Source organism: Lampris incognitus, chromosome 9, assembly GCF_029633865.1.
Source record: "Lampris incognitus isolate fLamInc1 chromosome 9, fLamInc1.hap2, whole genome shotgun sequence".
Lineage (NCBI taxonomy): Eukaryota > Metazoa > Chordata > Actinopteri > Lampriformes > Lampridae > Lampris > Lampris incognitus.
The window spans coordinates 34,407,805-34,551,983 of NC_079219.1; the positions used below are offsets into that span (position 1 = coordinate 34,407,805).

A 144,179-nucleotide genomic window follows, 5' to 3' on the forward strand; every position below is an offset into this window, starting at 1 on the left:
ACACGGGGCGTCCCCAGCTGTCCGGGACGATGGGCCTGGGCTGTCCTGTGGAGACGTCACACAGGAGGGTGACACCTGTGTCGCTGAAAGGAACGTCCTGCAGGCGGAGCCCCGTGTCGGAGGTCCGGAGACGGAGGATGCTCGGGTCCGTGGCCTGGTCAGCGGCCATCTGTGCATAGTCCAGGCCTAGGTGGACCGCTCCAATCACTGCCCTAGAGAGGCAGTCAGCTACCTGGTTAGACTTACCAGCGACGTGCTGGATGTCGGTAGTGAATTCCGAAATGTAGGAGAGTTGTCGCTGCTGGCGAGCAGACCATGGCTCGGCCGTCTTGGACATGGCAAATGTGAGGTGCTTGTGGTCCATGTACGCAGTAAACTCGCGGCCCTCTAGCAGGAACCGGAAATGCCGGACGGCGAGCCAGAGACCGAGGAGTTCCCTGTCAAAAGTACTATACTTGCGCTCTCGGGGTGTAAGCTGGAGACTGAAAAAGGCCAAAGGCTGCCAAGCCCCCCCCACCCACTGCTCGTGAACCGCACCAACAGCATAGTCCGATGTATCCGTGGTTATGGAAATAGGCGCTGTAGGTGAAGGATGCGCTAGCAGGGTAGCCTGGGAGAGCGCAGCTTTAGTCTCGGTGAACGCACGGTCCTGCTCTGCTGTTCAGTCGACCGCCTGGTTGGGGGACTTGCCTTTCAGCGCCTCGTACAGTGGCCGGATGATAAAGGTGGCTCGGGGAATGAAGCGGTGGTAGAATGTCACCATCCCGATGAACTCCCTGAGCGCACGAGCTGTTTGGGGGCGCTGAAAGGCCGCCACCGCTTCCACCTTTGAGGGCAGGGGGACCGCCCTGTCCCCAGTGATGCGGTGCCTGAGGAAATCAATGACCGCCAGCCCAAACCGGCACTTCGCCGGGTTGACGATCAGCCCATGCTGGCTGAGGCGTGTGAAGAGGGCATGAAGATGGGACAGATGTTCTTCCTCGGAGGCGCTGTCGATGAGTATGTCGTCCAAATAGACGAAGAGGGAAGGAAGGCCACTGAATCCATCAGCAGCTGAAAGGACTGGGCCGCGTTTTTGAGTCCAAATGGCATTCGTAGGAATTCAAATAGGCCGAATGGGGTAGTCACCGCTGTCTTGGGGATGTCCAAGGGGTGCACGGGAACTTGATGATAACCACGGACCAGGTCGACTTTTGAGAAGACGCATTTGCCAGACAGGTTTGCAGAAAAGTCCTGGATATGCGGGACAGGATAGCGGTCGGGCGTGGTGGCGTCATTTAGTCGGCGGTAGTCCCCGCATGGGCGCCAACCTCCATCAGGCTTAGCGACGATGTGGAGTGGGGACGCCCACGGGCTGTCAGAGCGGCGGATGATCCCCATGCGTTCCAGGTGCTCAAACTCAGACTTGGCAATGGCGAGTTTGGCGGGGTTGAGACGCCTGGCTCTGGCGTAGACCGGGGGCCCCTTCGTAGCAATGTGATGCTCCACCCCATGCTTAGCGGTGGGTGCCGAGAAGGTAGGCTGGGTGAGGTCAGGGAACTCAGCGAGGAGGCGGTTGAACTTGTCTGCCTCTGAGAGAGAGTTGGCTAGACCTGCATAGGCCGCTTCCCCCCGCGTACATGCGAAGGAGGAGAAGGTTAAGGCGTCGACCAGACGGCTGTTCTAAATGTCCACTAGCAAACCGTAAGCGCACAAAAAATCAGCTCCGAGGAGGGGAAGCGTTACATTGGCCATGAAGAACTCCCACGTGAAACGTTGTCCACCAAAACACAGTTCTACAGACCGCACGCCGTAGGTGTGGATAGGGCTGCCGTCAGCCGTCGCCAACTGGGGGCCCCGCTCCCCGCCCATGATGTCGACGTCAGTAGCAGGGAGCACGCTTCTCTGTGCGCCCGTGTCACAGAGAAATCGCCGACCGGAGATGGTGTCGAGGATGAAGAGTAGCCTGCTCGTATCGCCAACACTCACGGCCACTACTGAGTGTTGGCCCTCTCGTTTCCCGTCGGCCTGTAGTTGCAGGGGGAACGGCACCGTTTAGCTTTCGCACCAAATCGAGCGTGGTACATACAGTCCAGAGGGCTTGTAGCGGTCTCACGCTGTGGCGCCACCGTCGGGCCACGCCCGCGATGTCGGCGGGGGGCCAGTGAAGGTAGGAGCCAGCACCCCGGCATGGGAGGAACGTTGTGTAGCGACGAAGAATCGGTCAGCCTCCTTTGCCAGCTCACGGGGATCAGTGATGGTGGAGTTAGCGAGCGCAGTCTGGACGTGGGGCGGCATGTTGCACAGAAACAGCTCCATAAACAGGAAACATGGCTTTTCTTGACCCAGTAGGTTTAACATCCTGCTCATTAGCTCTGATGGTTTGCCATCTCCCAAGCCCTGAATTGCGAAGAGGCGACGTGCTCTCTCCGTTGTTGACAGTTCAAAAGTTTCAAGGAGGAGATTTTTAAGTGCGGCGTATTTACCATCGGCCGGTGGGTTGGTTATGAAACCACTTATCCTGGAAGCCGTAGCGCCCCCCAGCGCTGCCACTACGTAGTAGCACCTGGTCTCGTCTGCTGTTATGTCTCTGAGCGCGAACCGTGCCTCAGCCTGCGCGAACCATGTAGCCGCGGAAGACTCCCAAAACTCCGGCAGTTTAATTGCAACGGCGTTCGTAGCCATAATGTGTGTGGTTTCAGAAAACTTATCCGAAAACCGACGTCGGGGTCACCAGTGTAGAGCCGAAGGAACGGAGAAGACCGTAGGTTCACACTTTAGCCGTGTAGGCAACTTTCTTTAATCAACGGTAAATCAGAGAGACAACAAAACCACAGCTCGACTGAGCGGAGGCGGCAAGAATAACCAGAAAACTGGCTGAACAACCATAACTTAACCCTGCGTTAACCTGCCAGGGCAACCCTTGTAAATGACCCATATAATTTTGTCATAATATTTTTTATTATTATTGATTTGTATGGTGCTCATTATTGATTTGTATTTGGTGCCTAAAGTACATTCCTGATTGATATATTAACAGCGAATTACACTTCCTTTTGTTATGTGACCTTTATTTTGAAAAACTCTGGTCTCCCATGATGCTGTGCGCTGCTGCGAGAAAACGGCAGAACTAAACTGAAAGTTGGAGATGATGGTCATGTTCGCTATGCACAGAACGAATTCACAACTTATAGTTCATTGATCATCATCATTTATTTAGCACCTAGCTGGAAGGCGAACAGCTCTTACGGTGGTTCTATGGTGTGTCTACGGTGTGACTAGTAAAATGCTGCAATAAATGGTCTGATACCGCACCATGGACCCATCAGTCGTTATTGGAGTGCATCGTCTGAATAAAGTCCGGCTGGAATGCTACAGTAAGAGCTAGCCTCTTCATCAACCCCGCCACCACGCTGCCAGAGGAGGTCTATGAGGACGAGCCACGGAGCTAAGTTGCTACTAGTCTACAAGGGACAATTCATCGGGCGTCTTGGCGCCATTTCATCGGGCAACTCGGCGCCATTTTACGGGTCTTCTAGACAAAGGAACTCTACTCTCATCAGGCAGCTGGCTTGAAGGTTTGGTGTGACGGTCAGACTCTAAAGGTATGGAACATTTCATTGGTTGATAAGGAACAATTCATCTTCACTGAGAACATTAATAAACATATGGTTTGAGAAGAAAAGGTTTCAGAAGAAAAAGACATCAACAACAATGGACATTTATTGAATTTGATGTTTCTCAATGTGAAGCTGATGGGACTTTATAGAACAAATAAGTTCACACAAAGTAACAAGTGAATCAAGTGACTTTGTTTATTGACTGTTATTATTATTACTGTCCATTTACTGCTCATCCTTCCTGTCGACTGTAAAAAAAAGGGGAAAATGTTTAATGCATGATTTATACAGTCTGAATGGTAACTGAATGTTGTATTCAGTGGAGAGATTGATATTATAACCTTGCAGTCAGTAATATAACAGTCAGCCTACAGTAATAGGCTCTAGTCCTCTAAGCATTCTGTAGCTATACCAGGTTCTCTGCTCCTCTCTTCGGGTAGTCTATGGGCTATAGTAAAGGCAAACAATTCATTACATCACATTTATCATGGCAGAATTGAATATGACCGAAACAGAGAATCCTGCCCCACAGTCAGAGCTAGAGAATCAGATAAATAGACTACAGCTTAAAATTAGTAAGCTACAAGAGGCTCTCAACGAAACTCTAGAGACTACCGAGATAGAACACTTAGAGAAGGAAATTCAAACTAAGGAAGAAACACTAAGTAGCCTCCAAACTCAACTTGAAGAACAAAATGGGGATAGCCTCCGACGCTCGACTCGAGTGAAGATCTCGACTCCTAAAATGCTTGAACTGCAACAAGAGGAGGTGAGGAAGAAGGAGAGAAAACTCCTCTCAGCGTACGAAAAATGGAAGAGTCGAGCTCGTGAGTCAAGAGAGCGGCTAAAGAAAGATCTCAAGGAAACTGAGCTGGCATCTCTGCTTGATACTTTGGAGAAGGATAAAGAGGCTGTGTTGAACACCTATAATGACATACGAGGTCACTTCACACCCTCAGCCGAAATGAGAAGCCGTGTTGATGCATGTGAGGCAGCTACGACAGAGATTAAGAAAATCGCCTACGAGAGGATTGTAGACATCGATTTAGAATTTGATGCAGAACAAGCACAACGACGTCTCAAGGAGCTACTCAAGGGCGGCTATGCGCTCTCAATCTATGGATCCACTGTCTCAAGAGTGTCAAAGTCAGTCCACAGCCACGAAGGCAGCACTTTAACAGTCAAACGTGTGGACGCGGCAGCAGAGCTTGCAGCAAAGGAAGCGGAGTTCGAAGGGTTGCTTGAAGAAGATAAGCAAAGGGAGAAGATACAACGTTTGGAGGAGCAACAAAGGACACTAGAGGAGCAATGAAGGACGCTAGAGGAGCAACGAAGGACGCTAGAGGAGCAACAAAGGTGGCAGCTTGAAGTTGAAAAACGCGTTCTTGAATGTCTACAGGCAGAAAAGGACTTAAGGGCTGCACGGGCCAGACTTCAAGTCTATAACCAGGGAACATCACAGGGCGGCAGTGTCCACTCTAATGATCCTGAAAGAAATCTTCACGGCTCCCCAGCTACCAGCAACCAAACCCTCAATATAACGGCATCGTCACCTGACGTAAACGTGTCGTCCCTCGCCCGGGCCCTCCAAGATAGTATAGCCCTGAATAGACTTCCAGTGCCAGAGCCATCGGTATTTAATGGCGACCCCATTCAGTTCATTGAGTGGAGAACTTCATTCATGTCATTCATAAACTCAAAGGCAATCTCCTCAGCAGACAAGCTTTACTACTTGAGGAAATATGTAGGCGGCCCAGCTCGTAAGACACTTGAAGGGACCTTCTACAGAAACGATGGCGAGTCTTACAAGGACGCATGGAGCAAACTGAATCACCGATACGGACAGGCCTTCGTCATACAGAGAGCCTTCAGAGACAGGCTCACAAAGTGGCCAAAAATCCAACCAAGGGATGCAGAGGGACTTAGAGACTTTTCCGACTTCTTGAACGCCTGCCAAGACGCAATGTCTCATGTGAAGAGCCTCGAAATATTGAATGACTGTGAAGAGAACATGAAGCTGGTCCACAAACTGCCAGACTGGGCAGCATCTCGATGGAACAGGAAGGCTACGGAAGCCTTGGACAGGAATCAAGAATTCCCCAGCTTCAAGGACTTCACCACCTTCATGGCAAAGGAGGCAGCAATCGCATGCAATCCGATCACCTCACCTTATGCCTTACGCAACTCCGAGTCTAGCACAGTGAAACCGAATAACAGGGACCCTAAGAGGAACAAGGCGAGTGTTCTGAGTACGCAAACTGAAACGGACAGTGACAAGCAAAAGCCAGCCAGCGGAAAGAAAAAAAAACCCTGTGCGTTCTGCCAAGACAGTCAACACGGGCTACATGCATGTCCCAAGTTCATCGCCAAGACTCTGGAGGAGAGAAGAGAATTCGTGAAAGAGAACAAGCTCTGCTATGGCTGCACCAAACCCGGCCATAGCGCGAAGGACTGTCGACATAGACATACCTGCAACACCTGCAAAGGAAAACACCCTACCTGTCTTCACAATGACAACCACGTGAAAAGGGAACCGTCTGCAGCTCGGGAAAACACTCCCCCAAGCAACGCTAATGAATCAGAAGCTGCCGCGACTGCAATGTCACATGCCGTCACGACTGGACAGTCTACCAACACATCAATGATTGTGCCCGTATGGGTGTCGTCCAAGAACAACTCAGGAACAGAAAAACTTGTCTACGCCCTGCTGGATACACAGAGTGACACCACATTCGTCGACCAGGAAGTGAGCAGTGCTCTAAAGGCAGAGTCCTGTCCAGTGAAACTGAAGTTAACGACAATGATAGGACGTGACACTATCGTGAAAAGCCAACGAGTCTCGGGGCTTCGTGTGCGCGGTTACAGATCTTCCCTCCACATCGACCTTCCTCCTGCCTACGCTAAGGACGGTATACCGGTGAACCGCGCCCACATTCCTACAAGTGAAACAGCCAGACAATGGAATCATCTCTCCGCAGTCATAGACGAGATTCCACCGCTGCAAGATTGTGATATTGGTCTTTTAATAGGATACAACTGTGCGAGGGCAATGGCACCAAGAGACGTAATAGCAGGAGGAAATGAAGAGCCTTACGCAATCCGAACCGACCTTGGATGGAGCATCGTGGGTTGCTCTTCACTATGCCTTGACACTCCAAGCGTGGCGAGACAGTGTTTCCGGGTAGCTGTGAAGGAGCTCCCGCCAGTCACCCCTGCAGATGCTATTCGCATTCTGGAGTCCGACTTCAAAGATGTCAAGGAGGATGAAAAGACGGTGTCCCAGGAAGATATCTTGTTCCTGGACAAACTCAAAAACGGCATCCAGAAGAACAGTCAAGGTCACTACGAAATGCCCTTACCTTTTAAGGAGAGACCCAACCTACCTGACAACAAACAGCTTGCCATCGTTCGTCTCAGCCATCTGAAGAGGAAGCTGTCAAAGGATGAAAGATACAAAGAACAGTACATCAAGTTCATGGAGGATGTCATTGAAAAGGGTCACGCAGAGGAAGTACATGATGATGGGAAGGAAGGAGAAAAATGGTACATACCTCATCGTGGTGTCTACCACGCCAAGAAACCAGACAAACTGCGCGTGGTATTTGACTGCTCTGCCAAATACAAGGGAACCAGTCTAAACGATCATCTGCTCACCGGACCCGACTTGATGAACAATCTCAATGGTGTTCTCCTTCGCTTCCGACGGCATTCTACTGCATTGATGTGCGACATAGAAAAGATGTTTCACCAATTCCACGTGAGCGAGACGGATCAGGATTACCTGCGCTTCCTGTGGTGGAAGAAAGGAGATCTCAGCACGCAACCTCAAGAGTACCGAATGAGGGTTCATATCTTCGGTGCTGCCTCATCGCCTGGCTGCGCAAACTACGGCTTGAAGTACCTGGCTACTGAGAACAGAGACCTATACCCCCTAGGTTCACAGTTCATTCTGAGAGACTTTTATGTTGATGAAGGTGTCGCAAGTATGTACAGTACAGAGAAGGCTATTCAGCTCGCTCGAGAAGCCAGAGAACTTTGTGCCCTGGGTGGCCTTAGACTCCACAAATTTGTGTCCAACGACAGAGCTGTAATAGAAAGCATACCGTCATCTGAACGTGCATCAGAAATCAAAGATCTTAACCTTACCTTGGATGACCTACCTTCAGAAAGAGCGTTGGGGATCCAATGGCACATCGAGTCAGACTGCTTGAAGTTCAACGTCAATCTCAAGGATCAACCTGCAACACGCCGAGGTATACTGTCTACGGTTGCCTCCTTGTATGACCCCCTAGGGTTTGTCGCCCCATTCTTGCTCATCGGAAAGGGAGTACTGCAGGAAATGTGCAGACATGGAACGGGTTGGGATGATCCTCTGACTGATGAACTTCGCCCACGGTGGGAGAGATGGAAAAATGACCTTACCAACATGGAGAAGATAGACATTCACGGAGCTATGCACCTGCAAACTTTGGGAGGGTCACCAGACAGGAGTATCTATCCAACATCGCCATCAGGCAGCGCTGGCACACCCCAAAAAGAAACCTACAGGAAGGGGATATAGTGATGATGAAAGAAGATGATCTGCCTAGAAATGAATGGAGGTTGGGTAGAGTTTTAGAGACTGTAGTAGATAGAGATGGACTGGTTAGGAGGGTGAAGATCTGTCTAGGGGATAGAAACCTAGGCAAAAAAGGTGAACAGCTCACCAAGTAGACAGTGCTTGAACGGCCAGTTCAAAAACTGGTCTTGTTACTAGATAGTGACTAGTTAACACATGACTTGCATCTCTTGAGATGCGTTTTTTATTTTGTTTTAAAATACTTGACGCTCCTTTCCCACGATACTTATGGTTTATGGTCATTTTGAGTTGAGAAATCATTTGTTTTTGCTTATGCTTGATTTTCTATATTCAAAACATTAATGATTTGGTGGGAGTGTAAATGACCCATATAATTTTGTCATAATATTTTTTATTATTATTGATTTGTATGGTGCTCATTATTGATTTGTATTTGGTGCCTAAAGTACATTCCTGATTGATATATTAACAGCGAATTACACTTCCTTTTGTTATGTGACCTTTATTTTGAAAAACTCTGGTCTCCCATGATGCTGTGCGCTGCTGCGAGAAAACGGCAGAACTAAACTGAAAGTTGGAGATGATGGTCATGTTCGCTATGCACAGAACGAATTCACAACTTATAGTTCATTGATCATCATCATTTATTTAGCACCTAGCTGGAAGGCGAACAGCTCTTACGGTGGTTCTATGGTGTGTCTACGGTGTGACTAGTAAAATGCTGCAATAAATGGTCTGATACCGCACCATGGACCCATCAGTCGTTATTGGAGTGCATCGTCTGAATAAAGTCTGGCTGGAATGCTACAACCCTGGCTTAACCCTTAGTTCCTGGGGTGAATTCTATCCCCAATACGTGTCCACCACAAATGAATATTATTTTCTTATTTCCTTAACAAATAATTTCTTCAATAAATAATTAAAAATATTATTTTTAACCCGTCGTCAGTGTCACGGTCATTACCAGTCTTATATTGATGTTTTTATTTTTTCGTTTTCATTTCGGCATATCGCAGGTTATGCTACTACTGCGTGTAAGATGGCAGGCTATTCCCACCTCCACTAGAGGGTACTGCAGCACCTTCAGTACACCCCCCCTTCCCGCATCTCTGTCTCTTGGGCAAGATTGATTCTCCATCATTGTGCCCTGGAAAAGATTCTCTCGAGTACATCCTCAGCAGCTGCCCATCAGCCCTGGAGGAGGGCCATTTCTGCTGGCGAAATGCTGAAGACAGTTGCAGAGTCCATCTCCAAAGTTGTGGCCAACAACAAGCAAGCCTGTGGACAGAGGAACATTGCCTTTGTCAGGGCTGGTGAGCAGCCTCAGTCACAGCCAGATCAGCAGCCGGTGTCCTCACCTCTGTGTCAGACTGGGAGCTGCGAGTTGACCTGCGGGGGCAGCTCAGGTTCCCAGACCACATTGTGACAACTTTGTTGAGGCCCTTGTGAAGCTGATGGTTCCCTGTGAGGACCAGATGGATGAAGCAAGTGAGCGGAAGTGGTCCAAGTGTCAGGAGCTGGTGGATCAGTGCCGGAGGAAATGCTGGAAGGCACATTGTGAGCTCATTAAAGTGGGGTGTAGAGGCTTTGCTGGCCGTGCGTTGTGCAGGCTCTACACTCTACTCTACTTGGCATCGCTCGGGTTGCTAAATGGAAAGCCATCAAGTCTTCCACGGAGACTGCAGAGAGGGCCTCCAGATGGCTTTGGATCAGAAGGAGTGATCTGTGGACCAATTCTGCTGGGACACAAGCCAGGGCCTGATCAACCCTGGCTGGGTCGCCTGAGAGAGGGTGTATGATGTTGAAAGACCCGAAACACCAGAGGACCTCAGGAAACGTCACTGATGATGCGTTCCAGTGCATCCTAGGATGTATCTTCGTGTTGGGACATCGCAAAAAGAACTGCTTCTGCATTATTTTTACCATGAAATTTATTATACAGGTTCAAATGGAACCGTACAAATTGCGCCTGACGGTGTTGAAATCACATTTAAAACACCATCCAAGCCACCTCCTTATATCACGTGACAGTCTCTCAAACAAGCACCAAGCATGTCTGATTATTTTCTAAGCTGGTTTGATTTTTTTTGTTTTTGTTTTTTTGGTGATTTAAGTTAAAAATCTTCAGCTAAGAGTTTAGTAAAATCAAATTTTTATGAACATAGAAATAAAATTAACTGTGATACAAAAACCAAGGTAAGGAGGGCGTCACTAAACCGTGAATTTAGTAAACCTTAAGGAATATCTTAAGGAAAAGGCTTTGGCTACACTGTGGCGCTGCTGTAAAAACGAGCTCATTGATTAAAGCTGCATTGAGTGATTTCTGACCACTAGGTGTCAGTAGCGCTGCAGACGTTCACAAGGTGGCCCAAGGGTGATGCTAACAGAGGACTCAAAAGTGACGCAGATGTTGCTCTGTTTCTTCCAGATGTGTAAGTATGCCATTGTTCTCTGACATATTAGCCTAAGAACTTGCTGACTTCATATATTCTGTGTTATCATGCTTGCCTCCCATCCTGATTTAAAACACCAGCAAATATGTATATAGTGCCGAGGGCCCGCAGAAGTTTCCCTGCTCCTTTCAAAACCGCTAAACGTGACACCTGCCATATCAGATTTCCACGAGTTGGCAGAATAAAAAACTGGCAAATGCAACATTATGAGAGTAATTTTGTTGCCCACAGTTGATGAAAAAAATGTGGGCTGGTGTTTCTTAGATCATGTGGTCACTTTATTTTACTGTAATTTACCTCAATGTCTCATAAAGTCATAGACATTTTTCTGGAAAAAAAAGAAGAGTGTTTGAGGTGTTACATTTACTGGTCTAAGTTTATTACTAGCGTCATGCATTTTCCCCTTTTGCACTAGTCACTATTTTTAAATGGTTAGGCTTATTTCTTATTGCACTTTGACACAATACTGTTGAATCATTCTTGCCGTCTAGGCATTTTAATTTGAAAGTTAAAAATGTAACACATGTAGAGAGTGATTTCTATTTTCAAAAATATTGCAAGCAGTTGGCTGTCTGGCCTAAAAACAAAAGCTCTAGCAGAATGTGTTAATGAGGGACTTCTGTAATTAGACTGTCGTCTTCATTAGAGGGACACAGCTGCTTCAGTGCACTGCTGGATTTACCAAACATGCTGCGAGTTTAAGCAGAACCCAAAAAAGCTCCCAGCCTTCCTGACTCCCTGGACACCCAGAAAGAGAGGATGATCTGAGTGAAGATGGCAGGTGTGAACAGATGGGTGAGTGGAGTCCATAAAAACATTGTGAGAGATTAGGTTGGACTGGGGTCATCCACCACCCACCCAACCATCCTCCCATCCATCCATCCATCCATCCAACCCTACATTCTGGATCTCAAATCAATCAATTTTTAAGCCTGATTTAATTTAGCATTTTTTTAATATCAGTTTGTTCTATTTATCAGGGTTCTTTCATTTATTTTTTGACAATTTTAGGGGTAATTTATAAAGAAGATAAACCAGATTATTCTGAAAAATCTTTTTGAATAAAATACTCATTGTTCTTAATGAGGGCGGCGTGGTGACACAGTGGTTAGCGTGGTCACCTCACAGCAAGGTCCTGGGTTTGAGCCCCGGGGTAGTCCAACCTTGGGGGTCGTCCCAGGTCATCCTCTGTGTGGCATTTGCATGTTCTCCCCGTGTCTGTGTGGGTTTCCTCTGGGTGCTCCGGTTTCCTCCCACAGTCCAAAGACATGTAGGTCAGGTGAATCGCTGTACTAAATTGTCCCTAGGTGTGAATGTGTGTGTGTGTGTGTGTGTGTGTGTGTATGTGTGTGTGTGTGTGTGTGTGTGTGTGTGTGTGTATGTGTGTGTGTGTGTGTGTGTGTGTGTGTGTGTGTGTGTGTGTGTGTGTGTGTGTGTGTGTTGGCCCTTTGAAGGACTGGCAGCCTGTCCAGGGTGTTTCCCCACCTGCTGCCCAATGACTGCTGGGATAGGCTCCAGCATCCTCGCAACCCTGAGTAAGGATAAACAGTTTGGATAATGGATGGATGGGTGGATGTTCTCAACGAGGGCATTGACTCATATGGATGCAAGAAATCCAAAAGAGAGCAACATCTAAGCAGAGTTTGTCAATGAATTACCATCAACAAGAATTACCCAAACTGTTTTGAGCGATACACATCTCAAGATTTCGGCAATCGCTCAACAGAAGGGAAATGTTCTGACCATATCTAGTAGATATAAATTCTAATGATGTCTGCTTTTAAATCAAAAAGCCACTCTCTAATCTGCCACAGCCAAAGAGAGGGATGGCTTGCAACAGGATGTCTGACAAGCATGCCCCGTATATTTCTTTCATCTATTAAACTGTTTCCTTGTTGCAAGCCAAGCTGAAACGCAAATTAAGCAATTTAAAGTCCTCCCACTCCCTTCACAACAACCACTTTCCATCGACACTCGAGGAAGATCTAGATCTAAGCCATGGAAAATTAATCATCCAGCAGTCAGTTTACCTGTCACACGCATCCTGTATCTTGTCACTGCAGGCTACATTGTGCCCAAATGTCAGACTAAAGTATCATCTCCGAGCTTATTCGATCACCGACCGTAATGCCTTTCATCTTGTCTAAGGTTTTAAGGGCAGAACTAGCCACACTATGCAAATTCCCACTTGCTAGGGCGAGTACTTTTATAGCTAGGTGTTACAGGTATCCACGAGAATAGATGCAAATAACTAAGCTGTAAAAGTAAATAGTGACCATTGCCTTGCTAGGCAGTGAGATGCTTTACTGCTGCAGTCGTTCAGCATGCAACACTTACAATGACAGGATTTATTTGAGGAACAATACATGTTCCAGGGATCGAAATGAAAATTGGAATAATTTTTATCAGCAAGTACAGCAAATGCACAGGGAATCAAAGTATACAGGAGTATACTTTGTATAACGTGATATTTAAAAATAGAGGTATGGACATAACTGATTGCAGTTTGCTAGTTTAAATACTCTGGTCACACCTGAATAAACACTCCATCTCTAAACACAAGGCTTATCTGGCTGTAGACAAGATATTCATGCAAGGTTTTATAATTAATTTAACCACGATTGTTCATAAACTGATGGAAAGTGTATCACAGGATGTGGGAGGGTCGTAGTTACCTCTGTAAATTACAAGCAAATGCTACACTCCTTGCCATCAATTTGTTGAATATCTTTGTCTTCTTGTAACTGTGGTGTGTTCAAAAGTATAATTCTTATATTTATAAATGCAATTATGACTACTTGTGTGATTATTTCATGCACGCACAGCATGTCAAAAGCCTGGAGAGCAAGCCGATGCAGTACCGTGCTGTGAGCAGCAGGGGCAGTGCCGATACAGAGTAGAACACATGGCAGTCCATCCATCCATTATCCAAACCGCTTGTCCTTACTCAGGGTTGCGGGGATGCTGGAGCCTATCCCAGCAGTCATTTGGCGGCAGGTGAGGAGACCCCCTGGACAGGCTGCCAGTCCATCACAGGGCCCACACACACACACACACACACACACACACACACACACACACACACACACACACACACACACACACACACACACACACACACACACACACACATTCACACCTAGGGACAATTTAGTATGGCCGAGTCACCTGACCTCCATGTCTTTGAATTGTGGGAGGAAACTGGAGCACCCAGAGGAAACCTACACAGACACGAGGAGAACCCGGGGCGACCTGGGTTCGCATCCCGGCTGTGGCGATTCCTGGCTGCCCCCTCAACACATGACAGTGAATTGAGCTAAGTGCTATGAAATATTCATCACGGTCAATTTCAAGTATTCATGAGTAACTGCACTATTGTTGTCTTTGCTACACGGCCTTATGATTATGTTGAATACATATCCATAAGCTGACATACAGTTGATGGCTTTTATGTCAGAGTCAGAATCTGAATAATCTTTATTTAGCCACGTATGTTTGCACATCTGTGATGGCCTGGCGGCCTGTCCAGGGTGTCTCCCCACCTGCTGCCCAATGACTGCTGGGATAGGCTCCAACATTGGGATAACCAGCTTGGATAATGGATGGATGGATGTATGTTTGCACATACATGGAATCTGACTCCAGTTTAGTGGCTCTAAGTGTACTTACATGGAATAACAGCACAACAATCTTCAGGAATATATACAAGGAGTGACTATATACAGGTGAAACAGGAAGGTAATAAATGGTGCAGAGTGCAAAGATGCTGAAATAAATGGTAGCTGGTTACTTATATATACGAGGTAAGTGGACATGACAGAATATGCATGTATATGCACAATATGTAGTATATACAGCATGCTTAGATTTATTATGACAATGTTAAGTGTTCATCAGAGGGACAGCCTGCAGAGAGAAACTGTTCTTGTCTCTGGTTGTTCTGGCATACAGTGCTCTGTACACCAAAACGTCATGTACGTCATATGGCCTCACTTTCAGAACATTTCGACTAGCATGAGACAACACGACTTTGTTTGGATTATTTTTGAATCCTGATGTCTTCAATACTATCAAGAAATTCTAATTCCTGATATTCATGCTGATGACATTATTGCACAGGTGAGCACATGTTTTTTGGAGCTGTTTGTCATGCCGGACTTGTCTATATCATGTGCTGTAAATAATATTTATACTTTATGTGTATTGTTTCTGGGATAAACCAAAAGAACATGTCCACAACTGTGAAATATAAAGTTGATCTGGTCTAATCTAATCTAATCTAATCTAATCTAATCTAATCTAATCTAATCTAATCTAATGCATTGTACGTAACTAGGTAAGGTGGGTAAGGAGGCAAGCTTGTTGGATAGAATGATTCAAGGCTTGCTGTGCATGGATTTTTACATCTTTGGCATGCTTGCCCACAATGCAGTCACCCACAAGGGTTTTAATAAAAGGTGATATACTGTCTCTGGCGGTTGCTGCATATGCAGCAAGAACAAAAAGACTACTGAACCATAAACGCTCAAGTACAGGTAGTGCTATATTATGAGCTGAAGCACAATAATAATTTACAAAATGTATACTACATATGTCTTGATGCATGCTCAATAACCCCAGGTAAGAAAATACCAAAAGTTGAATCAGTTCATCTGGACACAACGTTTAGTAGGAGAAAAGGTTCATCACTGATCTAAGTGGCTTCGTCAGGAGATTGACGGAGATGGTTTCTCCCACTAAACGCTGTGTCCAGATGAACCGATCCAACTTTCTGGGATATACTGTATACGGCATCAATTCACAGAAAAAACTCTGCAAGACATAACATGCCCCCCCCCCCATGTACGCACACACACACACACATAAAAAAATTGCCTCAAAGTATTTGTGATTCTGTGTGGCCTCATCCTGACTCCATATCTGACCCCTTCCAAAAGCAGTAATTCTTTGACGAAACAAATAGTACCTCAAAGTGTCTTCATCAACATCAGATTCAGTCCATTCATACAGTAACGCACCACACTTGTGATCAGGTTTTACTCAAGGAAGAAAAAGCAAATTTACACATCTCATGTGGTACCAGGAGTCAGGAAACACTAGAGTGGGAATTTGTCATTCAAAGAGAGGGCTACTGGTAGCATATGAGTGGCAATGAGTTTATCAGTGGCATACATGCTGGTGTTCCAGTGGAGCAGAGAGAGCGAGCGAGCGAGCGAGCGAGAGAGAGAGAAAGTACGTAAATGGGTCAACACTTCCATCCATCCATCCATTTTCTTTGCAGCTTATGCTGCTCTCGGGGTTGCTGGAGCCTATTCCAGCAGTCATTGGGCAGCAGGCAGGGAGACACCCTGGACAGGCCACCAGGCCATCACAGCCTCCCACACACACACACACACACACACACACACACACACACACACACACACACACACACACACACACACACACACACACACACACACACACACACACACACACACACACACATTCCTAGGGACAATTTAGTAATGCCGATTCACCTGACTTACATGTCAGTGGACAGTGGGAGGAAACCGGAGCCCCCGGAGGAAACCCACACAGACACGGGGGGAACATGCAAACTCCACACTGAGGACGACTGGGGACGACCCACCAAGGTTGGACTACCCCGGGGCTCGAACCCAGGACCTTTTTGCTGTGAGGCGACCGTGCTAACCACTGCGCCACTGTGCCGCACGGGTCAAAACTTATAACCTGCAAATCACATTACTGATCGTCCATGCAACTGTCTTTGACTCCTGGCACACCAATCAAACAATTTATGTTGCTAAACACCAAGGAGAAGTGTAAATGTGCAGGTAAAAAAAAAAAGGGCTTCAAAGTTGTTTGCCTTAACCACGGTCATATTCTTAAGAAAAAGATGCCAGTTAACAATATCTATGCAATGTGAAATAAATTGAACTAATGTGTTATCTTTCTAGGTATAGGCCAATATAAAACAATAAGTGAAGCAGTGCTTCACCAAAAAACAAACAAAAAACATAACACATATCACATAAAACATATCTTTTAGAGGCCAACATTTCATTAGAATGACTATTTCCTCTGTGAATCAAACACAAACAAGTGTCACTGTTAAAAAAAAAAGTGCTGTGGGTATTGTGCAACACAGCGCCCTCCTCAGGTGACACAGGGGAGTGTTCTGCTTCACTAACCCAGTGTAAGTGAATTTAAGTTGACGTGGTACCTTACACGTTGTTGATTGGACAGTTATGGTTTATGACGCGTTTTAATGCCCACCCAGTGAAGCAGTGCTTCATCGCGTCTTTACTCGACCTGAAAATGATTGACACCCATCTAACCAATCAGAGAACACCAGTTAAGCCATTCTCCAATCTTTATCATACCTTTTGGTATTCGAAGCATGGTGAAAGATAAGATAAAAAAAACATTAACCTAAGATAAATAAGTGATTACTATAGTAGTTTTTGGTGGTTCTTATATATATACATATGTACATATATATACATACACACACACACACACACATATATATATAGTAAATATTATAATGATTAATTAATCTGTTCAGATCTTTATTCATCTTTATATTTGCCTTTTTGATCTTGACCTCGTGTAGTAGCCCTGCACTGTAGGCTAACGTTAGTTATTCTAACGAGCTTAGGAAGCTAGCTGCTAGTTTAGCTAGCTCCTGTCCTGTCTTACGCAATTTTTGCAAAGAAGAATTATAATGGATGCAAACATCATACGGGAATCTTTTCACACTTTCTCCCATGAGGAAAAAATAGGAGTGAGGCACATGGGAGACCAAAGCCCCTCATCAAGCTGGTGCAGAGAGTGGGCTCGGTAAGTCGGAGTTTTAAGTGTTAGCCACTCCACCTTGTCATACCTAGAAAGGTATGACAAGGTGGAGTGGTTAACGGGGAGTGCACTAACAAACCGCTTGTATTGCTGGCCTTGCGTGATGTTTAAGTGTGCTGCTGCAGGAGATGGATGTTCTTCAAAGTTTGCAAGAGATGGATTTGAGGATCTATGAAATTTTGACAGATCTGTTAAGCTTCATGAAAAATCAAAGGACCATGTCAGTGTAGCCGTGCAATCAAGTCTGTTGGGAAATGTGAGGACTGATACTCTGATTGATGAAGGCAAGCGTCTCCAGTTGGCAAAGCATAATGACACATTCTGGAAAAACCGTGACATTCTGAAAAGGTTGATTGATTCTGTGTCATTATTGGGGCGTCAGGAGGAGGCATTTAGGGGTCATTATGAGAGTGAAAAATACGATAATAAAGGAAACTACAGAGAGACGGCAGAAGTGTTTTCCCGCTATGATGATGTTCTGGCTGCTCATTTGAAATCAGTGAGGGATGTTTTAAAAATATAATGGGGGGGTTTGGTTGGGTGGTTGCTTCACCAAAAACTTTGGTCAGCAGCCACCACTGATATATATATATATATATATATATATATATATATATATATATATATACTATATGTGTGTGTGTGTGTGTGTATACTGAAAGTCAACGAAAATGCATGTGCTCATTCTTCATGAGTCATTTGCCAAGCTATTTACAGAGGTCAGTATTGGGGGGAAGATTACATGAAATATGTCAAGGTCATAAATGAATTCATTATAAAACATTATATACCTTTCAAGAATCCATAATGTCACTTTGGACTCTCTTGGCTAAATTAAAACATCTGTAAATCTGTTTGTCAAACCCTGATGTTTGCCTGATGACCTCCCTGGGTTGTCCTGGAGGACTTGCTTCATCATGTCCACAATGTAGTAACGATTAGAAAATATGTGTAATTGTGTTTGCATGCACTTTTGTGTTTGCTTTTCAGGGACTGTGTCATTTTTTACACCACAAAAAAAAAGGTCTCCTTATACCTTGGTACTTGCTAGAGGCTGGATAGAGTGATGTAACCAAACACGATGTAGACTATCTGGGGTCTTTCTGACCTCTTAGAGACAACAAAAGAGAGGATGAACCCAGTAGATGACCTATGAATAGTCATGGATCATTGAAGACATCCTAAGATTTGTTTAAGCAGCTGTGAATGAGCAATAACATACACTAGAGGAAAAAAAGTGATGTTAACATGATAGGCGAGACACTTGGTGAGGTCCAGGCACAATTATTTTACCTCAAAAAGAGAGATTAAGCTGAAATCAGAGTTCCTGCCTGTGTCTTCCTGCTCTTCATGCACTGGACCATTGGTTCTGAAAGGGAATTTTGTCAGTGTTCGACCTTGTTTCCATGTAGTAATTGCAGAAGTGACATTTCTATAATACAATCAATACTTGCCAATGTTGCCTGTATCACTGTAGCCTGAGAAAGCAAACTGACTTATTTCTGTCATCCACATCAGTGGATGGTGGAAGAACGACAAAACTGATTGTTTGAGTTGCTCATTTTCTAATCTCCATCAGTGAGAAATACTTGCAATACATACCAATGCATACTAGTACATGTGGACAACGTAGTCAAGCTGTCTTGGCAGCAGAACATCAATTTGTCTGTCAAAATGAATTCCTCCGAAGTGGTTTTAGTTTTGGCAGCACGGTGGCGCAGTGGTTAGCGCAGTCGTCTCACAGCAAGAAGGTCCTGGGTTTGAGCCCCCGGGTCGTCCAACCTTGGGTGTTGTCCTGGGTTGTCCTCTGTGTGGAGTTTGCATGTTCTCTCCGTGTCTGCATGGGTTTCCTCTGGGGGCTGCGGTTTCCTCCCAGGGTGTTTCCCCACCTGCCGCCCAATGACTGCTGGAATAGGCTACAGCATCCGCGCCGACCCTGAGAGCAGGATATTTTTGTAAATAAAAAATAAATTTATTTAATTAAAATTAAATTATTTTATTAAAATTATTTAATTAAATTAATTAAAATGTAATTATTTAATTAAAACAAAATTATTAAATTAGATTAAAAAATAAAAACATTTGGTATACCTTTTTTTCCTTATGTTTATTGTACACGTTCCATGACTCACTTGTGGGCCCCAACACACAGTTTGAAATCAGGGATTGATGTAGAGCACACCAGAAGACAAGGAAGTCCCCTTATTGTTTGTATTATCACATTTCTGCACACAAAAAACACAACGAAGAAGAAGAAAGGAAGAAGAAAACATGCTGATTGCAGTGATGGGAGAAACGAGGCCTTCTGAAGCGTTCAGCTAACTGCTTCAGAGAAGGATTTGCTGTTTTGAAACATTGCAAACTGGTTGCAACTGCTGAGGAAATGCATGCAAAAGCCATGGAGAGACTCTTAAAAAAGCACCTGCAATTATTCAACAATCTGGAAGTTACTTACATATATTTTTGTTTAAGAGTAGTCTACAATATCCTGAAATAAACAAACCTGGATTATGTAGAACACATGAGCCTTCATATGTTTATGACAGAAAGGTGAATCAGTTCATCTGGACACAACATTTATTGACAGAAACGTTTCATCACTCATCTAAGTGACCTCTTCAGTCTAACTGACTGCAGGTGTCCCCACCCTAATAAACAACACAGTGGAATAACGACCGAAAGCAACGATCAGTTTCATATGTAAACTGCTGTGACCATTAACTAGAGTTTCAATGGCCATGTGCACTATTCACAGAGGATTGGAGAACAGTTGCAAAACGGTCTACAGCCATTGTCTATGGGTGTAGCCCTCACACCCACATTTGCATATGAAGCTGATCGTTGTTTTTGGTCGTTATCACTGTATTGTTTAAAAGGGTGGGGATACATGCAGTCAGTTAAGACTGAAGAGGCCACTTAGATGGGTGGTGAAACGTTTCTCTCAATAAACGTTGTGTCCAGATGAACTGATTCACCTTTCTGTGATAAACATATGAAGGCCTTCTTATATATATGAAGGCTCGCGTATTCTATATAAGTCAGGTTTGTTTATTTCAGGAACATATGTAAGTAACTTCCAGATTGTTGAATAACTGCAGGTGTTTTTGCTTTATTTAAGGGTCTCTGTGGATTTTACATGCAGTTGCAACCAGTTTGCAACGTTTCAAGCATTTCATGTTGTTATATTTCTTGTACATTTTGGTGATGGGGCAGTACGGTGGCCCAGTTGGCAGTGCTATCGCCTCACTGCAAGAAGGTCCTGGGTTCGAACTCTGGGGTTGTGCAACCCTGGGGCTCATCCCAGGTCGTCGTATGTGTAGAGTTTGCATGTTCACATGTTCTCCCCGTGTATGCGGTGGGTTTTCTCCAAGTGCTCCACTTTACCCCACCATCAAAAAGACATGCATGTTAGGGTTAATACTCCTGTCTGTGCCCCTGAGCAAGGTAATGGAAAGAAAAACTGGAGTTGGCCCCTGGGTGCTGCATGGAGGTGGCAGCCCACTGCTCCTAGCTACACAGATCACAGCTAGGATGGGTTAATCTGCAGTAACTGAATTTCCCCAAGGGGCTTAATAAAGGAAACTTAATAATATTTGCATGAAAATCATACATAGAATTGGAAATTCTGTGATGGACAGTGCTTGTATGACTGGGACTAGATGAGGGAGGGAGTGTTGTCAGGAATCTTTATTGAGGAAATCAATTTGCTCAAGTGTTTTGGGATTTATATGCTTTCTTTTTTAGTTAAGGAGAGTATCCTCTCACAGGGCACAGATGGAACGGGACAGATGAGGGTAGACGGCCTCATCTGAATCCATGATAATCATGTCCACCAGAGCCTCATCAAAGTCCTTTTGTTTCCCTACTGAAATAAACAGTTGAATATATTGTTTTCCCCAATAACCAATTTACAAATGCAAATCGCCTCTAATTAAAGAAATACACAAAGTTAACACGTTAAACACACAGATTAACAAATGAAACCATATGCACCTTTGTCTAGGCACACCTGAGCTTCCCATCAGACCCATCAGATGAACAGGGTGCCTAAAACAAAGGTGTCTCAACACTGTGGGGTGTTACTGTCATAGTGTGTTGCTCACACATCATTAATTTTACAAGCTTTTGTTGAACAACCTGAAAATACCCCCATACAACAGACCTCGGTCTCGTTCTTGCTACCTTCATTTCCTCCAAATCAAACCAATCTGTCTGAATATTGCCAACAATGTCTCTATCTCTCTCACTCCTCCCCTACATGAAGACTCACAAAAGTTGGTCGTTTTCAATTGCTTTTATTGAAATATTAGTGGGGTTGCACATCAGGTAATCAGCAGGACAAATAATTTACTTGCCAAGATACAGATATTCTACTAGGCTTTCACTTTTCAACCAAATTTAGCCAAGTTTTAACATAAACGGCATGTGTAGGCTCAAAGTTGTTGGAAAAAAATAAATAACAAATATATATTCAAATTTGTATGTTCCCTCTCCTCAATCTGCATCAGTGCTTTCAAATATCATCAGTAGCCAGACAAGCAATACATGTGTACATCCCTTTTCTGTCATGCCTTTGCAATTTATCAGAAAACTTAAAAGTATGAATGGCACATTACAAGATTAAATTGCGAGCCAAGGAATCGGATCTTTCCTTCCACCAAGGTTGGTCTTGTGTAACCTCATTGGAAGGAGGGAAGAAAATAAGCAATTCCTTCTTATGACTTGCTGTGAAAAACCTTCCAGGTCGCATTTATTGTTATTGTTCCATTTTAATATTTTTGATTTTTTGATTTGGAGATACTTTATTGATCCCCATAGAGAAATTATGCTCTGCATTTAACCCATCCTAGCTGTGTAGCTAGGAGCAGTGGGCAGCCGCCGTGCAGCACCCGGGGACCAACTCCAGTCTGTCTTGCCATGCCTCGGTCGGGGACACAGACAGGAGTATTAACCCTAACATTTATGTCTTTTTGATAGTGGGGGAAACCAGAGTACCTGGAGAAAACCCCACCGCAGACACGGGGAGAACATGTAAACTCCACACAGAGGGCGACCTGGGATGACCCCCAAGGTTGGACAACCCCTTCGAACCCAGGACCTTCTTGCTGTGAGATGATAGTGCTAACCATTGTGCCACTGTGTCACCTAATAATCTGAGCATCCATAGATTTTTTTTTTAATTAGATTTTCTACCAATTGACCATCATGGAGATGGATTAAACAACAAAATACAGATGCAGACACAGTGCCATGTATTTGCTGCACACGGCCTGATAACCCAGTAGCTACGAAAGAGGCTAAGGCTAAATCATAAAGCTATTGCTCACCCCACACTAGTTCAGAAATAGCATCTCAACCTTACTTCAAACCAAGTCACCCTGCCTGCCTATACAAGATCTCAAACAGAAACCCAGACACTTCAGGATAATCCTAAAACCAAGGGCTCCGAGTTGTCACTGAATACTTTGTCCACTGATAAACATGACGTCTTTGCTCTCCAGCGCTCATATTTCTGCTGACCCAGATCTTTCTGAAGTCTTTCTCAGAACTTCTGAACAAAAGAGCTAACACCCCTCTAAGGCTTATAAATGGCACAAGTGCAATTGTGTTGTAGCAAGGGTGCGTTCCTACAGCACTCATCCCAGAGACCTTTATTCATTATGGCCCCAGATCACTGCAGCACTGGTCATACCTTCATGTAGTCCCTGCCTGTGTGCTATTGGTTTGACATGGGAACAGACTGACAACTCTGATCACTAGTTTGTGTGCACAGAAAACGTACTATGCAGTGGCTAGATGTTTCAGACGAACATAGTAGTGCAGGACCACACATACTACAAATATGTCAATGGCGTGTTCCACATTAATTGATCGATGGTTTGGGACCTTATTATAAAGAAAAAAGTGGTCTACCCCACTTTTTATTATCTCTTACTTTTTATTTACATTAAATTTATAATCTATACAAATATTATAATTATTTTAATTATAATTATATGTATATTATATATATTATATAAAATTATAATTAAAATAATTATAATATGTATACATTATAAATATAATAAAATACAATATTAAATTGTATATATATATATATTACAAAATATGTAATTTAAATATATTATAATAATTATAAAATAAAATAATTATAATTAATAATATTATAATTATAATAAATACAAAAAATCTAAAAATCTAAATAACAATATTTATAATATATATTAAAATGATCTCTTAGGTAACTAGACTACTAATTACCCAAGAGAAAGTCAAAAAGAAACAGCTCAAACCACATCACTGCTGTGGTAACAGAATGATGGAGCAGTTTCACTTTTTTGAGCCTAGATATCACTAAAACATAATTGGACATCGTTCAGAATAAAAAAAAAGACAAAATCACTGATTACTTTAGCATTGGGGAAACTTACCACTTAGTTGAATCTTCTTGCTGGGCTTCAACACAGTTTGATGGGCAATTGTTTAAGTCCACAAAATAAGGACATTTGTTTGCAAATAAATCAATGAATTTCACTGTAAATTTATGTAAGTAAGATTAATGTCTGCAATAAAACAAGGCAAGTCCAAACAAATAATAGGGTAAATAGTGCATTCTCACATTCTCTGGTAATCCAAAACAGGTTGGCGACTTTTCTTTTTTGTTTAATCCTGTTCTTCTCTTTATATTTTCTTTTCTACCCCTCCCTTGAAAGAGAAGTGTGCAAGTACAAGTATTATGACCTCCATTTTGTCCACTTTGTCTGCTAACTTTATGATCTTTCACCACTCAGCTACATGCTGGAAACGCTATAATAGTGAACATGTGCCAGTTTGGTGATAACACAGGGGCTTAGATCGCATTTTTTCCATATCTATGTATATGAGAAAAGAAAGAAGGAAGGAAGGATTAAGGCAAGCTAAAGACAGAGAGGGAACATATACTCTTGTTTTGTTTTCTAGCTAATGAAAGACATCCTTGTGTAGTATGAAGGTGTAGGGTGGACATGTCACATGTCATCATTCCATATTATACATCAGTCTACATTTACTGATAACTAAAATGCAGAGAAAATTGTGCAGCTCTCTTTTCACACAGTGTGACATTGATGTATTATTAGCCCAAAACATAAAATACATAACCATTTTCTTGTATGTAAATTAATTTGCAAATCAAACAGTCATGGACTGATAGAAATGTCACAGCAGCCAAAGACTTACAGACACGTTTCATTCTCCAAAGACTTACAGACACGTTTCATTCTCCTCAGCAGGTTCATAAGACCTGAGCCCATGCAACAAGTCCAGAAACAGCAAGCATACTGACCTTTCAGAGGCAAAGACATCCGGTACACCACTGAACTATAATACACAAAAACTATACACACCTATACCGATATCTCTTCCTATATACACACGTATTTGGCTCAACATAAGCTTTACTTCAACAGGATGGTAAGAGATCCAAGATACAAAGCAATGAGTTACTCCTCCAGTCCAGCCCTTCCTCAAGCCCTTTTCCCAACATAACCAAAATCCATCCATCCATTATCCAAGCCGCTTATCCGTAGTAGGGCCACGGGATGCTGGAGCCTATCCCAGCAGTCATTGGGCGGCAGGTGAGGAGACACCCTCGACAGGCCGCCAGTCCATCACAGGCCCACACACACACACACACACACACACACAAACACCTAGAGACAATTTAGTATGGTCGATTCACCTGACCTGCATGTCTTTGGACTGTGGGAGAAAACCAAAGCACCTGAAGGAAACCCACACAGACCTAGGGAGAACATGCAAACTACACACAGAGGACAACCTGGGATGACCCCCAGGGTTGGACTACCCCAGGGTTGGAACCTAGCACCTTCTTGCTGTGAGGCGACTGCACTAACCACTGCGCCACCGTGCTGCCCCATAACCAAAATGTACAAGAAATATAACAACATTCAGCAAGCTCTGTACAGATTATAATAAGGAAATTCCAAAGTCTTAGATAACTGCTGCAAAACCTAACAATGTACATTCCTGCCAGGGCCTTGGAGCCACTGAAACTTAATCGTACAACTAACACCAAATATGTAAGAAAACATACTGAAGAAAAATGCCAGCAAACAAATCAATGTGACAAACTAATGAATAAATTTACCAGCACACGTTTTCAACCATCTACCACAAATGTGCTTACCTTAACTTTGTCCCCCAATAGACATGGCTCTTATCCTGATGTCTTGTCACGACTATTTTCTTCTTTTCTGTCAGGGGAAATGTGGAAGAGAGAGAGAGAGAGAGAGAGAGAGAAAGAGAGAGAGAGAGAGAGAGAGAGAGAGAGAGAGAGAGAGAGAGAGAGAGAGAGAGAGAGAGAGAGAGAGAGAGAGAGAGAGAGAGTTGGTGTGCATGTTGTGTATGAGTAAGTGTTGTTGTGTGTGACCATATGATTTGCACATTTTGAGGGAGTAATCGACCTTCAGCACTTTGACTTCAAGGACAGGAAGTGGGGAAAAAATGAGATCCAATGCAACACAGTTTCACTCTAAATACAGCTGATATCCTCTTTTTCTCTATCACAGCATGACGAGTCTCATTTTTATAATTCCTTGTATCCCAGCATGCACCAATATTCAACACTCTCGAGAACATCAGTTGTCATGAACTGACCTTTTCTTTACACTTTAAAACACTTACCACAAAGTCTTACCACTCAATCTCTTGATAAAGGCCACAGGGGTTCTCAGATAGTGCGATCTGTGTGCAAACAACCACACTGAGCTGGAAATGAGCGACAACGAAAGGAAGCCACAGCACCGTTTTAGTTGTCCCGAAGCCTCACCCTGCATTGATGATAAGAGTCAGAGCTGACACAACTACGTATTATTATTTTTCATTGTGTGAATTTGAACTCATGAGTTTCTGATTTACCCGTTAGATGGTAAGGAAAACAGAACCTCAGTGGTATGAAGGGATGAAAATCCAGAGTACACATGCTTTCCTCCATGTATGTGTGTGGTTTTAAACAAAAAATAATAATGAAAAAATAAAAGTTTGTATTGAATAGCTATGGTTTTTGATGTGCGATCAATGTATTCCTGTCACCCTGATTCAATTAATATGGCCTTCTGGGACAAATAGGCAGCTTTCAGCGGTATTACTGACTACAGCCGCTGCCAAGCTACTGTATCAGTATGGATGAGGACAGATCCAGGAAATCTGATGACGACAGAGAAATTAGCTATAATCCCTCAGCCTTGTGTCAGTCAGGTTTAAAATGGCAACTCTTTTTAGGTTTTAATTGAAATAAAATGTCACTAATCTTATAGTGACTTAGTTGAAAACATCATCCTTCTCTTGTTCCCAGTATCTGGACCCCAGTGAAAGGCCTGAAGTGTAGCTGGTAAAATAAATTGATAGCATTATCCAAGAGTGCCCCCTTTAGAAATAATGAAACATTGCAGTAGACTCATATCATAGATACACTGTGGATACAAGGGCTGATTTAAATGTCAGTGTCATTTAACTGCTAGAATACTCTTGCCATGTTGGGGCCAACCGAAAAATGATATGTAACCTATTTCAGGCCCAAACCCATTGCTTAAGAAACAGTGCCCTAGCACATCTCTCCTAGAGAGTAAAACGGCAGTGATGAAATAATCCATCAAATAGCGATCCCTTGAATTCAGCAGTGGCGTGTTCAAGTTCATAAAGGCAGACTGTGCAAGATTTTCATCTTAATGAATCAACCACTGTTCTGCTGACGAGGTTATAGCGTATAGATTATGACTAATGATTATTGCAAACTGTTCTCTTCTCTCACGTCTTTTCTCTCTCTCTGAATGATGTCTTCTCCTTTCTCCTTTTGTGTGTGTGAATGGTGTCATGTGAGTCTCTCTTGTGAGCACATGCACCCAGTTCTCCTCCCAGGTCTCCGTGGTGATGGTGGTCGCCACTTGGACGCTGCCTGGCATTCCCCGCCTCACATTTTCTTTTTATATATCTTATAAATCCATATAATTTTTATTTGTTTACGTGATGATGGTGGTCACGTGGCTTGGGTCCTCGACTGTTCCAGTGGCGACTGGACACTGCTTGGCATCCTGTGCATCATATTCTTCATAAATTTTATAAGTCCATTATAATTCTGTTTATCCTCTTTCAATGTTGGATTGTGTAAAGTGTGTAAACACAACATCCATTGCACGTTGTCCGTTTTGGGAGAGAGATCCCTCCTCTGTTGCTCTCCCTGAGGTTTCTTCCTATTTTTTCTCAGTTTTTTTTTTTAGGGAGTTGTTCCTTATCCGATGAGAGGGTCTAAGGACAGGATGTTGTGTTGCTGTTAAGCCCACTGAGGCACATTTGTAATTTGTGATATTGAGATATACAAATAAAATTGACTTGACTTTACTTCGACTTAATCTATCCAACAACTCAAAAAGCTGACATTTTCCATTGGGCTTGTTATCGCCCCCCTGTACTCACCTCAGATCCCCTCAACGAATGGCCATGCACTGGATGGAGGCGCTGATTTAATGGTATAATCTACAGTATCAATGGATGGTAATGACAGGTGAGTAAGCAAGCGCCCATGTAATTACACACTTCTAGGCCTTTTATTTTGTGTTATACTAATATCAGTTGTCCCTTATCGATAAAGGAACGGGGTGTCTGCGTGGCTGTACAACACATGCTCATGCTCATTTAGAACAGTGCAGCTTCTGACCAGTACGGCCATTAGTAATTACATTACCAATGCATGCTAAAGCAGTCAATATGTGCTCCATCTCCTCCTCCTACATACCAAGTATGATGTATAAACACATTTACCATTTATTGTGAATTACAGTATAATTTTCCTCCATAACACCAGTGTAGTTATGTTAAGTAAAATAATATTATCAGCTCAGTGAGAGAATGCGCACACAGGGCTGACTGGAGTGGGGTGGGTGAAGATGGTCCCGTTTTTATTTAATTAAAAAGTGGGAATTTTTAATTGTACACCCTTGAGGAAAATATGCAACTGATGCTATACGACATCAAGTCTCAGTATGTCTGTTTAAATTAAGTGGCTCAGATATATGGTTTCTAAACCCCCCCCCACCCCCCACGCCAAATTGTGTCATAAATGTGCACGACTTAGAACTTCTTGTTTCTTACAATTAAGTGAATCTCCCATAACAGTCACTTATAGCAAGTAACTGATTCAACATCGTTTAATACTGGCATCATTTACCATACAAACAATCGTAGCAGGGTGTGGGAAGACATCCATATTGCAACAATAGAAAAAAAAAATGCATGTAATAAAAAAATGCTTAGGCAATGTATCTCAACAGGTACCACACCTGAGTGGTTGGAGGAAAATTGGCCTGACTGGTCACCTACATACATTTGCCTTTTTTTTCTTTTTTTTATTAGCATATTGGGTTTAGCCAATGATCTTTTAAACCTTTAAAAAAATATATATATATATACACTCACCAGCCACTTGATTAGGCACACCTGTCCAACTGCTCGTTAACGCAAATTTCTAATCAGCCAATCACATGGCAGCAACTAAATGCATTTAGGCATGTCAAGACGATCTGCTGCAGTTCAAACCGAGCATCAGAATGGGGAAGAAAGGTGATTTAAGTGACTTTGAACGTGGCATGGTTGTTGGTGCCAGACGGGCTGGTCTGAGTATTTCAGAAACTGCTGATCTAGTGGGATTTTCACGCACAACCATGTCTAGGGTTTACAGAGAATGGTCCGAAAAAGAGAAGATATCCAGTGAGCGGCAGTTCTGTGGGCGAAAATGCCTTGTTGATGCCAGAGGTCAGAGGAGAATGGCCAGACTGGTTCGAGCTGATAGAAAGGCAACAGTAACTCAAATAACCACTCATTACAACCGAGGTATGCAGCAGAGCATCTCTGAACGCACAACACGTCGAACCTTGAGGCAGATGGGCTACAGCAGCAGAAGACCACACCGGGTGCCACTCCTGTCAGCTAAGAACAGGAAGCTGAGGCTACAATTCGCACAGGCTCACCAAAATTGCACAATAGAAGATTGGACCCGTTAGTCAAGGACCAATGTGTCTACTTATCCATGCATGTTACTATATTTATATATATATATATTAGTGGTCCATACCAGAAAATTGCACATGGTAGCGATAGTTTTAAAATGTTTATTAAAAAAATAGAAAACCTTACATAAAAATGGTGCCTAGAAGGAAACAAGGTATACATCCATTTGTCACTCATTTACACATCACAATCCATCCCCCACGCCACAGAAAGATAAATTGTGGATGACAGATTAACCTCTAACACGCTGTATCCTCAAGCAACTGGGTGTAACAAGTTGCACTGAATGCATGGGAATACATTGCTCCTATCTTGTTGCGTCCAACAGTACGACATAGGCAAAAACATGACCTGACTGTGCCGTTGCAGTGGTCAAACACACGCCGGCACAAAAATATTTTGCCATCACAACATCGTGGATTTTGGTTTCTTGAAAGGATCCAATTTGAGCAAAAACCTTTTACAAAGATTGAATCTATAAACAAACCAAGACAGGGCCCTACCGAATGGACCAAGGTGTAATTTCTGCAGCTAAAAAAAAAAAAAAAAAAAGCTATGGAAAGCTGAGTGGTAAGCAAGGTAGGAGAGAAACACCACCCTGGGAAATGATGCACACCTCTTACAACACACATTCATCAAGTCATTATTAAGGAGAAAAATGCTGTGCGGTTGTGACATGATGCCGACAGTAACTGACTGCAGTTGAAGTCTATTACTGAAGGGAACCTACAACAAAAAGCCTTATGTGATGATGTAATTTTAAGTTAGACTGGCAGTGCTTACAGAAACAAATAAGTAACAGAAATTCTCAACACTGAAAGCATTGGCTACACATATGAACAAAAGAAGAAAAAAAATTGGTCGTTTTTGAGAAGGCAGTAAACCGGTTGCTTGAACATAATTTGACTAGGTTATAAGGATTAAAACACACAAACTTTGCTGTCAATAAGTAGCACCAACTTATTATGAAATGACAAACTAATGTCAAAAATGTGAACACGAGTTGTCAATATTTCAAGAGATTGTTGTGCAATGTCAAATTAACGAACATGAGTGAAATGTTAGAATAATGGTTTTTGGCACATTTCTAGTGTTATTATGCCCTAGCGCCACCTTCTGTTGGGAGGCTGTAAGTATACGCATCCCTTCAAGGCTTTCGAATCCGTCTATTGCACAAGGTAGTCTTGAAATTAAAGATTAAAAAAAAAAAAAAAGAACCCCATAAAATAAAAACAAAAGGTGAAATAAATAAAAGCAGGTCATTATTGCCAAAAAATGCAATAAACTAAAGTATGGTGGCAACATTTACAGTACAAACCATATTAATAGTGCCAATTTGGAACAGAAAAAAAAATCCCTCAGTGAAATGGAACATTGCATCCTACTGATGCATATCATTTCAAAATGGGTCAAGGACAAAACACGGAAAAGAAAAAAAAAACCCCAGAAAGGTATTGGGGAAAAAAAAAAAAAGAGTTCAACACAGAAAAAATAACACTTTTACATTCAAACAAGTCATCACAGTTTAAGCACTTGAAACCGAGGTCTGTTTTGTGCCGTTACACCAAATATATCAAATCCGCATTGCACTGCATAGATAGACAGGTAGTGTTTCAATTCGGTCCTGAAAAAGACAAGATTTTATAGACGATAGTTCAAGTCTCGAGAGCTCCGAATCACGATAATAGCAGTTAAGGAGTTTTATTGAAAGAATAAACCCTATACTCCACAACAAAGCCCCGTAAAGGCTACTTTCTGTCCTAAATTCCCAAGAAAGATTTCCTTTTTTTGACCATTTGAACACTGAAACCCTCAGCAATACTTCCAGATAGAATCAAACAGTCTAGACAGGAACTCGACTCTGTAGCAGGTTGAGGGACAAAGTCAGTACAATGGCACATATCTTTCACAGGTTCAGTTATTTTAAAACCAAACCCTCGACCCCTTTTCTTTAGCAACAGCCAGTGCATTCTGCCACTGGAAAGACAGAGCTGAGAAGTCCCAAAGTTGCACATAGCATTGACAATGCCTTTCACACAGCTCAAGTCCTTGCTGGTATGCATTAGATGGAAAAAAACAAAGTCAAGTGGCTTCTGACTGCTGACCTGTAACTAGGCTGTACACATCAGCTTGGCTGGCAACAGAAACATTATTGCAATAATTGCAACAACGGCCAAGTTGGTCCATTTAGGCCTTTTACAGTAAGAATCAATTTGAATTGCTTAGAGCCTTCATGGGCAAGAGCCGAGTCGCATCATACAGTGCCATCTGCGATTTTAGCAGAGATGGATTATAAACCTTTTGTTCAATGGAACGCAACTTAGATTTACTTAAGGTCTTAAATATATGTCATAGTGGATCACTTTCCACAATCACAACTTTTCATAATTAACAGCTTTTAAGAAAAAAATGTCAAGTTGCACTGTTTAAGGCCTTTAAGCAGTAAGAATTAAGTTTGATCAGCTTAGGCCTCCAACCGCAAAGGAGACCTACCACACAGCTTCAGCCTCTCATCTGCTCTGGTTAAGAGGAGGAAGGCTACCCCTCTTCCTGCGCCTCCAGGTGTTTCTGTTGTACTGCTGCTGTTTCCTAAACCCAGGCGCAGCGTTGTGGCCTTGTTGCACAAAACGACCTTGAGAGTGATTCTGACCTCGGCCGATGTTGTGTGGGCTGCTGGAGCTGGGCGGCGAGGCGAAGCCGCTCCCTTGCTGTTCTCTTACCTGAGGGTGTTGGAGTGTGTCGGGGGGGCTTGGCAGAGAGCTGGTGGACGCAGCGGGGTGGAAAACGGGCACAGGTTGGGATGTCTGATGGTGGACAGTGTTGATGGAAGGGGGGTTCTCATGGTAAAACTGACAGTCAGTGGGGGAGGGAAGTGCAACGTTTCCTGGGAGGGACATCTGCTTCTGGAGGTAACGGAGAAGAGAGAATGTTAAGGGGAAATCCACAGCAACTCAACTGATAATATTTTACATTCATTTCTAGACTTTGTTTTGCACCTGAGCCTTGAAATAAAGATCGTGTTAAAGGCGTTTGCATGACACGGGTTACAAAAAAAAATAAACAAAACGGTTTTTTTTTTAAACAAAGTGTTTGTAAATATGTACAAACAGTAAATGACAATGTTGCTGCTTATGCTAATTTGCTCGATTAAAGGGTGGCGTGAAGGGGTGGGACAAATCAAATGGGATGGTTATAACCTTGTCAGGAATATGTGTAGTTTTACAGATCAGAAAAGGGACATAAATAATTTAAGTATAAGAAAAATTAATAACCTCTACCCCTTCAGAATAACATGAGTCTTTTGATGCATGGATTCAATTAAAAAAAAAAAAGTGCCGGCAATGCTCCACGGGGATCTTGGTGCACGCTGACTTGTACAGCCATGCAGTTCCTAATTTTTTTACACAAAGCATTCACATCACAAAGGTGCTTTATAAGCTTTGGTGACAAAGCAGGTGGCTGGTACAAAATAATGATGCTCATGCCCTGGGAAGTAGGCTGTGCAATATAGATCCTGTTAGAGGTATCCATGTGGCCATGAGACATGTACCTGGCCAGCAACAATGCTTAGCAAGGCTGTGGCATTCTGACTGTGCTCAATTACAGGTAAAAGGTGAAATTAAGACAATCTCAACACTATTACTGCACCAGCAGCTACCTAAACCATTGACAACCAGGAAGTATAGGGCCACAGATACAGCACATTCTGATTCTCCCATCAGCAATGCACAAAAAAGAAAGAAAATGGGGATCATCAGACCAGTTGACCTTTTACACTCAACTGTCTAATATTTGTGATTATGTGCATATTTCAACTCTCTGTTTCTTGGCAGGTGACGGAAGACCAGCATAATTTTCTGCTGCTGTTGGCATGTGATTTCAAGGATTGCCCAGTTGTACATCTTTAGATACCCCTCTGTAGATCGTCGAGTTACTAATCCATTTGCACATTTGTGGCTTGAGTGACAGCTTATTTTCAACCACAGGACTGCCACTGAGTGGACTTTTATTGTTGCTGTTGTTCATTGCAACATTCATATTGCAGGTCCATGGCGAGTCAGCCACATGCCTCATCAGCTGGAAGAGTGAGCTGCTAGTGTGAACAAGGAAGTGCATCTAGGAGAATCCATCGTGCATTGCAGGCAATGAAACATAATAATTTTATTCGGGATAAAAATTAGAATGTTCTCCCTAAAGGGAGACCTGTGAAAAATTAACTAACCTGTGGTTCAGGTGGAATCAAACTGGCTGGATGTGTAGCCCTGGGGTCAGTAGACATCTGTGTCGCTGAAGAAATAGAGGCCACTGAAAGGGCATGTAGCTGGATAGTGGCTCCACTGCTGGAAGGAGAATCAGACTCCTGGAAAAGAAACAAATAAATAAATAAATAAATACAAAATAACTACAGTTCTTATACTAAAGAAGGAGAATGGACAAGTGATGGAAAACATGACAAATTTGGGGGAATAAATTTAGAACATGAAATACAAATTACGTTCACACTGAAACAGCAAGATATACAGTTTCAAGATGGTCTGAGAAGGCGGTTCACCACCTTCGCAATTTCAAAGCAAATTTGGATGGAAAACATAATTCAAACACGTGTCTAACCTAGGAAAAAATAAATGTTGGTCAAGGCAATATTGCATTATTGATCCAAACTGAGACAAAATGAAGCTCACGCCACATTACACCAGTATATGTTGCAGCACCAGTTGTGAACCACTACCAAAGGCTGTTTCTCTAAAGAAATTACTCTGGAAATCATTTGAGGAACCATTATGGTGATCCCATATAACAAATGATACAGAACTGTACAACATGGTTCACTACATTGAATTTTGGTCCAGAAAAAAAAGGGGGGTATGGTGTCTGGCCTTACAATATCACTTCCAGAGAAGGAGGAGAGTGAGCATGCCGAGGAAGATGAAGAGGAGGAAGAAGTATGGTGTTGAGGGCTGGGGAGGGAGACTGGAGAGGGCGAGTCAGCACTGAGGGGGGAGGAAGAGTCTCTCTGATCCTCTACGGAGGCCAACATTAGCCTGGCGAGGTCTTGTTCACAGCTCTCAATGCCTAGAACCACACAGGAATACAGACAATTAAAAAATGCAAAGTCTAGAATTTATGATCCCAGAAAGGCGAGTCAGTTCATCTGGACACAACATTTAGTGAGAGAAACATTTCATCCCTCATCCAAGTGACCTTGTCAGTCTTAACTGACTGCAGGTATCCCCACCCTTATAAACAATACAGTGGCATAATGAAGTGAAATCTTCAGTCAAGGACCACCCAGCTAACAAGACCCTCCAGAAAGCACAGAGCCAGCTGTTGAACAAATGGGTGAGACATAGACGCTTTGAAAGCCAAAGAGGAGCAGATCCAACAGAGACTTGTGTCGCGTTTAGATGACACCACTTTCCAACATGTGATTGAGTTCATGGATAAGGCTCAACTAGCTCAACACGAAAAGTCGAAAGCGAAGCAGCAAAAAAAGTTCGACCTACTTACTGCACACCAGAGACATCCACAGACAACGGATGGCGCCCTCAATGGCAGAAAGAGAGATGGATGCCAGACACATGCCGTTCGATGTGGACAAGTGGGTGATGGATCTGTCCGACAACTACTCATCTAGGTGGACAAAGACATCCTTGCTAAGGGGCTGAATTTTGCTGTCATGCCAAGGCAAATCCTGCTAGTTGAACTGATCACAGCCATGGAATCAGCGATCCATAAAAACAACATCGCGGACCTGGAAGTGGAGCAGCTGCGGATGAAAGTTTCAGCCTACAATGCGAAGGCACCGCCATCCAACATCAGTAGTGATGAGAGGAAAGCTCTCATGAATCTCAATAAGGACAATAACATCCTTCCGGTGGACAAAGGCAGATGCACTGTTGTATTAAACCAGTAAGACTATCATGAGAAAGTTGTGACGTTACTTATTGACATAAATACTTATGAGCCCCTTAAACGAGATCCAGACAGTGGTTACAAGAAAAAGGTGACAGATTGTCTGAAGCTGTTGGAACAGGACAATGCTATTGACAGAATTTTGTACCACAGATTATACCCAGGGGAAGGTACACCTAGTCTGTATGATTTACCTAAGATACATCGACAGGATGTGCCACTACAGCCCATTGTTTGTATAACTAATTCAGTGACCTATAACATCTTAGTTCCTGGCATCTATTCTTAACCTGTTGGTAGGCAGTAATGAACATCACATTCAGAACACTATGGATTTTGTGGATAAGGTGAGGGACATCATTATGGAGAGGGATGAAACAATTATCACTTATGATGTAAAGTCTCTCTTCACATGCGTTCCTGTTGATGAAGCAGTGGAGGTAGTCTGTATGAAATTACAAAATGACACAAAATGACCCCACCCTTAGCAATAGGACCACTCTTAACATTGACCAATATCAGCTCCTGAGACTGTATCTTCAGTCCATGTACTTCACATATAAGGGGCAGCACTATAAGCAGAGGCATGGGTGCGTTGTGGATTCCCCAGTCTCACGTGTAGTGGCCAACTTGTATATAGAAGAAGTGGAAAAGAAGGCTCCGATGTCCTATCCAGGGGCACCTGGGTTAAAATTAAACCTGAGGATGTACCATGTTTCACTGACCACATTAACTCTGTGAACAACCACATCAAGTTCACCAAGGATGTGAAAAATGACAGCTAAGCCTTCTTAGACTGTGAAATTAGAATTGGTTATGGGGGATATTTGATTGTTGATGTTTACCATAAACCAACACATACTGATCAGTACTTAAGGTTTGACTCTCATCATCCACTAGAGCACAAACTAGGAGTCATCAGGATGCTGTACCACTGAGCTGACAATGTCCTCACCGACACAGCAGCCGGGGAAGGGGAGAAGTCCCACATTAAACAGGCCTTGGTTAAGTGTGGTTTATCATAACTGGGCGTTTGTCAAAGCCAGGAAGACGCCCAAACAGTGCACAAGCCAATCGAAGAGAAGAACAACAGCTGCATAAGCATAAACCAGTGGTGATTCTGTACGTGGCGGGAGTGTCGGAAAAGTTGAGATGCGTATTTTCCAAACATTCTGTCTCAGTTGCTTTCAAACCCCAAAACGTGCTACGCCAGAAGTTGGCCCACCCCAAGGATCAGGTCCCTTGGCACAAATAGAGCAATATAGTGTACGCTGTTAAGTGCCAGGAGGACTGCCGTGACTTGTACATTGGGGAAACCAAACAGACGCTGGCCAAGAGGATGACACAACACAGGACAGCCAAGGGCCCACACACACCAAACTGACATCAGAGAACTAGCGGCGACGAAGGCCGACTGTTGCGTCACCTCACATTGCCTGTGTCTGGGCCAAAAAGTTGCACTTGAACACACCACAAAGACTACAGCCAACAGCCAACTAGCATGTATGTTTTGAGCCTGCATGAGAGGAAATAACTCTCCATACCAGCAGGTGGTGGTAGTCTGTATTTGTCATTCAATATTTGAAACCGGAAGAGCCAGGACTGCAGATATAAAAACCGTAAACAAAGCAGCATTTGCTTATTATTTTCATTCAACTCTTGCTCACTACTGACGGTGTTGCAATATAGCTACTTCTAATTAAGAATATGCCTGATAAAAACCTGCATATGGCACTGGCGTTGTCAGCCCTTGGTCTTTTGGTTGTGGAAGATGTTCAGGTGAGAGGAAGCCGAAAAATGAGAACAGCCTTCTGTGTCTGGCCTCTTGACTTAGTCATTTGCTTGCTTTTGTAACTTCTGTTTCTCTTCTTGTGCACCGATTCGCTACGCTGAGCAGCCAATCAGAGGGATCTTTCTCACCGATGGGCTCCGCTGCCAATTCATCATGCTGAATTGGCCGAAAAGCTGCCGACAGGGGTCCGACTAGTGCAAAGGGTGCAGGACACACCGTGAAAACTAGAGCCACAGACACCCACTGATGGCCCGATATTGGCCGATGGCTGACCGTCGCCCTGGTGTGTCATGGCCTTAACGCGTCAGGCAAGGACTCCGTAGTCTACACCCATCTACAGGCCAAAGGCCACTCTTTCAAATATGATGATGTGCACATCCTTGATAGGGAGGAACGCTGGTTTGAATGGGGAGTCAAAGACGCCATCTATGTGAAGAGGGAACGACCATCCCTGAACTGGGGGGGGGGTGGCTAAGAGTACATCTGTAGACATCTTACAATGCTATGATATTCCCAAACCCTCTGTGAATAGTACGCATGGCCATGAAACTCTAGTTAATGGTCACACATATTTGCATATGAAACTGGTCGTTGGTTTCGGTCATTATGCCACTGTATTGTTTATAATGGTGGGGACACCTGCAGTCAGTTGAGACTGAAGAGGTCACGTAGATGAGTAATGAAACGTTCTCTCAACAAACATTGTGTCCAGATGAACTGATTCTCAAATTTCTGTGACGGTCTAGTGTTGTGCAAACCATAAACATGTGAGAGTATTTAATGTTCCACAGTGTTCTTGGTTATTATGGCTCTGATGTCATTATGCATGTTGTTGTGAAAGAAAATTTCTTCAGTTTACAGTGTTTTAACACAGATCATCATGCTGCAATTATAGATTGGGTGTTTAACCACCTTTCTCTTGGAATGCTCGCATTTGCCAAAAACTTACAGCTTCAGCTCATAAGCAGCTATATTCAATGTTTGTAGATGCAGATACATTTGAAATATGAGAGGGCAGTTTACAAAAGTCAGAACAAAGTGTAGCCAAGTGAGTGACAACCAATAAAAAACAAACAAATAAATAAATAACTACAGGCTGTGAAATATATAGGTTTATGTATTAAAGCTATGTGGAAAACGAAAAAAATACAATTACTCCAATCCAATTAATTCTACACACATCTGCAGGTTAAAGACCATGCAATTCAGGGACACAATTGACATCAAGTTCAATTTATGTCCAATGTATTGTTCCCAGAAAATTACCATGATCCTCCTGCTTGGCATACTGCTTAGCACCCCACGTCTTGATGGTCCAGTCTCTGTAGGCCAACACAACTGGGCTTACTTTGATGATGCGTCCCAAAGTGCTGCACAGACAGAAATATGGACAAGAGTCTATTAGGTTAGACAGAGACTTGTAACTCAAACCCTAGTCATTGTGCCTTCCATTTTATGGTGTTCTCTGAATGAACACATCCAGAAGGTCCAAAAGTGAATTCTGCCCCACCCCCACACACACTTACACCTATATATGGAACTGTAAAGTGTGACTTGTGCAAATGTAGTACTACATCAAAGCAAACAATATACAAACATATTTTTCATTGTTACACATGACTTTCGTAGCGGTCATCATATAGGTGTCAAAAATACCAACCTGTCAAACTCCTTGTTGGGGTAGGCACGTGCAAAAGGAGACACGCCATGGCTGAGAACCATGTATGCAAAATCAAACACCTGCTTGACCTGCAGGACGCCGTATGAGCTTCGGCCCACGTCATTTCCTGTGAAGATGAAAAAAAAAAGTGGAAAATGGCACGGGACGATAACAAGCCCACAACTGTTTTCCAATGAGAAGTAGGAGAGTTCAACTTGGATGCAAAGCTAGCAGGGAATTTATATTTATGTAGCACTCATGCTGAACTTGACTAAACCAAACAAGTAGTTCAAGTTTGTGGATTAATAAATGTTTTGATGCCTAGTTTCTAACCTACTCAGCCTCTCTCAACCACTGCCCAACTCCATTTTAACTAAAGGGAGATCATTTACGGTGTAGTGCATTGTACAAATATGATTTGAGGGGAAAGAAATGTGAATCAGATGAAACATAAACGCCTTTATGAAAATTGGATTAGTGCAACATTAACTAACAGACAACTAAAATATGCAAAGAAAAAAAAAAAAACACACACACACACACATACGTATACCTATATCAGGAACACAGTCATTTCATTTCATGTACTTCTGTACATTAAATGAAATATTGTTTCCCCCAGCCCACAGCAATGCAACACAAACCACATATCCAAAAACTACAAGAACTTCAAGAACACACATACTAACACATATATCTAAACTAACAGATATACCCAAACCAATAAATAAATAAATAAATAAATAAATAAATCACTGTCCAAGGGAATGAACGCCAGCCAGGATGACTGTCAGAACTGCCAGTCTGCATGGGCTAGCAGTTAGCTTAGCCTGTCCCATTTTGGCGTCCTGCAAGACCGCCCTCGGTGCTTCCTCCTCGGGCACAGCAGACCAGGCTCCCCCAGCTGATTCAATGCCAGCTCTCCCAGCCAGACAGCCTCGACACACCTCTCTGCACTCCACACGATGAAAGCAAAAACAAAACAGTCAACATCAGGCGAGGCCACCGCCAGACCGCCTTCAGTATTATCGGAACTGTCGGTCTGCGTGGGCTAGCAGTTAGCTTAGCCTGCCCCACTTCCACGTCCTGTCAAACCGCCCTCGGTGTTACCTCCTTGGTCGCAGCTCCAGGCAGGGCCGTGGTCCCTGGGCCCACAAGATGCAGCAGACCAAGTTCTTGCAGCTGATCCACACACACACACACACACACACACACACACACACACACACACACACACATCACCCTGTGGACCTCCCACCAGCAGGGATGAGCATTGGGGTAGGGTGCAATGCAAGCTGGGTAGCAGTCAAAAGGTGGGGACCGGATCGTGCCAACTTCCGGCATCACAGACTGGTCCTCGGGACGTGGAATGTCACCTCTCTGGCAAGGAAGAAGCCTGAGCTGGTGCAGGAGGTGGACCGGTATCAACTAGATATAGTTGGGCTACCTCCACACATAGCATGGGCTCTGCTACTCAATTACTGGAGAGGAGCTGGACTCAGAGGAGGCCAAGGTGACAGGCGGCGGGCGGGTGTGGGCATACTAACAAGTCCCTGGTTGAACGCCACCATGTTGGATTTCTCCCGAGGGAATGAGAGGGTCGCCTCTATAAGACTGCAAGTCGCTGGGGGGGGGGGGGGCTCTGACTGTTGTGTGTGCTTATGCACTGAATAGCAGTTTGGAGTATCCGGCCTTCTTGGAGTCTCTGGGTGATGTCCTGGATAGGGTTCTGCCTGGAAACTCTATAGTTTTGCTGGGGGACTACAATGCTTACATAGGCAATGATGGAGAAACATGGAGGGGCATGATTGGGAGGAACGGCCTCCCTGATCAGATCCCAAGCAGTGCCTTGTTGTTGGACTTCTGTGCAAGTCATGGACTGGCCATAACACATACCACGTACAAACATAAGGTAGTTCTAAGTGTACTTGGTACCAGAACACCTTAGGCCAAAGACCGATGGCAGACTTTGTGGTTGTATCATCAGATCTGCAGCCATATGTTTTGGACACTCGGGTGAAGAGAGGAGTAGAGCCGTAGCCCGAGGACATGGTGTCTGAGTGGGCCATGTTCAAAGCCTCTATTGCAGATGTGGCAAGTAGGAGCTATGGTCATAAGATCATCGGTGCCTGACGAGTTGGCAACCTAAGAACCTGCTGGTGGACACTGGTGGGGAGGGAAGTCATCAGGCTGAAGAAGGAGGCCTTTCGGGCTTCGTTTGCCCAGGAGTCTCCTGAAGCAGCATACAGGTACAGGGAGTCCAGACAGCTGGCCTCAAGGAAGTTCTGGCAAACCATCCAGCGACTCAGGAAGGGGAAGCAGGGCTTGACTCAGGCTGTGTTCAGCCGGGGAGGGGAACTGCTTACCTGGACTAAGGATGTTGTCAAGCAGTGGAAAGAACACTTTGAGGATCTCCTGAACCCGGCTAACACGTCCTCAGTGGAAGAGGTAGAGTCTGAAGACTCGGCGGAAGCCCCACTCATATCCCTGGCAAAGGTCTCTAAAGTAGTTAATAAGCTCCTTGATGTCTGTACATTGTTGAGATGTCTTGGCTGACACAGCTCTTCAGTGTCACGTGGAGTTTGGGGACAGTACGGTGGAGCAGCAGACTGGGGTGGTGGTTCCCATATTTAAAAAAGGGGACCAGAGGGTGTTCTCCAATTATCAGGGTATCACACTGCTCAGCCTCCATGGCATGGGAGTTTGACCAGCCAGTCTACATGTGTTTTGTGGACTTGGAGAAGGCTTATAACCGTGTACCCCAGGAAACTCTGTGGGGGATACTGTGGGAGTATGGGGTACCGGGACAGTTGCTACAAGCCATCTGGTCCTTGTATAACCAAAGTGAGAACTGTGCCCATATTCTCGGCACAAAATCAAACACATTTTCGGTGGGTGTCGGACTCCACCAAGGTTGTCCCTTGTCTCCGATTCCGTTTGTAATATTCATGGACAGGATCTCAAGGTGCAGGCAATGTGAGGAGTGTGTCCATTTTCGGAACCTCAGAATTGAATCTCTGCTCTTCGCAGATGATGTGATTTTGTTGGCTTCATCAGAACATGACCTCCAACACGCACTGGGGTGGTTTGCAGCTTAGTGTGAAATGGCCGGGATGACAGTCAGCACCTCCAAGTCTGAGGCCATGGTTCCCTACCGGAAAATGGCAGACTGCTCCCTGTGGGTTGGGGATGAGTTGTTGCCTAAAGTGGAGGAGTTTAAGTATCTCGGGGTCTTGTTCACGAGTAAGGGTAGGATGTAGTGGGAGATTGACAGGCGGATTGGTACAACATCAGCTGTAATGCGTACGTTGTACCAGACTGTTGTGATGAAGAAGGAGCTGAGCTGGAAGGCAAAGCTCTCAACTTACCAATCAAACTTCGTTCCAACCCTCACCTATGGTCATGAGCTTTGGGTAGTGACTGAAAGGGTGAGATCGTGGAAACAAGCGGCTGACATGAGTTTCCTCCGTAGAGTATCTGGGCTCAGCCTTAGAGATGGGGTGAGGAGCTTGGACATCCAGAGGGAGCTCAGAGTAGAGTCGCTGTTCCTTCACATCGAAAGGAGCCAGTTGAGGTGGTTTGGGCGTCTGATTAGGATGCCTCCTGGGTGCCTTCCTTTGGAGGTTTTCCGGGCACATCCAACTAGGAGGAGACTCTGGGCTAGCCCCAGAACTCGCTGAAGGCACTACATGCCCAATCTGGCCTGGGAACGCCTTGGGATACCCCAAGAGGAGCTGGAGGGTATTACTAGAGAGAGAGATGTCTGGAGTGCCTTACTTAGCTTGCTGCCACCGTGGCCCGACCCCGGAGAAGCGGCTGATGATTAGATGAGATATATATACACATACATAGTATATACATACATATCCACGTATATATCAATGGCGTGCGGTCAAGGGTGATAATTTAATCAAAATAACCATACAAGTGGGCGTCTGGGTAGCATAGCGGTCTATTCCATTGCCTAACAACACGGGGATCGCTGGTTCGAATCCCCGTTACCTACGGCTTGGTCGGGTATCCCTACAGACAAAATTTGCTGTGTATACGGGTGGGAAGCCGAATGTGGGTATGTATCCTGGTGGCTGCACTAGCGCCTCCTCTGGTCGGTTGGGGCAGCTGTTCGGGGGGGGGTGTTATCCTCCCACATGCTATGTCCCCCGGTGAACATTTCTCACTGTCAGGTGAAAAGAAGCCGCTGGCGACTCCACATGCATTGGAGGAGGCATGTGGTAGTCGGCAGCAATCGTACAAGCAAATCGTACAAGCAAACACAAGTGCAATCGGCAGAGGGGTGTAGCAGTGACCGGGATGGCTTGTAAGGGTGGGGTAACTGGCCAAGTACAATTGGGGAGAGAAACGGGGGAGGGGAAAAAAAAGAAACATGATTCATCAGACCAGGCCACCTTCTTCCATTGTCCAGTTCTGACACTCATGTGCCCATTGTAGGGGCTTTCAGCAGTGGACAGGGGTCAGTGGCTATGTGGCTCCATACACAGCAAGGTGTGATGCACTGTGTGTTGTGACACCTGTCTATCATAGCCAGTGGTAATTTTTTTCAGCAATTTGAGTTACAGTAGCTCTTTTGTTGGATTGGAAAAGATGGGCTAGCCTTCACCCCACAATAAGCCTTGGGTGCCCATGGCCCTGTTGCTGGTTTTTTGGATCACTTCTGGTCGATAGTGACCACTGCATACTGGAAACACCCCACAAGACCTGCCGTTTTAGAGATGCTCTGACCCAGTCATCTAGCCATCACAATTTAGCTGTTGTCGAAGTCGTTCATATCCTTACGCTTGCTTATTTTTCCAATACATCAACTTCAAGAACTGTCGGTTCACTTGCTGCCTAATATATCCCACCTATTGACAGGTGTCATTGTAATGAGACAACCAATTTCATTCACTTCACCTGTCAACGGTTGTCATGTTTTAGCTGATCAGTGTATCTGCTACTACTACTACTTTTGGCTGCTCCCGTTAGGGGTCGCCACAGCGCATCATCCGTTCCCATCTTTCTGTCCTCTGCTTCTTTCTCTGTCACACCAGCCACCTGCATGTCCTCCCTCACCACACCCATAAACCTCCTCTTTGGCCTTCCTCTTTTCCTCTTCCCTGGCAGCTCCATATTCAGTATCCTTCTCCCAATATACCCAGCATCTCTCCTCCAAACAAGTCCAAGCCAGTAAGCATATATTGATTTGATTAATGTTTTGGTTTTTTTTCCGGAATTTTTTAAAACAGTAACAAAGAACAATTTGATTTGGGAATATATTTGGAATTAACATAGTATATTCTAGTCCTCTGTAAACTTCCGGAGTTGTGAGAGCAGGATGTCCGCCAGCGCAGCAGACTTTTGATGTTGGCTGCAGTCACATAGTTCCAGAGACCAGTGCAGATATAGCAAGGAAAATGTATTGGTAGAAGTGCAAAATAAAGTTATTTTCACTTGCTATGGAAACATCAGGAATCAGTAACATTTGTCATTTCATTTCATGCACTCTCATACATGAAATGAAACAAAATATCGTTTCCCATAGCAGTGCAACACAAAGACAAAAACATTTATCCAACATATCCAAAAAAATGTTTCACTATCCAAGAGAGCGAAGCCAGGATGACTGTCGGAACTGCCGGTCTGCACGGGCTGGCAGTTAGCTTAGCCTGCTGCGCATCCGCGTCCTGTCAGACCACCCCTCGGTGCGTCCTCTTCAGGGGCAACTCTGGGTAGGGCCGTGGTCCCTGGTTCCACAGGACACACCAGACCAGGCTCTCCCAGCCGATCTAGCACCAGCTCTCCCAACCATCAAACGAAGACAACTTAGACGCAGACGGGGACAAAGACACTGCATGAGCGGTACTGGGCGAGGCCGCTGCAAACGTGAGTTCGCGCCGCCGTCTGCCCGCACCGGAAGCGGGGAACATGGTTTGTGACTATTTTTCCCCCCCTAATGGAACATATAAAAGACATTTATGACTATAGTGTGAGCTACTAATTTTTGTAAAGGAGATGCATCGTGGTTTTTGAAGACTTATGATTGCCCCATTGGACTGTGTTGAAATGCAGAATGGTAAGATTCTCAATTCTAGAGCAATCAGTATAGCTGACTTTTATAATAATGCTTTGAGATCAAAAACAAGCAAAATCATCCTTTAGGTTTGTGCTAGTGTAAATCACCCATGACTGCAGATATGGCAACACTACTCCATTTCTTTTACCAACTAATTCAGCACTCCTACCTGGTTGTACCGGGTCTTCTATACAGAGCATGGATGGCCGGTTTCCATTCCCCATAGCTTTAGATAATTCCTCCTTGGCCAGGTATGCCCCTCCATTATTTATACGGATGCCTGTCTTCTGATAGTTAAAGTCGCGGCCGTACAGCTCGAAGAACTCTATTAGTAGGATGCCCAGGTTGATGTTGGCCCGTTGCGTGTCGATCCTGGGGTGTAACTGACCATCAGAATAATAGAAATACACTAGTTAGATGATCAAATATGTATGGTTTATTTTGGCTGAGTTTGTAGCAAACGCAAGTATAAATGAGTTTGAAAGTTGTATTTACTTGATAGATAGCACAGCCTGGGAAAAACTGATGTTTAAAGTGTGAGAATGAATACTGAATAATGTGTGTACCCTGCGTGAGTGGGTAGGGTTTTTCTTTGATTACTTGTATTGGTTTGTTTTGCAACATTTGTAAGAAATCAATAAAATGAGAACCAATGCATGGAGCTAGCCATAATAATAAGCCTGTGCATGAGTACCTGCAAGAAGCTGATGGCCATAAGAATGAGGCTGTAAGAGCTGATGCCTCCAGTGAAGACTTCATTCAGATCTCTCTGCAGTAGGAACTGCTTCAACACAAAGATCAGGGGCGGTAGTACACTATAACTCTGAATGATGGGGACACAGGAACAAAGAGACAGCGATAAGATGCAATGAGGAAGGTGCTCGTGTTTTCCTTTAATGTTCACATAAAAAAAATAAAAAATACAAAAATGGCATTGCGAGTGTATTTCTACACCCAGGAATTACCTTGAGGTAGCTCTTGATGCGCTGTGATGCTCTGACTGCAGTTTCCATGTTGAAGCTGATGTCCACCTTCACCTTCGTTTCTTGGTCGGTTAGCTTTATGATTGGCACCTATGACCAGGCCAAAATTAAAAACGGATTCAGTCTAGAATTAGGCTGACAAAAACCTAAAATGTTTGAAAATAGGAATTCTACCAAATATTTCCTACATTGTCATGTTGAAGTCTGTCCTCAGTATCATTTTACTGAAATAGTGCCATCTTTTAAAGCTTAATGGTGCACAATTCAATTTAACACTAATGGCAATTAAAAGGTAATATTTTACCAGTAAATACAGCTGAAGGAATGGATCCCTTTTAGCAATTTTAAGTCATAGCATAAAAACTTAAAGCTGCTTGAAGGAATATTATAATGGTAAAATATTACCTTTTAATTGCCATTAGTGTTAAATTGAATTTTGCACCATTAATGTGCCTCTGTTATGAATCAAAGTTGAGATATTTTATTATAACAAACTTACATAATGATTAGAGGCAGTTTCTCTTGGCCTAGCTGCACTCCCAACATCAACTACCTTTTCTTTTATTCCACTAACTCAGCATGATTTCAAACATCACAGCTGATGTCAACCACCACTGAATTACAAAATATTTTTTTTTTTTTTAAATAATGGAGATTTCTTCATTTAAAGTTCTACCCTAAAGAATGAACGATAGCTTTATCAAACTTTTTCTTTTCTTTTCCCTGTGGGTACCCAAATAACAGAAAAAGAAATGGGTTTTGAAGGGTTCAGGTCCAAAGTCGAGAATTAATTTCTCCATTTGGGCCATATTTCAAAAAGAGACAAATTTCCACCCTAGATGACTGACCGTAGCTTTGTCCAGCACTTTGATTGGGTACGGTCCTGCCACATTGTGTTTCCTCAGGGCTTGTTCCAGCTCCTTGAGTGGGGAATGGTCCCACTTTCCAAAAACCACCAGGTCAATGTCACTGGGTAAGAACAGAGGTTAACTTTCCACAATGCTGAAAAAGTTTACTGCCTTGCTATAGCAATGATTTAGTCAAAACACTTCATTAAAAAAGGCATAATGAGCCACAGTTGAAAACATGCAAACATTTTACAATATATTAATAGCTTTCATCTTATGATGCCATGAGAGAGGTGAGAAAAAAACTTTCAAATTCAACTTAATTTCCACTAGTCATCTTAGTTGATGAGTTGTCACATGTGGGAAACATCTCTGTCTCACATGAGGCTTTTAAAAGACACTAGCAAAGTTTTGCAGCCGCACACTGGGCTATCAGTAACATTGCTTTACAATCAATATTACCTTGTTGGAAGATACAGTCCTGTGCTGAAGCTCCCAAATATCTCCACCTGCAGGGTGCAAAAAGATAAATATAATCCGTTTCAAGTCGTTACAAGTTATCATTCCTAAAACAGAGGACATACTTTTTGTTGCTTTCCAGTGGCTTGGTTCTTAAAACGTTTGATTGAACACGCCGTTCAGTCAGTTCTGGGCTCTATGCAGCACGGTCTTTGCCAAAGCATTTTAAGAGGGGCTTCAGCTCTGGAAGCAAATCCGACGGGTATTATCTGATTAACAGGCCGATGTGATGCGAGCCAACACCTTACAACAAAAAATTCAAGATGAAGTTGCACTGGGATTTTGGCATTTAGATTAGAATTTTTATCCACAGCAACTGATGATGAGTGGAAAAAGTAGAATAAGTCTAAATCCCAACATTTATATAACAACAACCAACCTGGTAGTATGGAGCGTGAGGATCAAAACTACATTTCAATTAGGCATTTTGTTCAATAAAAAAATAAAGACAAGAGATTTCTGTGACCTTGAATCATGTCTTACAGGTTTTCAGGTCGGCAAAAAGTAACACCAAATGTTGAACTACAGCTGATATGCATCATGTAAAATACAGTTTGTAAATTTTCAAATGTTATGTTAAAGTTGCAATTATTCTAAAAGATTATAGCATGAACAAAGTCAAATAACTTAAGGTGTGAAATTGTTGACATGCTCATGGACAGACTTTACAACTTTCATTATAAACTAGATTAGCATGCATGCCTTTCTGTTTAAGTCATCTTTTCAAGCTGCTCAAAGATACTATAAATAAACCGGCAATGTTTAGTCAGGATGAGCTGAACCGCTTACAAAGCTGCTATGGGCAACTTTTTGGTGGTCGAGGGCATATTAACCAAATCTAGTCATGGTGCCAACTTTGTCCATATCAATTCTGCCCCCACTTCCCTTCCTCCAACAGTACAAAACAATGGCTTGTGGAACATGCACTTAAAAAAAAAAGCTACTTAGAGTTAGTGAGCCGAGGCACAGAGCAGAGTACTATTAGCAATTTCATTACAAATTAGGTAGTTTTTATTGTAATCTATTGGGAGGATTATGACATAGCAAGCAACACTTACTTAGAAATGCATTCTCCCCCTTAGAATTTCTGCATTTTACCATGTTGCCAAATGATTCTGGATATATCCTTCTCCCTAAAAAATAACCCCAAAAAAATCGCATTTAAATTCTGATTAATATTCATGATTACATGGGGAATAGTCAATAAACTTTGAATTTATCCAGCTATCTAGTCCGCTTGGACTAGATAGCCTCAGCAGCAAATTCTTTTCAAAATATACTTGTTCTATTACAAAAACTTTGTTCAGTGTGTATTGGTCAGAGTCCAATTCACATTTAAACATCAAAATTGCTTACTTCAATGGTTTTGAGAAGGAAAGGCACCCGGACAAAATGAAATCCAGGCAAGACTACCGGGACTCTTTTCCTAAGATTAGCACATGTACCCCCCCCCCCCGCCCCCCTCCAGGTCCACAAATAAAATATAGCTATCTGTTAATAAGTACAGTCTGGTAAACTCTGTTAGCAGCAGAAATCAATTGACAAAATTTACTCTTGAGGGAATTTAGGTGACATGAGTGATTATTACAACCGGCCAGGTTCATTTGGCCATGGAGTGTAAACCAGGCTGCTGACTGCCAAATGTACGGTGAAGCAGAGTCTGCAATAGATTTACAAAATGGGCACACTGGCTAAAACAGTGTGTAGGATAACAATGAACGTGATTTACACAACACTTCTATGAACACACGTTCACAAAGCAACAGCGATATGATGCAAAATAACATTAAGGAATATTAACACCCAAACATGACTACAATAAAGACATCCTATAAAATAATGCACCCCCCCAAAAAAAAAAAAACCAACAACAAATATTGAACATTCTCAATGAGTTCTTTAAGAGGGCTCCTAGACAGAGGTGACCAGGAAACCTTTGGAAAAACCAGCAGGACTGCGGCTCTCCGTGGTTCAAAAAATACTATCTTCAGTACTATTGTCTTATTTCACATAACTGCTGTAGATGCATAACCAGTCCAAATGAAGCATAGTCACCAGTGTTGAATCAAGTGCAACTAGACTTGGTATATATCCGTGAAGACGTTTCGCCTCTCATCCAAGAGGCTTCCTCAGTTCATGCCTTTCTGACTAGACCAAGCTAGTGTTATGATTATAAGATATGTAGAGGCATGAATTGAGGAAGCCTCTTGGATGAGAGGCGAAACGTCTTCACGGATATATACCAAGTCCAGTTGCACTTGATTCGACTCCTTTGGATAACCATGACCTGGATGAATGAGAACATTCACAGACATAGTCACCAGTGGTGTTGCGTAAGCACCTTACCTGCTGGCAAATAAAACAAAACACCATCGAACCTGAGATTAAGCTACTGGTGGTGTATCTGTTGGGTTTTCAACTGGCTGGTTCTGTAATATCTTGTTAGCCACAATGACTTTGTTCATTCTTCAAACTCAGCACTACCTGTCTTATACTTCCACCACTGGCTGCTACGGTGAAGACATGAAATGGTTTGTGCTGTACATATACCGGGAATGTCCAACCATACTTTAACCATTGAAACGAGGAACTTTGTGGATTGAATTACACTATAATATCTCATTTTTGTGGCTTACCTAGTCTTAAATATGTCAATGAAAGTGTCAAAAAGAACAATCAATCGCATGTAAATCTTAAGGATTGTACCTTTAAAACTAGCCAAGGGCCAGTCCTTGCCAAAATCGTACAAGCAAACTTAAAATTTAACTTGACAATGATGCATATGAGCAGAAAGAGTTTTGCTTTTGCCATTAAACTGGCGAAATAATTCTTCATAGCCAAGCCACACAGCGGTTTGTTGAATTAGAAAGGAACAGAAGGCATGACTGTCATAGAAAAATTATGATAATAAGATATGTAGAAGCTGATATCATCTATTCAAAGTGTCAAACAAGGACCTTGGTCTTGTTTTATTTCAGGTGAAGAATAGTTTAAGATATCCAATCCATGACATCAGCAAGACAGTCATGGAATTCTTCCAATTTACAGAGGTTGTTTGAGTTATACACAGCTGTAGCCAAGTATTGTCAACAATGCACTAAAGAGAAATGCCACCTGGACAAATATGGTCATACAGTAAACACAGAGAAAAATACTGCCACACGTGCATATATATATCTATATACCTATATATCTATATATATATATATAGATAGATAGATATTTCGCTCCTCATTAGTTGAGCACTTCTATCAACACCATTGACGTTTTCTGAAAAAAAAAACAACCCACTATATTATATATATATATATTTGATGTGGATGTCTGTAATGTGTGGCATACCAGGAGGCTCGGCCCTTGTGACTACACTTTTCTCTGTTTACTGTATGACCATATTTGTCCAGATGGGATTTATTTATATATAGATAGATAGATAGATAGATAGATATGATACATTAAGTATGCCTCAAGGGTCAATGAGCCTCACGTATATAAACACATATTTGGTTCATCCAACTTTAAAAAATACTATGCATTTAATGACTTGCAGAAGTTGATTTGTCCCACTCCTTCGCCCCAACATCCCACCATCACTGCACGTGGCCAGGGGGCCCTAAGCAGGCACAGCCGGCTCATGCCTAGGGACAGTTCTTATGCAATGAGTACAGTGTAAACAGGCAGGATCTCAAGCAGGAGTAGAGCTTGTCAGTTGTATTGAGGCCCCATGGCCAGTCTACTGACACTCACCTGAGCTGTAGGCCACAACTCCTTGATGACGCCTTCTATTCGGTTCACCACGTCTCGCCTCATTGATTCTTCCTCTGGCCGTGGTGACATGAAGTTAAAAAAGTCCAAGATCTCTTCGTGAAGACTGGCGAGACAACAGATAGGGAGAGTTTAAGAACTTAGACTTGATCAATGGCCTACAAAAAAACCAAAACAAAAACACAAAAACACTGCAGTAAACTCAGGACTGTTGTAGACCACCATGCTGCATGTGTAGGATGGATTAAAGCATGGAGCAGACGGCTGCATGCAATGGGAGAATCAATTAAGAACATGCATTCGTCTGTCAACGTAACATTTTAACAGAGTTAACTGACAAATTGTGCCCTTTTCTCTGGACATAATAACCACATTTGAAAATGACAACTGATCAGCGATAGGAAACATTTCATATCCTCTCACCCATTCACACCGGGGCTGTACCGCCTGGATTTCCATAAACTGCAAGAGGAGTCCGAACAGTTCCCGTTAGAGCCACCGAACAGTGTCTGGTTGATCCCGTGGAAAGTGTTGGCTCTGTTGAGCTGTCTCCTCCGCCCAGAAGAATGCTGTTGTTGACGGTATTGCTGTTGATGCTGATGGTGTTGATGGTTCCCGAACGCAGTTTTAATTCCCGCGGGGGTGTGGCTGCCGGATTTCTGCGTGTTGCGACAATGTAGCTGAGCGTTGTGTTGAGGCGGTGGAGGACGCTGCTGCTGTCTGAGGTCGCTGCTCATCTCGCGTTCGCGGTAATGTAAAAACCTGTTGGCCTCATCCGCAACGTTAAGATTGTCTATTTGCAAAGAGGAGCTGCAGGGAGAGGGGCTCTCGGCCTCCGAGTCCAGAGAGGAGGAGGACGGCGACAGCGAGCCCTTCCTCCGGATACTCCTCTCTCGGCCGCTGTCGCGTCGCATCGATTTCCCCAACGCAGCTGCCGCCGTTACCGGCGGCGCCTCCTTCCCGAACTCACCGTTTGAAACGGGGGAGCCGACACTCTGCGTCCGGAAGTTGCGGTGGCGGTTGTCGATGCTCGAGTTTGTTCGCTGAAATCCCTGAGAGGTTTCCCAAATGTGCATCCACAGGGAACTGGCAGGTCCCCCGTGCTCCGACTGAATCCAAACGGTCCCGAGCTCCATCGGACTTTCTGAGTTTACAGAGGATCCGTCCACGGCAAAACGGCAAGCCGAGCTTTATGAAATCGAGTAGGAGGCCTGCGCACTCGTGGAAAACCTATCAACCGCGTAAATTGTATTTCCCCTATAAGTAATTCATGTCCGAAGATCGATTTGATTTCTCGAGCTTGCCCTGAACTCCACTCCCCTGTAAACCAATATGGCGCACTCGTCACCATGGATGATCTACCACGCATGTCTGTGGGATTTAAACCTTTTGGATACGCCCCCTTTGACCCAGTACGGTGGGCCAATATTTTTTCCTTACGGTGGAGTCCCGTAGAGACACCACGTGGTCAGACGGAGATAGCCGAACGCTAAACAGGACTTTACAACGCGCTAACGTCTTATGTATTGTTATTGCTTCTGAAATGATTTGTCTCCCTTTACATTATTGTTTTTATTTATTTTTCTTAACTGGTGGCGTCAACGCTCTCAGTAATTCTCTAACGAGGATATTCGCTTCAAAGATTAATTCGTCCGAGGAATTAATGCCATTCATTTTTACCAAATTTAAAATGTCCAACGCAACAAAATAACAATACTGAAAAGGAAAGATGGCTGCAGAGCTCAGTTTCGGGACTCTGATGGACATATTACGATAAGGCGTAAATTGTTGTTATAAGATGTTTCCTGTGCTGGCTAACGCAAGGGAAAAAAATGACAACCGGGGGGATGCCTTATTTTTTTTAACCAACTGCGCTCCGGAGACTGCCTCTGATTGGTTAAGGTTTAAGTTAGGGTGGGTTCATGATTAGCCAATCAGAGGTATGTGAAGGGTTCATCACACAGACTCTAAAGTTGGTTGGAAATGGATAAATTAATAAAAATAAAAACGATAAACGAAAGAATAGGTGGTATTAAAGTTTATTTGGATAAAGAGGATATTTTATTTTTTATGAAAAGAAAAACAAGGATAGGGAGAAATGTTTATGTTAAATCTAATGTTCTTCTGAACTGAATTTAAATAAAGTAAAAAAATTAAAAAGAACGATAGACGGTCGTGTCTAGATGATAACTCTAGATTTGTGAAACTCGCGGAATTTTTAACACTAGAACGACCAACTAACGCTCTTCGAAGAGCAACTGTGCTGAATCAAGTACGCATGTGCGAGAGTTTATCAGTTTGGATGGGTTGGTTAGGTTTAGGATCAGGATTAGGAACACTTTGTCATTTCACTTCATGCACTTTCGTACAATGCCGTTTCCCCCAGCCTACTGCAGTACAACACAAAGACAAAAACACATCCACATCCAGTAATAGGGATGGGGAGAGAGCTTGGTTAGGGTAAGAATATCGGGTAAACCAACTAGAGGCAGAGTAGGGCGGTCATGTCTTCGCCTACCTGTGGAGGGGGGGTCGAAACCGGCCATTTTTTTTTTAATGTCTGCTTCTTAGTGGTCAAATTGAAGCAGATACACAAATATATGCAAATCTGCTACTACAAATTAGAAATATACTAATCAATTACATTGATATACTAATACTGTTATACTCTACTACCAAATATGCGAACACTCTATGAAAATACTTTACCTTCATTCTATCATTGAATTATAAAAATCTACTCATAATACCACGAGAGTATATTTAAAAAAAATCAAGAAGCATTAATAGGCTGCGTTAGTTCTTTTGTCATTCAGCAACCTCACTCATGTCAGCACCACACTGAGATGTGAACTGGAGACCTCAGCCTTCACCCTGATGGAATAGTCTCAGTGATTTTACTACTCCACTACATCAGCCTCTCTTGCTTGATCATCCACATGTTGTTAAGAGAACCATTCCAAGCTGTTAAACTGAAGGTCAATACTGACTCAATAAAGTGTAAAATACATTGAGGACTGTCTCATTGTATTAACTCTCCTGACCATATTAAGGACACAAAAAAATATTGACATGACATTTGGCATTAAATTGATGTCAGTTATCCAAAGGAGTTGAATCAAGTGCAACTGGACTTGGTATATATCCGTGAAGACGTTTTGCCTCTCATCCAGTTCGTGCCTTTGTGACTAGACCAAGCTAGTCAGAAAGGCACGAACTGAGGAAGCCTCTCGGATGAGGTGAAACGTCTTCACGGATATATACCAAGTCCAGTTGCACTTGATTCAACTCCTTTGGATAACCATGACCTGGATGAATGAGAACATTCACAGACTTGATGTCAGTTGTCTCCAAATGTGTTGGCGGTGGACCTGAACGATAGCCGATGAGAGCTCTTATGACATCTAATGCTGGACTGGTAAAGTTTGGTCACAAGGCCCCAGTGTCACTGAAATGATTACAGAGCTGACAGATGGGAACACCATAGGTAAATCAAAAGGGAAATGGGGAAAAAAAGTCATCCACTTAATTCTTTTTAAAAAAAAAAGTATTGTTAAATGGATTTATGAATCAAGAATTTTTCTTTAAAAAAACTGTACAGATTTTTTTAGATTCCATTTCTTATTCATGTATTTCAAAACAATTTCCAGCAGATCTATTTTAGTTATTTGTAAATACTTTTAATTAAATATTGTCATTGATGGATTAATTTGTAAAATATTTTATTAATAACTTTTTATAGTCCAACTGAATATTAATGAATTGCTGTAACAAAACAAAAAAACACTGCAAATTAGCTAATTATCTAGATAAATATCCTACTTCTAGAAAATTATTGTGTTATAAGAATTTTTTCTTTTAGTATATTCCTAAATACGTTCACTCACTGAATGCATCACCTCTGACCTTTGGAGGTCAGGAAGAGCCACATGCATGTTAGAAGCATATTAAAGCATTCTTCATGATCAAGATAATACTGTTTCCTGGAGGCATCTATTTTTCTTTTTGACTTTCCCCCCAGTTAGCAGTATGAACATGTTACACTGGAAGTTGAAAATGTCCGACTTGAAACACCCAAGTCCTGAGTTGTCTTGAACAGAACATAATTATAATGTAGTTGCGTTGTAAAAACGGGTAGTAAAAAGGAAAATTTGTGGAAAATATGTAAGAACACCAATTTTTATTTCAGTTGTCATTCCATCTGTCAGTGGGAGAGTGTACTGGTGTTGGTGGTGGTGTGTATGAGATAAGAGATCACAACAGACATTAAAAAAAAGTTTTAATTTTAATGTTAAAAATTAAATAATATCTGAAAATGTTACCTGTACAAAATATTTACAAAAGGTAAACTTGTTTTCATTGACAGAGATTTGATTATTTACAGAGATTTACATGACGATTTTGTACAACAGCAGCTTGACTAGCCTCCAAACTGTGTGTGCGTGTGTGTGTGTGTGTGTGTGTATATATATATATATGTTTACATGGTTTTAACAGTATTACCTGAGGAAAGGGAACAAGCAGAACACCATCAATTCAGTGTATGTTGTCTATAGGTGCTGGTTACTTACATTTAAAACTTCAATACTTTTAAAACATGCTGGTAAAAAATAAAATATGAGGCCAATTTATTCACAAAATAAATGCATGTAAATGTAATCACAACACAATGCAGACCTACTTGGCATTTATATCTACCACTACCACTTTTGGCTGCTCCCGTTAGGGGTCACCACAGCGGATTATCTGTTTCCATTTATTCATGTCCTCTGCATCTTCTTCTGTTACACCAGCCACCTGCATGTCCTCCCTCACCACATCCATACACCTCCTCTTTGGCCTTCCTCTTTTCCTCTTCCCTGGCAGCTCCATATTCAGCAACCTTCTCCCAATATACCCAGCATCTCTCCTCCACACGTCCAGGCCTTCTCAATCTTGCCTCTCTTGCTTTGTCTCCAAACCATCCAACCTGAGCTGTCCCTCTAATATACTCGTTCCTAATCCTGTTCTTCTTTGTCACTACTAATGGAAATCTTAGTATCTTCAACTCTGCCACCTCCAGCGCTGCCTCCTGTCTTTTCATCGGTGCCACTGGCTCCAAACCATATAACATAGCTGGTCACACAACCGTCTTGTAAGCCTTCCCTTTAACCCTTGCTGGTACCCTTCTGTTACAAATCACTCCTGGCATTTATATCCTCACATGACAAGACCAAAAAATAATCTTATCAAAAGATTCAAAGGCATTTTTAATGTTTTAGAAATTTCAAGGTTAGTATAGAAACTTCAGGTCATTGATATTTGAAAAGATGGTAACAAACTGCAGACACTACGTGTTGATATATGCGTGTGCTCAGATCTTTGGGACAAGTATGGAGAATGGAGCACAGAACTAGTTTTGATTTTGCAAAAAGGAGCAGCCAATTCTCAGATCTAAGGCCTGTCTGCTTATTATTTGGTAAGAGAACTGACATTAGCTAACATACAGTGCTTCCGGAAAGTATTCACACCCCTTCACTTTCCCCACATTTTGTTATGTTACAGCCTTATTCCAAAATGGATTAAATTCCTTTTTTTTCTCATCAATCTACATACAATACCCCATAATGACAAAGCGAAAAAGGTTTTGTAGAAATGTTTGCAAATTTATTAAAAATAAAACCTGAAATATTGCATGTACATAAGTATTCACACCCTTTACTCAGTACTTGGTTGAGGCACCTTTGGCAGCGATTACAGCCTCAAGTCTTCTTGGGTATGAAGCTAAAAGCTTGGCACACCTATATTTGGGGTATTTCTCCCATTCTTCTCTGCAGATCCTCTCAAGCTCTGTAAGGTTAGATGGGGAGCGTCGCTGCACAGCTATTTTCAGGTCTTTCCAGAGATGTTCAATGGGGTTCAAGTCTGGGCTCTGGCTGGGCCACTCAAGGACATTCACAGACTTGTCCCGAAGCCACTCCTTCGTTGTCTTGGCTGTGTGCTTAGGGTCGTTGTCGTGTTGAACGGTAAACCTTCGCCCCCGTCTGAGGTCCTGAGCGTTCTGGAGCAGGTTTTCATCAAGGATCTCTCTATACTTTGCTCCATTCATCTTTCCCTCGATCCTGACTAGTCTCCCAGTTCCTGCCGCTGAAAAAACATCCCCACAGCATGATGCTGCCACCACCATGCTTCACTGTAGGGATGGTATTAGCAAGGTGATGAGAGGTGCCTGGTTTCCTCCAGACGTGACGTTTGGCATTCAGGCCAAAGAGTTCAATCTTGGTTTCATCAGACCAGAGAATCTTGTTTCTCATGGTCTGAGAGTCCTTTAGGTGCTTTCTGGCAAACTCCAAGTAGGCTGTCATGTGCCTTTTACTGAGCAGAGGCTTCCGTCTGGCCACTCTACCATAAAGGCCTGATTGGTGGAGTGCTGCAGAGATGGTTGTCCTTCTGGAAGGTTCTCCAATCTCCACAGAGGAACGCTGGAGCTCTGTCAGAGTGACCATCAGGTTCTTGGTCACCTCCCTAACCAAGGCCCTTCTCCCCCGATTGCTCAGTTTGGCTAGGCAGCCAGCTCTAGGAAGAGTCCTGGTAGAGCCAAACTTCTTCAATTTATGAATGACGGAGACCACTGTGCTCTTTGGGACCTTCAAAGCTGTAGAATTTTTTTTTGGACCTTTCCCCAGATCGGTACAATCCTGTCTCGGAGGTCCACCGACAATTCCTTTGACTTCATGGCTTGGTTTCTGCTCTGACTTGCACTGTTAACAGTGGGACCTTATATAAACAGGTGTGTGCCTTTCCAAATCATGTCCAATCAATTGAATTTACTACGGGTAGACTCCAGTCAAGATGTAGAAACATCTCAAGGATGATCAGTGGAAACAGGATGAACCTGAGCTCAATTTTGAGTGTCATAGCAAAGGGTGTGAATACTTATGAACATGCAATATTTCCGTTTTTTTATTTTTAATAAATTTTCAAAAATTTCTACAAAACCTTTTTCACTTTGCCATTATGGGGTATTGTGTGTAGATTGATGAGAAAAAAGGGATTTAATCCATTTTGGAATAAGGCTGTAACATAACAAAATGTGGGGAAAGTGAAGGGGTGTGAATACTTTCCGGGTGCACTGTATGTCAGTCACCAGTGTGTATGTGTGTGTGTTTGTGTGTGTGTGTGTGTGTGTGTGTGTGTGTGTCTACCAGGACTGGAGTAAATTTGCTTGTAAATTCTAAAACGTTTATTCAACAAAAGATAATAGTATTTGGTTTTCAATATGGGCAAATATGGTAACTATTTTGGATGTTTTCGACAATTTAAATGCAAGGGACAATGGCTTTTCTCACCTTATTGGTTGGGGGTATATTAACTCCAATCGTGGCATCTTTACACTCGTGTGTGTATGTGTGTAATCATCTTGCTCTGAGGTTAAAAATCCATGTGTCCATAGTGTGTCTATCGCTCAGCTCTTGACCCGTCTGTAGATGGAGGCTATCTGGTTGATGCAGCTGGTGACAGCAGGAGGAACGGTGTGGGTTGTTTCTCCTCTCCACCCCGCCAGACTCTCCAGCGCTTCCTTGGGGTTGCCAGGTGACAGGTCATAGGTACAGTAAACGGCTGCTAACTGGACCTCCCATGGCACATCTGGATGCAGACAAGAAAAAAAAAAAATTCGGTGTTGTACTGTTAAGCCACTCGCTGTCAGCCCACAATGTTCAACAAAGCTTGATGATCAAGTAAACACCAATGACAGACAGTAAGATGATTTTACACAATATCGATATGGATTGCAACATCCACTTACGTATGCAAAAAGACCAAATTCAAGAATCCAACTGAAGTACATCACATTGAACTGTTTTGAAATGTGAAGTACGATATTAAACCAAAACTAGTTTCCAATAACACTCCGTTAAAATATTTCAGACCTCATTATGCAAGAAATTTTAAGTAATACGATTTTACTTAGTTAATTTCGGCATCTAAATTGTATCTCATGTTATAATATCCAGATTTCATTTTGATACAATATCATCGGAAGATGATGAATGATAATATTGAATTATTCTTCAGCCCTAACTAACACAGAAGTATGCATTTTATATTTCATACTTTCAGCCTGTCCATGTCGGCTAAATATGTTGATTACATTGGAGACAGTTGCAAGTGAAGAAAAACACTCCTCCTTGATTGCGAGATGTCCTAGGCGTCCTGAAAAAAAAAAAAAAAAAAAAACACGTTTCATTGTTAAAATATACAATAAGCTGTGTTTCAAGGCAAGAAAATTATTTAGTATTGAGACCAATATGATACATATTTGGGTAGAATTAAAGTATGTAAAATGGTGCACAAAACATCTTCTTCCTCAGCACTGACTACTATAATGTGGAAAGTTTTATGCTAGAGAAAAGACAAATGCGGTAAATTTTATTATGATTGATACATTTACTTATTCCGACAGTTTTTCAGCAAAATGCCATCATAGCCAAGGAGAGGGCAAATTTAGTCCAAATGCTGCACGAAATGGTTTTACCATTTAGCTGAACACAACAAAATCTCATCTAGATTCTTCTCTCCTATACAAAGCTTTAGAAGTTTGCTGATAAATCACGAAAAGGGGCTGCTGTATTGTCAAACACAATATCTACTGTGACAAGTTGGCAACTTGTGACTTTCCTGAATATGAAACACTGAAGTCATTCATACCACGATAACCCCACTGATACACATCCATTTCCTCTGACATCAGAGTCAATTCTTTCATTATCTCCGCCAGAAGGTAGCCTGGAGGGGGATTCTGTTTGGTCGCGTGTGTGGCTAATCTCGCAAACTATTGGATGTATCAGCCTAAACTTTTTTTGTGCAGTTATGACTGTATGATGAAGAACCTTTCATGGTTGTGGTGATTCAAAACCTCCGAAAAAACTTTGTTCTTATAAAGGCAGGAATTTTTTTTTTGTCTTTTTCACCTTCTCCCAGAAGGTGAAAAAGGGGTGGTTTGTTGCCAAGTACGAACACCGCAGAAGGGGAGATACGTACGCATGGCGGAGAGCTGCACTCTACTGAGTGTACTCCACTAGCTTTAGATTGTGATGTAATAACATACAACAGATCCCGTGTATCGGAAATTATTCAATTCCCTCTTCCAACAAAACCAAGACAGACAAGCAAACACGGAGGACAACTGACCGATCAGTCTGAGGACGGTGGCGATGGTCACATTGGAGAGGGGTGTCTGCTGGTCTCTGGGCTGTCTCACCCAGGTGTTCATCAGAGGCCAAAGCTCTTTGCTGAAAAAACAACAACACATGAGAGATGAGAACATGTCCATAATTTGCTTGTTTGGGGGTGGGAAGGTCCATTTCTCTCATACAAAGAAAATGACTTCGGTTTCTCCATAGGAAGGATGGACAGAAATAAAGTGGGTGTGCTAGCAGGTATGCAAATCATTGTGACACCATCTGGAAATTTCTCTAACAGGAATTGAATATGGGCTCAAACATTTCAGAAATGAGTGAGTAGAATTTGGAAAAAGGGTTTCCATAACAATAAAGAAGGTCATTAAATACAATGACTTTTTCACTACTGATACAGATTCCAGATTAGGAATCTTTAAGTATCAGCTGATAAAGGGTACCAATCCGATCCATTAATTTTTGCTGAACAGAACAAGCTTAAGACTTTTATTTTGGGGTCAATGGGCAAAAAAATTGAGATAGAAACAGTTTTGTTTTTTTCTCCACCATTAAAGACAAACAGACTTTGGTGTGCCAAAAGTGCTCTAAATCAAACCATTTTTTGTGTGTCTTTATGTATGCTCAATAATCCAGGTAAGAAAATCAAAGAAAGTTGAAGGAGTTCATCTGGACACAACATTTATTGACAGATACATTTCGTCACTCATCTAAGTGACCTCTTCAGTCTAAACTGACTGCAGGTATCCCCATCCTAAACAATACAGCTGCATAACGACCGAAACCAACAATCACTTTATAATTATATTCTTATATCATATTATATTCTTATTTTATATTCTTATATAACTTATATTTATTTATTTAAATATAAACAAAATCTAAAAAAAAAAAAAAAAACTAGTCAACACACCCACAAATGACCAGAGGGGCTTTGCTGTGAGGGGAAGTGGTAAACGAAATCCCAAAAAGTAAAACGAGTAGAGTTGAACAGAGTAGAGTCGAGTTGAGCCAGTACCATGCAGTGGAAAAGGGGCATGAGAGTACATCTGTCACCATCTTACAATGCTGTGATTGCAACTATTCCTAAATCCTCTGTGAATAGAGCACATGGCCATTGAAACGCTAGTGTTTTTTTTTTCTCTATTCTCCATTCACTCTCGCATCTTTAATAAGCAGTCAGTAGCCATGTTTTCTAGTTATTTTTCCAGTCTGGCTAGCTGCCCTCCGCTCTTTGCCAACATTAATGACCAAGTTAGTTGGTCTAACGATTTTTGTATATCTGCCCTTGATTTCTCAGCTCCACATACTTCCAGGGCTGTCCCAGTTATTTACACAACTCCTTGGATCAATGAAAACATCCCTCAAAAAAGAAGGGAATATAGGACGGCCGAACGCTGAATGCAGATGGAAAAAAATCTGCTCTTGAAGTTCATCAACTCCACATGAAGTAGTTATTATCTGAACTGAACCAAACTATTAAAGATGCGAGAGCTGCTTACTTCTCCGACTTGACTGAGAGTAATAAACATAACCCTAGGTTTCTGTTTAGTACTATCAATCAGCCTGTGAATCCCTCTCTTCCTACCATTTCTGCCTGTTCTGCTAATGACTGAAAATTTCTTGTCTTTCTTTGTTGACAAGATCGATGGTCTAAGGTCCAATTTTACCCCCACGGTTTCCGCGCTGCCCCTTTCAGCCGTCTGGTTTTAATGTCCGAATTTGCTCCCGTATCTCTTCAGTTCCTTGTTAATACCGTAGACCTCATGCATCCCTCCTATAGTCCCTGTGTTATAGTTCAAACAAAATTTTTTAAAATCCATCCTCCATGGCTTAGGTCCCAGCCTGCTCTCTATCATCAACTGCTCACTCACACCCGGGTCTGTACCCAACTACTTTAAAATTGCCTGTGTTCAGCCCCTCCTCAAAAAAACCCTCCCTTGATCCGGCAAGGATAGAGAATTATAGACCTATTTCCAAACTTTCGTTCTTATCCAAAATCCTTGAAAAAATTGTTGCAGACCAAATCCTGCAACTGACTCAGGGTCATGACATTTTTTTTTATATATATAAATTTATTTCTAGTTTTTCCCCTTATCCCACCCGATTAACCCAATGGCATATGGCCAGAACTCTTGTTGAATAACTCCCCTGGCTCATGTTTCCACAGGAAGGAGATAGTCGTAACACCAGCTTCCTTCAAACTCGTGTCGGCTGCTCTCGCCATTTTTACACGCTGAAGCCTCGCATGGATTGCATTACCCTCAGGCCGTGAAGGAGACGTAGGGAGAATGCTTTCGGTTGCTTGGCTGCAGGCGCCCGGGTGGGCCAGAGGGGTCTCTGGCGAACGAGTCCCCGAACACTACACCGATCTACACCCACTATCCCTCGGGTAAGGGTGGCCTAATGAATGCCTTACCCCGTGGACGCTCTGGCCGTGACCGATTATGGTGAGTCTGAGATATGAACCTCCCAGCCACATGACGAGCGGGTTGCAAGAACGGTGGGTTATTCTGCTCGGCCATCAGAGCGGCGGTCATGACATTTTTGATAAATTTCAATCTGGCTTTCGTCACAAGCATGGTACTGAGACTGCATTACTAAGAGTGTCCAATGACATTCTTACGCATACTGATAAAGGTGAATACACTATTCTTACTCTCCTAGATTTAACTGCTGCCTTTGATACCATCGATCATGTCATCTTACTTGATAGGTTGGAGAACTGGGTTGGCATTTCTGGTACAGCGTTAAATTGGTTTCACTCTTATCTGACGAATAGATATTTTAAAGTTTGTATTAACAACTGTGTACCATCGTTAAGTCCCCTACTGTGTGGAATCCCTCAGGGGTCTGTCCTTAGGCCAATCCTCTTCTCTTTATACATGCTTCCTCTGGGTCATTTGCGTAGTCACTTTCAAGACATGTCATACCACCGATGATACTCAGATCTATTTCTCTGCCAAACCCAATAACCTGAATCAACTGTCCTCCTTCCATGATTGCTTAGCTGCCACCAAAGACTGGATATCCCTTCATTTCCTCCATCTAAACCCCGACAAAACTGAAGTTTTCTTAATTGGTCCTGAGAACTTTGCCACTGCAGTTGATCGGTTTATTGGTCCACTTCATTCAAACATCAAACCTACCGCTAAAAATCTTGGTATCATCTTTGACCAGAATGTCTTTCCATTACCATGTTACTAAGCTTGGTCAATCCTGTTTTCGTCAGCTACTGAATATTGCAAAAATCCGAAATATTTTGTCTTTTAAGGATATCAAAAAATTAATTCACACTTTCATTTTCTCCCATCTAGATTACTGTAACTCCCTCTCTTCCTCTACTCTGGCCTCAACAAAGCTACTTTAAATCATCTACAGTTGGTTGAGAATGCAGCTGTTAGACTACTAACCAGAGCTAGCCATAAGTCCAATATTACTTCTATTTTTGCATCCCTTCATTGGCTTCCCATAAAATTCAGAATAATATTGATTACATTTAAAGCACTGCAGGATCTTGCCCCAAATTATATTTCTGATCTTCTCATTCATCGTTGTAATTCCCGACCACTCTGATCCTCAAACCTTGGTCTTTTATCCATTCCTCACTCCAACTGCAAAACAAAAGGTGACCGCACCTTTGCAGTTTCAGCCCCAAGCCTCTGGATTAATCTCTCCCAATCCATTAGATTCGCTGAAACTTTGGACTGGTTTAAGCACCTTCTAAGAACCCATCAATTCAGGCAAGCCTTTTTATAGAGTCCCACCCCTCACTTCTGTTTTGTTCCATTTTTAAGCTTGGTCTGTTATTCCCAATGCCATGTTTTTATCCATCCATCCATCCATTATCCAAACCGCTTATCCTGCTCACAGGGTTGTGGGGATGCTGGAGCCTATCCCAGCAGTCATTGGGGAGCAGGGGGGGAGACACCCTGGGCAGGCCACCAGGCCATCACACAGGGCCGACATACACAGACACATTCACCCCTAGGGGCAATTTATATTCATTCAATTTATTTTATCTATTTATTCGTATTTTGTGTATGGAGTGTAAAGCACTTTGTTACCGTATGTTTTTAAAAGTACTATATAAATAAAATTTTGCTTGCTTGCTTGCTTCCATGAGAGAACAATGAGACATCTAGCAAGCAAGGAGATAAATGTTATAATTACATGTGCTTTACCTTTAAGGGTACAAGTTTCTGGAGCAAAACCAAATAGGGCACATATGGGGTTAGGATGAATGTCTTGTTGAAACATCTTGCTATAGGCATCAAAAATACTGGTCCAAAATGTGTTAAGGTTAGGGCATGACCACAACATACAGTGGTGTGAAAAAGTGTTTGCTCCTTTCCTGATTTCTGATTTTTTGCATGTTTGTCACACTTAAATGTTTCAGATCATCAAACACATTTAAATGTTAGACAAAGATAACACAAGTAAACACAAAATGCAGTTTCTTCATGAAGGGTTTTATTATTAAGGGAAAAGAAAAATCCAAACCTACATGGCCCTGTGTGAAAAAGTGATTGCCCCCCCCTGTTAAAACATAAATTAAGTGTGGTTTATCACATCTTTGGAAAGCTGAGTTCAATTTCTCTAGCCATACCCAGGCCTGATTACTGCCACACCTCTTCTCAATCAAGAAATCACTTAAATAGGACCTGCCTGACAAAGTGAAGTAGACCAAAAGATCCTCAAAAGCTAGACATCATGCTGCGATCCAAAGACATTCAGGAACAAATGAGAAACAAAGTAACTGAAATCTATCAGTCTGGAAAAGGTTATAAAACCATTTCTAAAGCTTTGGGACTCCAGCGAACCACAGTAAGAGCCATTATCCACAAATGGTGAAAACATGGAACAGTGGCGAACCTTCCCAGGAGTGGCCGGCCGACCAATTTACCCCAAGAGCGCAGCAACGACTCATCCAAGAGGTCACAAAAGACCCCACAACAACATCCAAAGAACTGCAGGCCTCACTTGCCTTAGTTAAGGTCAGTGTTCATGACTCCACCATAAGAAAGAGACTGGGCAAAAATGGCCTGCATGGCAGAGTTCCAAGACGAAAACCACTGCTGAGCAAAAAGAACATAAAGGGGCTCATCTCAGTTTTGCCAGAAAACATCTTGATGATCCCCAAGACTTTTGGGAAAATACTCTGTGGACTGACGAGACAAAAGTTGAACTTTTTGGAAGGTGTGTGTCCCATTACATCTGGCGTAAAAGTAACACAACATTTCAGAAAAGGAACATCATACCAACAGTAAAATATGGTGGTGGTAGTGTGATGGTCTGGGGCTGTTTCGCTGCTTCTTGGACCTGGAAGACTTGCTGTGGTAAATGGAACCATGAATTCTGCTATCTACCAAAAAATCCTGAAGGAGAATGTCCGACCATCTGTTCGTGACCTCAAGCTGAAGCACACTTGGGTTCTGCAGCAGGACAATGATCCAAAACACAAGAGCAAGTCCACCTCTGAATGGCTTAAGAAAAACAAAATGAAGACTTTGGAATGGCCTAGTCAAAGTCCTGACCTGAATCCAATTGTGATGCTGTGGCATGACCTTAAAAAGGCGGTTTATGCTCGAAAACCCTCCAATGTGGCTGAATTACAACAATTCTGCAAAGATGAGTGGGCCAAAATTCCTCCACAGCGCTGTAAAAGACTCATTGCCAGTTATCACAAACGCTTGATTGCAGTTGTTGCTGCTAAGGGTGGCCCAACCAGTTATTAGGTTTAGGGGGCAATCACTTTTTCACACAGGACCATGTAGCTTTGGATTTTTTTCCCCTTAATAATAAAAACCTTCATTTAAAAACTGCATTTTGTGTTTACTTGTGTTATCTTTGTCTAATATTTAAATTTGTTTGATGATCTGAAACATTTACACTACCGTTCAAAAGTTTGGGATCACCCAAACAATTTTGTGTTTTCCATGAAAAGTCACACTTATTCACCACCATATGTTGTGAAATGAATAGAAAATAGAGTCAAGACATTGACAAGGTTAGAAATAATGATTTGTATTTGAAATAAGATTTTTTTTACATCAAACTTTGCTTTCGTCAAAGAATCCTCCATTTGCAGCAATTACAGCATTGCAGACCTTTGGCATTCTAGCTGTTAATTTGTTGAGGTAATCTGGAGAAATTGCACCCCACGCTTCCAGAAGCAGCTCCCACAAGTTGGATTGGTTGGATGGGCACTTCTTGCGTACCATACGGTCAAGCTGCTCCCACAACAGCTCAATGGGGTTCAGATCTGGTGACTGCGCTGGCCACTCCATTACCGATAGAATACCAGCTGCCTGCTTCTGCTCTAAATAGTTCTTGCACAATTTGGAGGTGTGTTTAGGGTCATTGTCCTGTTGTAGGATGAAATTGGCTCCAATCAAGCGCTGTCCACTGGGTATGGCATGGCGTTGCAAAATGGAGTGATAGCCTTCCTTATTCAGAATCCCTTTTACCCTGTACAAATCTCCCACCTTACCAGCACCAAAGCAACCCCAGACCATCACATTACCTCCACCATGCTTAACAGATGGCGTCAGGCATTCTTCCAGCATCTTTTCATTTGTTCTGCGTCTCACAAACGTTCTTCTTTGTGATCCAAACACCTCAAACTTGGATTCATCCGTCCACAACACTTTTTTCCAGTCTTCCTCTGTCCAATGTCTGTGTTCTTTTGCCCATCTTAATCTTTTTCTTTTATTGGTCAGTCTCAGATATGGCTTTTTCTTTGCCACTCTGCCCTGAAGCCCAGAATCCCGCAGCCGCCTCTTCACTGTAGATGTTGACACTGGTGTTTTGCGGGTACTATTTAATGAAGATGCCAGTTGGGGACCTGTGAGGCGTCTGTTTCTCAAACTAGAGACTCTAATGTACTTATCTTCTTGCTCAGTTGTGCAACGCGGCCTCCCACTTCTTTTTCTACTCTGGTTAGAGCCTGTTTGTGCTGTCCTCTGAAGGGAGTAGTACACACCGGTGTAGGAAATCTTCAATTTCTTAGCAATTTCTCGCATGGAATAGCCTTCATTTCTAAGAACAAGAATAGACTGTCGAGTTTCAGATGAAAGTTCTCTTTTTCTGGCCATTTTGAGCGTTTAATTGACCCCACATATGTGATGCTCCAGAAACTCAATCTGCTCAAAGGAAGGTCAGTTTTGTAGCTTCTGTAACGAGCTAAACTGTTTTCAGATGTGTGAACATGATTGCACAAGGGTTTTCTAATCATCAATTAGCCTTCTGAGCCAATGAGCAAACACATTGTACCATTAGAACACTGGAGTGATAGTTGCTTGAAATGGGCCTCTATACACCTATGTAGATATTGCACCAAAAACCAGACATTTGCAGCTAGAATAGTCATTTACCACATTAGCAATGTATAGAGTGTATTTCTTTAAAGTTAAGACTAGTTTAAAGTTATCTTCATTGAAAAGTACAGTGTTTTCCTTCAAAAATATGGACATTTCAATGTGATCCCAAACTTTTGAACGGTAGTGTAAATGTGACAAACATGCAAAAAAATAAGAAATCAGGAAGGGGGCAAACACTTTTCACACCACTGTATGTGTGTGTGATCTGCTGGTTGACTTTTATAGCAAGGGCAGGAAGGGTCTGCATTCGGAAAAATTTTGACCAGTCCAGCACTGGTCAAATGTGCTCTCAAAACCACCTTTAGTTGTATTAAGCTGTGGTATTAAGAAAATGGTGGGGAGGTATGTATTAAGCCAAGTGCAGCCTCCCAGTCATCACCTGTCATTTCCCCTCCAAGGTCCTCTTCCAAAAGTCTCCTAACAACTTGCAATGAATGAGGGGAAAAGTTACTTATTCTGTCATAAAGAATTGATATTAAGCCTTTGCGGTGTGAGGATAAAGAAAGAATGTGATCGATTGTATTTTTTGTTGGCACATTTGGAAAAGAAGTAATGTTTTTTAAAAAAAAAATTTCTGATTTTTCCCTTTTTTCTCCCAATTTAGTGGCCAATCAATCCCTATTTTAATTCAAACACCCACCCTCGTACTGCATGCGTTCGCCAACTGCATCTCTCCGGCCGGCAGTCTCGAAGGAGACCGCCTCCCCACTTTCGTGACAAGGTGACTCCAGGCCGAACCACTGTTTTTTTCCGACACACCAGAGATGCATTCACGTGACGAACACAAGCCGACTCCACCCCCCTCCCGAAGACAGCGTTTGCCAAAGATTGCTGCTTCATCGAGTCCGGACATAGTCGGATCTGACGAGACCGGGGCGCGAACCCCAGTCCCCAGTGGGCAACTGCATCGACACAAAGCCAATGCTTAGACCGCTACACCACCGCGGACCCCAGAAGTAATGTTTTTTTTTCTGGGCAAAGTGTCGGATTTGGAAATATCTGAAAAAGTGAGATTTTGGCAGATCATACATTTGGGAAAGTTGTGTAAATGAACTGACTTTTCCATCAATGAAAGTGACTTGATTCTCTTTAAGAACCAAACTCCAAAGGTAGAATCAGAGAGACAAGGCAGGAAGTTGTAATTATTTTGGATAGGGGAAAGTACTGATGTCGTATGCAACTTAAAATATCTCCTAAATTGTGACCAAATTCTAACTAAATGGCACACTATTGGGTTGGAAGAAAATTGGCTTTGAGGAGGGGGTGAGGAGGCACAAATTAAGGAGCATAAATGAAATGGGCTGGAAGTGTGTTCCATTTGTACCCAGGCCTCATAGCTGTCTGTCACACATTTCCCCATCAAGGATAATATTTTCTTGATGTTACAAGCCCAATAATAATAAATGAAATTAGGTAGAGCAAGGCCAGCAAGCTTTTTAGAACATTTTTGATTTCTATACATGACTTATTTTTCTCAATGAGTCTACTTGCTACTTTTAAAACAGCATATTTGTAATGATCCCTAATTAAAATAAACAGATGAATTTACTTCCATTATCTTTTATTAATACAGTAGAAAACAGAAGAGATGTGTCAACTGAAAGGTCACGTTTCCCAGCATTGCAGAGAACCAACAAGAATAGAAACAAAAGTGTGCCTGTCACAGCATCCTTGTTGTAAATTAACATGGGCTTCAGCAAGACTTCAGTATCACTTGATAACATAAAAAGCTGCCCTCATTCACAAATAAATAATAAAGACTTCAACCAAAACCCTCCTGCTATGGGCAATAAGCACAGAATCCCTCAAGACAAAAAAAAACAGTAAGCTAGTTGGCTAAACTTACCTTGTGTTGTGCTATATGTAATTCGATTTCAGTTATTTTCTTTTGACAATTATTGTTGTATGGTGTTTGTGACTCATCTCTATATTTAAGTGATGTTTGTAATTGTGTTTTATTTCTCAGTCTCATCCTTTTTCTGTCAATAAACTGACAAAATACAATCCCAGTCACCAGTGATTGATGGGAGAAGGTCTTTAGCTGCTTGTCAAATTGCACAGGGTTACGTGCATGCAGAACAAGATAGTGAAATGAGAGCTTTCTAGCGGGCTGGACAAGTTTGAGCTGGTTTGAGTTACTGCTGCCTACGTTACAGCTAAGAGAGAAGGCTACAACAGAGGCAGCGCTAACGCAGTTAATCTCATCCTTTGCCATAAAATGGAAGACACACAGGCAACCACATTTGAAACCAGGTCTGTTGCCCCATGCTCTGACAAAAGCTCAAGCAATTCATCCATAGGTAAAGCAGCAGCCATTGCATCTGCCAAAACAGAAGCGGCAAGAGCACGAGTTTCCTTTGCTAAAAAAGAAATGCAAATGAAAGTAGAAAGGGCACGTATAGATGCATCACTAGATGTATTGATCATGGAGAAACAAGCAGCAGCTGCCATTGCTGTGGCAGAGGTCCTTGAGGCAGCCACAGACACCAATGAGGAAAAACACAGCTGCAAAGTCGACCTCCCATTCAAGCCCAAAGACCCCAATGAACGTACTTCTGAATGTGTACTTCAGCATCCCAAATTTCACAATAGCCTTCAGTCAATCCTGGAAATGGAACCAATTTGTGGTTATGAGTTAGGATATGGAACCTCAATACCTCAATGAAATAGCACTATTCCAGCTCCACACCACAACCAAGAGAATGATGACAACCCCCCCCCCCCAGGGTAACGTCCCTACACACCAGCCATTAATAGTGAAACTTAGAATAGATCAGACCTATCCTGCTGAAGAGAGGCAAGATGATGGTTGGATCAGGGCAGTTAATGTAAACCAACCTGAAAGAGGGCTAAGAATAGTGTGGGAGGGACTGGAGCACTACTATGGATTACCACAGGCCATGGAGCGTGCACTCTTCGGGAGACTTCCTAGGACATCTGGTTGAGATTTTTGGAGGCTGGTAGAGCTGCGTGATCTGTTGATGGAGGTTCTTTCTGCCAAAGCTGAGGGAGCTCTACCAGGCCTCGCCTTTCTGGATACCTCACGCGGTGTCAACCCCATCGCACAAAAATTGCATTGCAGCCTACAGGAGAAACTGATGGGTGGAGACGCCGGATACGGACAACGGGGCAGACTGCCATATCCACCATTCTCCTTTTTTGTGGACTTTGCTGCCAGGCAATGACTGGGAATGGCCCTAGCTTTGACATCGCCATGTTCAGCACCCGCCAGTCTGGCTCAGAGGAACCTGTCCTCCAGCATGGCAATTGGAGAACATCTATTTCAGTCCATGAAGCTGAGGCGTCTTCCACCTTCAATGCTGAGAGGACCCAAGGTGGGATTGAGGAGCCTGGTGGGCAATGCCACATACATGGGAGGCCTCACCCTCTCCGGGGATGTTGTGGTTTCAGAGAGAAATCTCTTGAAGATCGAGGAGCCTTCCTTGCATCTGTTGCAGATGTTGCGCATCGGCGTCGCATCTTGCTGGACAATGCAAGGCAGGTGTCAAATGCTCAGAGTGTGGGAGTGAAGGTCACAACACAGCCTTACATCTTGGACCTCCACCCAGGATCATAAAGAGCACAGACCCTGCAATAGAGCATAGCAGGGAGGATGGGGGTCCTGCTGATGTTTCAGCCCTTGGAACCAGCGTCTGTGGTGGAAGTCTTGGTGGCGGGTCTTGCTCCGGGATCTGTCTTGTTGGGGTCTTCTGGTCGGGTCGTCCAGACAGAGCAGTGGGGCTGTGCGCGATCCTTGATGACCAGGGTGGCGGGTCGCTGGTTCACCCAGGGTTTTTTTAAAATCTTTTCGAGTTGGAGGGCCCCAGCTCGCCTTGCTCTCTTGGGACATGTGCAGGAATGGTGGGGATGGCTGGAGGGTGAACAGGTGGAAACTGTCAAGGCCTGTTCTCCAAGGGCTAAGTGAATGGATGTTATCTATAGATACCAGGCGGGGAGTGTTTTGTCCCCTTCAGGACATTCTTTTCTTTTAGTTTGGTTTATCTCCCCCTGCTGGCAGTTCCTTGTATAACAACAGTTTATGCATTTAAGCATGTGACCTTTGTATCATGTGACTCAGTCAGGAAGTTGATTGAGAGCAGAACAGCCTCATGGTTTTTGTCTCCATTTGCCTTTTTCAAATCCACTTCAATCTTCTATGCCTTTGGTAGCATTCTCGGTACGTCAAATGTATACTGACACACTTTTCTAACGTCTTTGTTGATTATACTTACTAAGTTTGATGTGCAGTGTGAGTATTTTGATGACGATGATTGTTTGACAGCTCACATCAGGATGGCAGCATGCTAGTATGTTTCAGTAAGCTAGTTGGCTAAACTTACCTTGTGTTGTGCTATATGTAAGTCGATTCCAGTTATTTTCTTTTGACAATTATTGTTGTATGGTGTTTGTGACTCATCTCTATATTTAAGTGACATTTGTTATTGTGTTTTATCTCTCAGTTTCATCCTTTTTCTGTCAATAAACTGACAAAAGACAATCCCAGTCTCCAGTGATTGATGGGAGAAGGTGTTTAGCCGTTTGTCAGATTGCACAGGCTTATGTGCATGCAGGGCAAAATACCCTCTCCTTAGCCACAAAATCCAGTCTGTATCCCCCCCTTAAAAATAACACAGTTGGTTGCATAACGACCGAAACCGACGATCGGTTTCAAATAGGCATGACCATTAACTACAGTTTCAATGGCAATGTGTACTATTCACAGAGGATTTGGGAATGTTTGCAATCACTGCATTGTAAGATGATGACAGATAACGTGTCAGGCCAGCACTCTGCAGTCTTAACCCATCTACAGGCCAGTGGCCATTCTTTCAAGGATGGGTATGTGCACATCCTTGATAGGGAGGAACGCTGGTTTGAACAGGGAGTCAAAGAGGCCATCTATGTGAAGAGGGAACGACCATCCCTGAATGGGGGAGGGCTAAGAATACATCTGTCGCCATCTTACAATGCTGTGACTGCAAACACTCCCAAATCCTCTGTGAATAGTACACATGGCCATTGAAACTCTAGTTAATGGTCATGCTAATATTTGCATATGAAACCGATTGTTGGTTTCGGTCATTATGCCACTGTGTTGTTTATAAGGGTGGGGATACCTGCAGTCAGTTTATACTGAAGAGGTCACTTAGATGAGTGATGAAACATTTCTGTCAATAAACACTGTATCCAGATGAAGTGATTCAACTTTCTTTGATCATTTTTACTTGTATTTAGGACACACATGGCTTTTGGTTTTGGATTTTAATCTTGACAATATGCAATACCAGTATTGGTGCATCCTTATTACATACTTTTGTCTGAAAAAACAACCCCCCCCAAATACCTCAACAAATGATCATATGTCCATTTCCACTTCCTGTGTGTACATATAAGGTCCAGCGTGAAGACACACTCCCAGGCCTCGGCTCCCAGGTCATCCCCGTACCGACTGTGTTTTTGGAACAATAGGCTCGACCCGGCCTGGATCTCACACAGTGTGCTATTGACCAAATGGTCCACGTCACTGGGAGGGTTCTGAGTAGATAACAAATTAATGCTGAGTAACTTACAGGATATATTTTCCAGCTTCATTTGAGAGTATACAGATGTAAATAATAAGGGGGAGAGGAAATTAGATGTGCCAAGCAAAATTCAAACTCATTTGGTAGGTTAAATAAAAAGGTCCTTTCAGAGCAAATACTAAGCCTATTACGGTGGTGCTTGAAAGTTTGTGAACTTTTTAGACCATCAGATTTTCACACAAGTCTTAAAAGTAGATAAAGAGAACCCAATTAAACATCCATCCATTAGCTGAACCGCTTATCCTGCTCTTAGGGTTGCGGGGATGCTGGAGCCTATTCCAGCAGTCATTGGGCGGCAGGTGGGGAGACACCCTGGACAGGCCGCCAGGCCATCACAGGGCCCAGACACACACACACACACACACACACACACACATTCACACCTAGAGACAATTTAGTATGGCCAATTCATCTGACTTACATGTCTTTGGACTGTGGGAGGGAACCAGAGCCCCTGGAGGAAACCCACACAGACACAGCTCTACACAGAGGACGACCTGGGATGACCCACCAGGGTTGGACTACTCGGGGCTCGAACCCAGGACTTTCTTGCTGTGAGGCGACTGCGCTAACCACTGCGCCACCATGCCGCCTATTATTCTTGTTCTTGTATTTATTGGGGAAAATTATCCAATATTACATATCTGTGAGGGGCAAAAGTATGTGAACCTCTAGGATTAGCAGTTAATTTGAAGGTGAAGTTAGAGTCAGGTGTTTTCAATCAATGGGATGACAATCAGGTGTGAGTGGGGTGGGCGCCCTGTTTTATTTAAAGAATAGGGATCTATCAAAGTCTGATCTTCATAACACATGCTTGTGGGAGTGTATCATAGCAAGAACAACGGAGATTTCTGAGGACCTCAGAAAAAGTGTTGTTGATACTCATCAGGCTGGAAAAGGTTACGGAAAAGGTTACAAAACCATTTCTAATGAGTTTGGACTCCACCGATCCAGGAAATTCGAGACCACTGTTACCCTCCCCAGGAGTGGTCGACCATCAAAGATCACTCCAAGAGCAAGGCGTGTAATAGTCGGCCAGGTCACAAAGGAACCCAGGGTAACTTCTAAGCAACTAAAGGTCTCTCTCACATTGGCTTATGTTAATATTCATGAGTCCACCATCAGCAGAACACTAAACAACAATGGTGTTGTTCAGTGTTCTCCTGGTTGCAAGGAGAAAGCCACTGCTCTCCAAAAAGAACATTGGTGCCCGTCTGCAGTTTGCTAAAGATCATGTGGACAAGCCAGAAGGCTATTTGAAAATTGCTTTTTGAGATTCAGTTCATGGGCAGATGTCCTGACATTTTCCTTAAGAATTTGCTGGTATAATTCAGAATTCATTGCTCCATCAATGGTGGCAAGCCGTCCTGACCCAGATGCAGCAAAACAGGCCCAAACCATGATATTACCACCACGTTTCATAGATGGGATAAGGTTCTTATGCTGGAATGCAGTGTTTTCCTTTCTCCAAACATAACTCATTTGATCTCATTCGTCCGTCCACAAGAGAACATGGGTCATGCAGCAAGACAACAACCCTAAGCACACAAGTTGTTCTACCAAAGAATGGTTAAAGAAGAATAAAGTTAATGTTTTGGAATGGCCAAATCAAAGTCCTGCCCTTAATCCAATTGAAATGTTGTGGAAGGACCTGAAGTGAGCAGTTCATGTGAGGAAGCCACCAACATCCCAGAGTTGAAGCTGTTCTGTACGGAGGAATGAGCTAAAATTCCTCCAAGCCAATGTGCAGGACTGATCAACAGTTACCAGAAACATTTAGTTGCAGTTATTGCTGCACAGAGGGGGGTCACACCAGATATTGTAAGCAAAGGTTCAAATACTTTTGTCACTCACAGATATGTTATATTGGATCATTTTCCTCGATAAATAAATTAACAAGTATAACAATTTTGTATCATTTGTTTAATTGGGTTCTCTTTATCTACTTTTAAGACTTGTGTTAAAATGTGATGATGTTTTAGGTCATATTTATGCAGAAACATAGAAAATTCTAAAGGGTTCACAAACTTTCAAGCACCACTGTATATGCCAGCACTGCCACATAATGCTCATGTGCACGTGAGTTCAATTCCTCATCCAGAATCTTGATGAAACTGTCAAATGTCCAGTGAGAAATGTTCCCTATTACTCATTTTACATGTTCAGAACAATGAGTCCAAATGTAAAACACAAGGTCTCCAAAATCAAAGTAGTGAACTGAACATAAAAGAGCAAAAAATTAAAAGAGGAAAAGGTAGGGAAGCATGTGCAGCAAGGCCCCTTTGTTTGACATTTATAAGAAGCATATTATGAATACATACATTAAAATAGCACAGATGATTATTGAGATTACCGAGTTACAAATTCAAAACCAAAATTAAATCCCCATTCTTAGCAGTTAATACTTTACCTTATCCCAGCCAAGGTAAGCTGAAAGGCAGTGGAGGACCTCTTCTTCTTGTGCTTTGAGTTTAGTGATAGCGTGTATGGCCTGGCACAGTGTGCCACTGTGTGACAGCACACTGGGCCATGTTGTCACCATAAACAAGATAAGTTTAGCCGCATCCGGGATATCTGAAGTGGAAATGACAATAGTTCATCACCATCACTTTAAGTTGTGTCTGACAGCTCACTATGTACATAAAAGCGAAAGCATCAGTATTGTTCCAGCCTGGAACAATAGCGTTTTATTAACAAAAGAAATGCTTCATTGAATGAATTTTCTATGAGTACTTCATTTCTTCATGGTGAATATTATTATTGTATTGACTTGTATTCCGAAGTGACTTATACATTGTAATTTTGTTGAATGAATACACCGCATTTCAACTAAGGCCACTACATGGCACTCTTTAATCTTGTGACTCAATTTAAAATACTTCACTACTATATTAATGCGACTTATACACCGAAGCGACTTATCTATGTTTTTTTCCTCGCAACTTTTTTTTGCTGAGTGCAACTTATACAGCTTGTAGTCTGGGAAAAATGGTATTTGATAATATCCCACCGGGATCACAAAGGTTTCATTGAATTTAATCATCTAAATCTCTTGCAGTGAATACCCCTTGAGGTAATGTTGATGATATAATAGCATATAACATATCTCCAAGAAACTGTGTGAAACAGCACATTTTACATAGTTGCTTAGATAGTAGAAACTCTTTGTAAACCAAAACTACATCCCATAATTTTGGGCATGTGAACTTCAGCTGCAAAAACCTGGTCCTTAAGAGCTTGACTATACGAAATAACAATTTCAATTAGATGACTTGTATAAAAATACGCTTTTATCAACTGAAACAATTCATAAGTCAAGACACAGGTTTTGTATGGCTTAAGGTACACAAAAACTACAAATGTAAGCAACGTTTTACGCACTCAAACACATGTAGGAGCCACACTTTACCATGATCAAGTATCAATTCTGGCAAGCAGTAAGGAGAAAGTAATTTACTAAACACATTTCAACGAGTGGAAGATTGATTTCTTCTTTTTTTTTTAATCTCAGGGATATGACACATTGTGTATTTACCCTCTTTGAGGATGCTGTAGGCCAGGACATGAGCCCTCTCCCAATCTCTCCTCTGTCGACAGATGCCTGTGTAGACTCTACACAGGGCTTGCATGTGGTCTCCACTGAGCACCTTGCCCCCTGTCTTCATTTTTGTCAAGATGGCCGAAATCATGTCATCTGCGACAAACTGAGTAGGTGACACAACAACAACAACAATTAACAACAAACATTTGTATTCAGGCAGTATTTCCACCAAGATTTTATTTCCTAAGAAGAGGGTTAAGAAATAAACGCCATCACATTTCATTCATAGATCTGCAACTTAGGACAGCTCACTGCCTCTCTCATCACCATGTTACTCTTCCTCTGCTCCATCTTAACCTGGCAAATTTCAGCTACCTCTTTCTTGCCAGGTACACGTAATTTAAAGTGTCTAGGCCAGGGGTTGGCAACCTATGCCACGCGTCACAGGCATGTGGGCCGATAATTAATATTTTTCAATATACTTTGTTTTGATAAAACAATATTTAATATAAAATATTGCCTAATGATGAACAACATTAACAATTCAATTTAAAATGATACTGAAATAGTTAGTCTCAAAATACATTATTTTTGACAGAGCGCACACAACTGACTTGGTCTACCATCCCCCTCCTACCCCTACCTCTGATCTGCCCACGAGCGCAGCATTATAGCGGAAGTGACAATGTAGCATAACTTTTTTTTTTGTTTTAGCTAGTTTTTTTCTTTAACACCTTTATTATATGAACAAAAGAACAAAACCTGGTCATAACAATAACAAATTAGCAAATAGTACAAAATCAGACTGCGCTAATACAATTTTTGTAGTATTTCACAAAACAATAACAAAATAAGGAAAAAATAATGATAAAACGACAGAAAGAGGTTTAATCACAAATCAATATATCTATGTTTTTGTAAATATGCAAAGCTTGTTTGGTTTTTATACATTTCAGTACTTTCTTAAGAATTATTAATTCATTTATGAAGACTAAGAATAGTGGCCTGGCCTTAAAAAATCTAGAGCTATGGATAAATTGTTTAGCCATAATAATCAGGCTATTGTACAACATTTCCATATTTTTATCCTCCAGTATAATCTCAAATTTAATATCCTTATAATCTAAATTGGGCAAATGAAAGTCATTTTCAGGTATCAAATTTTGAAATAATTCCCAAAAGGCTCTAGTATATGTACAAGTAAAAAAAAACCAAATATTCTAACTTTTTGATAACGGAATCACAAAACATACAATTTTTTTTCAATTTTAAATCTTTGTCTCAGAAACTCATTACAAGATAGCTATCATTTATCATTTTAAAATGGGTTTCTTTCACTTTCGGTGAAATAAGGAGTGTGCGGTATCTGGTTCTAATTCTGCCTCTAATCTCTTTAGGATACTTTTTTAATAATTTTTTTCTTTTTAATGGTAGAGGAAACAGATTGTCTATGTAAAGTGAAGGCATCTGTACAACGTAGCATAACTAGCTAGCTTTCTTTTTTTTGCATTATGTCATGAACAACTGATGATGGCAGAAGTAAAAAAAAAAAGGTTGCCTAATATTCACCTCTTTCAGCCATCTTGGACCAATAAATTCGGGTTTTATTTCATGAAAGGACCGAGCTGTGTGCACTCTCTGCTGTGAAAATGTTGTGTGTCAAACTTCAAGTGTAAAATGTCATTTTGAAACAAGGCACGAGAAAAACGTTAAAGATAAGGCTGATAAAGCTGAATAAATCCGGAGGGCAGTGGCCCAGTATGGGAAGCAAAGAAGCGTGTTTACAACCCGATGTGCTACAGAGGGCAGCTATAAAGTCGTACAGTGAGTGCTTTCCTCAGCAGTTCACAGGTCATATTTGATGGGTTACCAAACAAAGACACGATCATCAACAGGATCAAAGAAATGTCTGTTTCTGTGAGAACTGTAGGGAGGCACATTACAGCCATGGCTGAAAATGTAAGGCACCAGCAAACTCTGGCATAGAAGCATGCGTCGGTGTTCAGCATATCTCTTGACGACAGTGTGGATGTAAACAAGCTTCTATGTCTAGCAGTGGTTACCAGATATTGTGACAAACAAGGGTCACACTAAATCGGTAAGATTTAATTAATTTGCTTTTGTGGCCTAGTAATGTTCATACATTTGCACAAATAATAAAGTGTGTGTGTGTGTGTGTGTGTGTGTAGAGCGCAGATCTTTTGGCAAGTAGACTCTAAACGGGGAGACAAGCAGCAGCAGTAAATAAATGCTTGTTATGATAATGAACTGGCACTCCGCTCTATTATTATTTTTTTAACTTTGTAAATTGGCACAGGACATCAAAAAGGTCACCGACCCTGGTCTAGGCAATGTGTTCATTTCAAACACCTTTTAACTATGTCTGTGAATGTTCTCATTCATCCAGGTCATGGTTATCCAAAGGAGTTGAATCAAGTGCAACTGGACTTGGTATATATCCGTGAAGATGTTTCGCCTCTCATCCAAGAGGCGAAACGTCTTCACGGATATATACCAGATGTTTCGCCTCTCATCCAAGAGGCGAAACGTCTTCACGGATATATACAAAGTCCAATTGCACTTGATTCTGAGAGGCGAAACGTCTTCACGGATATATACCAAGTCCAGTTGCACTTGATTCAACTCCTTTGGATAACCTTTTAACTATGTGTGCATAAAAACACTTAGATTGATGAAACTGTACTGACTCATATATAGTATATCAACAAAAAAAAAAACTGTCATAACAGCTTAGGGATACCCGAGAGCTGTTCAGTCATTCAAGATGTAAAATCCAGATTCTAGAGATAAACATCGATGCCAGCTTGCCAGTGTAGACCTGATGAAATAAAAATTGTATTGTTGGCCTGTTATTGTCGGGTATATTTGGCTAGTTACTGGTTAGTATGGGTACTGTTTCCATATAAAAGAAATATGGTATAAAAACCCATGATTTTCTTTTTTAAATGGGTCTCATGCAAAATTCTTAGCAATGTAGGGCTAAACGATGAATACATTTCAAATCGAAATCACAATTTCAAACACTGAGATTAGTAAATTGCAAAGGCAGCGATTTAGGATACATGTTATGCAGCGCATCTGACAGTTTTATAAATTCATGCCATCCTCCTTGTGTGGCAGTCATGCTCACCAATCCTAAGTGCCGTGCTCCTCGTGTATTGTCATGCTCACCAATCAGATGTAGCCCAAGGTATACGCCCACCAACAACAGACACAACGGGGAAAACATTACATTCGTGCCACGGAAAATGGCCTCCACTGAGCCAGAAGCAATGTTGGACAATTTAGTCCTGAAGAAAAGCAGCCCTTTGGTAGCATGGGAGCAGGACTGGGCTAATTACTTTGAAATGCAGTCAGTTACCGAATACATGGCAATTTTTGTAATTAGTAATAGTAACCTAATCCACTGGATTACAAAAAGTACGATACCATGTATTTTAAGGATGAGGATGTGCACATCCTTGATAGGGAGGAACGTTGGTTTGAAGTCAAAGAAGCCATTTATGTTAAGGGGAATGACCATCCCTGAACTGGGGGGGCGCGCTAAGAGTAAATCTGTCGCGCGTGAAGGCAAATATTCCCAAATCCCCTTTGAATAGTACACATAGCCATTGTAACACTAGTTAACGCTCACGGCAATTTGCATATGAAACTGATCGTTAGTTCTGGTCATTACACAACTGTGTTGTTTATGAGGGTGGGGATACCTGCAGCCAGTTTAGACTGAAGAGGTCACTTGAGTGATGAAACATTTCTGTCAATAAACGTTGTATCAAGATGGACTTTCTTTGATTTTCTTACCTAGATTATTGAGCATTCATAAAGACACCCAAAATTATAGTTTAGACAGGAATCATATGGAGCCTCGTTATCCTTCACGTGTACTGAGTGAGTTATTTCATCGGGTTGAACACCTCTACCTCTGGAAGACTATGGAGTGATTTGGCTTCAGCCCAGGTTTTATTGCCATAACCAAGGTTTTGTACCAGAATATTGAGAGTGTGTTGAAGATAAATGGAGGTTTGAGTGTCCCTTTCAAAGTACAGAGGCATTTGTGAGGGCTGCTCTCTCTCAGGAATGTTATATGCTATTTCTATTGCAAGCAAGCAGTTTTATTCATATAGCACTTTTAAAAACACAGTTACAAAGTGCTTTGCAATCAAAACACAAAATACGAATAAATACATAAAATAAATTGAATGAATATAAAACATGGCGTAGGGAGTAACAGACCAAGCTAAAAATGAACCAAAACAGAAGGTAATGGTGGGGATCTATTACAAATGCTTGCCTGAAGCCACTTAAAGCAGGTCAAAGACTCAACAAATCTAATGGATTGGGGAAGATTATTCCAGAGGCTTGGGGCTAAAACTGCAAAGGCGCAGTCACCTTTTGTTTTGCAGTTTGAGTGAGGGATGGATAAAAGACTGAGGTCTGAGGATCGGAGTGGTCGGGAAGTGGAATGACAAGATCAGAAATGTAACTGTTATATGGTTTGGAGACAGTGGCACTGATGAAAAGACAGGAGGTGGAACTGGAGGTGGCAGAGTTGAAGATGCTAAGATTTTCATTGGGAGTGATGAAGAAGGACAGGATTAGGAACAAGTATATTAGAGGGACAGCTCAGGTTGGACGGGTTGGAGGCAAAGCAAGAGAGGCACGACTGAGATGGTTTGGACATGTGTGGAGGAGAGATGCTGGGTATATTGGGAGAAGGATGCTGAATATGGAGCTACCAGGGAAGAGGAAAAGAGGAAGGCCAAAGAGGAGGTTTATGGATGTTGTGAGAGCGGACATGCAGGCGGCTGTTGTGACAAAGGAAGATGCAAAGGATAGGTAGAAATGGATAATCCGCTGTGGCGACCCCTAACGGAAGCCTCCGAAAGTAGTAGTTAAATTGAAATGTGCCTGAAATGTGTCTGAATTCAATTACTTGTTTTCTCCAGGGGCTGAGCAGGGATTTCCTATGTTATCTAAACGCATCACAGCTCCTTGGACCACTAGTTTGTATTGCTAATAGTGTTGCACAGTAAACCGGTACTGAAAAAGTACTGCGGTACTAGAGTTTTTAAAATGGTTTTTAAAAAATACCAGCATTTCAGGGGGGAAAAAACCCCAAAACTATACTTTTATTATGAGAACGGCTATTTGATCTGGCTAAAAGGAATCTGTATCTAAGCATAACACTGACAGCAGTGATGTTACGCTAGTGGTGTGTGTGACGTTGCGGGACACAACCCTGACTGAGTTTTTAATGCAAGCTACAGCAAGCATGAAGTGAGTCGAGAGCAACAGTAGAGAGAGCGGACCACTTTTTTGTTTTGTTCACAGACTAGACTTGAAGAGATGGCAGCAGCTTCAGCTACACCTGAACTTGTTGACAAAGAGAGGGCCCGAAGTGGAATACGGAGATATTTCGGCTTTAAAGCGGATGAAAAAGGTGAGCCCATAAACACAGCAGCACCGCTGTGCAAGCGCTGTTTTAAAGTGTGTCTCACAAAAGGAGGCAACACGTCAAACCTGGCCAAACATCTGTCGGACAAACATCCCAACCTTTTCAAGGAATTCAAAGACCAACAGGTAATAGTTGACTAGTTCACTCCCCTGTTATGTCCATGAAAGAAATACAGAGTGATTGAAAAGCCTCTCCACAGTAGTAATAGAGATACTCATACATAGCCTACATATTTGCGTAGTGCTGAAAGTGTCGTCCATGATGTCATATGCAAATAACGGTGTCTGAGACACTGTCACTTAGATGCGGAGAGACATGACAGTCATGCATATACACCAAACTAGCAAACAAGTCATCACAACATCCTCTGTACACACAACAGAAATTAATTAATGCACACGTGCATCTCTATATAGCGAAGTCACAAACATGATTTTATACAGAGATCTGGTCATTGCCCATTGGAACTAATTTTCTTTTTTTGTGAAACAGCATACAATATGACATAACCTAGTCATAGATTATGATATATCTAATCAGTCTCATCAAAATGTTTTCTAGGTATGGTATTTCACCAACTAACTAGGCCCTCTGCTTCAACAATTCATCAGCATACATTTTCTAACCCATTTTTTTTCCCCATGTACATAAGACTAGTGCCTCTGGCTCAGAGAGAGTGACTGCCCACTCAGAAGCAACTTAACCATCCAAGCTGTTTTTGAGCACCATATAAAGTACTCAAAGGAGCACAAAGATACTAACAGGCTCAACAGGGCAGTGGCAGAGTTCATCTTTATGGACCAAGTGCCAGTATATTTAGTTGTGAAAGCTGGGTTCAGAAACCTTGTACACAACCTGGACAAAAGGTATGACCTCCCTTCAAGGAATTTATTTATGTATAATGACATTTCCAAGGTGTATGGTGAGACAAGGTCTATTATCAGTGCACATCTGACACCAAAACCATTCTTCTCCTGCACTAAGGACCTCTGGCCTAGCAGAACTGTAAACACATACATGGATGTAACAATCCAGTTTATCACAGAATCCTGGGAAGTCCTGGTGCTTAGGATGCTCTGCTTTGCACTCTGACCACACAGCTGACAGTTTGAAGGAAGCCCTGGATGATATTGTGACAGATTCCTGGGGGCTAAATATGGCCAAAATGTCTGATATCACAACAGACAATGCTTCTAACAACCTTAAGACTTCTGCTGACTATACCTGGATACCCTGTTCTGGCCACAATCTGCATTTGTCAGTCAAGAAAGCCATAGACATTGATTGTGTGGCAAGCTGTCTTTCCCGACTCTGCAAGACTGTCTCTGGCTTCTCAAGATCTAATAAGATGTTAAGACTACTGAAAGACAAACAGAAATATTTAAAGCTGCCACAATATGCACTAATTCATGATGAGCCCACCCAATATGGTTCCACCTATGATACGGTGGATCAGTTTTGTGAGCAGCAGCAGGCAGTCTCTGCTGTTCTGGCTGAGGACAGAAAGAAGTGGCATCTGATGCCCAGAGACACAGAAATGACAATTTTGGAAACAGTGAGCGATGTCTTGGCTCCACTCAGTGATTTCACGGATGCCTTAAGTGGAGAGAAAGAAAACACTCTCTCATCAGTCCTGCCACTCATGTGGAAGATAAGAGCTGTCTGAAGATGAGGAATGTGACAGTCCACTAGCACTGGAAATGAAGCAGAGAATTAGAGAAGACTTTGAACAGATACGATGAGCACGAGCGGAAGATGACACTAAACATCTCCACTTTCCTAGATCCAAGATTTAAGAGCACTTTTGTTACCATGGAAGAAGAAGTTAAAAGGGACCTGCTCTTAAAAGCTGAGACAGTTAAGCTTCCTAGGGAGCAGTCGGGAGCAACAAGAAGACTCGGAGGACAATAGAGGAGCAGCTGCTGCAGCATAGAGAAAAAGAAGTGATCTAAGAGTTTGCTCTGCAGTATCACCTCAGAAAAGAAGGGGGCAGATAGTTCTGGAACAAGACCACACCCACAAAATCAGGAGATAAAGTAAATAGTGAGATCTATGACTATAAACAATTAAGAGACATCAGCCCTGCACGGGATCCCCTGACTTGCTGGAGTCAACATGAGTCACACCTGCCCATCCTGGCTCACTTTGCAAAACAGTATCTGTGTATTCCAGCATCAAGCTGTGCATCTGAACTTGTCTTTAGCACTTCTGGAAATATCTGCAGTCCTAGGCATTCTAGACTAACTGAAAAAAATGTAGAAACCCTTTTTTTCTTGGTCAAAAATCTAAACAAGGCAAAGGGACTGAGCAACAAATGAAAACCAGCCAGCCACCCTAGCACTACCCTAGGCTGAGTAGTGACAGAATACCATTCAAGCCAGTTATGCTGCTATATTAGTTAGGCTATTAATGCTCTAATTTTTGTCATAGATCTCATTGTGTTAAATGTAATTTCTTGTCGTTTTAATATATACAAATCTATTTTGAATTATGACAAAGAAAAGTTGCTCAGAATTAAGATAAAGCTAAATGGCTGAGTTGACAATATTTTTCTTTACTGAAAAAAAAAAAGATAACACAGCCATGATTTACATTTTACATTAAATGCCATTGCTTTATTTTATTTACTGTTCTCATCGTTCTAAAAGTTTGTGTTTTGATTGAAAACGTTGTCAACGTTTGAAATAAAGCACAATAATGATATTTGAGAGTGCCCCCCCTTTTTTTTAAGTATCGAAATTCATGACTTGGTAACAGTATCGAAACAAAAATGTTGGTATCATGACAACACTGACGGCTAGCCTTTCATTGAAGCCCGAAGCTGCAAACTAATAAGCCAACCAAATTTGATATCTAGTGACAGAACACCCCAGGGCCCTGCAATGTGTTGGTGCAAGACTCCGATGTCGTCATCAGCGTTTGAGCTTGAGCCTTTGGTGGGCTGTGAGCCAACTAAGCGCAATGGCCGCTGCATTCACAGCTACTGACGATCTTGTTGTCAATTTACTTCGTATTTTTTGCAAATCTGGTACGACTGTCTACATTCTTTTTCTTTTTTTTTACACATTTTCCCTAACGGACTATTTTACTGGATGAATTTTGCAAGAAAAGGGTGCCACATGTCTCTCAAGTGAGGGCGGTGGAACTTCCAAGTTAGTGTGCAGATTTTTCTTAGAGAATTGAAGGCAGTACACTGATAATCTTGTGGCTATACTTTATTGAATTTGCTGAGTGACAGGTGAACACTAAATCAACTGTGGAAACTTGTTTGTTATCTCTGCCGGTAGCCTGGAGGGGATTATGTTTGGTCGCATGTGTCTGTCTGTCCGCGGCTAATCTCGCAAACTACTGAACCTATCAGCCGCAGTTATGACTGTATGATCAAGAACCTCTCATGGTTGGGGTAATTAAAAACGTTTGTTCTCACTATCGCCGCTCCCTCTCTTCATTCACTCTCTAGCTTGCTCGACCAATGCTGCATGCATGCCCATGTATTCGGGTATGAGTGTTGAAAGTAAATGAGATATCGATCGTATGTCGCAAATCATTCACTGTTCATTACTGAAGGCCCTGACTGAAAACCCACGATATGCTACTAGGTTTCCTATACGGTAACACGCCATCACATATTTTAAATCTATTACACAGTGAACATTGAACTGAAGCTTTACTTTTAAAAAAATCATATCACAAATCAAATCACAATATGTCAGAAAAATCGCAATTAGATATTTTCCCCAAAACATTCATGGATTCCCCATTTCCTGCCTATTATCTATATAGTTAGTGCAGAGTTCCTAGTGGGAAACGGTTACCATTTAGAAGACCCTCTGGATGTGCATAGCATATAAACCACAATAACACCACATACTCACCTCACTGCCTGTGCAGCACTCAGCAATGACCTCCTTCTCCTCATCTCTCAAGACAGGTTTTTTAGATATGTTCCCAACATGCAGGTGGCACTTAATAACAGGTAGCAAATCAAAACACTTGCTTTCGATTTTCCTTAAGGAGCTGACAATCAGTGTTTCCCCTGCAAGTTTTCTTCCTTCCGTGTCTTGAGAGCTCAACTTGCTTTGAGGGTCCTCACGCCCAAAAGCCTCAGGTGAAGCCAGCTGATCTGAACTGATTAATGTAGGGGGCGGAGTAACCATCTTGGGAATACTACCCGAGCTGCTGTCTAGCCTGGGACATTTGGCACTTTGAGGTTGGGCGACATTACCCGCGGGTCTCTTCTCTCCTCTCTGCTCTGTCTTAGTGAAGGCTGTGGAAGAGGAGTTAATGCTTTTGAAGCCAGATATATGACCGTCAGTTATTGTCGCAGTTGTTCCACCGTCAGGCACACACATGCCGAGGCCGACGTTCCCCCGGAGAAGAGTGAGAGTCCGGGCACGGGCAGAGAGTTGTGGATACATGGCGTCAAGGATCCTCATGGTGTTTTCCTGAGACGGACTGGAGGTTGAGGATGCATTCAGCGTGGATGAAGGCAGGCGCCCTGGAACTGGCACAGCATGTTTAGGAGTGGCAGAGCCGAACTGAAGTGGAGATGAGGGGACTCCGTTCTGAGATGGGGAACTGTTTAGGGACGAGGAGCTCTGCAAACTGTTACGTGCCATGCCAAGCTTTACTGGAGTGGTAGGCGAGGGCAGTCTATCCATGGGTGATGGAAAGGAGAGTTTTTCAATGGCCTGCCTTGGATTGATTGGTTTAACCAGCTTTGGAGGAGTTGCACGTAGTGGGGTGAGGAGGGAGGGAAGTGGAGTGCCCACTTCAGAGAAAATTTGGCATAAGACCTCTGGTTGAGTTTTGGTGGAAATTTCTGCATGACGACAAGCTGCTGGGCTGGCGAGTGAGGTGTCCTCTCCGATCACACTCAAAATTAATCTTTCAGGCATGATTTCACACAAATCTTTAGGTTTTCTGACCTTACTTGTGTTTGGAGGGCTTTGTTTAGACAAGATAATTTGGTCATCAGACAGGGTCTTACAAGATTCCATTTTCAATTCAAATGAGTCAGCCGTCTCCTGAGGCAACTCTTTATGAACTGACTGTTCCATGAAACTGTCTCTTGTGGACTTGGGCACAGGCTCAGGAGCTTTTAGGTCAGTTGCAAGATGCTCACTTTCAGTGCTCACTTTCTTACTTGAAATATCAACATTCATAGTCTGGAGGTCTGTGGGAGTAGAGGGTTTTGTTTTTTGTTTCACAGTATCTAATATACATGAAAGACTTGACTGCCCACACGACACATACACATTTTCTTTTACAGGTCCACTTTCAGCAGTCTCTGTTCTCGCTTTGGTGTCAGAGAGAGAAGCACCACGATGCTCCATTTTGACCGCACTACCCAATATTTCTGAGGAAACATCGGTTTTGGAAAGACCTACACTGTTTGGATTACCAAATTCCTGGTCACTATGAGGCTCTACTGCATCTGCTATGGTTAAAACTAGAGATTCCTGAGACGAACACCTTCTGCATGTTCCACCACCACTACTTAACTCTGAAGAAGAAGCCAGTTCCACGGTCATTTTTATTTCATCCATTTCATCCCCATTTGCTGCCTCAGGTACTTTGGTCAAGGAACTGTTTTCATCCCTGCCTCCTGCGTTTTTATCAAAGACATCACTGACGGTGTTTCTTTCACTAATCGATGACTCTGACGTGCAGGACTCACTTTTGGAGACACACAAGTCCACGTGAAGAGCCTCTCTGCCAACAATCTCCTGAAACTCAGAAGCCATCTCGGGACTGCTACATCCCAAACCACTGCTTTGCTTCATTCCTGCATCATTTGCAACGTATTTTACTTCATTGGTTGACTTGAAACCAGTGAGCATGTCGGAAGTGATGGACTCTGTCCCTGTTGCAGTTTCAGAATTTCTGCCGTTATCATTCTGCCTGAGTAATTCTTTACTGGTCATTACTACAGCCGGTTTAATATCCAAAGTGTGTGTAACTACATTCATCTTTCCATCTGCCAAAACATCTTCCCTGGCCTCTTCTAGAATATGCTCTTTCGATACTTCTATAGCATCCTGTGTGTAACAGAGAGGTTTTGAAAGGCCAGTTTCCTTTCCACTGGATTCAAAAGAACTGGGAATCTCTTCATTTTTGGTAGTCATTGAGGATATCTCAGCTGGTACTATATTTGATGAAGTTAATAATTGTTCAGCTTCTGAACACTGCTCGGTCTGCATGGCTTCTTCATCATTCATTCCTCTATTTTCTGTACTGTCTTTTTCCACCACTGTTTTAGTGTTTCGACTGAACTCGTATAGCTCAGAATTACTGCCACTGAAAATGTGTTCTGTCTGTTGTACCTTGTCCATTGGGGAGTCCATAAGGTCCCCTGCTAGTGTGCCAAATGATTTTAGGTGATCACTTGACTCAAGTAATGTGATGCTCTGTTCTGCCTTCAATGGATTATCCAGAATCAAATTTCTTGGGAGTCCTGTTGGTTTTGGTCTTGGGCTTGATTCAGGTTTTGTTACAATTAATGAATCTTCTTGCTGAAGAACAAAGGAGGATTTAGGCCGGCTATTGCCCTCTCCATCCTCTGTCTTCTCACAGCATGATTCCGAGTCCTGAAAGGAAGAAAACAGAAATCCATTATCATAATATGATCATTCGATGTGCTGTGCCCATTTGGCAAAGTATCATTCATTTCATTTTTCATCAGTTTCTACAATTTTTTTCTAAGAACTGTTAAAAGGTAAAGACAACAAAATCATAATTGGCAAGGATTTTTTTACTGACTCAGCATAATAAACATTACTAGCCAACTGTGAATGACCTTTACACATAATTTTCAAATTTAATATAACCTTTTTCTTACCATCTCAGGCAGTGGTGATATGCAAGGATGCAAGGGCTTAAACCATTCCAGTATTTTATCAATGGATACACTCAAATCATCCAGTTGGCTGTCCATGATAGTGGATGGAACCTCTTTAAGAACATCCTTAGATTGCCATGTCACCTTGGGTGATGTGTTCCTTTGCGGGCTTTTGTCTGTGTACTGTGGCGATGCGCCATACTTGACTTGGAGCACAGGTGAAGTTGGCCTGAGTGGTGAGAAAGCAGCTCTGGATGGCATTGGGTAGTGATAGGGTTCACAAACTCTGTGAGGAGCAGGCTGGAACCGGTCACATATAAACAAATTGTGATGCAATGTGTTCTCTGAAGATGAGGGTAAAACTTGCTTGGGATTCGTCTCTGAAATCACAGGAAACAGAACATTAAATATTAATTATCAATTTGAATGCATTGTTACCAAATCTGTGCTGACCAGCTGGCCCCCATTTTCACACTGATCTTCAACAGATCACTGGAGCTGTGTCAAGTTCCCTCTTGCTTCAAGAGCTCCACTATCATCCCAGTCCCTGAGAAACCCCATATCACAGGATTAAATAACTACAAGCCCGTTGCCCTAATGTCTGTGGTCATGAAATCCTTCGAGAGACTGGTGTTGGCCCACCTAAAGGAAATCACAGGCCCCTTGCTCAAACCCCTGCAGTTTGCCTACCAAGCAAACAGGTCAGTGGAGTAATGCAGTCAACATGGAATTGCACTACATCTTCCAACACCTCGACTCCCAAGAGACACACGCAAGGGGCCATGTTTGTGGACTTCAGCTCAATGTTAAACACCATCATCCCAGATATCCTCCACTCCAAACTCACCCAGCTCAGTGTAACATCCCCCATTTGCTAGTGGATTAAAAACTTCCTGACAGACAAGAAGCAGCTGGTGAGGCTTGGGGGGGGGGGTCACATCCAGCACCTGGACAATCAGTACTGGCACCCCCTAGGGATGTGCTCTCCCCTCTACACAACTGACTGCACCTCAGGAGACCAGTCTGTTAAACTCCTGAAGTTTGCAGACAACACAACCACCACTGTCCTTATCCGGGATGGTAACAAGTCTGTATAAAGACGGGAGGTTGAACAGCTGGCCCCCTGGTGTGGACAGAACAACCTGGAGCTGAACATACTCAAAACTGTGGAGATGACAGTGGACTTCAGATGGAGCCCCCCAACACTGCCCCCCTCACCATACTCAACAGCACAGCATCTGCGGTGAAAACCTACAGATTTCTGGGTTCCACGATCTCTCAGGACCTAAGGTGGGCATCCAACATAGACACAATCATCAAAAAGGCAGAGGATGTACTTTCTCCACCAGCTTTGGAAGTTCAACCTCCCTCAGGAACTGCTGGTTCAGTTCTACACTGTAATAATCCAGTCTGTCCTCTGCACATCCATCACTGTCTGGTTTGGACTGGCCACCAAACAGGACAGGGACAGACTACAATGGACAGTTAAGTCTGCAGAGAACATCATTGGTGCCAACCTGCCCTCCATTCAGGACTTATACATCTACAGACTCAGGAAATGGGCAGGTAAAATCACTACAGACCCATCACACTCTAGTCACAACCTGTTCCAACTCGTCCCCTCTGGTAGGCGCTACAGATCACTGTACACCAAAACAAACAGATATTAAAAGTTTCTTTCAGCGAGCTGTCATTCAAATGAATGCTTAACATTGTCAAATAAATCTAACCATTTTGTATATACTGTATTGTACATTGTATCTACACTGGTACACACTGTCATGTCAATTTACCTCAGACATGTATATAAGTAACCTACAAACATTTATTTCAGCATCTCTAATATATTCTCTGCGTCATTGCACTTTATTGCCTCTCATTTCACCTGTATATAGTCCATCCTTGTGTATATATCTGAAGACTGTTGTGCTGTCATGTTGTTATTCTATATTAAGTGCACAGAGATCCACAAAACTGGAGTCAAATTCCATGTATGTGCAAACCTACATGGCCAATAAACTTGATTATTTGCATGGCTTTGTAAAAAAAAGAAAGAAAGAAAATCCTTGTTCTCAAAATTCATGGCAGAGAAGTGAAGGATGTAAGTGAAACAACAGTAAATTTAACTTTACCCCATTTGCTAACCTGAACTGAATGAACCAATAAAAACACTGCGTCCATTATCAAATACTTAAGTAAATCTCACTAACAATGCCTTACCAGAGTAGAACGGAATGTCTGCATTTGCTGAATGTGGTGTCTGAGGTTCCACACATTCCCACAAATTCTCCAGCAGCCTCCGGATCTTTTCTGTTGATTATACACAAACATTTTACATGAAAATTCGAATAATATTGCTGTTTGCTGGATAAATGCTGTGGATGCAGTATAGCTATTCCAGTTAACAGAGTATACAACACCGAAGAATAATCAAAGTGATGCATACCCTTGTCCACTTTAGGCTCCTCAGGTGGACTTGCTTGAGTTGATGCACTCCTGAATTCTGTCCAAAATAAGTTATTAAGACTTGGTTTGTAATTTAATAAGTGAGAAGTGAGAATTAAATTATGCTGCTGGGGAAAAAGATTTGAATCTCCAATTTCAGTGATTGTCATGTTTATATTTTAACTTGAAGTTTTGTTGGTTCATTGTTTAGGGCAAAATTTAATGACCATTAAAACCCACTTTGAAAAAACATGGTAGAATAATAAATGAAGGTTTCGTTGGCAAATTGGGGATCATGAAAATGTTCACGAAAAAGACCTTGTTCAAGAGACAAGATTTTGATTCAACTTCAACAAAAATGAAATTACTTAATACTCTCCTTACCTTTATTTCTCTCTCTCTCAAATCTCACCAGTCTCATCTGAAATCAAAATGAGGTTTAAAATCAAAAAATGTAAAGGGCCCCTGTCATATTTTCAACTCTGGTTTGCCACATCACTTCAAATATACACACTGAGCTTTTGTCTATGAGATCTCCATTAGGAATACCCAACAATCTCAACAAACCATTTTCGGGTTAGTCGAGCTGCCCATATGTAAAGTCAGATTCAAATGTAAGATAAGGGTTTAGAAGCAAAATAAAATGAAAATCTAACAATATGAATTAAATAGCAGAATCACAAAAAGGACACAGAGGTCATCGTGTTACCTGAAGGTCATACATGTGCTTTTCTAGTAGAATCTTCTCTTTTGTCAGCTGAGATATATGATGACTCTGCTTGCGATCTGATACTGAAAAGGCAGAAATAAAGAAAAGTTGCTATATCAATGAGGTTCTGACAGATAAGGAAACAACATCTCCAAAAAAAAAAAAAAAAACAACAAAACAAAAAAAAAATATATAAATGCATATTGTCAAGATATGTTCTTTAGTTTTTATCTTGCAAATTTAAATATCCCATACCAACCTTCAAGCAGTGAAAGCTGATTTTCAAGTTTGCTCCTTCTGTTGAGTCAGAAACATTGCACACATTAACTTATACAGGCATGTGGTTTCCTCGCACACACAAAAAGAGATTAACAGTGGAACAAACACAGGCATAATTCAGAAAGCAATCACTGATTTGCTAAAACACCAGATGTCTGACTTATGAAAAGACATGTCCAGTAATTCTCCAAGAGAAACAGATACAAACAGTGTGCGGAAAGAAAATAAACTGAATCGTAAAGGCTGTGTATTATAATGCATACATGGCTGCTGTCTTCACATTCTCTTGTCTCATTTTTTCAATTTGTTCTGCCTTCGCCTGAGATGTCTTCAAAGATTCCTAAGAAAGGTAAAACAAGAAAACAGGTTACAAAAACTACGTAGTTTACTCAGCTACATCTGTGCAGAACAGGAGCACTGTCCAGTTATATAACCTTGTCATACAGATAAGTGGGAAAAAAAATCTATGACACCAAAGGAAAACCCATTTCTGATCCCTGCTCTCACTCTACTCGTCCCCGTTATAATGATAAAGACCATAACATTACACTTTTTTTAATGTTCCACAGTTATAGAACATCTTCCAAAGTTGCCAGAAATCGGTGTAGATGAGTTTAGAAAACTAACTAAATTAACACGCTCAACTGACTGAAGTCTGCTGGATGGGAAAAGGTGATTGTGGTTGCTCACCAGTGTTTTTAGCATGTCGTCTTCAAGTGAGACCTTCTCCCTCTTCAGCTGTGCATTCTCACGGTTCTGCTTTTCTGTCATTTCTACACATTTAACAGGGTTTAGTGGAGAGTCCGTGGCGTAATAACAGTAATTGTCTTTTGTGGTTGAAATGCAGTCACTATAGTAGTTCATTAACTCTAAAAATTAAAATGTGTATAGATGATGTCCCAAATACCTTCCATAACCTTTAACCGGTCCTGGAGTTTTTTATTCCTGGGGACAAAGATTACAGTGAAAAAAACACAGTGTAATATAAACATCTTACAATCTCAAGAAGAGCTGGTGTCATCTCTTACTGTGCAACTGTCTCATTGTTCTCCCCCTTCAGTCTCTCCAGCTCTTTGGACATCTCTCCACATGCCTCTAAAGACTTCTAGAAAAAAAAAAGCGAAAAAAAAAACAACACAGGGTTGTGGTCAGAACAATGTTTCAAAAGCAAGAAATATAAGGTTGAAAATGCAGGAAAACTATTATATATGGGTGGCAGTTTTGTGTGGAATTCATGTTTAAAGTTTAGTAGTGTGCCATGCACAAGAACTATGATTGGGACCAATACAGCACAAGAAAAATCACATGGACATGTTATCACAGATTAGAGATTACTACTACAATTAAAAAACAAAACCTTTTGAAAAAAGTTTCCTGTAGGACATACTTTATGTTCTTCCAGTTCTGCTTGCACAGATTTATAATCTGCATGCTGCTTCTCCAGAGAAACCAGTTTGGACTGTAGTTCTTCAAGTTGTCCTTTCAGCCCGATTGTTTCACTGTATAAAACAAGTTAAATACATGAATGTGGGCTGCCATTTTTATCAACAATTAAAAATACTACAACACATGAATGATAATATCGGGGCCCAGAGTCTTAACTTTCAGAATAGTCTTTGTCATTCTTCGGATATAGGTTATGTGGAGGGAAAATAATACTTCCTCAAACCTTTGTGATGTTTGAAGCTGTAATAAACTGTTAAGGAAGAAAATTGCAGATGATTCCCCCAAACAAACAAATAATGAAATTGGTCATTTGACATTCAGTTAGAAAAAAACAAAAATGTGCAGAAAGTTGACATTTTTCAAAAAGGATATCATCACACTTCTCCTGGTATTCACTCAGCAAGTGACTGATGTGGTGGTGAGAAGAACATGTCGTTATGAGTATGACTATGCTAAATCATTGAAATGACCCACTTATGCGCGTGCGCCCACACACACACAGGTTTTCATCAAATGACAAACATTCAGATCACCCGATTTAATTGTGGCTAATCTATGAGCGAACTAACACTTAACACTTTTTTTAAATAAACAAGGTGATTTATCATAATTTTGGAAACCTGAAAGCCAACAACATAAAAGGGCTGCCAGGCATAACTTTTGATCATTTAAAGGATAATGAGAGTCGGGTCCAAGTCGAGTCATCTTATTTGTATTCCAACTCTTTATCTGCCTTGAGTGTAAAGCTCACACTGCCACTAATTAATAGTGCACAGTCCAGGCTCCTAACAAAAAGTAGGTGGCCAGATCAAATTACTCCCATTTTAATTATCAAACAGTGGCTGCTAAAAATTTGATTTACTTTTAACGAAGGATAGCATGACCTCCATTTAAATGATAGATTTAAACTCTTTGCATGGACAAGTAGTCTTGACCAATTGATGCATCCTTATGGACTGTTACAAAGAACAAATTAATAACAATCAGATCGAGCATGTGTGATCAGGGCCAATAAAATGCAATGAAGAAAGACGATACAAATAATGTTTCTACAGAGATATGACTAAAATGTCATTTAAAAAATTCGCATTCAAGTGACAGCTTCCTGGTGATAACATTAAAAATCTGAAATTGCCTGTTAGTTTTCCTCAGGAATCAAGAGCCAGGGATGCAAGTCTCCTCTTTGCATAGCTGATTAGGAAATTTGTTGTATTCAATTGATCTAGCCAACTAAAAGCACCTTTAAGAAAATAGTATACAAAATAAAGACATTCTTCTTACATCAAGAAAGGATCTCCTGAAAACCAACTAAGAACCGGAAGTTGTGAACCTTACAAAGCTAACTTTATTGGCGTTACTGTTGTTAACGTAATGTTACGTATGTTAGCATAGGTTAACGGCAATGGAACATTACTTACTCAGAGTCAACAATCTTCTGTTTCAGTGTCAGAAAGGAAGCCACATACTCATTTAAACTCTGTAATATAGGGCAGGGGAAACAAATCAGTCGGAAAATTCAGGTTGTTTCGAGCTGGCTGTCAATAATAAACAAAACAAAGCTGTGATCGCTCGGAGAACGCTTTCTTAGCACGTCAAACAACTTGTAAAATATAAATTAAGGGTTAATGACGTGGTCGCTGTACTCAAACAGGTGAATTAAAGCCTGAGATCAATGAACAACATATTTAAACTCTCTTAGAAGTCAGTGAGAGAAACCGTGAACTCACATCGTGCAAAAGGGAACAATTCGGACAAGTTCCAACGGTCACGTCCGCCGCAATCCGAACGGTTTTGGAGAAACTTTGCCCCGGCATCACGGTAACAACTCCCCCACAATCCCCCAACTTATAAAACATTTGTTTGACAAACGAAATAGTGGAGGACTGGTTCATAACAACTCATTTTAGCGTCTCCCACGTTGAAAAAGGACCCACGTTAGGACCCTACAAGGTGCCCATGTAAATACCGGAAGATAGGTTCTAAGACTACTGTGCAATTTTCCTCAAAAATTGGATTTTTTTTATTTATATTTTATTCATATAGATGTAAAACTTTATGTTTTTGTATCATCAAAATTTTTTTGTTCAATTCATGCCATTGAAAAAAAATCGGGCCGTTGTCGAATAGGTCATAGCAGATGGACTGTGACGTTGGGCCGGAAGGGGGCAGGGTTTGACTTTCCCTGCAACTTTCTGCGTGTTGGGAATATTACCTGCAAAGTGAAAGATGGCATTAATTTTACCATTTGCTAAACCAGGAAAAAATATACAGCAAATGCTGAAAATTACAGACCAAAAGCACTAACCGCCCACTTGTGTAAATGGACGGACAAATTATTGTTTACAGATTATATTCTCTAGAAAAAAGAGGGTTGTTCAAAAGTATACCAGAATTGCTTTAAGAAAGGCAGAGCCATAGCAGATGCTCTATGCTCTTAATTCCCTCAGGCGCTCCAGGCACTGTTCTATGTGTGGCCAGTAGGGGGAGCCGCTGACTTATAGTGGTGCCACACGGTTAGTGTTACGGCACAAGTAGTGCTCTGCTGTTAGTTGCACGGCTACGGCAGGTAGTACAGGCAGTGAGGTCATTCTGTGTGCGTCCGTGACGAATGAATATGAATGAATAAGCTTATCTTTTCAGTTGTTGATGCTAAGTTGACCATTGTCATTCTTGTTATCGACATGATTAGAGGTTAATTTCATGATGTGTGTTCAGCAAGTTAATGTTTCTGCTGTGGTGACCCACATCTATATAACGAGAGACATTCACCTAAGAGGACGGTGTACCTTTAAGGGAAGAGGTGAGGGGTCAGATAATGCACTTCCGCTTCCGGTTCAGAGTTCAGTGTCGTTGTCAAATGTATGACATGCTAAGTTGGAGCTAGTAAACTACCTCGACTACGTCTACTCTCACGTCTCCTGTCTCGTTGTTTTCTAACTCCACATTGGTGACCCCGACGTGATCGAACTACTAATACGAGTATGTCTGACAACGAAGACGCCGGGAATAATGCTGCCGCGGTACCCGCTCCCGACGCCGGTGCTAAGAACATGGTTATTGCTAACGCTAGCATTTACGCCGCTATTGTGAAGCTACCCGACTTTTGGCAGCATAATCCACGGCCGTGGTTTCAACATGTGGAAGCCCAGTTCCAGCTGAGAGGGATAACGCAGGATGCAACGCACTACTTCCACGTAGTGGCGGCGTTAGACGCATCGACAACGGCGCGAGCAATGACACTGTTGGAAGCTCCGCCAGCTGCTGGCAAGTACGATGCTATAAAAACATTAAGAAGTCTAAGGACGAGCTGGACTGGTCTTCGGGGATGGACGAGGCTTTTGTGGCCGCCAAGACCGCGCTGGCCAACGCTGCGCTGCTAGCTCACCCGTCGCCTGCCGCCCCCATAGCCCTTACAACGGATGCCTCCGACTACGCCGTGGGGGGCCGTGTGTGAGCAGTGGGTGGGGGGGGGGGCTGGCAGCCGTTGGCGTTCTTCAGTAAACAACTCCGTGAGAGCGAGCGCAAATACAGCACCTTTGATAGGAAACTACTGGGTCTCTTCCTCGCAACCAGACACTTTAGGTTCCTATTGGAGGGCCGACAGTTCACCGCTTTCGTGGACCACAAACCGCTGACGTTCTGTATGGCCAAAACCTCAGAACCGTGGTCTGGGCGTCAGCAGCGCCATCTCGCGGCGGTTTCCGAGTTTACCACGGACATACAACACGTGTCGGGCAAGGATAACTTCGTCGCCGACTGCCTTTCACGGGCAGTTGTTAACGCCGTTCACTTGGGACTCGACTACGCCGCTATGGCAGCGGACCAAGCCAAGGACGCGACCGTTAAAGTCTACCGGTCGACCCCTACGGCGCTACGGCTGGAGGACGTGACGTTCGACGCGGCCAACACCACCCTCCTCTGTGACATCTCCCGGTCAACCGCGCCCCCTGGTGCCTACTTCCTGGCGGCGCCGAGTTTTCGACACCGTCCACGGCCTTTCCCACCCGGGAGTGAAGGCCTCGACCAAGCTGGTGAGCGTCAAGTTCGTTTGGCCTGGGCTCCGTAAGGATGTTAGAGCCTGGGCCGGCTCGTGTGTGGCGTGCCAACGCGCCAAGGTGCACCGCCATACCAAGGCCCCTTTGGCGCCGTTTGTGGTTCCAGAGAGGCGGTTTGACCAAGTCAATGTTGACCTGGTAGGTCCCCTGCCCCCCTCCCGTGGTTATACGTTCATCCTCACTATTGTGGACAGGGCCACCAGGTGGCCAGAGGCTATTCCCTTGTCCTCCACGACGGCAGCAGAGGTAGCACGGGCGTTCATCGGCTGCTGGGTGGCCCGTTTCGGCACGCCTGGTGACATCACGAGCGACCGGGGCTCCCAGTTTACCTCGGAGCTCTGGACGGCGGTCGCTGAGCACCTGGGGGTGAAGATCCACCGCACTACGGCGTACAACCCGCTGAGCAACGGACTTTGTGAGCGGTTCCATCGGGACATGAAAGCCGCTCTGCGGGCTGCGACTGGATGGACCGGCTCCCGTGGGTCATGCTCGGCCTGCGTTCGGCCCCGAAGGAAGACCTCCAGACCTCCTCCGCTGAGCTGGTGTATGGCCAGCCCCTGCGGGTTCCGGGGGAGTTTCTTCCGGATGCTACGGCTCCCTGGTCGGCCGCCTCTCACCTCAGTGCGTCCCGGAGCGCTGCCGGTGCCGTCGCTCCCGTTCCGATGTCTCAACACTGCCTCCCCCGGTCCTACGTCCCCAAGGATCTGCCATCAGCGAGGTACGTCTTCATTATGCACGACAGCCATCGGTCCCCGCTGCAGCCCCCATACGACGGGCCCTTCCGCGTCCTGGAGGCGGGGGATAAGAACTTTGTGGTGGACATGGGGGGCAGGCCGGAGCGGGTCGCTATAGACCGTCTCAAGCCCGCTCACTTGGACATTGGGGAGCCAATGCAATTGGCCCTACCCCCGCGGCGGGGGCGCCCTCCTAGGTCGGCCCCGGCACCTGCCTCTGTTCCTGCTTCGGCCCCGCCTATGGCCCGGGTTTCGGCCCCATATGTTTCCCCTCCTGTGAAGCGCAGCCGTTATGGCCGCAGGGTCCGCCCCCCGACTTGTCACCTGTTTTCCCCGTGACTTTGCACTATGTCATTGACTGTTCTGTTGTAGAGTCTATTTTTATGTTCATGACTTGCACTTTTGCTGTTTTGCATTGTTTTGTGTAGGTGAATTCTGGGGGGGCCTGTGTGGTGACCCACATATATATAACGAGAGACATTCACCTAAGATGACGGTGTACCTTTAAGGGAAGAGGCGAGGGGTCAGATAATGCACTTCCGCTTCCGGTTCAGAGTTCAGTGTCGTTGTCGAATGTATGACATGCTAAGTTGGAGCTAGTAAACTACCTCGACTACGTCTACTCTCACGTCTCCTGTCTCGTTGTTTTCTAACTCCACACTGCCCTTAATAATGGCTCGTTAAACTAGCATGCTAGCTGGAAACGTAGTTAGGTGGAAGAGGTGGAGTGCAGCTAGCATGTGACTGATGTTTCATGTATATTGAAGTTCTGTTTTTAAAAGAAAGAGATTGTGGTTATCTTCAAGCCTTATTTATATTGTCAGATCTATTAATGTGCTAATGGAGTACATTAAGAAATTATTTAGTTATAAGAGCATATGCCTGTGTGGAAATCATGCATGGCTATTCTATTTGTATTGTCAGATGTCACACACATCTGTATACTTTGTACCTCTCTCCAATTGCCTAGGCCCTAGATAAAGTTTGCAATGTAGTGGACTCTGGACATAATTCACGATAATCGGTTGTGCGTTAGGTAGGCACGGTCGCTTTAAGAGAGTGTTTCCGGGTTGACAGGGTGGAGCTAAGACAATGGTTGTTGGAGCAGCGCCATGTTGTTCTCGCTGTTGGTACAATTTTTTTTTTTTTAAAACAAATGACAGACGCGTTCATGTGTAGTCAGTGAGAGAAATTGGCCGTCTCTAATTTCCTGCAATTTCTACACTGGTGACCCCGACGTTTGTCTGCTGGACGTTTCCTGAGACAACTCTTTCTGAACATGACTAATGCCGTTTCTCTTAAGCTGCCGGAGTTCTGGGAGTCGTCAGCCTCGCCTTGGTTCGCTCAGACTGAAGCGCAGTTTGCATTGCGGGAAATCACCGCGGACACCACATAATGTCTGCTCTCGGGAGTTCAACAGCAACCAGAGTGGTGAGCCTCCTCAAAAATCCTCCGCAGCAGGATAAATACGAGACACTCCAGGCTCACTTGTTGAAAACTTTTTAACTTTCTGACGCTGAGCAGGCCAGTCGGCTTTTCTCTCTACAAGGCGTGACAGTAAGCCGTCTGAATTTATTGACAGGATGCTGGCTGACCTGAGCAAAAGCCCGACTTTCTCTTCATCCAACTGTTTCCGCGACAGCTGCTTTCTCGGGTACGGGCTGCTTTAGCCAACACCGCCATCACAAACTGCGTGCTCTGGCCGAGGAGGCTGATCAAGTCTTCCTGGCTGGTCAACAGCACTGAGCGTCCGCAGTTTTTTCCTGCCCAGACATTTTCACCACTTCCTGGAGACACAACAGTCGCCGCCGCAGCAGCAGCTCCTCAACGGCGGCAGGGCTACGGCCTGTGTTTTTACCAGGCAAAGTTTGGGCCCAAGGCCAAGCGGTGCCGATCTCCATGCAGTTTCAGCGCGGCGGGAAACGCCCAGGCCAGCACTTAGTACTGGCCATGTGCGTCGGCCGAACTGGCAGGCTGCTCTTCATCAAAGACTCCATTTCTGGACAGCGGTTCCTGTGCGACACGGGCGCGCAGAGTAGCATCCTGCCCTCATCGAGAATAGATATCCTGTCCTGCTGATATGCCTCCCCCACTAACCGCTAACGGCAACCCCATCCGCACTTATGGCACTAGGTACGTGGAGCTCTGTTTCGGAGGACAGCGGTTCGGTTAGGACTTTTTCCACGGCAAAAGCGGCCATCCCCCTCCTCGGCGCGGATTTCCTATGCCTCTATGGGCTACTGGTGGATGTTAAAAACCGCCGCTTGATCGACGCTGTCACTTTCTTCTCGTATGGGTGTACTCTCAGCGGAGTGGACTCCATCAGACTGTCTAGCATGCTCTCCGCTGCAGACTATTTTCTCCAGCTTCTCACCGAGTTCCCGATCCTCACGCAGCCCACCTTCTCGTCTTCCACCGCCAAGCACGGAGTGGAGCACCACATCGACACCACTGGCCCACCAGTCTTTGCTCGGGCTCGGCGCCTCGACCCCGCCAAGCTCACCGCCGCCAGGGAGGAGTTTGAGAATATGGAGCATTTTGGCATCATTCGCCGCTCCAACAGCCCGTGGGCTTCACCGCTCAACATCGTCCCGAAATCGCACCCGTGCGGTGATTACCACCGACTCAACAATATAACGACACCGGACCGCTACCCAGTCCCACACATGCAGGATTTCATCAAGTCATCTTTTCCAAAGTGGACCTCGTCCGTGGATACCATCAGGTGCCCGTCCACCTGCTGGATGTCCCCGAAACGGCAGTGATCACCCCATTTGGACTGTTTGAGTTCCTGCGCATGCCGTTCGGTCCCAAGAACGCCGCGCAGACATTCCAGTGCCTCGTGGATTCGGTGCTACGGGACTTGCCTTTCGTTTTCGTCTGTGACTATAAAGGCCATCATTGTAATGAGAGACCAGTTCGTCTGGGGTGGATGGATAAATTGTCTTTCCTGGGAAGGTTATCAATTCCACTAGTAAGAGCTGATAAATCAATATTCTTAATGTTATGAAATGAGGTGGAGCATAACAAATTTGTTTTGGATACTGTTAACATCGCAAGACACTAACTTGTGGTCGGAAATGGGCAAATCAGATACATTGCAATTAAGAGGAGTTACACCAGAGCAGCAAATCAGATCAAGTGTGTGTCCTTTGGAATACGTAGGAAAATCAATATATTGCTGTAATCCAAAACTGTCCAGGCATGATGTAAAATCCCTTGTGAGAGTATTGTGGACGTTGTCCATGTGTATATTAAAATCACCCAGCAATATTACATGAGGGGACAATGAACTTAAGAAGGTTAGAAAAACAGAATGTTCATTTAAGAAACCGTCGTTGGGCTTCGGTGGTCGATAAACAGTGGTTAGTATAGTAGCATTTGGCCCATTGATTTGTAGGGCAATGGACTCGAATGAAAAATACACAGGCACAGCTTTGGAAGACAATTTCCACTTTTCACTGTAAAGTATTAGAGTTAGTATGAGGGTTGGTTAAAAGACCGCTGCCTTTGGACCTGAGAGTTCTTATACCAAAAATGGGTATTTCTGTTTTGTTCAATTGTAAAAAGTTCTCTGACATCCATAAATTAATATCATCAATACATTGAGTTAAGGAATGTATGGGATCTACGTCATTAGGGGATAGGGATATGTACAGTTGTGAATCATCTGCATAATTATGGTAATTTATTTTTGTGTTTCTGTATAACATGTGCAAGTGGGAGCATATAGAGATTAAATAGTAATGGTCCAAGAATCGAACCTTGGGGTACCCCGCACATAAAACCCGCTTTATCTGAGGTAAAGTCTGCAATGGACACAAATAATTGCCTCTCTTGTAGGTGGGTTCTACGCCAGTTCAGAACCGGGCCAGATAGGCCAGCACATTTTTCTAATCTCTCTAGTAAAATATCATGGTCAACAGTGTCGAAGGTGGCACTGAGATCCAGGCGCACAAGAAGAGATAATTTATAAGAGTCTGTGTTCATATGCACATCGTTCACAACTTGATAAGTGCTGTTTCTGTGCTATGGTGAGATCAAAAACCTGATTGATAAATGGCTAGAATGTTGTTTGATGTGACATAGTTATTAAGCTGAGAATAAACAGTTTTTTTCGAGTATTTTGCTGAGGAATGGTAAATTGGTGATGGGCCTATAGTTAGCAATAAATGTCACATCAAAGTTGCTTTTCTTCAAAAATGTTTAATGGCAGCTGTTTTAAGTGATGCAGGAAATACTATACCTGACTGAAGAGAGCAGTTAATGATGTCTAAAACCTCAGGGGCTAAGCAATTAAAACAGTTTTAAAAAAATATAGTAGGGAGATGATCCAAGCAGCAGGTGGAGGACCTGAGCTGCCTAACAATATTGTCTAGTTTTTTAAGGTCGAGAAGGTCAAAGTGAGACATGGCCAGTGAGATTTCTGGAGAACTGGAGGATAGGGTCATTTCTAGATCTTGAGGCACTAATGTTCTGTCTAATGGCAATAATTTTGTTATTGAAGAATGTAGTGAATTGCTCACTTTTTTTTTTCAGTGGGCAGCATCTCTGATGGGGTTGGAGATGGTGGATTGATAAGTCAATCAACAGCAGAGAAGAGCACTTTATTATTGTTAATATTTTCAGTAATGATTTTAGAGAAGAAATACTGCCTGGCCTGTTTAATCTCTTTGTTGTAGTTATTCAGCCAATCCTTGTAGATTTCATGGTGAACCTGAGGTTTAGTCTTTCTCCACTGTGGTTCTGCCTGGCGACACTCTCTCTTAAACTGCCTAACAACCACTCCATTTCTCCAAGAAGCTTTAATAATACATTCTATTTAGACCGCACTTTTCAAAACGCTCAATTAGGCTTTTTTATCACATTGTAGTTCGCAGACGTTGGTTTGCATCCATGATTTGATTTCAGTGAGGCAGTTGGTCAGACTGGAGTAAATTGAAGAGGTGATGCATTAAGTGGAGATTTAGAGCTGGACGTCATCTGTGTAACAGTGGAAGTGGAGACCATGACCATGTATGATGTTACCAAGAGGGAGCATGTAAAGGATTAACAGGAGAGGACCAAGCACCGAAACCTGGCGGATGCCTTGGGACAGAGGAGCCAGACAGAATATATCTTTCTGCAAACTCAAGATTCAAGATTCTTTATTTGTTACGTCTCATTATACAAGTACAAGAGAGTAAAATTCTTGTGTTTCGGCTCCTCAATGCTGCAGCAACAATAGTAATAAATAACAACAAAACAGAACAAAATTTGATTAGACCTCTGATATATAGTTACGTCACACTATAACTTTGTAGCAGATATTGTGTATGTGCCCTCGATATTTTTAATAAAGGCGAAACGTGGAGAGTCTCAACGGGTGCATTTATTGCTTCAAACATCACACACGTACATTCTTGTCGAGCACCGTGAAAACTAAAGAATAGAATGACAGTCACAACACAATTAGATTAACTACTTCATAGCTTCACAAAATAATATATATTTAGAGGAATGTACAATAAAAGAAAACACATGAGCAATAGTAGGCTATACTTAACGTAAAACATGACGTACCTCGCTCCGCTTATCAAAGGGCTAGGAAAATCTTAGAACGCCATCTTGAGACACGTCTTGAAACAGCTAGCAACTTGCCAGAAACTCTGCAACTTGCTCTTCATCTCTAACAGTCTTCTGGTCACAAACGTTTTAAACTGCTTATCAATGTTTCGAATCAATTGTTGTTCAGTAATCATAAACATTTAGGCTAATTCTCGAGTTATGCAGTGAACACTACGATCCTTTTCATATTGTGATCTCACATGCATACACCTTCGCCTGCTTTATCGCTGAGCCAACGTGAACTTCCGCTAGTCGGACAGCAAGGAAAACATTCTTCAAAATAAAAGTCCCCATACATAGGTATAGCTATCTCAAATTAAAAGTAGGTAAAACGACATTAGGGCTGTGGTCACTTACACTCCCACCAATCATGTTATGATGAGTGAAAATACAGATGAACCATATTAAATGGAGTATACATTATTCCATATAGGCTAATCATTTTAAGTTTCACAGCTATAGTATACTAGATAGCTAAAGAATAAGCATGTCTGAGTGGTTGAGGTGTCACTCCACTAATCACTCACTCTCTAGGAGAATGGGCTTTTCTATGATCGTAGGTTTAGATGGATGATCTTGTTTTCCTACTCACACCTTTACACAGCATACTAAACAATCACTCTCTCCCGTGGTTTCAACCATGCGTACTAGATGCCACTGGTTTCTAGGAAGAGTGTCTTCCTTAAAGATGACTAAGTCATTAACTTTAAGGTTGCGTCAGGGGATGTGCCACTGGTTGGAATCTATATTTTCTCTTATCAGTTGCACACGATTTGCAACAAAGACATGAATTCTTCATGCTTCATTGTTGATATACGCCAGGACAACCTGAGAGTCTGTCCAGAAGAACTCTTTGTCAATCTGCATTTCAATTTCATTTTTCAGCATAACACTTAATCTTGTGGAGACCACGGCTGCTGAAAGTTCCAGTCTTGGGATGCTTGTGAGCTTTGTCGGTGAAACTCTTGTTTTGGCCATCACAAGACAGCAGTGGACTTCACCCCTTTAATTTTTGAATCTGAGATAGGAACATGTCCCATATCCCACATTACTAGCATTCGATAAGTGGTGCAGTTCTGTATTGACAGTTCTGCCAAAGTCTTGTGGGCGGTAGCGTCTCGGTATTGAGACTTCCTTCAGCTTCTGAAGACCATTCTTCCATTCCTCCCACCATGGGTTTAAGTCCTCAGGAAGTGGATCATCCCATCCGATACCTCCACGGCACAGCTCCTGAGGGATGCACTTTCTGCTTAGGTTGAATGGAGTGAAATACCCCAGTGGATCGTACAAGGAAGCGATGACTGACAAGATACCATGGCGTGTTGAGGGCTTATCCGGTAAGTCGACATTGAAGCTGAAGGTGTCATGTTCTAATGACCACTGGATACCGAGTGCACGTTCTGCTGGTGTAGCATTCAGGCCAAGATTGAGTGGTTCGGTTGTTACTGCTCTTTCTGATGGGCCCACGGAGTTCAGGACTTCTCTTTCATTCGATTTGAATTTGTGAAGGCATAAACCTCCTCTTTTGCACAACTCTTGTGCCTCAATGACCAGCTTCTTGGCCTCTTGTATTGAGGGGACGCTGGTTAGACCATCATCCACGTAGAAGTTCTTCTTAATAAAGGCTGATGCTGTTGGATAGTTCAATTTGTGTTGTCGAGCTAGGTACTTCAGGCCAAAGTTGGCACATCCGGGGGACGAAGCAGCGCCGAAAAGGTGGACAGCCATCTGATACTCTTGTGGTTCTCCTTCTAAATCTCTGGTCTCCCACCAGAGGAACCTTAGGCAGTTCCGTAATTCAGGAGAGACAGAGAATTTGTGGAACATCTTGATGTCACAGATCACAGCTACAGCTTCTTTCCTGAAGCGACAGAACACTTCTAAGAGGGAGTTGATCAGGTCAGGGCCTGTCAGCAGCATGTCATTTAAGGAGACACCGTGGAACTTCGCTGAACAATCAAACACAACCCTTATCTTTTCTGGCTTCTTGTGGTGGTACACCCCATGGTGGGGTATGTACCACACAGTCTGCCCTTCAGGTGTTTTAGGGGCTGGCTCCGCATCACCTTTGATCATCATGTCCTCCATGAAGGTTGTGTACTGGTCACGATACCGTTTGTTGGTCTTCAACCTTTTCTTTAAGTATTGCAGTCGGACTGTAGCCAGCCATTTGTTGGTTGGTAGTGAAGGTGGACTGTTGCTCTTGAAAGGGAGAGGCATTTCATAGTGTCCGTCTTCCCTCTGACTGATGTTGTTGCTAAGAAGCTGTACAAAGCGGACGTCATGTTGGGATACATACTTGTCCTTGTCTTCGTATCTCCTTTCATTGAAGTCTGATTCCAAGATCTTAAGTACATCAGTGGTAGATGGAGCTGGTATTTCCCTCACTGCAACGCGACACACAAAACTCTGGTTTCCCTGTCGATCCAAATGTGGGTTGGATGAGCCGACTATACTCCATCCGAGTTCAGTTCTTTGCGCAAAGGGATCGTTATCACTTCCTGTGATGACCTCAAGGGGGGCTAATGCCAACAGACAGTCACTTCCGATTAACAATCCCACTTCACAAACTTGTAGTGGAGGTAGCTTGTTCGCTAGATGTTTGAGATGAGGCCATTGCAGCGCAGTCTTCTTAGTTGGAATGTAGGACTTGTCTGCTGGAATGAAGTTGCAGGTGTAGGCTTGGCGTAGTTGGATCTGTTTTTCAGAGTGTAGCCCTCTAACTTGTAGACCACGGACACTTTTGCTTGCTATGACTGTGTCAACAGCCGTCATTGTGCTAAGTTTCAGTTGTACTGGTTGAGTGTCTACTTTTAGCTCTTCAAGTAGATCTTCCAAGATAAACGTTGAGTCACTCTGTGTGTCGAGTAGAGCATAAGTAAGAACTTCTCTCTGTGGCTCTTCTGTTGATGACCTGAGAACTGGGACAATGCTTGAAGTGGCAGAGGCGCGTTGCATCACTGTGTTCGACGTGACCGTGTGAATTTCCTGGCTTGCATTGGCTGTGGAAGTGGAATGTTTCTCTAATAATTCCACAGGCCTTAAATCTCTCTCTTCATGCAAGCAGGTAAGGCGACGTCGGTTGCATGTGCCACAGGTATGTCGTCTTTTGCAGTCTTTGCTGCTGTGTCCCTTTGTCAGATATCCGAAGCAGAGGTGATTTTCATTAATGAAAGCCTTCTTGTCTTGCATAGTTTTTGTTGCAAAGGTGGGGCACTTGGCAACACCGTGCATTTCATCTTCGCAGATGGAGCAAAGTAGTTTTGGCTTGGAATTTGATGATTCTTGATTCTCTGAGTTGGACTTGTTCTTATGAGCACTAGTGTTGAGTGCTCTAGCTCTCTTAGGCACTCTCATCCGTGGGCTTGTTATTCATTAGGAATGGAGAGGCAATGGGGTTACAGGCTATGCGGGCTTCTGTCTGAATAAACTCTGTGAAACATGAGAAGCTTGGGTAATCTCCAGATGCGTCCAATTCTTTCACAACAACTCGGCTCCATCTACGCACGATCCACTCTGGTAATTTTTTAAGCATCTTGTGATTTTCTTCGCAATCATTTAGAATGGACAATCCTCTAACATGGGGCATTGCCTCACTGCAGCCTTGCAGGAAGTCTGCAAACTCTCGAAGCGCAAGAGGATCGTTTGCACTAACCTTGGGCCATTTCATTAGCTTGTCTCAAAAGGCTTTCTATACAACGAAGGGGTTTCCATACCTCTCTTGTAGGACTTTCAAAGCCCCTTGATATGCATCTTCTGAGTTTCTATAGAAGAATCCCTCTACAGCATTAAGAGCATCTCCAGCAAGGTAGTTTTTCAGATAAAACTTCTTCTCGCTAGCTGGTAGAGGCTGCCGGTCTATCAGAGCCATGAAGGACATTTTCCAGTCTATGGACTTTAAGGGTTCGCCAGTGAATGTTGTTGGCTCTGGAGCAAGCAGATGATTCATACTTAGCGAGCTTATGATTGCTTGGGTTAGACTACCTTTCTCCTGAGTTACTGGTATTTCAGGGTTTACACGGATTTTCGATTCAGTATTTCGAGGAACAGAGAGCATTTTGTTATCAATCTCTTCATCACCGTGCTTAGAATCATCTTCAAAACTGATGTATGCTCTTACTCGTGCCACTGCTACTCTAACTTCTTTCTCAGCTTGTAGCAGCTGTAGCTTTGTCTTTTCTTCTTGCATCTCTGTCTCTAGTTTATGAAGTCTTACTTGCTGAGTATGGATTTCATGCATGGACCTAGCTGGTTCTTGTTTAGCTGCAAGTTCTGCTTCTGCATCAGCTCGCTTGCTGGGGGCCTTGGAGATGGCATTTGAGCGGTTGCTGGAGGCCTTGGAGGTGGCATTTGAGCGGTTGCTGGAGGCCTTGGAGGTGGCATTTGAGTGGTTGTCTGATTTCTGTGATAACCCTGAGATTACGGTTTCTGTATTTGTGCCTCCAAAGACAGACGTATACTCATCCTTATTTAGCACCATCCTAACTCTTTCCTTCTCAAGATGGACATTGAAGGCCTCATCAACGGTATCTAGCCATTTACTTACAATGTCACATATCTCTGCAGTTATTGCAAGACAGGCATCTATTTTCTGAACAATATCTGGAGTAGCAGTGCTGTTGCGTTGGATGGGCTCATGAAGTTGGCTTATTACTTTGTGCCTGGCTTTGTAAGGGATTGAGAAATCGCCTTCATTAAAGTTTAGAATAAACCCGCCCCCTATTTTTTAGATTAAATACAATGTGGGTTTACACCACCAAGTCAGTAGGTGGCGCTGCAACGCTTCTGGGGATCAGTACGAAAGAGAGCAATGCTTCCTTAAGCCAGACCGGAAATAAACTGGCGCAAGCTTGAGTGACAACGTATTTTCATCATGCCTCTTTTTGATTCACAGGTACTGCAAAAATATATTATAAACTCCCCAATTTAGTCTTAGACAAAAGATATAGTCAAGACAGTATTCCGTAGTGTTTTAGTGCAAATGGTGATAAGAATGTTATGTTTTGGGTTGATACTTAATTGTCTCGACTTGCTGAGGGTAACAAACGCCATGCTAGCTAGTAGCCTAGGCTAGCCCAATAAAGTGGTATCGTGTCATAGCAGATTGTAAACATCTCATAGTGTTTTGGTGATACATGGAGATGTGGGTTTATGTTGTAAGAAAAGTGTTAATGTTACTATTTTCCGAGGAGCTATTCTGTGTTAACTTGTTCAGATAATTGTTCAGTTATCGCCATTTCATGCCTGTTGCTGGTACTGCGTCTTAGGAAGTGTGTGCATGCGTGAGACCACGCATAGTGTATTAAAGCCTGTGTATGGGACAGGCATGAAAACGGGTCAGGGGTGAAAAAGGTGAGAAGGATATGACCCTCTAGGGGAGTCTGGGGGCATGCTCCCCTGGAAGAAAATTTTGAACATTTTATATTTAAATGCATCAATCTGGTGCACTTTGAGAGAAAAATCAAGCATAATTACAAGACAGTATGTATATGTTCATACTATACTATACTATAAGAAACGAGACTGACAACTTCTCTCATGAAATGCGCAAGAGCGCAGCTTTAATATAGGGTAATAGTGGCAAAACAAGATAGGAATACTAACAACATGTGTATGGGTGTAGTTTATATCTTTTTGGCAGAGAATGCACCGTGCAAATCCTTGTTTATTGATCTTCCGGAAGACATCTGACAGATGGAATGAGAGCTCTTGTTCTTTCACTCTTATATTCCCTTCTAGTTTAAGCCACGACCAATTCCAGCTGCATTTGACGCCTGCATCCACTTGTTTTACAAGAAGAGCATGTTTCTCTCCTAACACACTCATTCTGGAAAAACAATGTTAACGTTAGTAGGGTTGACTTCTAGCTTAATTGATAAGTGGTGGTTGTTCACACTTGGATCTGACGTTACATGTTAAACCGATATCTGTCCACTTGAAATCAGATGTGTAAACGAGTGTTTCATAAGTTCAGATAAGTAACTTAGACCAGTGTTTCTCAACCCGGGGTCGCGGACCCCTAGTGGTCCGTGGTGTAATTGCAAGGGGTCCGTGAAAATAAAATATCTTTAAAAAAAAGATCCTATGACATTTATAGAAATAGGATTATTTTACTCAAATGTGACTGAGACCTTTATCTACCTAAACTATAAAGGGTAACAGGCCTTTTTTCTCTAATTACATCTGTTTCACAAGTGTAATTTATTGTATTTTAATAAGAGATCTCGCTCCCGTTTGCATTGTTAAAAGTTACTGCATAAACATTCTGTTGTTACATATATCTGAAAGTTACTGCATAAGAATTCTGTTTTGTTAACTATATCTAAGTTAAAACTGAAAGCTCTTATTTTTGCCCCAAAAAGTGAATAAATGCTATAATGCAATTTAAAATGCAGTTTCTACTGTTTCTATCAAATTGCAACCCCCCTCCCCCAAGATCAGGTGGAGGGGTCCTCAGGGTAGATCAAAAATACGCAGGGGGGTCCAGGACCCCAAAAAGGTTGAGAACCACTGACTTAGACTATAGGCCTAACGTTACCCTAACCCACAGAGTAAAATTGAAAATTGTTTTACACACAATGTTAGGCCTACATACATAGTTGGATTTCAGATTAAAAGGTATCCGGTATTTACAGTTACAATATCTTAGGTTATCAAGTAACATTACGTCCCTTCCACTGACTAACATTACTCAACATGATTCTGTGAATGTAAACTTACACGATGTATTTCGCTACGCTCGCCTGCGCTTTAGCGTGATCCTGGAACAGCCAGGCACTAGAGAGCCCCCAGGCTTGCGCCACTCATAAATCGACGGTTACAGTCCAGTTCTTTGACATAAGCCTGTCCTGTGACACATACACATAGGACAGTGAAATTATGATATTGTTAACGTTCGCTAATGTAACGTTAGCTAACTTGTTGACTCAGATTTTACAATGTGAGTTAGCTAACTTAGAACACAAAAAGCTAGCTAACATTAGCTAGCTAGCGTTAACGTTATCTCAGCCTCCCAACGCACCAGTTCCTCAGTCCACACATCCTGAAATGGGTTTTAGAGATTTTGAGAATTAGCCAACAGTTAACGTTCATCGTGTTTCTTTTTCTGGGATAACGTTAGCTATACAACCTAGTCTGCTGCGTATACGGTGTAAGCTAATGTTAGCTAACGTTACCCTACTAACTAGCTAGCTAACAATTTTCCACAAGACGCAAATCTCTCCACCTGTCTGTGTGGAATATAGCTAACGTATGCGTCGATGACACGTGGATTCTTTATTAAATCTCTAGCTAGTGATAGATTAGCTACCTGAAATCATGTAGGACTAGGCTATGTCAACAGAGCTCCTGAGTAACGTTATACATCAGAAAATATTGAAATGATTGAAACGCTCACCAAATTCAGTCAGGCAGGCATCAGTCAGCTAACGTTAGTCCAAAGAGTCGTCTTCCCTCAGCCCCATGGAATGCTCAGCCCCGCGCGCTCCTCCATCAATCGCTTTGGTCAGCACAAGCACTCGCTGCACGAGCACTTCACAAACCAATCGGGTAGTGGTACCTTCCCAGTGAAGACTGGTGACGCGAGGCCCCTTGCGCTCGTACGGGAAATATTTTGGTCAACGAAAAAGGCGAATTCGAATTCGATAGGCCAGCTCATCATGGCTCCGCGCTCTCGTGTATAACTCCATGTCCGGTCCATACACCGCCCCCCCCCCAAAAATATTTTTTCATCGGCTCTACACGATTCACATAGGTCACCTATTTTGGATTCAAAACGGCGAATTTCGCCGAAAGGTGAGTGATTTTCATGCCTGATGGGATAAAAGAGTTGTGCAGGTGGATATAAACTCACTGGCCACTTTATTAGGTACACCTTGCTAGTACCGGGTTGGACCCCCTTTGCCTTCAGAACTGCCTTAATCCTTCGTGGCATAGATTCAACAAGGTACTGGAAACATTCCTCAGAGTTTGGTCCATATTGACATGATAGCATAACACAGTTGCTGCAGATTTGTCGGCTGCACATCCATGATGCAAATCTCCCGGTCCACCACATCCCAAAGGTGCTCTATTGGATTGAGATCTGGTGACTGTGGAGGCCATTTGAGTACAGTGAAGTCATTGTCATGTTCAAGAAACCAGTCTGAGATGATTCGAGCTTTATGACATGACACGTTATCCTGCTGGAAGTAGCCATCAGAAGATGGGAACACTGTGGTCATAAAGGGATGGACATGGTCAGCAACAATACTCAGGTAGGCTGTGGCGTTGACACGATGCTCAATTGGTACTAAGGGGCCCAAAGTGTGCCAAGAAAATATCCCCCACACCATTACACCACCACCACCAGCCTGAACCGTTGATACAAGGCAGGATGGATCCACGCTTTCATGTTGTTGACGCCAAATTCTGACAGGAGTGGCACCCGGTGTGGTCTTCTGCTGCTGTAGCCCATCTGCCTCAAGGTTCGATGTGTTGTGCGTTCAGAGATGCTCTTCTGCATACCTCGGTTGTAATGAGTGGTTATTTGAGTTACTGTTGCCTTTCTATCAGCTCGAACCAGTCTGGCCATTCTCCTCTGACCTCTGGCATCAACAAGGAATTTTCGCCCACAGAACTGCCGCTCACTGGATATTTTCTCTTTTTCGGACCATTCTCTGTAAACCCTAGAGATGGTTGTACGTGAAAATCCCAGTAGATCAGCAGTTTCTGAAATACTCAGACCAGCCCCGTCTGGCACCAACAACCATGACACGTTCAAAGTCACTTAAATCACCTTTCTTCCCCATTCTGATGCTCGGTTTGAACTGCAGCAGATCGTCTTGACCATGTCTACATGCCTAAATGCATTGAGTTGCTGCCATGTGATTGGCTGATTAGAAATTTGCGTTAACGAGCAGTTGGACGGGTGTGCCTAATAAAGTGGCCGGTGAGTGTAGATAAATGGTTCAGATGAGGTAATAGGCTAATTATTTCTGTTGTTGTGAAATTGCTATTTTGACAGTAGCCTGTATTGATGTTTGAGTGATGAGAAAAACCAAATTGATTTTACAAATTGTTACACTTTTTATTTTGTATTTATTTTACTTTTGATGAATATGGTACAATGTGGAGAATTTATTTAACTGTTGAGACCGGAAAATAAACTGGCGCGAGCTTGAGTGACAATGTATTTTCATCTTGCCTCTCTTTTTGATTCACAGATCCACAGTGCTATTTAGCCTGTGTATAATTTTCTGCCACTCCGGATATCCCCTAAGTCTGGAACCGGTACCAATTGGGGGCCCGTCCAGGGTTTAGCACCACCCAGCTGATGAAGCAGTAACTGTGACGACAAGGACGGTAGGCTGGATGTTACAGCTATACTTAAAGAAGTTTTGAGTGTCACTGAGAACACAGTGGAGGCCTTAGTTTCTGTTCTCCAGATAATGGTCCCTGAGGAGACACCACCCCAGTGTAATGTGAGTGAGAAAGGTCTAACTATTCCCGCAGGCCAAATCAGAGAAGTGAGATGCAAGGTTAGGGGGTGGCCAGAGGGTGGCACAAGGTTGTTTCAGCCTAGTCCAGAGAACAACTACCCTGAAGGTTTAGAGCTGTTTCCAGCTCTATTAGATGTTCCTTGTGGGTCAGCAAAATGTACTTTAGTCCCCATTCAGAACTCCACTAGGCATGATATATATCATATATATAAGTCATTGATGTGAAACCAGTCAAGTGTCCCACTTTGAGTTCTGAGCCCACACCCTAACCCACTGCCCAAACATTGTCAGCTCAGTTGAGTACAGACAAACAGACTAATATGAGCAAAGGGAAAGACAGACACTCAAATGCGCAAACGACAAAAGATAAGTGGCATCCACCTGTTGACTTGTCACATCTCGAAGAAGATGAACAGCCACATGTTATTCAACGAGCCATATGTGTTCGCCAAGGATGATGCAGATATAGGTTGCATTCCAAACCTGCAACTCAAAATCCACCTAAAAGACGAAACACCAGTTCAAAAGTCCTACAATGTGATTCCAAATCCACTGTACAGAGAGGTAACGGAATATGTGCAGAACCTGCTCAACCACGAATGGATCAGAAAATCCACCTCACCATATTCCTCTCCCGTGGTTTGTGTTAGAAAAAGACATGAGCCTACGTCTATGCATTGATTTTCGTGGGCTGAACAGCAAAACAGTCCCTGACCGCCACCCACTTCCACACATCCAGGATCTGCTGGATAACCTTGGAGGCTACTCATGGTTTACAATACACGACAAAGGCAGGGCATACCACCAGGGCTTTGTCAATGAAGGCTCCAGGCATCTGACGGCTTTTAGTACGCCTTGGAGGCTGTATGAGTGGCTCCGCCTCCCCTTTAGCCTGACCAACACTCCAGTAGCCTTCCAGATATCTATGGAAGGTGTTCTTGATGGTCTGAGGGACGAGTGCTGCTCCCCATACCTGGATGACGTGCTCTGCTTTTCCAAAACCTTTCATGACCACGTGGAGGATCTGGGAAGAGTGCTGTGTTGCTAACGGGAGCATGGTGTGAAGTTAAGCCCAAAGAAATGTGAGTTGTTCAAGCGCCCAGTGAGGTATGTTGGACGCCTGGTGTCAAGTGAAGGTGTTCAGGTAGACCCTAAGGACATGGAAGCAGTGCTTCAGTTGAAGGAGAAGGAACCTAAGAACGTGGGAGAAGGCCGCACTCTGCTAGGGTTCTTAGGCTACTAACGATCCTTCATTCAAGACTTTTCCAGAATAGCACAGCCGCTGTTTAAGCTTCAAGAGGGCCCCGGGGAGTCTAGTCTACATCTATGTCTTCCAAGGCTACACTGAAGGGCACAAAAAGTGGCCAATTGCCATCCAAGACACCCATACAATGGACTCCCGAACACAGTGCTATCGTGTCTCGCCTGGTCAACATGTTGACCAACCCCCCCCCCCCCCGGCATACCCAGACTTCAATTTACCATTCATCTTACACACTGACACATCCAGCGAAGGCCTGGGGGCAGTGCCCTATCAGGAACAGGGAAATAAACTCCGTGTCATTGCTTATGGATCCAGGACACTCACACCTGCTGAGAAGAATTACCACCTCCATTCTAGCAAGCTCGAGTTCCTCGCCTTAAAGTGGGTGATCTGCGATAAGTTTAGGGACTACCTGTATTATGCACCCATATTCACGGTATACACAGATAATAATCTCCTAACTTACGTTTTAAGCACGGCCAAGTTAAATGCTGTCGGACACTGCTGGGTGGGTGAGTTGGTGACTTCCATTTTACGATCAAATACAGGCCAGGCAAGGCAAATATTGATGCTGATACCCTCTCTCCGTATCCATTGAAACTCCAAGACCACATGAGAGAATACACAGAGACCATGCCCCCCGATGTCATCTCCGCCATCTGGCAAGGGGACAAGGCCAAAAGAGACGAGGATGTGCCATGAATGGCAGCATTACAGCTGGGTTCCATTGATGATGACTCACCTCCTACGAGCACACCCATGTACACCCCAGAGGACATCAGAGCTGCACAGAAAGATGATGTGTCTATCAGGGAACTGATAACCTTAAAACAAAGAGGATGGAATCCTCACGATAAAGACAAGAGACAGATGGGACTGGAAACACGAAGACTGATACATGAGTGGAACAAACTCAGACTTGACAAGGGAATTCTGTACAGGCAGACAGAACAACATAAACAACTTGTTCTTCCCAAGATGCTCAAGTCTACTACACTAAAACACCTGCACGATGACATGGGACACATCGGGGCTGACAAAATCATCCACTTGGCGAGGCAGAGGTTTTATTGGCCATTCATGCAGTGAGAAGATTGTCATTCGCCAGTGCCAATGTATCAAACAGAAGCGACCCACCATCCCAGAGAAAGCACCAATGGGCTCGATTACAACCAACAGTCCATTTGAGCTCATTTCTGTTCATTACCTCCATCTCGAACCAAGCCGAGGAGGTTACCAGTACATCTTAGTCCTGGAAGATCACTTCACACGATTTGCATAAGCCTACCCGACTAAGAACAAGTCAGGCAAAACTGCAGCAAAGAAGATTTTCTATGACTTTATTCCACGCTTCGGGTACCCTCAAAAACTACACCATGATCAAGGCCAGGAGTTTGAGAACAGACTATTCCAACGACTTCAGCAGCTGGCGGGAATTGCCCATTCTCGAACCACCCCCTATCACCCGCAGGGGAACCCTGTTGAATGCCTAAATAGAACGCTTCTTCAGATGCTCCGCACCCTGCAGGAGACAAAAAAAGCTGAGTGGAAAGATCACCTGCCAAACATGGTCCACACTTAGAATTGCACACATCACGAAGCAACAGGCTACTCACCCGTCTTCCTCCTATTTGGAAGAGCGCCGCGGTTGCCCATTGATTTGCTCTTCGATCACGCACCTGAGCAGCAGGCACAGAACTGACAGGAATATGCACAGAAATGGGCTTCTCGGATGCAGGAGGCATATACGATTGCCACAGAAAACAGCAAAAGGTGCTCAGCGAAAGGAAAAACTACTATGATCGAGGTGTCAAGGGAATCATGCTTCAACCTGGTGATCATGTACTCATCAGAAATATGTCTGAGAGAGGCAGTCCAGGCAAACTTCGTGTGTATTGGGAGGAAAAGGTCCACCGTGTGGTTGAAAGGTTGGGAGATGGTCCTGTGTATAGAGTTCAAGCAGAGACCGGGGACGGGACCCACCGTGTGCTTCACCGTAACCTCCTCCTGCCAATAAATGATTTGCCAGTCGAGCAGGAACAGGACTGTCATGGACAAAAGAAACCACAAAGACGGAGACAACAACAAACAAATGACAGAGACAGCAGGGGAGGACTCCAATGAGTCTGCGGAAGAGGAAGAATTATCCTACAACTTCCAACATCTACCTGTATATGAAAGGAAGAAAGTCAGAGTTCCATCACCTCAGGTGGAGCAACACCATCAGCTTAGAGCTGCAGCACCAGAATATCAGTCAACGTGTCAAGACACTGAGTTCGGCAATGTGCAACAGCAAAAAGACCCTGCTGTAAGGCCAGAGCCAGTACGATTACCAACACCTGCTAATATGCCATCAGCTGTGGGAGCTCAGAAACAACCAGAGGGGGATGATACTATGGACCATGGAACTCAAGGGGAACCTGGAATGGTGGTTCAATCTGTCTCAGAGTCAGGGGATGAGGAAAAGCCGCCCTTGAGAAGCTCTGCCCGGGAAGTAAGACCCAGAGGGATGTTTACATACGAACAGTTAGGGCAGCCCACCTACCACCCATGGAGACAAGGAGCAAATGTAATGTTGACCTGTGGACATACTAGACGCAAAGCGGAAGACTTGAATGAACAAAGGACATGAGAGACTCTTACATTGACAAACACTGACCGTGACATTACAGCTAGACAGTTGACTTGTTTAGTTCTAGATGTCCGGAGACATCTCTGAAAGCAGGGGAGTGTTAGGGATTGAGAAATCGCCTTCATTAAATGTTTAAAATACACCCCCCCCCCTATTTTTTTTAGATTAAATACAACGTGGGTTTACACCACCAAGTCAGTAGGTGGCGCTGCAGCGCTTCTGGGGATCAGTACGAAAGAGAGCAACGCTTCCTTAAGCCAGACCGGAAATAAACTGGCGCAAGCTTGAGTGACAACGTATTTTCATCGTGCCTCTCTTTTTGATTCACAGGTACTGCAAAAAGATATTATAAACTCCCCAATTTAGTCTTAGACAAAAGACATTGTCAAGACAGTATTCCGTAGTGTTTTAGTGCAAATGTGATAAGAATGTTATGTTTTGGGTTGATACTTAATTGTCTCGACTTGCTGAGGGTAACAAACGCCATGCTAGCTAGTAGCCTAGGCTAACCCAATAAAGTTGTATCCTGTCATAGTAGATTGTAAATATATCATAGTAATGTTTTGGTGATACATGGAGATGTGGGTTTATGTTGTAAGAAAAGTGTTAATGTTACTATTTTATGAGGAGCTATTCTGTATTAACTTGTTCAGATAATTGTTCAGTTGTCGCCATTTCGTCCTTGTTGCTGGTACTGCGTCTTAGGAAGTGTGCGCATGCGTGAGACCACGCATAGTGAATTAAAGCCTGTGTATGGGATAAAAGAGTTGTGCACGTGGATATACATAAATGGTTCAGATGCTGTAATAGGCTAATTATTTCTGTTGTTATGAAATTGCTATTTTGACAGTAACCTATGTTGATGTTTGAGTGATGAGAAAAACCAAATTGGTTTTACAAATTGTTACACTTTTTATTTTGTATTTATTTTACTTTTGATTAATATGGTACAATGTGGAGAATTTATTTAACTGTTGAGACCGGAAAATAAACTGGCGCGAGCTTGAGTGACAACGTATTTTCATCGTGCCTCTTTTTGATTCACAGATCCACAGTGCTATTTAGCCTGTGTATCATTTGCTGCCGCTCCAGATATCCCCTAGGTCTGGAGCCGGTAACAGCTTGAATATCCTTTTCAATTTTATCGAGATCTTGTTGTGAACAGAATGATTTCAGTGATGTTCTAGCTTCTCTTGCTATCTCCTTCCAGGAGTTATAAGCCTTGTTATATGCCTTTGCATGTTTCTTTGTTTCCTGATCGTGCATCTCTCGGCCCTTGTCTATTAAGCTTCTTTCACGAGAGCTTGACCTAACCTATTGTGCTTCAACCGTTGTCTCTTTAGGGATCGATATTTTGTTTGGCTTGTACAGCTGTATGATTAACTTATGACTTTAGAGTGTCTTGAGTCTGGGTTTGAACTTCAGTGAATATAGACTTTCTTTTAGCACTGAGTGACACCACTAGACATATACTACTTTAAGCACCTAAAGAATTTCTATCAAACAAACACTGAGCAATTCTCAAATTAATTACAATTGTTCAGTAGTTCTAGATGTAAGAGATGGAGTTAACTGTAGGCCTATTCTTAGATCACGTAACTACAGTTTTTAAATCCCTTCACAATCAGAAAAGATACAATAATTTTCAGGTAACTTTCAGTCCAATACGTGGATATCAACGTTAGGCTACTTTTGTCAGAAAAGGTCTCTCACTGCATCTGTGCGTTCGGTAGCCTACTGTACTGATCTTGCCTGAGTGCTGGTTACAAACGTCGGCCAATGGACTGATGGCGGGACTTCAGGCGCTCTCGACGCACAAGATGGCAGACGGCAGATGAGGCGTTGAGTTGTCGTCGATGCTCAGCGACGAGTTTTCACTGTTTTCACTTTTTAATAAAGACGAAACGTGGAGAGTCTCAACGGGTGCATTTATTGCTTCAAACACCACACAGGTACATTCTTGTCGAGCACCGTGGAAACTATAAAGAATAGAATGACAGTCACAACACAATTATGTTAACTACTTCATAGCGTCACAAAATAATATACATTTAGAGGAATGTGCCATAAAAGAAAACACATGAGCAATAGTAGGCTACGCTTAACGTAAAACATGACGTACCTCGCTCCGCTTATTAAGGGGCTAGGAAAATCTTAGACCGCCATCTTGAGACACGTCTTGAAACAGCTAGCAACTTGCCAGAAACTCTGCAACTTGCTCTTCATCTCTAACAGTCTTCTGGTCACAAATGTTTTAAACTGCTTATCAATGTTTCGAATCAATTGCTGTTCAGTAATCATAAACATTTAGGCTAATTCTCGAGTTATGCAGTGAACACTACCATCCTTTTCATATTGTGATCTCGCATGCATACACCTTCGCCTGCTTTATCGTTGAGCCAACTTGAACTTCCGCTAGTCGGACGGCAAGGAAAAATATTCTTCAAAATAAAAGTCCCCATACATAGGTATAGCTTTCTCAAATTAAACGTAGGTAAAACGACATTAGGGTTGCGGTCACTTACATATTGTATTTTTCACAACCACTGCTGTGTCAGCCACTGCCTCTTACAAGCTAACAAACAACATAAAAGATAATAACTACACTTACCATTCTGATACATCTGCTAGTTACCGAGTTTGGTGCACAGCAGAGTCTGGGTCTGACTGAGGTTCAAACTGAATCTGTCAGATGTTTGCTCTAACTGTTAGAACAAGGACAGAGCAATGTTAGCCATTTTAATGTGCACCGCTCTTTCACCGGTCAGCCTAGAGCAAGCAGCGGTGGAGGGCGGGGCGCCAAAACCTGTGAATTTGCATATTCATATATCCTGGATTTCGCAATGTGGGAGAAAGAGTAGACGTGCCTCCAGCCCCTTTTCAGAATTTTTATTTTATTTTCATGTAGGAAAACTATGTTGAACGATATATAAACTTTAAAACATGCCTAGAGGGGAATTTTAAAAACATGGCAATGGACACTTTTCAAAAGACCCTCCGAAGTATTTTTTTGAGGTTGTAGTGTAATGTTTATATTTTAACAGCAGAGGGAACTGTTGGACAAGTAACAAACCGCTCTCTCGCTCTCTCTCGCTTTATCTTTCTTGCTTTGCTCTTTATCTTTCAGCGCTTTCTTTCTTTCTTTCTTGTTTTTTTCTCTCGCTTTCCCCCTCTCTCCATCTCTCTTTCTCTTTAACAGGAAATGAATAAAACAATTACATTTGACCACTTTGCATTTAGTGATGCAAAGTGCATGCTCAGTTTAAATAGGAAAGGTCTGGATCCATACGCAGAATCGGGAAGTTTTAATCCAAATGAAATTATTGTAATCCATTCTTTGTGTTTGTCTTTCTGTCTGTCTGTGAACTATATTTTGAACCTTTTATGCAGCACATTGATTCATAGTTTTCCATAGACCACTGATAAACAGCCATCGGATTTAACGGTGAACAAGTGAAAAAGCCAGTGTCTATATGGCAATAAATCTTAATATGTGATAAATTAACGAGATTAGCAAACAGGTCATTGGTCTCAAATAAACAGTATATGAAACTATCAATGCCAGTAGCTTCAGCCAGACATATTTATTCACATTTTTACTGCTTAAACACACCCTTATGGCTCAGTTAGGAAACGCCGTCTCTCCAAGGCAAAATCCATTAATGGCCCAAATTTTGATTAACTCAGACCAATTGTCTGTGAATGTTCTCATTCATCCAGGTCATGTTTATCCAAAGGAGTTGAATCAAGTGCAACTGGACTTGGTATATATCCGTGATATATACCAACTCCAGTTGCACTTGATTCAACTCCTTTGGACTCAGACCAGATCCTCTGACGTGTTGCAACACCATGTAACATTTCATAGTGTAGCATGACGAAATCCACTGTAAACCAGTGTGTCTATTCGTAAATATGATGCAAATGTAATATCCAACCATGCCTTCTTGTGTCATTTCATGTCATTTAACTTCATGTAATCACAAAATCACATTACATCACATAAAATCAAATCACATCACAGCACTTCACTTCATGGCACATCAAGCAGTAGTATTTGGTGGACACCTAGCCCTAGCACTTTTCAGCACCATGCATGAAAAGTTACATGAAAAATGTGTGTGAGAAAGATGGGCAAGGATTTTAACTCTCATCCCTGACAATGTGGTTTTAAACCTTAGCCTCCTTTCAACGATGATGGAAGTTCATGCAAAACAATGCCTTCCTGAGACAACTCAGGAAGTATAGGGCCAATAAACAGCTGCTGGTCCAATTTTACACCGCCACCATCCAAATAATCCTCACAGTCTCCAAAGCCTCCTTTCCAGTCTGGTATGGAACCGTCAAACCCAAGCTCCAACAGATGGTGAAAAAGGCCTCCAAAATCAAAGGATGCTACCCCTCCCACCCCCGAATCCCACGCACAGCCATCCAGACTGGTGAAATCATCAATGACCTCTCCCACCCAGCCAAATACCTCTTTAAACTCATGCCATCAGAAAGACACTGCAAGACAATTAGTGCAAAAAAACACCCGTTTCAGGGCCAGTCCCCCCCCCCCACACACACACACTGCAGTAAGAACTCTCAACTCCATCCCCTCCTAACATGGTTCTTCTTAATGACTCATCATCATCATCATCATCATCAGCGAGTTGAGTATGACCGTCCTCCCTTTGGGTCTTCAGGTGGGTGTAGAGGCTGATGTGCCCGTAGCCACCACACCAGGCACGTAGCCAGGTAGGTGGTTTTCGTGTCTGAACCCCCCCCCCCCGAAACCCCACGGCCCGTCTGAAATGGCACCAATAATTATTTAGTTATCGTTTTGATTATTTGTCACCGCCCCTCTAGCCTACTCATACACTGCATCTATCGTGACTGACAGGCGTTAAACCTGTCAGTTAATTTGTTTCCAAACATGATGTATCTTATTGGTCTGTTTCGTAAAACAAATAAAATCACAGGCTTTTGACTGGCTCAGGGGTCTGACGAGTCAGCTAAGCAACCTGCCACTGGCTATGCTAGCTAAATGGTCGATCTATAGTTTGCTTTTCAAAAGCAATGGAGCCGCCGAAAGCTACCTGTAAATCAGGCAAGAGCAGTAAAGTTAATGATCGTAAAATCAGTGATTTTTTTGTTTCAACGTGTCCCGACTCAAAAAAGAAAAAAAGAACATTACAGATGATCTGGTCACTAACGTTACCGATTTTCCGGAGCAAGTGTTAGCAGACCCACTGCCCTCCTCCTCGGAAACGGAGCCAGAGTTAGCAGACCCGGCCCGCCGTCCTCTTCCTCGGAAACGTTTTCACACGACTTTGTGGATTATATTGGTGGGAAAATATCAGACGAACAGAGAAGAGAAATATACTCACTGGACTGGACGGCCAATATCGGACAAACATTCCCTACAAAACTAGGAGGTAAACTATGTTTCCAACGTCATTGGATTGATCAGTTTAGCTGGCTAGTATACTCAACAAGGTCCGACGGTTGTTTTTGTAAGCACTGTGTTGCGTTTGCAGTCGAGTATGTGGGCAAGGGAGGGCACAGAAAAGCTGGCAAGCTAATTAATGTCCACTTCTCAGACTGGAAACATGCTTTAGAGACGTTCAAAGACCATGCACAAAAGGCATATCACAAGGATGCAAGTTTGAAAGCTGACAATTTCCAAATGGTTCTCAGCAATAAAATGGATGCAATTTCACTGAGGCTCGATTCTGAGAGAAAAAAGCGAGTCCAAGAAAACAGAGAAGAACTCAAAAGCATCATTGCAACGTTGATTTTTTGCGGTCGCCAAGAACTCGCCCTGAGAGGCGATATTGATTCAGGACCAGTGACATTGAATGAGCCAACTCACAATGACGGAAATTTCAGGGCTTTACTCAGGTTTAGGGCTACATCTGGCGACACAGTACTGTTACAACACTTGAGTAAATGTGCAGCAAACGCTAGCTACTGCAGTCCTGATGTACAAAATGAAATAATCAGCATAATTGGAGATGCGATAACAAACAAACTGGTGCAGAAAGTAAACTCCGCGCAGTGTTTCGCTGTGTTGGCGGATGAAATGAAAGATGTTTCAGGGCGGGAGCAGCTTTCTGTCTGTGTCAGATACGTGAACCAGCATGACAGCCAATATAGCATCAGAGAGGATTTTTTGTCCTTTGTTGATATCGAGAAGTCAACCGGGGAGGCAATCGCCAATTCAATCGAAAGTCAGTTGACAAATGCAAGCGTTGATTTACAGTTTTGACGTGGCCAGGGATACGACGGCGCATCTGCCATGAGTGGCCGTTTAAATGGTGCCCAAGCTAAAATCAAAGAGAAGCACAAGCAAGCAGTTTATGTGCACTGTGCCAGCCACAGTTTGAATTTGGTCCTAAACAAGTGCTGCACTGTACAAATGGTGCGAAATTGCTTTGGAATTGTCTCGGAAATCTGCACTTTTTTCCATGATTCGGCTTTGCGGTCTGCATGCAGTCTGCGACACGACACGGAGCGTCTTTTACCCGACTGCAAGAAAACGCGACTGACGAAGTTGTGTGAAACGAGATGGGTCGAACGCCACGATGCAATATTTACATTCAACGAGCTTTTAGACCCTGTGCGATCCAGCCTGCAGAAAATCAGTGAAACCTTCACAGGAGACACATCTGTCAAAGCCACTCAGCTCCTTAATTCAATTGACAATGCAGAATTCATGCTGTCCATGAATGTGAGTGAGAAGATGCTTGCAAAAACCTACCACCTGTCCACCTTCCTTCAGAAGGAAAATTGTGACTTGGTGAGTTGCGTTTCAGCTGCTGATGCTGTTATTAAGCAGGTAGATGAGATGAGGGCTAACTCTGAGATGGAGTTCAGGCAGATTTTCCAAAAGACCTCTTCCCAAGCAGCCAAGTATGGGGTTGAATTTCGACCACGAAGAGGCATGGACTGCAATGAGGATCCATTGAAGGCCTGTGAAAATCACTACCGGCAAAAGCTTTTCATAGTCATGATTGACTTTTATTCATCACAGATGAAGGAACGCTTCAGCAAACACAGAAATGTGATCTCCAACCTCTGCTCCTTACTGCCATCTAAGGTCAGCATGCTGAACGACAGCTCAGCTCAAGCGCTCTCCAACCTGTATCCTGATGAAGTGTCACCGCATCTGGAAGTTGTGAAGTCAGAAATTGACACCTGGCGGGATAAATGGGAAGATGCAACTTATGTTCCACAAAATGGCATTGAGGCATTAAATGCCTGTAACAGTGAGTTGTTTCCAAGCATCTTCAAGCTTCTCCGCGTTTTGACCACGCTTCCTGTCACCAGTGCCCATGTCGAGAGAAGTTTTTCCCGTCTGGGAAGGATCAAGGACAAAATGCGCAGTACAATGACGGAAAGACGGCTTAATGGACTGACATTGCTCTCGGAGCACAGAGACATTGTGGTGACGCCGGAAGAGGTACTGGACATCTTTTGCAGACAAAAAAGACGATTGGACCTGCTTTTATAAGGTAAGACCCACTTTTATTTATTAATGCATTGATTATTATCTATGGACCATTAATACGTTGACATTTACCGTACGGTTGGGTATTAGGCTATAGTATACAGTGTGGGAATTTTATTTACCGGTAGCTTTCAGCAGTGTTGCCCGACCCCCCCCCAAAATATGTTTCTGGCTACGGGCCTGCACCACAGGACCCTTGGCAGGGGGTGGCCAGAGTCCAATAGCATGGAGAACGAAGACGATTGGGGACCACCTGTGCTGCTAACTCTCAAACAAGCCCCGCAGCTGAGGCGAGGATGAACAGGACGTCACTCAATGGTCGAAAATTTCTTTATTTTTAACCAACAGGTTACGAACCTTGAAAAAGAAAACACACAAAATACAAACATACATCATTCAAGTACCCTCAACTCAAAGCTAACACACAATATAACTCACTCACTCTTGCAATCACTCACCAGTCCGTCCTCGTCCAGTCATACTAAAGAGTCCCCGCTCTGAAGCTGTATTAACTTTCTTGACGTCACCCCCAGAACGTAAATCAGCCAATCACAGCAGCTCCCTAACTGAGACCCCGGATGCACGCATTTTTCGCCAATAGAATTTCGCAATAAAAGTCCTTATCAAGCACACAGAAATCACATACAATTGGAACTGGAATAAATCTCATTATTATTATCAATACTCAGATTCACTTATGTAACTAACAATTCAAACAATGTTACAATTTAACTACATGTAAACGAAATAACTTTCACAAGTTTGTACTTAAACTAAACAAAAATCTCTGACTAAACACAACTCAAGTCCAACCACCCCATAGAAAGTAACACACCACCCTCTGTTGCAGCCTTCATTGCAGCCTTCACTGCCATTGTGACCTGGAGACATCTTCCACCAGTTCCTCCGCTGAGGTCTTTGTTGGACTGCGCTTCATCTGGAACCTCTCCCTCGACCTGTCTGCATTGGGTGACCCTACCAGGAGCCAAGCTCGGGAAGGCATGGCTCTTGGGATCATTGGTACACGCAAGCTTCTCCACCACGGCAAGGTTGTGATCCAGGGGGAGACCCTTAATGACAATGCTATTCAGGAATCAGGAACACCTTATTTGTCATTTACATGAAATTAAATGAAAAGCCGTTTACCCCAATCCACAGCAGTACAACACAAAAACACATCCAAAAACTTAACGAACACACATATCCAAACTAACACATATATCCAAACCAAAAAAACGAAAGAAAGAAAAAAGAAGAAAAAAAATATCGCTGTCCAAGGGAATGACTGTCGGAACTGTCGGTCTGCATGGGCTAGCAGTTAGCTTAGCCTGCCCCGCTCTCCCGGCCATCAAACGAAGGCAAAACTCAGACGCAGACGTGGACAAAGACACTGCATGGATGGTACTGGCTGAGGCCGCCGCAAATGTGGATTCTCGCCGCCGTCTTCCCACACCGGAAGCGGAACTTTGTTGTTATTTGTTATTTATTTATTATTGTTATTTGTTTGTTATTGTTGTTATTTGTATTCCTTATTGGGTATGTTAACACGGAGCTACCATGCTGCACTGTAAACAAATACCACCAAACTGGTTGTGTGGCAGTAAACAATCTTGAACCTTGAATCCAATCCCAGTCAAATTCAAATGTAACTGCTGATTTTTCCTCTTTTTTTGCATAGTATGGTCCTCTAGGTGCCGCATGACCCCCATGTTTGCCAAATATCTTTTTTTAATGTTTGTATGGGTAAGTTTTTGACAGCTGATGGAGAGGCACTCTTTCTCTAGACGTGAATGTTCAGCTCTGTTGTGTCTTAAAAAGACTTGGTGTCAAGTTTTCTCTGGCTGAGTAACTCCAGCGTTGGAGAGAGGAAATGACAGAAGGTGCGGGGAGTGCTTGGGGTTGCATCCTGGTGTAAAGATAACAGCCTCAAACTTAAGACTAGACTTTCTAAGTGTAGCCCCTAAGTCTAAGCTAAAGAGTTAATGGTACTCTCCACAGTGAAGATCAAGCCAGAGATAGCATAGTTTGTACCACGGTTTTGGATCTCTCTCTCTCTCTCTCTCTCTCTCTCTCTCTCTCTCTCTCTCTCTCTCTCTCTCTCTCTCTCTCTCTCTCTCTCTCTCTCTCTCTCTCTCTCTCTCTCTCTCACACACACACACACACACACACACTGATCGTCTCTGTTGTTGCCCGCCATGGGTTATGTAAACTTTAAGATATTGCTAGTTTATTTTCAGTCACCTTTGCTATCCACAGGTCATCTTTGGTTGATGTTTACAGATTTGCACATATGTGGATATGTTTAAATATGTGCCCCAAAAACCCTTCTTCACCTCCTTCCCTTTTTCCCACCTCTTTCTCAGGGACACCTTTTTAAAGTCATTCGTCATAGCTTGCAGGGTTCAAAATACATTTGCTGTTTGATGAAAGTAATTTTAACCAAAAAAAAAAAAAAAGAAGAGGACCTGACTTTCATTAACCTCTAGTTCAAATGAAAACATGAACAGCCCTAAATCTGATCTCATTGAGTTTTAATGTGAGGAAAATCAGTGCAAATACAGGATGGTAAACAAACAGAGAATATACCCTTTACTAGCAATCGTGGGTTTGAGGGAAATTTCTTTTTCAATGCCACATTCGTTCCTGGGTTGTTTCTAGTTTGAGAGCTGTTTATTATTTTAAAATGATTGCTCCTTCCACATGATTAAAACTATTTTATTTCATATTGAAACGATGAAGCACCGATTAGATTTACGCTTGCACATAAAACGACCGGGGATTTCACTCCGACCTAAAACGACCATGGGCGGTCAAAATGACCGCCAGTTTTTAAACTCTATATTCTGTCAAGATAAATACCCCGTTGAGATATTAACGCATTGCATATATTAGTATTTCTGTTAGGAAACGACTGACACAAACCTTAACATTTTAACAACTTTAATACTATTTTTAAACAATTGAAACTCCAGAGAGACATGGTCGAACTTGAATAGCAAAATTGAAAAAGTGAAAATATTACCTGAAAAACAAAACGGAAAACACATATTGCTAATCTAACAAACGTAACAAGGCCTACAGAAAGTGAAATGTAAACAAAGAAAAGAAAAAAAGAAAGAATTGAAAATAAATATTGAAATAGTCCCAAACAACAACTGCAACTTTAAAACTACTAGAACGACCATAGGCAGTCAAGATGACCGCCCACAGGTTTTAAACTCTATATTCTGTCAAGTAAATACCTAATTGGGATATTAATGCATTACGTTAACATGTCTGTTTGGAAACGACTGCGACGCCAAAATTAACATTTCAAACAATTTAAAATGGCTGCTGTCCAACACCTGTAAATACTGCAACGCCTTGGTGGTAGTCATGGTGCGTCTGAAACGGTGTCTGTACCCAGACATGTTGGCAATAATCAAAATCAAGTTTAGAATATGTCTGTACTGGAGAACGCTAGTGTGTCTCTAGGACAGCGCAATGAACTTAGAGAAGGAAATGACGTTCCCAATACACGTCATAAATTGTGACATGACGCGCACGATGACGCGCAAATTACGAGCCGTTCTCTTGACTGCTCATGGTCGTTTTAGGTAGAGTTTATCAAGTTTTTTTGTGCAACTGATCGAAAACTAATTTTAATGAAAATATATGCCTTTTTAGGAGCATTCAGAGAGAGGCAGGTCTGTATCATTCCCCCCCCCACAATGTTATTAAACTTTGAAAATCCAAAACCGTCAAAATGACTCCCTTGGTCGTTATTGTTCAATTGCAGAGCTATGAAATGAAAAGTGAAACGTGATGCTTGTCAGAGTAAGCTGAGAACATTATAATGTTGGGACAGAAGACAATAGAATAGCTCTTCTCCTCAATTAACGTCAATTCAATCCACTTCACTTCACCACTCTTGTCTTTACACACACAGTTTATTGAGTTTTCACTTGTCAAGAATGCAAAAAGGATAATAACTGTGCATTCCAGAAACTTGATGCTGGTGGTTTTGAGGAATCTGATGATGAGATACCCTGACACATGCACGCACGCACACACACACACACACACACACACACACACACACACACACACACACACACACACACACACACACACACACACACACACACACACACACACACACACAGGGCTTGCAACATTACTGTCTGACAGCTGAAAAAGCACGGCATGTGTGTTGGGGATGATATGTTGTTTCACAGATAATGAAACAGATTTGTGTGTGTGTGTGTGTGTGTGTGTGTGTGTGTGTGTGTGTGTGTGTGTGTGTGTGTGTGTGTGTGTGTGTGTGTGTGTGTGTGTTTGTGTCCCCATATGTACATGTGCACAGTGTGTGTGTGTGTACATACACACAGAGTGTTGTGATGCGTCTAGTGCAGCAGTGTGTAGTTGGAGGGAAGGTGCATGTGTTCTTCCAACCCGCTTGTGTCCTTCCTGCCCTTAGCTTGCTGCCGCTGGCTAGCCTTTGTGGCGAATAGGGAAGCATCCTAGCGTGTAAGCCTTCCCTTGCCAGTACATAGCCTCTCCTTCACCAAGACTCCTGCCAGGCCTCCCCGTGGCCACACATGGTAACTGGGGTCTTGCGGCTCCAGGCTAACTTGGCAGGGGATCTCGGAGCAGCAGTGGGCCCCAGAGATATGGTGTGCAGGCACTGGCACCTATCAACCACTGCCCCGCTGCCTTGTGGGTGAGTCTGGAAGACATAAGGCTAAGGGGGCTTACCCCAACAGAAAAGCAAGCTGTGGCGGCACGCTTCGAGGCGGTTTCCGAAAAACTGGATTTCCAGCAGCCCCCTGCAGTTGTGTGGAGGTGCCGGTCGTCTAGGGATCCTCCTCGCCATCGGAACCATCTCCTCTACAATCAAGTCATGTGGCGTTGGGAGAAGCGCACCCCCCATGCCACTTTAAAAACCATCTCTGCGCAGGTATCTTCTGCTATCTGAGTCCTCAAAGGACCCACAAATAGAAGAAGATGGTCATCATCGGGCACGATGGACAACCAGCAAGCAAGCAACATGTGCACACCTCTTTCCCCCCCCTTTTCTCCCCAATTGCACTTGGCCAATTACACCACTCTTCCGAGCCGTCCCGGTCGCTGCTCCACCGCTTCTTGCCGATCCGGGGAGGGCTGCAGACTACCACATGTCTCCTCCTGATACACATGGAGTCGCCAGCCGCTTCTTTTCACGTGACAGTGAGGAGTTTCACCACGGGGCGTAGCGCGTGGGAGGATCACGCTATCCCCCCCCCCCCACACACATACACACACCGAACAGGCGCCCCGACCGACCAGAGGAGGCGCTTGTGCAGCGACCAGGACACATACCCACATTCGGCTTCCCACTCGCAGACGCGTTATTATGAAACCCACTGCTTTTCTGGGCACTCTGTCTCTGATTGGCCAGTACTCGTACCCGTTTTCCGCGAACTCTGCCTCTGATTGGCTAGTACACGTCGCCTCCGTTGGTTAGGTTGGTTAAGGTTAGGGTTAGGGATAGGGTTAGCCAATCGGGCGGGTCTTCCTAGTCTTGCCCAGAAAAGCAGTGAGATTCATAATAACGCCTCGCAGACACGGCCAATGGGGCAGCGTCCATGAGCTATTTTTAGCCCTTCCCGAGCCGGAAGCGGAAGCTTCGCAGCAAACGGAAGTCAGACATCGGATGCACTAGGCTACATTAGAAGTAAAGAGTTTGTTGTAATTTTCTTCGTTTATGGTGTACATAAAACACAGCCATGCTGTACTGTTTAACGTGCTCCGCATGTCTGACTTCCTGCGACGCGTCCATAGCGACAGCGATGCTGTGACATCACTCGGACGCTGCCCCGGCAACGGAATAGACCGCTACGCTACCCGGACGCCCTCTCCTCACAGTTTTTTCTAATGAGGAGGTCTTTTTGTTGGGTTGGTGGTAGAATATTTATCCCCCCAAAAAAAAATTCGATCCATATTTAACATAGTTTAGTCAGATAGTGTTGTGTGGCTGTCGCATATGTTTAAGCAGGCCATGGTATCGGTATTGGTATCGGTTAGTATCGGTATTCTGTCGAAACACTGAGCAAGACTTCGCGTACGAGCACGTTGACCGGTCAAGGAAAACTGATTGGCTGACTAATCTTGTTCGATTAGTTTGTTGATTTTGTGTAGACAGAGAACAAAATCTGTTTCAACTTCTTCTCTAAACCGGTTCCTATTGCAGACTTTGTTGCCTGTGAATAAAAACCTTACCCTGTAACGCAGTGTCTGGAGCTGACACACACACACATGCACTCACACACACCCATACACACCCACATCCCTGGCCTACATTCACACAGCAACATTGTGCCCACAGCTGACCAGCTATAAATCAACTACGGTGAGGTGGGGGACAAAAAGGAAAATCAGGATCTCTCTCTCTCTCTCTCTCTCTCTCTCTCTCTCTCTCTCTCTCTCTCTCTCTCTCTCTCTCTCTCTCTCTCTCTCTCTCTCTCTCTCTCTCTCTCTCTCTCTCTCTCTCTCTCTCTCTCTCTCTCTCTCTCTCTCTCTCTCTCTCTCTCTCTCTCTCTCTCTCTCTCTCTCTCTCTCTCTCTCTCTCTCTCTCTCTCTCTCTCTCTCTCCCTGCCCATGTCTCTACATCTCATTCACTCCCTCTCCATCTCTCAGGGCATTTTTTTTCCATGACAGCACAGAAAACGCAGATGAATCTACTGCCCCTCCTTTCTCCTGAACTCTACTTCTCATCCTCTTGTTCTCACTCCATTTGCACAGAACATGGGCCGTTTCCCAGGGATTATGACACTATAATGATGTTCTGGGCATCTGCCTCCCCCTCCACTTGTTGAGAAATGAACTAAAGGCAGAGCTCAGGCACAACATGTCATAGGTGTTGAAATGGCTACATCACACTGGCATGATCGTGAAGCTCGAGTTTGGCGCTGAGCTCTCTCCTGCAGGAAAGACATTCAGACTGCGCTGTTCTTTGAATGCCCTGTTTTTCAACACTGTGGGTTGGAATTCAAAATGGATCACCGACATGTTTCCCTCAAATCCTGCCACCAAAAGTTGTGAGAAAAAGTGCTGGTACGTTTTAAAGAGGCCTATGCTTCCTTGTGAGATACGGTTCACACAGTTTGGGTTCAGGACACCCCAGTTTGGAAGGATGGAACATGAAATGAGGACTCGAGGTAGAAGCGAGTTGTCGACAGGAACATTAATTCCTTTATTGTTCATTTACATTTGAATAATCACTTTGAGATAACTTCAGCAATCGCTCTTGGTGCTTTTTACAGCATCCAACATGAAATGCACTATTCTTATTGCCATATCAATGCATGCAATATGTGACAGCTTATTGCATTTTTTAGGTGGTTTGGAGGAGACGTGCAGCTGAGGAAGAGAGCAGTGTCTATTGAAACAACTTGTTTGTTACCTTTGTATTTGACATTATTTTATTATTCATGCCAATCATTCACTGGATTAGTAAAAAAAATGTTACTAATCGTTTGACAAGAACAAGTCAATATTGGGATTTTAACGCCGCACAAAAATCCTAAAACAAAATAAATGTTTTCACAGAAAAAGGTGCATGTCAGCATGGAACAATATGACACATAATACAAAGTGTGAGGGTAATGAGCTTAGGTTACAATAATAACTGGACACATTTATACTACTTATCAATTCAGTCCTCCTGACACTGACCGTATTATAAAGTCAATAAATAAAAACAACCAATATTGTAAATGAGTAAAGCAATTCATTTGTTCTTTTTCAAAACTTCAGAATTTAAATTTCGACCAAGGCCTGGTAGTGGGGTGTGGTTTAGCATCAGCTGGAGGTGGAGAGAGGGAGCTGGTTCGCTGCAGAGCAGAAGCAATGGGGAGGCTGATTAGTGATCAGCCTCAGGTTTGCTCAATTAACAAAACTGTGTTTATAAACCGCCGTGACACTGAAACTGGCTGACGTGACACACATGAGGACACAGGCAAAACACAGGGCTGGAGAAAAACAGAGAGAAGGGAGCCACACGCTCTGAAAGTAAAGACTGAGGGAGCAGCTGCAGCACCTGAGCGCACTGGCTCTTGCAAGTGAGAGAAGCAGAGAGCGTGACATTGTCAAATAAAAAGCCTGTGTTACCGCCTAAATGGTGTCCTCCTTCCATTCAGAATCCTGCAGTGGCAACATCTTTGCCACAAAGACAATGTTGTGGTACAATTCAAGATATTGAAAAAAAAAACCCCAGTGCACATAACTGACCCATCTCACATCAATTCTGTATATATGCAATGACATTCAGAGGGTTTTCTATTTTTTGCTTAACGTGACCCTTCTGGCAAAGCTGTGCTGCTATTTCACTGTTGAGGAGGCCAACTGTGGTTGTTGAGGAGGCCCAATGTGGCCCATCCTAATCATCAAAAAAAAATCTTCATATGTGTACCACAGGTGCCATTTCCATTATCCGACATCGGCTTTTTGCAATGTACCCAACTGTTTGGTCTGTTTAATTTGGTCAAGAACTGAACTGTAGAAAAGCAGCTCTCATCACCTCATGAGTTGGCGAGTGGCGCTGCCTTTGACTTCGTGGCCCAGTGTTTTTTTGGCAAGCCTCTTGCTTCACCCTGACTAAGAAGATGTGTTGACTTTGGGTTTGCTGGGTACAAGTGTTTTCTGTTAGAGACGTAAAGAAAAAGAGGTGATTTTTCAGAACTTTTTGGATATACCGCTCCCATTCTTTTTTCTTTTTTTTTAAAAATCGAGAGCCCTCTTCATTCTTCCCTGTTTCAATTAAGCTGTTCTCATCACATTCCTGTGTAATGCTGTCAGCTTCAAGTTCTCGTGTTTAGATGTCCGGCATCAAATAGAGAAGAGAGGGCGCTGCATCTCTCTCCCACTTCAATCAAAATGTCTTTTGTTTTTCAGTGCTCGCCACATGCTTTTACACAAAAACAACTGTCTTTTCAAACATGGGCGTCAAACAGTCTTTTTTTTATATCTATCTGCCTGTCTGTGCCAGAGACAGTCATTTCTTGTGATTATAGGTTTGACTGCGAACAGGATTTGCAGCACTGTTTGCCGTAGAACTTGTGGTTGCAGACTCCATGCTGGGGAACCAGGTAACACCAGTTAAAGTAATCTTTACACACCAGGTCTGTGGAAATACAAGAGAAAAGCGCTTGAGTGAGAATTTATTGTACCTACATCAACTCTGCAAAAGTTGAAATCAACTGTGTTATTTTAGACACCATTTGCGTTAAATTTACTGTCAGTTAATACCAGTTGAATACCCTAATATACTATATTCCATCTTACATAGTGTTTTAAACTTACTCTCCATTCACATCACTGTCAACTTGGTCAACAGAAGTCAATTCTTTCTCTTTTAAGCTCATTTACCTGCCAACTCCACCAACTTTCCAGCCATCATTTACCTTGTCGGCCGAGAAAATTTGACCAAAGCTCAATTTTTTGCAGTCATTGACCAACAAAAGCCAATCAGATTTCTGTTCCTATTATTGTTTTGTTCTGATGTGAAGACCATTCTGTAAACAAACTTTCTGTCCCAACACAATTACTGCTGCATGAGACCAATGTCAGGGACTTTGACCACAGAATCACAAAAGAGGTCAACCCATCAACTACGATGACCGCCATGTGAATGGCGGATGTTTGCTGAAATAGGCTTCAGAAAACTGACTCCAGTAACAGGAAATTAGGATTAAAATGCATGTATGTAAAGGTGACATGGCATGTTGTAAGAGTCCTTATACCTTTCTTCTCTGGTTGTGGGCAAAAATTGGTGTTGCAGGCCTGGGACATGCTGGGCTTCAGATGGAGGGCACATCCAGAGGAGGGCTTCCCCTGAGACAAACACTGGACCATTCTGGCCTGTACGCCACCACCACATGTCACTGTGCACTGCAAGAAGAGAGAGAAAAAAATGGCCCTGATGTGAAAAAAAAAATCCCCAAAACCTGACATACATTGGCAATTACAGAGCAATATTTCTTTTTTACTTGCTCACCTAGTGGAATAGATATGCAGGATATTTTGAAAAGGTACAAGGTGTAACAGGCAAGATGGCCATGCAGCATTTTCACTCCCACTCTACTCGCCCCTTTTCAAAAAACAAAAAAACTATCCTAGGTACTGATACTGTCCTCTAACTAAAATAAGGTTATTTTATTCACCAAGCACGTTGTTGTAAAATGGCTGAAGGATTGAGAAGAAAATATCAAGAAATGGAAAAGGAACCCAACCTGGACACAGATAAGGTAGCTGCAAATAGCAAACCACCTTCCATCATTGAACCAGCCTTGAAGGAGTGACAGTTGTTTATCGGATCACAGTTTCCAACTTTTGTGGGAAGATTGAACCAGATTCAATCAGACATTTCAATTTGCACAGCAGACATCAAGAAATTAAACAAAGAATGCTTCAACTCCATACTTGAATTACGAAAGTTGAAACTACTTAATTAAACTGGAAATTAAGGTATATGCAAGACCCAGTTTACACTTGGTTTTAAAATGCATTTTTTTGTGATCGGATCACAAGTGGACAGTGCTAAATACAAGTGTAAATGACCACCAAAACGTTTTGTGAACTGGTTACTCAAACCACTTGCCGAGGTGGTCTGGGACGCATTTGACCACACATCTTTTGTAGTGTAAACGCTAATGCGTCCTGATGCGTCCCCAACAAGGACGTAACAGGAAATCTTATTATTATTCTTCTTCGGAGTAACAAATCTGATCACAAGTGGTCAGCAGGATGCATTTGAAGACACATGATAGACACAGGTGTAAATGGCGATGTGTCTTGCTGTCCACTTGTGATCCGATCGCCCAAAACACCTTTTAAAACCAAGTGTAAACAGGGTCCAAGTGTATTAGCCATCCAGGTTGAATTGTATATGACCAAGCTAGTTCACCATGATCAGACAGGTTTTTATCAAAACTTGCTTATCATCAGACAATATGCGTCATCTGCTACTTGTCATTCATGCTGCCAGAGACATTGACTCACCCTGTGCCATCTTATCCCTAGATGCCGAAAAAAAAATTCGATCAGCCAGAGTGGGACTACTTGCGGATGGTTCTTGAGTGGTTTGGCTTTGGTTCTGAATTTATCAAATTGACACAAGTGGTTTACTGTAACCCTTCTGCTGTTATTGTTACAGGGAATAACACCTCCCCTCAATTTCCCATTTAACATTCCTGCCATCAAGGTTGTCCTTTCTCATCATTGTTATTTGCCCTCTCGCTAGAGCCCCTAGCTCAGAAGATTAGAGAGCACCCCCCCATCTCTCCTATCACATTTAACGATACTAAGCACCATATAGCATTATATGCAGATGAGATATCGTTATTTAAAGATAAGACATCTTCTTCTATCCCAGACATTTTAGAGACCTTCAGAGAATAAAGTACTATGTCTGGTTACAGAATCTATTGGAAACGATCCACACTATTGCCTTTAAACTCAACACTAGATCCGGCCAAGCTGCCTTCTCACATACCCATATTTAAGAACTTTAATTACTTGGGGATTAATGTCTATCCATCATTAGGCAACACCAATGCCAAAAATTTTAAAGGCATCCTTAGCCGTATAGAGGCAGGCCTAGAGAGACGGTCTCATCTTTCTCACTCACACGGGTGAACTTCTTCTCCTCTGTGTTACCCCTACCTCCTCCCACCAGTTACTGGGACAAGATACATTGAATAGACACCAAATTCATATGGGGCAGGGAGTGTCCCCGGGGGGGGGGGGCATCCCCAGCTCAAGATGGCTACCTTGCAATGCCACAGACCTGAGGATGGTCTTTCTGTCCCAAATTTCAAACACTACTTCTGGTCATTTGTGCCTTGTCCCCTCTCAATATGGTTCAACCCTAATGCATTGGTCTCATGGCGGCCTGTGGCAGAGGGGCTCGCCTTTCCCCACAGGCAGGAAGATTTGCTTAATCAGTCCTCGAAGTGGGCCAGTACTCACTGCAGTACCATCACTTCGACATTTTACTCTTTGGTTTACTGTGACTTTTTCTTGCGTACCGGCACTTCGCAAAAGCTGCCAGTACTCTTTTCTGCCCTCTCCATAGCAGGTTCTTTGGGCAATTTTTAATGTCCCTAAATAAACTCCATTACCCAGGGCACAATGGGGGCACTATGTGATGCTCACCGGTTCTCGTTCTCACCTGCCTGTTTTCTCTGTCGGCAGCTAGTCTGAGTAATGTTACATTAACCTTACGATAATAGCCTGAAGGACAACTGGACAAAGAGCATGGTGATACAGAGGTGCTTAGTTTGTGTGACATACTAAAGGTACAGAGAAGAGAAAGTATTGGAATTTGCCGGGAATACAAGGGACTAAGGGTATCCCAATCCGATGACTTCATTGCACCACACACTAAAGCTAATCTGCATAGTCAAATAAGTTTTACTCATAATTGAAATGGTTGTCCCCATGATCAAACTCAGCCACTGAGGATGCACAAGTCAGTGCATTCATAGTTCCAGCCTCAAGCCTGGATAAATGGGGAGGGTTGCATCAGGGAGGGCATCCGGTGTAAAACCTTTGCCAAAGCCTACTACTACTACTACTACTACTACTACTACTACTACTACTACTACTACTACTACTACTACTACTTTGGGCTGCTCTCATTAGGGGTCACCACAGTGGATCATTTGCTTCCATCTCTTCCTGTCCTCCGCATCAACCTCTGTCACACCAGCCACCTGCATGTCCTCTCACCACGTCCATAAACCTCCTCTTTGGCCTTTCTCTGTTACTCTTCCCTGGAAGCTCCATATTCAGCATCCTCATCCTAATATACCCAGCATCTCTCCTCCACACATATCCAAGCCATCTCAATCTTGCCTCTGTTGCTTCATCTCTAAACTGTCCAACCTGAGCTGTCCCTCTAATATACTCGCTCCTAATCCTGTCCTTCTTCATCACTCCCAATGAAAATCTTAGCATCTTCAACTCTGCCACCTCCAGCTCCGCTTCCTGTCTTTTCGTCAGTGCCACTGTCTCCAAACTATATAACATAGTAAGCTGGTCTCACAACCATCTTGTAAACCTTCCCTTTTAAACCTTTAAAGACCAGAATAACTGTTTGGTAGAGCACATTTTGAGTCTTGACATCTTGTTGAAAAATATCTTGGGCGTTAACTCCACCTGATTGAGCCATCTCTACCATTTGGTTTACATATGTTATGCACAAAAAAACCCTCTAGATGTCACTGTGTATTTTAAGTGCATGCCCTTTCAGTTGCCTTCCTTCAAGGAAGTTAGAAGTGGAAAAATCACTTCTGACATGTGGAATCTTTTTGGTCAGCTTTTCAAAGGTAAGCATATTATTTCTGACATATTATAGTTTCAGAGTGCTTACTGAACAGAATTATATAACTTGATACACAAAGAAATATGTAACAAGTGTGTAATAATTTTTTTAAAACATGCGTGACCAAATGGTTGAATTGGCCTTCTATGGTAAAAGTAGTCAAACTAAGATCAATGTGATTCAACTTGACAATTCCTATGCAATTAAAAAAAAACTTCTGATCATTAAGTGTTGTTGAAATTATATATTTAATGTTATTCTATTATATATTTGCTGAAATCATTAGATAAGTATGGGTTTTCACATACTAAAAGCATGCTCAACCAAATGGTTGAATTGGCCTTTTATGGTAAAATATAATAAGCTACAATAATAATTTGACAATTATTATGAAATAAAAAACTTCTCATCATTCATTGTTGTTAATATGATACATTTAATGATAGTCCTTTATATCTTCTTTGAAATCATTATATCAATATGAATTTTGACCGTTTCAGAGATGTTTTCAAAGAAAATATGGTAAATAATTAGGTAGATTCATGGTAATACTACTAATACTAGCATTACTCCTAATTTCATGGTAACAAATTAACAGATGTTGGTAAACTAACATAATTCTTGCATTATAACAGTATATAGTTTGTAATTTTGATTTTCTTTCTGTTTTATAATTGATAGATGGACACTAAAACATTTTACGGCACAAGGCCTCGCAATCTTCTGGCTGTGATACCAGAGAATCCCAAGAATCTGATGTGGAGGATCTCAGTGATGATGATGACGACAAAACAGATGATCCAGATTATCTGCCCACACTAGCAGAAGTGTGTCCCTTTGAATCTCTGGATGAGCCATTCCAGGTTCCTGATTCAAGGTTTGAACCCCCAGACAAAGTAAAGACACCCTACCAGTACTTCAAAACACTCTTCACTGACATGACTTGGTATACTATATCCGTGATATATACCAAGTCCACTTGCACTTGATTCAACTCCTTTGGATAACCATGACCTGGATGAATGAGAACATTCACAGACACTCTTTACTGACCAGATGATTACACATATCTCTCACCATACCAACCTCTACTCTGCCCAGGAGTTGGGAGATCCAGTCAAGACAAGCTGTCAATAGATAGAAGAGTTTCTGGCGATGCCACTCTTGATGGGTGTTTTCAGCTTCCCAGCCATAACTGACTACTGGCACAGAGAGTCACGTTTCGATTTGATAGCTGATATCATGCCGAGGAATAGATTTACACTGTTACGGCGGTTTATTAATTTCAATGATAATCAGCAGTGCAATGACAGCCCAGACCGATTCTACAAAATCTGCCCACTCTTCGAGATGCTTTGTGAGCAGTGTCTCCAGATCCCTTCCACCTACAAGCACAGTGTGGATGAGGTCATGGTGGCGTATAAAGGCACAAGGGCTGGCACTCTCCGCCAGTATAATGCCAACAAGCCAGACAAGTGGGGCTTTAAATTGTTCTGCTGAGCAAGTTCCTCTGGCATCATTCACGACATGCTGCTCTATCAAGGGGCGTCCATGTTTTTTAACGTTGCCCAATGTGATTAGGATCGGCTCTGAGCCCTTTCTTGTTTGCAATGGTGACTGTTTTTTTCTTTCTTTCAATTTTCCCCCTTTTTTCTCCCCAGTTGTATCTGGCCAATTACCCTGCTCTTTTTGAGCCATCTCGGTTGCTGCTCCACCCCCTCTCTGCCAATCTGGGGGGGTGTCCCAACCAACCAGAGGAGGCGCTAGTGCAGCGACCAGGACAAATACCCACATCCGACTTCCCACCTGCAGACATGGCCAATTGTGTCTGTAGGGACGCCCGACCAAGCCAGAGGTAACATGGGGATTCGACCCAGCATTCCCGTGTTGGTAGGCAACGGAATAGACTGCTACGCTACCCGGATGCCTCAGTGATAGACTGGTTGACGGACGAGATCAGGCAGGAGTTTCCATGGACTATGATGTTCGCGGATGACATTGTGATCTGTAAAGAGAGTAGGGAGCAGGTTGAGGGGAGGCTGGACAGGTGGAGGTATGCACTTTGAGAGAAGAGGAATGAAAGTCAGTAGGAGCAAGACAGAATACATATGCATGAATGAGAATGAGGAACTAGAATGGTGAGGATGCAAGTAGAGTTGATGAAGGTGGATGAGTTTAAATACTTGGGGATAACTGTTCAAAATAATGAGGAGTGCAGAAGAGAAGTGAAGAAGAGAGTTCAGGCAGGGTGGAGTGGGTGGAGAAGAGTGTTAGGAGTAATTTGTGACAGAAGGGTACCAAAACGAGTTAAAGGGAAGGTTTACAAGATGGTTGTGAGACCAGCTACGTATGTTGTATGGTTTGGAGATGGTGGCACTGACGAAAAGACAGGAGGCGGAGCTGGAGGTGGCAGAGTTGAAGATGCTAAGATTTTCACTGGGAGTGACGAAGAAGGACAGGATTAGGAATGCATACATTAGAGGGACAGCTCAGGTTGGACTGTTTGGAGACAAAGCAAGACAGGCAAGATTGAGATGGTTTGGACATGTGCAGAGGAGAGATGCTGGGTATATTGAGAAAAGGATGCTGAAGATGGAGCTGCCAGGCAAGAGGAAAAGAGGATGGCCAAAGAGGAGGTTTTTGGATGTGGCGATTTATTTGTTTATTTATTTTTTGGATTTTGATCTACTTTATTAATCCCCATTGGGAAATTCCTCTGCATTTAACAAATCCTAGCTGTGTAGCTAGAAGCAGTGGGCAGCCGCCGCCAACCAGGGACCAAGTTCATCTTGCCATGCCTCGGTCAGGGGCACAGACAGGAGTATTGACCCTAGCATGCATGTATTTTTGATGGTGGTGAGGGAGGACATGCAGCTAGTTGGTGTGACAGAGGAAGAAGCAGAAGACAGGAAGAGATGGAATGGAATGATCCACTGTGGCGACCCCTAATGGGAGCAGCCAAAGTAGCAAGAGTAGTAGTTGTCCCCTAGGTCAAACACATTTATGTTGTGAACATCAGCAATATCTCCTAGTAGCTTTTAGCTTTTATTCAGTGTAGAAATTCAAAAAGTAATACTGATTTGCTGATACCGGATGATAAACACGGCAACACGTGAATAAGGGGGTGCCTCTGTTGCCCAATGGTTACAGCGCATACCACATGGCCAAATGGCTGCAACATCGCCAGTTTGATTCCAGGCAGCAACCTCTGTTGCATGTCTTACCCCTCTCTCTCTCTCTCCCTCACTTCCTGTCTACCTCTGCACTGTTTCTGTGTAATAAAAAGGTAACAAATACCAAAAACAAACGCAAAAAAACAAACAAAAAAAACAAAAACATTGGAATGGGAGGGTGTACTGGCATTTATGTTTTTCCACTTCAAGCACCAGTTGACACTGCTGTACCTTTTAAATGCTCCAAGCTACACTTGGAGCCTATTATTTCCTTCCTTCTCACTATATGTGGAATGCAGCAGAGAGCATCCAAAACACCCCAAAAGGACCATTTGAACAGTCAAAATTTTAACAACTACTCACTTCTCACTGCAAATGTCAGCTTCTCATTTCCTGCCTGGAGTAACAGAGGCATAAATGTCTTGAAAGATATTTTTGATAATGGTCTCCTCACCTTTAATGATCTATGCACTACATATAACTTGCCTGGGTTTTCTTTCTTTCTGTACCTCCAGCTAAGGTCTTCCATGAGGGCATATGGTGTCCTTTGTAATCCCTCACGCTTTGTGTAGCATTTTAAATAAAGAGGGTCAAACCAAGAGCTTGGTATCTGTATTATACTCCCTATTCTCTTCAGCTTCCTACAAGTCCCTACATGTACAACAAGTGTGGTCTAAGGATCTGGGTCTTCCCATTAAGACGAATTTATACCATGGAACAGAGTATGGGTTACAGCGGTAGAATCCTCTATGTACCCTGATCATTAGCAGATCCACTTGAACTTTATCCATAGGACTTACTTTAGTCTGAGAAAATGCCACATAATGAATATTATTCCCTCCCCACTGTGTGACCCCTGCCCTCATGGACACATAGGGTCTTTTATGCATATGTTTTGGGAATGCAGTGATATGGCAGATTTTTGGAGTCTGGTGTCCTCCACATTGTTAGATGTGTTGAGAACTGTAGTACCATGTTCACCCACAGCCATGCTCTTAAATTATGTCCACTTATCATATTATCAGCAAGCCTGACCACAGGTAAGAAAATGCTGGTTCTTTGTTGGCAACCTCCTCACACATACACAGTGGCTAAACTCCTTTCTTGATGTGATTGTTATAGAGCTCTTGGTGGCTAGAATGCAAGTGAGCGACCTGTTACACAATGGGCTGATGTACACTCACCGGCCACTTTATTAGGCACACATGTCCAACTGCTCGTTAACGCACATTTCTAATCAGCCAATCACATGGCAGCAACTCAATGCATTTAGGCATGTAGACATGGTCAAGGCGATCTGCTGCAGTTCAAACCGAGCATCAGAATGGGGAAGAAAGGTGATTTAAGTGACTTTGAACGTGGCATGGTTGTTGGTGCCAGATGGGCTGGTCTGAGTATTTCAGAAACTGCTGATCTACTGGGATTTTCACGCACAACCATCTCTAGGGTTTACAGAGAATGGTCCGAAAAAGAGAAAATATCCAGTGAGCGGCAGTTCTGTGGGCGAAAATACCTTGTTGATGCCAGAGGTCAGAGGAGAATGGCCAGACTGGTTGGAGCTGATAGAAAGGCAACAGTAACTCAAATAACCACTCATTACAACTGAGGTATGCAGAAGAGCATCTCTGAATGCATAACACGTCGAACCTTGAGGCAGATGGGCTACAGCAGCAGAAGACCACACCGGGTGCCACTCCTGTCAGCTAAGAACAGGAAACTGGGGCTACAATTCGCACAGGCTCACCAAAATTGGACAATAGAAGATTGGAAAAACGTTGCCTGGTCTGATGAGTCTCGATTTCTGCTGCGACATTCGGATGGTAGGGTCAGAATTTGGCGTCAACAACATGAAAGCATGGATCCATCCTGCCTTGTATCAATGGTTCAGGCTGCTGTTGGTGGTGTAATGGTGTGGGGGATATTTTCATGGGACACTTTGGGCCCCTTAGTACCAATTGAGCATCGTGTCAACGCCACAGCCTACCTGAGTATTGTTGCTGACCATGTCCATCCCTTTATGACCACAGTGTTCCCATCTTCTGATGGCTACTTCCAGCAGGATAACGCGCCATGTCACAAAGCTCGAATAATCTCAGACTGGTTTCTTGAACATGACAATGACTTCACTGTACTCAAATGGCCTCCACAGTCACCAGATCTCAATCCAATAGAGCACCTTTGGGATGTGGTGGACCGGGAGATTCGCATCATGGATGTGCAGCCGACAAATCTGCAGCAACTGCGTGATGCTATCATGTCAATATGGACCAAACTCTCTGAGGAATGTTTCCAGTACCTTGTTGAATCTATGCCACAAAGGATTAAGGCAGTTCTGAAGGCAAAAGGGGGTCCAACCCGGTACTAGCAAGGTGTACCTAATAAAGTGGCCAGTGAGTGTATATGATAAGGCAAA

At 43.0% G+C, this 144,179-nt stretch overlaps 3 protein-coding genes and 1 long non-coding RNA gene across 4 annotated transcripts in view; all 4 read right to left on the reverse strand.

Moving 5' to 3' along the window:
* Positions 1-32,065: 32,065 nt before the first annotated feature.
* On the reverse strand, positions 32,066-52,353 carry LOC130118532 (terminal nucleotidyltransferase 4A-like). The gene is made up of 12 exons (XM_056286981.1): positions 51,529-52,353; positions 51,088-51,211; positions 47,284-47,330; positions 46,822-46,942; positions 45,956-46,063; positions 45,685-45,813; positions 45,160-45,373; positions 38,921-39,047; positions 38,527-38,630; positions 34,438-34,628; positions 33,778-33,915; positions 32,066-32,458 (listed from the first exon to the last, which is right to left on the reverse strand). The coding sequence occupies exons 1-12, from the start codon at positions 52,239-52,241 to the stop codon at positions 32,066-32,068; spliced, it is 2,409 nt and encodes an 802-aa protein (XP_056142956.1). The 5' UTR covers positions 52,242-52,353.
* Positions 52,354-58,549: 6,196 nt separating this feature from the next.
* On the reverse strand, positions 58,550-95,796 carry ice1 (KIAA0947-like (H. sapiens)). Its single transcript, XM_056286982.1, has 17 exons — positions 95,710-95,796; positions 95,401-95,459; positions 94,326-94,389; positions 93,565-93,641; positions 93,444-93,481; positions 93,227-93,309; positions 92,800-92,876; positions 92,517-92,554; positions 92,258-92,340; positions 89,248-89,353; positions 86,138-87,438; positions 76,781-76,949; positions 75,656-75,819; positions 73,008-73,198; positions 60,277-60,377; positions 59,200-59,298; positions 58,550-58,731 (listed from the first exon to the last, which is right to left on the reverse strand). Exons 1-17 carry the CDS (start codon positions 95,794-95,796, stop codon positions 58,550-58,552), a joined length of 2,919 nt encoding a protein of 972 aa, XP_056142957.1.
* LOC130118431 (uncharacterized) lies at positions 91,559-92,322 on the reverse strand. Its single transcript, XR_008810760.1, has 3 exons — positions 92,258-92,322; positions 91,933-91,969; positions 91,559-91,606 (listed from the first exon to the last, which is right to left on the reverse strand). It is a non-coding gene; the product is annotated as an uncharacterized LOC130118431 (long non-coding RNA).
* Positions 95,797-132,452: 36,656 nt separating the features above from the next.
* LOC130117781 (A disintegrin and metalloproteinase with thrombospondin motifs 16) overlaps positions 132,453-144,179 on the reverse strand; it is a 115,023-nt gene continuing 103,296 nt past the window's right edge. The window contains exons 23-24 of the mRNA XM_056286003.1: positions 135,010-135,157; positions 132,453-134,390 (exon numbers count right to left, since the gene is read on the reverse strand). Of these exons, the coding sequence (XP_056141978.1) occupies positions 134,275-134,390; positions 135,010-135,157 (264 nt within the window). The 3' untranslated portion in view covers positions 132,453-134,274. The remainder of the gene's footprint in view (positions 134,391-135,009; positions 135,158-144,179) is intronic.

What these genes read in the sequence shown, in the direction of transcription:
- ice1 (XM_056286982.1), bottom strand. Translation starts at nt 95,796, where the DNA reads ATGCCGGGGCAAAGTTTCTCCAAAACCGTTCGGATTGCGGCGGACGTG. An exon ending in ATTGTTCCCTTTTGCACGAT is followed by an intron (nt 95,460 to 95,709) that starts GTGAGTTCACGG and finishes CCTATATTACAG; the next exon opens with AGTTTAAATGAGTATGTGGC. An exon ending in CTTACCTTGGCTGGGATAAG is followed by an intron (nt 73,199 to 75,655) that starts GTAAAGTATTAA and finishes TTATCTACTCAG; the next exon opens with AACCCTCCCAGTGACGTGGA.
- LOC130118532 (XM_056286981.1), bottom strand. Translation starts at nt 52,241, where the DNA reads ATGGAGCTCGGGACCGTTTGGATTCAGTCGGAGCACGGGGGACCTGCC. An exon ending in TACAGCCCCGGTGTGAATGG is followed by an intron (nt 51,212 to 51,528) that starts GTGAGAGGATAT and finishes TTGTCTCGCCAG; the next exon opens with TCTTCACGAAGAGATCTTGG. An exon ending in TGATTCCACCTGAACCACAG is followed by an intron (nt 32,459 to 33,777) that starts GTTAGTTAATTT and finishes CGTTACCTCCAG; the next exon opens with AAGCAGATGTCCCTCCCAGG.